The following is a 121,896-nucleotide window of genomic DNA, read 5'->3' on the forward strand; positions in this document are numbered from 1 at the left end:
GTAATTATTTTGTGTCATTGTTTCTCTTGTAGTAGTTATGCTAATTAGTGATCTGGCAAACCAGTTGAGCTAGTTGCTGAATGGAGGTGAAGCGAATCCTAGAAACAGGGCAGATCCACACTATACACTTAGGGTTTTAAGTGACAGCAATGTACCCCAAATGACACACCAACATGCTCCTTGATGAGCTCTTTGTCTATTAAGTGTTAACAATGATCATGCTAGAGGGCTGGAGAGTGAGAATCAGACCAAACAAGTGTGGATCAGACTAAAGGCACATCTAATTTAGCATTCTGTCCACACAGTAGACAACCAGATGCCTACAGGAAGCACGGAAGCAAGACATGAGCACAACAGCACTCTTCTACTCATATTCCTCAGCAACTGGTATTTAGAGGCATACTACCTCTGATATGGGAGGTTATATCCAGCCATCATGACAAGAAGCCACAGAGTATGACCTGTTGGAAGTGGTGGCAAGAGCAACTCCTGTTTTGTTCTTTTGTTTGTTCCAGAAGAGAGATAGAGTTAGGGTTCTCCAGATGGCTAGGCTTGACTACCTTTACCTGTGATGCTCTGACTGACTTCCTTCCATCGCAGAGTGATATGATTAGGGAAGCTTATCTGCCCCTCCTCCTTCCGCCCTTTCCTTCTTCTCTTCTTCGACTAGAGAGGTAGTGGGCTCTCCGACACTGGAGGCATTCAAGAGGCAGCTGGACAGCCATCTGTCTGGAATGCTTTGATTTGGATTCCTGCATTGAGCAGGGGGTTGGACTCGATGGCCTTATAGGCCTGTTCCAACTCTACTATACTATGATTCTATGATTCTATGACTGTCCGAGAGAGAGGAGACATCTTTGTCTTTGCTCTATCTCCTCAGCCATGAGGACAATACCCACGTCTGGGCATTGTGTCTCCAACTTAGGACTCATCCAGACAACTGCAAAATGTGTGACACACCCGCTATGTGTGTTCATTATTTTTCGGTCGTCCAAATGACGTCTCGCGCTGTTACACATTTTCGCGGGTTAAATCCGCTCCTTGCAATACCGGCAAAAATACGATTTGCTGTTTAAAATCAGGAATCATCCGCTGTGCCTTCAGGAGTTAGGATGCAATACCGCGGACTTTACAGCTGATGGGCAGTTCTTGGGCGTTTCCCCTTGCCCCTTCTCCTCATTCCAGCCAATCACGTATCTGCACTTTTGCACATGTGCAAGAATAAGTCCGGAAAAATTGAACCAATCATCGCAATGGTGGTGTGTTGGGGGGGGTCTGCAACTACCGCGCAGATGCATTTTATTTTTTGCCAGCCTGCAAACTGGGCGGCCACTCTGGGTGAGATCTGCAATGCACAGCAAGCGAGAAAGGGGGGGTCGGTTTCAGCCTGCCTCCAAAAGCTTTGTCAATTTCATTCTACTTGCTGGGGTTTTTGCTTCAAATCAGAAAAGCATACATTCGTTTAAGTGTAATATCGCAAATGCAAACAAAAAAAGGTTTGCTGGTCGGTGTCAAGCCTGCTCCGGAAAGCTTTGTCAATTTCATTCTCTGTGGGAAGGAGAGGAAGAAGGAGGGGGGTGACACATTTCTTGCTTTTTTGGAGAAATGAGTGCATTGCCAGTGTGTGTATCTCCTTAAATATCAATAAAGGCAGAAAAGCATACATTCGTTTAAGTGTAATATCGCAAATGCAAACAAGAAAAGTGCTTCTGGTCGGTTTCAAGCCTGCTCCAGAACCCTTTGTCAATTTCATTCTGGTGGGAAGGCAGGCGTGAAACTGACCAGCAGCCTTTCCTTCCCAGGTGAGAACTCCTTTACAGCCATATTGTGCTTCGTTGCAAAGGGGGAGAGGAGCATACGTAATTTTTTTGCTGACCAATTGGTTGATAGGGGGAGGTTTTAGAGGCGGACCTTGGAAAAAGCAAAAAGAATGTAGGGGTCTTACCGCTGCGTGTGCAGGTGCAAAAAAGTGTTTTTTTTAATTGGGAAAGAGCGAACTAAAAGGCAAAGTGAGGACTATCAGATGACAAACCGAATATGGAAACCGTGGATTATCCTGCTCCGTTTGGATAAGCCCTTAGTTAGTTAGTTAGAACTAGGTATGTCTTTTCTTATCTACTATGTATTTCTATAAATAAAGTAGCTTTTCTTATTTTACTAAGTCTTAAGTCTCAGTGATCTAAATGCAGGGTAAAAGTCTGCTACTCAGGTAAATACATACTCTGGCACACACGCATTTCAGACGTTGACAACCTCTGCTAATTTATACAAATTTAAATAACACGACCCCATCCAAAGTAGGCAACTGACCAATTATCTGAACTCGGGAAATAGTTCTAGGGCAGCTTTTAGGTTTTTCTGCAACACAGAAAGGTGACCACACAGGCATAATATAGTTTCTATAAATGGGTCCATTGATTGTCATATGCCTGAATCTCCCACATTCATCAATGCCACATAAGAATGATCCGATTAGCAGAGGCCCAGGCTAGTGAGGTACCTACAACTGTGTGTGTTGTGTGTGTTCAATGGCCTCTTTAGGGCCTCTTTTGGGGGAAAGACCATTAGCAGAATTAGCAAAGAGCACAGTACAGATGAAGGCCACTGACAGATGGGTAGAAAAGGTCCATTTCTACCTAGTCCAGGACCAACAGGTGCCCCAGACTCTTAGTTTTCATTTTTCAAAAAAAGGAAGTTTCTAAGTGATCTGGATCAAAATATATACACCAATATACATATGAGCCCCCCTCTCTGCAATTTCTGTGAAATTAGATAGCCGGCTGTTCAACCCCCCTTTCAGGTATTTAGCCAATGAATGTGATTGATGAGGGATTTGTTGAACACCAGCCAATAGCCAGAAACCCTTGCAAGTCCTGAAAATAGCTTTTATTTCCTGCTTGTCTCTGCATATTGGTTAATGATGTGTGTGTGCACATCATGTGAGTTGAGTTATAGCTTTCAGTAGGAGAATGTGTGTCTTCCTGCCCACTTTACTCTCTCTGTGTACATCCAGTATGAAGTGCAGAACAGAAGATCAAAGAAGCATACATAGCACAGAAGGATCTTGGTAGGCATGCACAGCAAACAATTTCTGTGATGATGATAATAAAAGTGTACCTGGAGTTTTTTTTAACTATTTGCCAAAAGGAAATAGCATATTATACATTTTATCTATCAAATAATTTTTGAACAGAAATAAAAAGAGTACATACAGCTTATGATGATATTACAGCATATTATAGTTTTCTAACATATAAGGAGTCATACATTTATTTGGACTACTGAACAGGTCAGTTTATTTGTCTAATTCATAGCCTGTTTTGAAATACTTCCCAACGTGAGACTTTTATATTCACTTTTCTAGGAGAAAAGCTGCAGTGTTAATCCCACATACAGTATCTAGGAGTAAAACACACTGAATTCAACAGGACTTATGTTTCAGTAGGTATGGTTAGAATTGTGCTGTAAATCAGTGGAGCTTTTCAGTGAACATAGCATGGGGTTGCTTTGCTAATTTCTTTTTTTTTCCCTCCAATTTTTTTAAGCAGTTAGGCAGGGCTTACTTAAGTGTCACTGCTGTTATCTGGCAGAAAACAAATATTGATTTTTGGGGGGGGAAATGTTCTGCAATGACCAACTGGCTTTGACAATGAACTATTATATGGGAGGTATTTTTACATCTCCAGTATGTATATATGGAGTCTTTACAATAACCCTGTGAGGTAGGTTAGGCTGAGAATTGGTCAAGCTGCATGTTTTAGAATATTTGTGTGTGTATGTGTGTGTGTGTTGGCAAGGTTTCTTTTTTTTATAATTTGCTGTAAAATATCTAAACAGTGGAATGTTGCAATTAAAGCAATGCAGGGGCTGCCTTTGTGCAAGCCCCCCCCCCCACTGCATGGTTTGTGAATGACACAATATATTTGCAGCATACTTTTCTTCCTGGGTCCACGCTCTTCCTTTTATCTTTGCAACAACGCTGTGAGGTAGGTTAGGCTAAGAGTTGGTTGTTGTGAAGCTAGACATACTTGAAGTATCTTTTGTCTGTTCTTGTTTTTGTTATCACGGATTCAAAATGACTGTTCATAGATTGCTGGGAGGTGAGGGTGGGTGGGAATGTAGGGGGCCCAATCTACATACAGTGTATCAGGTCCAGGAAATCCTGTTGGCACCCCGGCACAGACAACAACAAGGTGATATGTTACTTCAGCATGGTTTCCCCAAAGCACTGGAGTTGGACATTTTTAAAATATCTGAATCTCTGAAGTGCCCCAAAGTGTTTTGAGGGTTAGGGTTTTGGAGGTCCCCATTTCAATTTGGAGTACTTCAAAGAGATTTCACTTTGATTTAGAAAAGCTCTCAATCTGTCCATAGTGGGCCCAGTTCAGTACTTGATGTGGGATTTATCCAAAACCTTTGCACAACCCTATTAAATATCAGATAGTGATGGCTAGCATCCTGCCTCCTTCAGGCATGGCACAGCATTGCCACAAGAACCTGGACAACATTTCTGTGTTCCTGGAAAGTTCTCATCTATCTCATAAGCATTTACAAGGTCAAACAACCACCATTCTAAGAAAACCTCTGGACAGGCACCAGATTTTACTGAACAGAGAGAACACCCTATGTCATAAAAACATACATGTGCTGCAAAAATACACCTCTCTTGGATTTGGCCACATAGGGGCTGGGAAGGAGACATTTCCACCACCTTCTTGAAGGGGCCACCTCCATCTGCCTATCTTCTCCTCCTCTTCTGCAATAAGAATAAGTGTGGCAGCACCTACCCTGTGGAATTCCCTCCCCTTAAACATTAGGTAGGCGCCATCTCTGCTATCTTTTCGGCGCCTTTTGAAGACTTTCCTTTACCAACAAGCCTTTTAAGTTGAGACCTATCCCAGTCTGCGTCTGTGTTAGAATTGGTATTAATATGTTTTCTTTAATAATATGTTTTTAACCCTTTTTCTTTTAAAAAAAGATGTTTTTAAAGCTTTTTAAAAATGTTTTTAACGTTTTGTTTTAATGTATTTTAAGGTCTTCTTATGATGATAAAAGTGTTTTTAGCATTTCTGTTTGCTGCCCTGGGCTCCTGCTGGGAGGAAGGATGGGATATAAATCAAATAATAAATAAATAAAATAAATAATAATATTCAGGAGTCTCCATGCAACTGACACCTTGCCACTCAGGACCAGCTAATGCAGTGGAGCAGTACTGTGGAATTGCCTTTCCAACAGGGATGTCGCTGCTGCTTCCCAGGATGGGGCAGAGGCAGGGCAGGGCAGTGGTAACCTCATTACCCCCTGCCCCACCGCACACTGATAAGAATCAGGGAAACCACTGTCAGGTGGGTAGCACCACCCCACTGTGCCAGCCACTCCTGCTGCCACTCCTAGTTTGGTTTCAGTTGCTGTTGCAATTTTCCTGCCCCGGCATCACGTCATTGGTTGCCAGTATCGGGGAAGAGAGCAGTGAAAAAACATGACACAATTCTACCTGACATTACTTAGGTAGGTAGGTAGGGTGTGTATGTATGAGCTGAACAAAGGGCTGCAGTTTCCAGTGGCAGAGAAGAAAAAAGCTGCGTAATCTGTCTTTAAAGTTACACACTTCCTTGTTAGTCCCTGACACCTGCTCATATGACTGATGGGGATGAGTGAACTAGGCTCAGCAGTGGTTTTACAGACTGGCAAAAATATCCTTTCCCAACCAGCAGGGCCGGCTCCAGGAATGCCGGGGCCCTTGGGCATCAGCTTGCCCTGGGCCCCCGGTGTGTGTGTGCCCCCACCCCCACCTACCTGTCTGCTGTCTTTTACCATTGTCCTTAAAGAAGATGGCGGCCACGGTTTCCCTAAGGGGATGACGCCTCCGCCACCATCTTTGTTGATGGCACACATGCTTGCTATGCACGCGCATCTCTGCCATCAACTAAGATGGTGGCAGGGGCTTCAGTACCTTAGGGAAACCACAGCCGCCATCTTCGTTAAGGGCAATGGTAAAAGAGAGCAGACAGGTAGGTGGGGGTGTGGGGGCATGGGGGTGTGTGGATCGCGGGAGGGGAGCAGAGGGGTGGCTGAGGGGCCCCCTGTAGCTCCAGGGGCTGTCAGGCCAGTGCCCCACTTGGCCGTCCTTTAGAACCGGCCCTGCCAACCAGGTACTCTCCACATGTTTTGAAATGCAGTTCCCACCAGTCCCAATCAATCTGGCCGATGATCAAGGATGATGAGAGATGTAATCTTAGACATCTGTGTGGTACCAGGTTGAGGGAGGCTGGGTTTAAAGAAGGGAAATTGGTCATGTGGGAGACACCAGCCAAGATCATTGCTGGCCTGGTGAACATCAAGGAGGAGCTGAACACCCTACCTTTCTCGGACACAAAACAGGCTTTCCCACAGGGGACCAGGCAACACTTTCTTGCCCCTGGGCACTGGCCATCTCTGATGCACTGGTTTCTAACACTTGCTGTATGACAAATGGCATAACTGTGTGGACAAACCCCAGGATTTGCTTGAAAAAAAGTATATATAAGGAATGTCATGTCTCCCTCAGATGAGTCCTCAGAGGAGGAGAGTGAGCAGGGGATTGGCACAGCAGACCCAGGAGAGGGAACAAGTAGACCCACCCAAGATGCAGCTCTGGACCTCCCATCAGTAGAAGATGTTCAGAATACAGCTGGAGCCCCTCATTCAGGCTCAGGAAGTGAACAGGAGGCTCCTCCGTTCCCTGCAGAGTGAAGATGCCTGCGAGTAGCACAGCAACACAGGTGTTCTGGCAGTTTAAGGCTACATACTCTGACCTTCATCTTCTGCGGTTTAAAAGTTTTTTTTAAAAAAGCATGGCTGATTTTTAATTAATTTAAGAAATTTAACATTGAAGTCTATTATAACGTTGGACATGCTCAGTAAGAACCAACTGTCAGTGTTCTAAAAGCCAGACTCACAGTTGTTTGGCTCGGCTAAGCAGGTGGCCACACCCATGCCAGAACTTTATTTCACTTTAGACTGTCATGGCTTCCCCCAAAGAATCCTGGGAAGTGTCATTTGTGAAGGGTGCCGAGAGTTGCTAGGAGACTCCTATTGTCCTGACAGAGTGCCAGTGGCCAGAGTGGTTTAACAGTCATCCCCTCTTCTGGGAACTGTAGCTCTGTAAGGGGAAAAGGGCATCTTCTAGCAACTCTCAGCAACCCTTCACAAACTACTCTTCCCAGGATTCTTTGGGTTATGCCATGACTGCCTAAAATGAAATAAAGGTCTGGTTTGGATGTGGCCAGTGACAGCTTAGTTTAAATTTGGATGGGGGACTAGGGGCTTATCCACAAGGGAGCATTACTTCGTATTAAAGACACTATTTTTACCACCGTTTTCTATTTGCACCTTCCAAACTAAGGACTTAATGCCAGCTGCAAACACTGTGTTTTCTATTCACACTGAGGGGAAGGATCAATCACGCAGTTTCCTAATGACCATGACCTCTAATTTAACATTTCCACTCCCTCTGGTTACCTGGCAGCTGAGCATGCCAGTAAATTGCATTTAAAAAAACAACCCAGAAGTGCGATTATATGTATTTTCACTGGTACAATACAGCTGAAATACAAATCTTTGAGCAGTGATAAGCTTTTGCAACAAGTTAGAGAGAAAAGAAAAAGAAGAACTTAACAAAAAGCTTGCAGAATGTTGGAGAGCAGTTCTTTGTCTGCCCGTAGAAAATGAAATGAAAGAAGAGAGGAGGAGGGAGAGGGTGTGGAAAGGGGAATGATTGACATGCCCTCCTAAAGGCATTGGAGCAAAGCGTCTGCAAGCACTAGAGATAACGGAGTGAAGACATTTGTTCCTTCCCTTTTCGGATTATCAGAGGATTAGTACAGATTTACAGGGGGGAAATTGTGCGATAGCTTCTGTTTGCCAGTAATGTCATGTGAACCACGCGAATTAAAAGCGGATGTAAGTAGCACCAAACATACACTAAACGATCGTGTAAATGAGCCCTACATGTGCCTGCAGTAGAATAAAAAGGTGGGGGAAACCCTGAAAAACAATGATACTGTTCACAGTGTTTTCCTTTTGGAAAGAAAAGGGGCTTTCTGTTTGCCCAGTGCCCACCCACCCATCTCCTTCCCTCCCCCTCCCTCTCCCCTCCCTGCCCCTCTGCCAAGTCAGTTTCACCTTTTAGACAATAGGTGAAGACACATCTCTTCCAAGTTTTTGGAGGGGGAGTAGCATGATTTGGATGAGTTTGATGAGTTTCCCCCATTGTTCTGTTGCTTTGTGATCTTGCTATTTATGATGTAATTTTAATTTGGTTTATTTATTTATTGCATTTATATACAGCCCCATAGCCGAAGCTCTCTGGGCGGTTTACAAAATAGTTTTTATTAAGTTGGTATTTGTTTTATTTCTGTACACCACCCTATGACCATAAGATGGAAGATGGTATATAAATATTCATAAAAATAAATAAATAAACAAAATTTACAATTAAATGTGAGAGAGGTTTGTTGGGTCTGTAGCAGGTGATGTTATCCTCGCCTGATTGCTATGATCTTCAGGGCAGTATCTGTTGGTGGTCCCCCACAGCTCAGATGCACGGCTCATAAGTACTAGAATCCGTGCATTCAGTGTGGAACTCCCTTCCCATTGATATTAGACAGGCACCCTCTTTGCTGAGCTTCTGACACATGACAAAGACTTTCTTCTTTCAGCAGGCATTTTAAGATAATGTTCTGTTTTATGATGAATTTTAATTGTACTCATCCTTTATATGGGTCCTTGTTATTTATTTTTGTAATTTTATGTGCACCACTTAGAAATGGTAATGATTATTTATTAATGAAAAATAAATAAATAAGCCACTCCATTTCATTTTTTCTTTCTGTATGTGACTACCCCCTCTTCTGTTTTCAGGAAAACACCCCAAGAGCCCTCCAGTCTCCCTTTTTGGGGTTAGTAGGGTTTTCCTCTTGCCTTAGGGCCACACCCCCAGCTGAATACTACCCTAAATTCCTGTCCCATGCACCTTAGAAGGGCCTCTTCCAAGAGAATTTTGTTCCTGGTGTGAAGAGAAGTGTGATCAGACTCTGTCTAACACTGACAAATGGGTTTTCATCAACTTAGGGCCAAGTTGCATGTTCTGCTAAATGCAGAACATGCATCCATGTGTGTGATTTTTCTTTATTAATGACTGGTGGAGAGGCCCCCAATTGTAATTAGGATGACAGCACATGAGGGCTTATTCCTCCCCTCCCCTTCCAAGCCATAATCCAAAGAAAAATCTCCCGATGCAGCTATGAAGTTTAGAACTCCCCCCCCAATTTGCATCAAAACTATTTGCACAACAATAGGTACACACTATGTATTAAGCAAAATATGTAGTTTGGCCCTTAGGGAAATGTAAAACAATTACACTGACCTGAGGATTTATATGGATGCCATTTACATGTATTGCATTTAACCAGTCAGAGGTAGTTCTGCGGTGCTTCTTGATTTTTAACATTTCACAAATTACAAAATGATAAAACTGCTTATTTCTTTATTTTAAAACTACACCACTCATTAAAGGGTGTCCATGGAGCTAGATAGGTTGGTTAGTTGGTGCAGCACCAAGGAGAAATCCTAATGAGCAACTTGCTCTGATAAGGGTTGGAAGTGAATTGAAGCCTTTTGAACCTGTGTCTCCAGTCTACCTCCTCTAAGCCCCACCCCCTTTTGGAGAACTAGAGTCTTTTAAAAGGTCACCCCTCTGACCTGAAGATGGGTACTTCTCATGTGCTCCAAGGCTTCCTGCCTGATGTGCTCCCTGTGCTGTTGGAGTAGCAAGGTAGTGTGGGAAAAGTACTTCAGCTTGGTTCCTCAGGCCTGGGGTAAGGCACCTGTGAAGGTCCTGGCTCTGGTTCTATGGCCCTGTTGCTATGGGAATTGGTTCAGGTGGCTCCCGTCTGTCAGCCTCAGGTTCAGTACACCCCTGATCACAAGCATCAGGCTCAGAGCCAGGGAACAGGACCAGCTCCTCTTCCAGTGACACTATAGCCTCTGACCCTATCACTGCTGGGATCATGACAAAAGTGAACTCCAATCCCCAGCAGAACGTTGAGGTAAGGAATGATGGGTCTGGCTAGGAATAAGAAGATTGCCTTGAATTTGTGGGGAGGGGGGAGAAGGTTAGTAAACCTTTTTATAAAAAATGAATTGGATCTGGGATGTGTGCTGCTTGAGGTCAAGAGTCTTTATTACAACACACAACTGATTTCTAGTTTGAACATGAAATGACAGGTGATGGACCCCTGCAGTTTGTTTTTTGCATTTTTATCCCAACACCTCCTCCAAAGAGTACAAGGCTTCCTGTACTTCAGTCTCACAACAACCCTGTGATCATGTAGGTTAAAAATGTAAATGGTCTGCCTTCAAGTCGATTCTGACTTATGGCAACCCTATGAATAGGGTTTTCATGGTAAGTGGTATTCAGAGGTGGTTTTACCATTGCCTTCCTCTGAGGCTGAGAGGCAGTGACTGGCCCAAGGTCACTCAGTGAGCTTCATGGCTGAACAGGGATTTGAACCAGTTCATACTGACTATTCCACAACAACTCTGAGCAGCTGCACTCTATTTTCAGAAATGTACGTGCTTCAACTGCTTTATGGAGAACTTTAGACACCTGAGCATACAGTGCAGGTATGAGAAAAAGAGAAAAATGGGCCCCACATGTGGAAACAATCTGACACTAGTCCTGAGGGAAGGTCCACAAAGCAAAAAAACCCTAATGTGCTGCGGGGCTCCTCCCACCCTATAACATCACAGGTCTCCTGACTGGAGCATCAGAAGAGTCCCTAATTCACTACTGGCTTATCCTCTCCTTGATAGCGAAGAGATGGAAAACAAGAGCCTGATAGGCATTATCGATAAGCAGATTGTTTGTTCCAGATTCTTGCAGAGTAAAAACGGTCACATCAAATTAACTAAAAACTATCTCAGGTGGCACCTCCAGCAGATACTTTTGTCTTATGTTCACATGTCTGCTGAGCCAAGCTTAAGTTCCATGTATTAACTGATTTAGGTCTATAGATTTCACTGGATCCTCAAGTGCTTAAGTGTGGTTAAACTGCAAACAAGAATGGTGCAGCTGTTTTACCTTCTGATCACAACTCCACTCAGATGTTACAGTCCCGGTAATATCTGAATAATGTGATCTTTTTAAGAAATAGCAAAGAAAGAACATGACTCAGGAATCAAAGCTGGCAACCTTTTGCATAAACAATTGTATTTAGAAATATGCCTGAATCTCTGCACCAAGCTATAGGAGGTGAGTGGATTGTTCTTCAAAGTGTAGTTTGCTCATCGGCACATCAGGAAATCACTTTCCGCTGGTGGGGAAAACAAAAAAGAATTGTCATCAGTGAACAACCTTTGAAAATCCTCCCTCAAATTCTAGATCGAGTTCGCATCCAGGCATTTTAGCACTCAGATTTGGGCTAGGTAAAGATATTCTTTCTTTCTTTATTAGATTTATATCCCGCCCATCCTCCCAGTAGGAGCCCAGGGCGATATGGAAAGGCAATTCCCTTTCACTGGAAACAAGACAAGGCATGCTGGGTTGTTTCCCTCCAAGCAGCTCAAGGTGGCATACATGGTTCTCTGCCTTCCCATTTGATCCTCACAACAACTGTCAGGTCATATGTGTGCAGGAAGCTGTAAAGCTGCTACTACCTGGAGATGTTGGGGACCACTTTGACTGCAAGACCCTCACCCTACTTGCTGGCCTCTCTCCACCTGGTCTGGGACGGCGGGGCCCCTGCTGCCTAACTGCAGCTATAAATACTGCTGCTACCTGAAGATGCCTGAGACCATCTTGACTGTGGCTGTTGTTTAGGGACTTCTGTTTGGGCCAAAATGTAATTCTGCTGGTCTGTTATTTTTGCTGTTACTGAGAATTATTTTTTTTAATTGTTGGATCTTATTATGAATTATAATGGTATTGTTTCAATTTATTGTATATTTCTTAAGATGTTTTCTTTAACTTATTGTTTGACTATTTGAATTTTGTCTTGTAACAGTGAATTATGTAACTTTTTTCATGTTTTGAGCCGCCTTGAGCATAGATTATTATGGAAAGACCGCATACAAATGAACACTGATGATGATGATGTTAGACTGATGTAGATTGAAAGTTTTTAAAATTCTTTCATGAATGCCTTATCACTGTATATTCTTGACAAACTGCTGTGAACGTATTATCTGTATAGTGTGTGTATAAACCCAGCCAAGTTCTATAGTTCTACCCTCTACCAATGTGAGGACATTCCTGTGCCAAGCTCCAGTTAGAAATTGTATCTTCTTGAATAACCTCTAGATCAGCCTTTTCCAACGCTTGGCTCTCCATATTTTGCCAGATTACAATTCCTTTACCTTTTTACAGGATCCACACAACGCAGAGCACAAAAGTATTGACAACATTTCTTTGATATGGGGCAGTCAATGTCTCTTTCACACTCATTTGGCTCAGGCCCTTTGCATCTAACAGGGTCATAAGGACAGTTTCCAGGTCGCACTGTAACAGAGAATAACGACAAGATACAGAAACAGAAGTGTGATAGTTAATATATTAATTGTTGCCATCCACTTACAATGCCACACAGGCAAGAAAGATGGATCCCTGCTTGGGAAATGTTACCATCTAAGTTTGAACAATGGGGGAGGCAATGAAAGGACGGGGCTTCAGAGACAGGTAAGATTAACAATAGGTGAATGGGAGGAAGTATACTCATTACTGCTAGGGATGGGGGAGAAATTTGATTTGTTTCACATTTAAAGCAGAATCTATCAAATTTGCACTTTCTGAAACAGTAGGAGAACCAAAACACAACCATCCTTCAAAATTGGAACTTATCCAAATTTTGCAGTGCAATTCTCCAACCAAAAATACACAGAGGGAAATGTGCATAAAAATTAACATACTAGTGAAAATAACATAACACATTACATTAGGAGAAATGGCTTGCAACAGTAGTCAAAGCTGCATACAAAAATGTGTTTAGTAGGATAAATTCACGCTAACATGCTGAAGAATGTTAATGAGGATTTTTAAAAAATTGCAGATTGCTGCAGAAATACGGAGAACTGGATTTAAGTCTGGAAAAATGAGAAACGGAGAGAACCAAAACAGCTCAACTAAAACATGTAGCCCACATTAGGAACGATGCCATCAAGTCCAAGAGGTTAAGAAGCAGAGTCAAGGAAGTGATAAAAGGCAAGATTTGGCTTCCTTTGGAAAATGGAACTCTTGTCCAAACAATGATAACAAAAAGAAAGTCTGTCCCAAGAGATGCCAGCAGATAAAAAGGGGCATGACAAAAGGAGCATATTGGTAAAAATATTAACAGAAAATCTTGGGGTGGAGAGACGCTTACCGTTCTGCCAGTTCTGGTGCGTCTCCACCTCTCTTTCTGAAAATGGGGGCACACAATGCTACTGAAACCCCACCTCTTTTTACTGTAAAACCTGGTGGGAACAGCTTGAGTGTGGTTTTTTAAAAAAATTCACTTCAAAGAGAGTTTGCAACTGATCGGCAGATCAACCCATTCCCCCTCCATATCTGGCTAATGGAAATGCTTTGGGGTAGGGCACTAGTGTGTTTGCAGCCTCTATTGAGCCTCCAGCTGGCACTTGCCAGCCAGGGTGGAAGGCGGGGTTTTTTTGGAACTGGTGCATAGGAAGCTGCTTTATGCTGAGTCAGACCATTGGTCCACTTTGCTCAGTATTGTCTTCACTGACTGGCAGCTGCTCTCCAGAGTTCCAGGCAGGCATCTCTCCTATCCTATTTTTTAAAAAGAGTTTTTTCAATGTTTTTAACGCTCTTTTGTCTTAATGTATTTTAGGCTTTGTTTTTATGATGTTTTAAAGTGTTTTTAGTGCCTTGTTTGCCGTCCTGGGCTCCTGCTGGGAGGAAGGGCGGGATACAAATTAATTAAATAATTAATTAATTGATAATAATAACAATAATAACAACAATAACAATAATAATACTTATCTGGAGATGTTGGGGATTAAATCTGGGACCTTTGCCATGCAAGCAGATGGTCTACCACTGAGCTATGATGCTTCCCCTTCTGCAGCAGAAGTATCAGCAGTCTGGTATCCCATGGATCCAAAGCCTCCAGCAAGGGCCCTGCATTGCTTATAACTGTTGAGAGGACCACTGGGCAGAGCTTACTACCAAGGCTCAGCTTCAGCATCCACTGTTTCACAGCCCCACTATGAGCAGCATTGGTCTCTGCCAGCAGAGGTCAGCAAAGAGGTAACTATACCAACAACATGGGTAAGGAAGGAAGGATTGCAGCCTCAGACCAACAATTAAAACTTCTTCAATATACCAGAAGCAGACAGCTAGTCAGGAAGACGTTTGGATCATTAGATGGCTATATGCTATATGGTTAGGTATGCTATAAAAGGGTAAGAGAAATGAAGCAATTTCTGTGCATCTGTCTTCCCTGCAGAAGAGGTAGGGCAGAAACCCGTGCCTCAGCTGACATTTTCAGGAAAGGAGTCTGAAGAACTGAGGCAAAGAGTGGTGACAAGGGATGAATCAACAAATTATAAATGTACAAATCACTGCATCCAGATGACTCCCACCTGAGAGTTCTCAACAAACTCAGATATGAAGCTGCTGAAATGTTAAACAAAAATATGTAGTTTGTCTCTAAGCCTGACCTCTGTACTAAAAGACTGGAAAGTGGCAAACGCAACACCTGTTTTAAAAGGGGATTCATGGGGGATCAAGGATATTACAGACTAGTCAGCTTAACATCTGGTCCTGGTAAACTGCTGGGAGGTATTATTTAAGATAAAGGTATCAAGCATATGGAAAAACAAAACTTACTGAAGAAGAATCTATCTGACTTCTGTGAAATTAAGTCACGCTTCAGTAATGTTTTAGAGTCCTTGGAGAGTGTCAACAAATGTGGGGATAGGGATAATCTGGTAGACTTGGGGTTACTAAGAAACTCGGATCAACTAGAACTTTTCACACAGGCTTTGCTCTGAGCAGTGAGTGTGGTGCCATTGCAAAGAATCAGAGGAAGTTCTAGCTGAAGATGTCAAAATAGTAAAGAAAAAAGGAATTTTTGGAATGGATAATAAACTTGTAACGTATGTTGTCATGTGAACAATATTTCAGATTTTCAGGTTGTGCTCATCCCTATCTTGCTACTTACTTTCTGTATTCACCTGAATTATCCTGCTCAGCTGCAGGTGTCAGGTCGATCCATAGGATGAGGACTCCCAAAAGGAGCAAAAAAATAAAAATATGAGTGCCTTTAAGAGGCTAGTTTCTAGGGGTTTGTATGGAGGTAGACTTGCCAGAGGAATAAAGTAGCCCTAGATTCTCTGCCAGCATTGTAGTTTATCTCTGGCCGTCTAGTAAATGAAGGGCAACTGTGACTAAAGAACTCAGTGAAACAGAGCACTGGATTTATATATCCACATCTACCATAAGCAAAAAAAAAAGGTGTCTTAATCTGCCAAGTACCTTTTACTGGATCCAGACAGCGCTTTGCACAACAAAATTCACAGCACTTCTGCCTTCCTTTGCAAGAAAAATCATTTCTGCACTTATTTGGTAGAGGACCGATGCAGTAACAATGATATATCGGGCAGATTCCAGCTTTGCCTGCAATAAGAATGTCTTGTCCCAATTAGCCACGTGCCTAGTATTCTCCAAAGTCAGGAACAAGCCCCATGAGAAGGTCTTTAGCGGTAGAGAACATGTTTTATATGCCAAATGTTCTATGTTCAGTGCCCAGTATGATGTCCCTGGGCAAGATGGCACATTGCCATGGCTTTGGGCCATCTCATGATATTTGTTGTGGTGTGGTGGTGTGGCTTTTTTGTGGTGAAGGAGCAGTGCAGTCCCATCTGCACATTAGTCTGGGGGCGTGGATCAGGTAAGTGCACATTGGCATTTTGGAAAGAACCTTTCCATTTCACACACAGACCGTGATCCATACACGGATTGGAATGTTGATCTACAGATCAAGCCACATAATCAACGGACTGAACTGTGCATGAGTCCATGCTGTACTTATGAGGTGGCCTGATCCTGCCTCTTTCTTGATTTAATTTTTTAAAAAATGTTAGAAGCTACTTAGAGCAGCACCATGGCTTTTCCGCAAAAGAATGGCTTTTAAATTGTGCAGTGCCTTCCTGGGAAATTGTATTGAGGGTGTGAGGATGGCTGTACCCATAGGTACTAGGGGGAGATGAAACTTCCATGAGATGAAACTATAGAGATCTGCCCCCAATATTCTTTCAGAAACTATTCTGGGTGCAAAGGCTGGATTCTGAATTGAGATTGCCACCATGTGCCCTTGAATAAACCTAGAGTGTAGGGGTGGAGGAAAAAGTCCATTTGGTTCTCCTTTAAAGCTGAACCTAATCAAATTTATACTTTCTGAAACAATACGAGAACTGAAACACAGCCATCCTTCACAATTTGCACTTATCCGAGTTTTGTGATGCAGTTCTTCAACCAAACAATGTTTACAAAAATGCATATATTAGGGGAAAGTGTGCATAAAAATGAATATATTAGTGAAAATAACACACAGCAATGCATTATGTTAGGAGACAGTACACATTAGTCAAAACTGCATAAAATGTGTCTGTCAGGAGAAACCTGCACTAAAATGCTGAACATTTTTCATCAGCATTTTTTAAAAAGAAAATTTGCAAATTTATTCAGATCTGCACAAATGGAGAGAACCGATATTGATAGATCCTTCCATCCCTACTAGAGTGGGGAGTCATGTTTGTCCTCACCTGACTTCTCTTCCAAAACTGCAGGGGGCAGCTCTGCCCAAAGGATTAGGATGCCCAGAAGAAGCAAGCTGCTGAGAGTCTTCATGGCAGCCTTAGAAGATGGATTGGGGGCTTTATGGGAAGCAAGTCTTTTAATACCTTTGTTGTGGAGAAATCAGATGGGGCAAAGAGTACCTGGATGTAACCCTAGTCCCAGCCACAACTGCCAATTTGTTTAATCACAGGTTGATTTGGCAAGGAAAAAGCAACTGTCAAGTTTGTGAAAGGTGTTCTCAGCAACCACAAAGCAGAAAGAGGAAAGGTGATTACTTAACACCAGCCTCTGCCAACAGACATTTATTCTCCTTCACTACAAGCACATTCCTTTTATGAACCTGGTTATAAGTTCCAGGCTGTTTTCTAAGAACTGGGAATGTTTCCAAAGCAATGGATGCCACCCACTACCTTTCGTCATTCTTCACCAGCATTACTTGGAGCTAGGGATTGGTGAATCTGTCCATTTTGGTTTCTCTCTTTTTCATTTTTCTAATTATTATTATTCTTTATTAAATTTATTAGTTGCCCATCTGGCTGGCTGTCCAGCCACTCTGGGCGACGTACAAAATAAAACATACAATACATTAAAACATTAAAAATCTCAACAACAATAATAAAACCTAACCCACCCCAAAAGCCTGCCTGAAGAGCCAGGTCTTCAAGGCCCGGCGGAAGCTCATCATAGAGGGGGCATGGCGGAGATCATTTGGGAGGGAATTCCACAAAGTGGGGGCCACAGTTGGAAAAGTCCTCTCCCTAGATCTCACCAGTCTAGCTGTTTTAACTGGTGGGATAGAGAGAAGGCCTTTTGAGGCTGATCTTGTTGAGTGGGATCCTTCACTTGTTGGAGGCGCTCCTTCAGATTGACTGGGCCGAAACCATATAGGGTTTTAAAGGTCAGAACCAACACCTTGAATTGGGCCAGGAAAACAACGGGTAACCAGTGCAACTCCTTCAGCACTGGAGTGATGTGATCTTGCCGGCGGCTGCCTTTAATCAGGCGAGCCGCCGCATTCTGTACCAGTTGCAGCTTCTAGACCGTTTTCAAGGGTAACCCCATGTAGAGCGCATTACAGTAGTCTAGGCGAGAGGAGACCAGGGCATGTACCACAGATGGGAGCAGATGGTTGGGAAGGTAGGGGCGCAGCCTCCATATCAGATATAGTTGATACAGCACCGCCTGGCTCACAGCCGAGACCTGAGCCTCCATAGACAGCTGGGAGTCTAGAATGACCCCCAGGCTGCGGACCTGGTCTTTCAGGGGCAATTGTACCCCATTGAGCACCAGGTCAACATCCCCCAACCTTCCCTTGTCTTCCACAAACAGTACCTCCATATTTCCACATTAGTTTATGATTTTTTTAAAAAAAGTCCTCATGTAAATTCAACCGCAAATGTCTCCTAATATACACATCTTCATATGCAATTTTGCCTATTATATACATTTCTGCAAAGTAAATTTCTATAATATAATGCATTTTTAATATTATTTTCACAAATGTATGTACTATTATGCATTTTTCTACATATTACTTGGCTGGAGAACTGCACTGGAAAATAGGGAGAAGTGTGGATTTTGAAGAATTGCTGTGTTTTGGTTGGTGTATTGTTTTGGTATAGAACAGTGGGGAGGAGAACCTGGCTGGGAATCCAGAATCTGAGAGTTCAAATTCCTGCTCATGTCGCCTGGGTGTCAAGGGCCAGCTAAAGATCACCCCACAGTGAGTGGCTCAGGGGTTACGTGCCCTGCCACCTGTGCAGCCGTGGGCAAGCTGCATAGTCTCAAGGAGCCCAGTTGCCCCTCAGCTGGCAGTTGCAGACAAGGAAGGGGCTGGTTTGTGCAGCTGTGGCAAGCTGAGCAGGCCCTAGCCAGCTGGGGAGGACTAGCCCCAGAGGGAGGCAATGGTAAACCCCCTCTGAATACCGCTTACCATGAAAACCCTACTCATAGGGTAGCCATAAGTCGGGATCAACTTGAAGGCAGTCCATTTCCAATTTTTTCATTGTTTTGGAAAGTGCAAAGTCGATAAGTTCACTTTTAAATGCAAACTGAATGAAGTTTTTCCCCCCATTCCTACGTGGGGCTCATTCACACTAGCCAGTGGCTTTGTCCTGCTTCCAGTTGCACAGGGGCAGTCCCAGGACCACAGTCTTGCAGCAGTCCAAAATGCAGAAGTGGGGCCGCACAAGAAACAATGCAAGGTCCAAACACTAGTGGAGGGGAGGTGACTAGCTAGGTGTCAGGAAGCCACACATCCAGAAACTGGTGCAAAGATGTTCCTGCACTCCAGAGCCCCACCCAGATCATAGCAGCAAGCCATCTGTGTTGCTTGCAGATTTGGTCTACTCATGAGGAGTAGCTTACGAGTATTTCTCAGGTAGGTACTTGAATGTCTGCAGGCCAACTGGGCCTGCACCCTTAGGTACCTGCACTCCCCAGCTCTCAGTGGCACCTTGGCGTCTGCCTCTGATTCTGAGAAGGGACTACCTCCCCCAGGTCTACCCCATGGCCCCTCGACACAGGCTGCTCCTCTGTGTGCTTCACTCTGGCAATTCCAGGTCATCCTCCAAAGAAGATTCCTCCAGCGGGGGCATGATAGGTAGGGTCATCTAGGCTTGTTATTTCCTCATTACTGGCTCAAAAGCTCATGTGAAACAGGAGTGATTTGATGCAATGCAAAGAACAAACCCAGAATGAGTTCTGCATGTGCCTAGCAGCAGGCTCTGCATGACATGAAATCCTCCTCCACTTCCAGGGCTAGATATGAGTGACTGGGCTGCCTACCACACGTCAGTGTTATACTGAAGTGCCTTAAGGCATTTATTAGCTATGCTGCCTGAATGGAGACCCTTTTGAAACCGGAGTTATCTGCATGACATTGCAGGCTGTTTGCAAAATTCATTTGGGAGAGATACTCCAAGGAAGAGCTCACATATCCCAGTACATGCATATACACATGTGCACATATATGCACATTGGGGGTGGAGACACTCATTGGGATGAGGTCAATAGGTGGTCTCAGTGTCCCCTCTGCGCATTGAGTCTACGTGGGGCAGGGAACCTTCCTGAGAATTCCTGAATCAGACAATTGGTCCATCTAGCCCAGTGTTGTTAACACTGACAGGCAGCAGCTCTCTAGGGTTTGAGGCCAGGCTCTCTCCCAGCTCTACCTGGAGTTGCCAAGGGATTGAACCTGGGGCTTTTTTTTTTTGACAACACATGTACTCTACTACTGAACTACAGCTCTTCCATGTGTGTGTGTGTGTGTTAGTTGAACATACATTATGTAGTTGTGTTATTCATACACATCAGATCACAACAGATCACACTCAAGCAGCTCTCAAACTGATGGCCAGCTTGTAAAGGTGGCCTCTGTCATATTCGAGCTAGTTTTCATATCATTGACTTGCTGCAAAGAATCCATGAGATGCTTAAATAAAGTTGCTTTCTGCCACAGCCCTTCCAACAGAGGCCCTCTCTCTCAGTGCTGGAAGAATTAAGATTCAGCATTATTTCAGATTAGGGTTGCCAGGTTCAATCCCTGATCCTGATCCTGTATCTTTAGGAAAAGAGAAAGTCAGCCAAGTGCAGGTGTTCTGGCAATCCTGTAGTAGGAAAAACCACAAGGTGGAATTCTCCCTTCCCCCTCCACAACTTTTAAAGATATAGAAGACCTCTTGTTTGCCAGGCCCAGCCTCCAAGAGATCTTCTGTATCTGCAGGGGAAAGGGAGAATTCCACCTTGCTGTTTTTCCCATTACAAGGTTTCCAGAACACCTACACTTGGCTGAGTTTCTTTTCTCCTAAAGATACAGGATCAGTCTCAGGGACTGAACCTGGAAACCCTATTTCAGATCGGTTTTAAATATTGCCATGTATATGGAGCAAGAAATGCCAGATGTCCAAGCTGGATTTAGAAAGGGAAACATACATTGAATAATGGACTGGACCAAGGAATTTCAGAAGAAAATCACCTTGTGCTTTATAGATTACAGCAAAGCCTTTGATTGTGTAGATCATGAAAAACTATGGAATGCTTTAAAAGAAATGGGGGTGCCACAGCATCTGATTGTTCTGATGCTCAACCTATACTCTGGACAAGAGGCTACTGTAAGGACAGAATATGGAGAAACTGATTGGTTCCCCATCGGAAAGGGTGTGAGATGGGTGTATTTTATCACCCTATTTGTTTAATCTATACACAGAACATATCATATGGAAAGTGGGATTGGACCAAGATGAAGGAGGTGTGAAAATTGGAGGGAGAAACATCAATAATTTAAGATATGCAGATGATACCACACTACTAGCAGAAACCAGTAATGATTTGAAATGCATGCTATTGAAAGTTAAAGAGGAAAGGACAAAAGCAGGACTACAGCTGAATGTCAAGAAGACTAAAGTAATGACAACAGAAGATTTATGTAATTTTAAAGTTGAGAACGAGGACATTGAACTTGTCAAGGACTATCAATATCTTGACACAGTCATTAACCCAAATGGAGACAATAGTCAAGAAATCAGAAGAAGGCTAGGACTGGGGAGGGCAGCTATGAGAGAACTAGAAAAGGTCCTCAAATGCAAAGATGTATCAGCGAACACTAAAGACAGGATCATTCAGACCATGGTATTCCCGATCTCTATATATGTATGTGAAAGTTGGACAGTGAAAAAAGCAGATAAGAAAAAAATCAACTCATTTGAAATGTGGTGTTGGAAGAGAGCTTTGCGCATACCATGGACTGCAAAAAAGACAAATGATTGGATGTTAGAACAAATTGAACCAGAACTATCATTAGAAGCTAAAATGATGAGACTGAGGTTATCATACTTTGGACTCAGAATGAGAAACATGATTCACTAGAAAAGACAATAATGCTAGGAAAAACCGAAGGGAGTAGAAAAAGAGGAAGACCAACAAAGAGATGGATTGATTCCATAAAGGAAGCCATAGACCTGAACTTACAAGATCTGAACAGGATGGTTTTTATGCTCTTGGAGGTCACTGATTCATTGGGTTGCCATAAGTCGTAATCGACTTGAAGGCACATAACAACAACAACATTTGAAATTGGGTCTGTTGACATTTTTAATTGTTTTGCAATAATTGAATGTAAATTGAGATTAATAGTACCATCATATTTTTTGTAAACTTCTCTGAGGTTTCATTCCAATCCAGAGATATGTCAATTTTGTTAAATAATAACTATAAAAAGCCATCTCCCAACAGAAATCCACTCATAGACAATAGTGCAGATCATTACTATCTAAACTCACCAATCTGTGGATCGGTTGAAGTTGCTCTTCCCTGCTCTGCCCAAAGGACTAAGAGCCCCCCAAGGAGGAAGATCATCAGTGTCTTCATGTCAGTGAAGATAGCCAAGACTGAGCTGTGCTGTGTTTTAAGCTCTCACAAATATGTTGTTGGATCACCAGAAGGGAGGACACATTGTTCTTACCTTGAAGATCAAGAACAAGATAGTGCTAGCTTGCTCCAGTCCACAAACTTCATTTTCCAACTAGACTTATTCATTCAGTGGCTTTTGAACCCCTTGACCTATGGCAGCTATACAATGACGACAACAAAGTGGCCATTTCTGCCTTAATTAATGTTGCAAATGATCTTTCTGACTGGTCTTCTGCCACACTGGAAAACCCAGGGGTCAGGAGATCAACATTCCTCTCTCAAGATACAAACCTGAGTAGCTTCTCTAATTTATTCCATTGAGCACAGTATCCTGTTATATCGCCTAGAGGGATTGGGAATAGGAGGTACCGTGTTACAGTGGTTCCGTTCCTTTCTCTCTGACAGATACCAACAGGTGGCATTGGGGGAGGAGGTTTCAGACCCTTGGCCACTCAATTGTGGTGTGCCACAGGGCTCTATCCTCTCTCCCATGCTATTCAACATCTATATGAAGCTGCTGGGGGCTATCATCAGGAGATTTGGGCTGCAGTGTCACCAATATGCGGATGACACTCAGCTCTATCTCTCGTTTAAATCTTCACCAGAGTTGGCTGTGGAGACCGTGTCCAAGTGCCTGGAGTCCGTGAGTGGATGGATGGGAAGGAATAGGCTGAAACTGAACCCCGACAAGACCGAGGTACTACTCGTGGGGGACAAGGGAAGGCTGGGATTTGTTGACCTGAAGTTCAATGGGGTGAGTCTACCCCTGAAGGACCAGGTCCGCAGCCTCGGGGTTGTACTTGATTCCAAGCTGTCCATGGAGGCTCAGATTTCGGCTGTGAGCCGGGCAGCTTGGTATCAACTACACCTTATACGTAGGCTGCAACCCTACCTTCCTGTTCATCAGCTCCCACTGGTGGTACATGCCCTGGTTACCTCTCGATTAGATTACTGTAATGCGCTCTACGTGGGGTTACCCTTGAAAACAGTCCGGAAATTACAACTTATACAACATGCGGCGGCTCGGCTACTTACAAACAGTCGTCACTGGGACCACATCACGCCAGTGCTGTTCAATCTACACTGGCTTCCAGTTGTTTTCCGGGCCCAATTCAAGGTGTTGGTACTAACCTATAAATCCCTATACGGTCTCGGCCCAGTTTATCTAAAGGAGCGCCTACAACGCCACCAATTATGCCGCCTGACAAGATCGGCCACTCAAGGCCTTCTCTCAATCCCGCCAACCAAAGCAGCTAGATTGGCGGGAACTAGAGAGAGGGCCTTCTCAGTGGCGGCCCCCACCCTCTGGAACTCCCTCCCACAAGATCTTCGGCACGTCTCTTCCCTGAATATGTTCCGCAAGGCCTTAAAGACCTGGCTTTTCCAACAGGCTTTTTGGACTTCTGGGGAGGTTTAATGTCCTTATGATTTAAATACTGCCTACCATATGTTGTTTGTTAGCATAATTTATACTGTTACACTGTATTTTTGTATTCTATTTTATTGTAATTTATTGTATGTACGTCGCCTAGAGTGGCCACTGGCCAGATAGGCGACACATAAATTAAATTTTATTATTATTTATTATTTATTATGAGCAATTCAGTCATGCAAACATAAATAGTTTATGTAATATATTCCATTGAGCAATTCAGTCATCATGAGTGTTAACAGAATTTTTCAGAGCTTGGAAAAGTTACTTTTTTGAACTACAACTCCCATCAGCCGAATCCAGTGGCCATGCTGCTGGGGCTGATGGGAGTTGTAGTTTTAAAAAGTAACTTTTCCAAGCTCTGCATTTGGTAATGAGACACTTGGAAGAAGAATGGAAGCTTCAGATGTCCAATACCTGGGATTTCACAGATTTGGAAGGAAACACAATAAAATCTGATTTTCTAGTCATTCTAAGCCCCGCTTTGACTGCTTTCCTCAAAGAGCTAGCTATCCTTCCTCTTATGTTTCTGAAGACAGAAAGACAAAATGACCCCTCCAAAAATCATTCAAGTGATCTAGCTGAAGAGCAATTTCTGTGTCAAATGTAACTGCAAACTGCTGCTATCTCCTTAGGCAGTTCTGACCCCAGGTAGGCCTCTTATTTCACTGATGTATCAGGAAATTGTGCTAAACAAAAGACTGAAAAAATGTAATGAAAATCTGTGAAGAAGCAGTGGAAGTCAATTCCAAATAAAGTCACTAATGGCATTTCTGACCGTTTCACTTGGCAAAACAAGAGTGATGAGGCCTTGTCTAGGTGATCACGTTTTCATGCAATAAATATGCAGTTCTTCAATGTTTCCAGGGAACTAGTTATAACACTTCTGTTACAGATATTTCTTCTTCTTCTTCTTTTTACCCCTAATATACAATCTACAATATTTTGGAACTAAAAATGAGAATTGCAGTTGCTACCTAATTTCATTTAAAGATAATTTCAAAGTGAATTTCAGTGGTCGTATCAAGTATTGCTGACAGCTGAAAACAACCACAGCAACTATGTTCAGCTGACATAGCTGGTGCTAAGCCTTTAAAAAATACATAGCAAGAGTAGGCCTGGGACTTGCAGGTGGGTGCTGGTTGTGTATTGGTTCTGGCTCTCTTGTGAAAATTACTTTGACATATTTTGTCCCCCTGAAAAGTAAAAACTGACTCCTGGTAAACAACTGTACTTAAGAAGACACATGAAACTTTCTTATTTTCTTTCGTAAAGAGTAAACTTCATCATTTGGTGCACAGAACATGAGAGGCCACCATCTTTCAATATGGCAGCAATCATTCTTGGTAATGGGTATTTTCTCTAAGTATGATGCAGAGTGAATTTTGGTTTCAATCTCAAAGTTGTCAAGGTCAAACAATCTAATAAAGACATGTGAAATGCAGTAGCAGTAAAAGACAGTGGGCTGTATCTGGGGATGGAAGAATCTGTCACTTGGTTCTCTCAGTTTCTCATTTTTCAGATCTTAAATTCAGTTCTCCATGCAGTAATTTACTTTTTTTAAAAAAATTAAACATATCATCATGAAAATTCTTCAGCATTTTAGTTAACGCATTTTTGGTAACAGACATAATGAACCTTTCTCTACTCCGAGGCATTTTAATTTTTTGTTAATGATTGTAATGTTTGTAATTTGATTTTAGCCTTTGCTGTTTTTAGATTGTGAAATTTGATTTTAGACTGTGATGTTTTTGTATTATATTGTATTTTATTGTATCTATGTTCACCGCCCAGAGAGCTATTGCTTGTCGGGCGGTATATAAGTTTTAAAAATAAAATAAATAATAAACACATTTGTAGTGGGCTCTCTGACACTGGAGGCATTCAAGAGGCAGCTGGACTGCCATTTGTCGGGAATGCTTTGCTTTGGATTCCTGCATTGCGCAGGGGGTTGGACTTGATGGCCTTATAGGCCCCTTCCAACTCTACTATTCTATGATCTATGATCTATGATTTTTGTATGCAGTGTGGCAACTGTTCACATTTTTGCAAGCAATTACTCCTAATATAATGTATTTGTGTATGTTATCTTCACCAGTATATTCATTTTTATGCACACTTTCCCGTAATATATGTGTTTTTGTAAACATTGGTTGGTTGGACAACTGCATTGTAAAATTTGGATAAGTGTGGATTTCGAAGGATGGCTGTGTTTTGGGTTTCATATTGTTCCAGAAAGTGTGGATTTGATAGATTCAACTTTTAAAATGCAAACTGAATCAAATTTCTCCCCCATCACCAGATGTTTCCAACATTCTCTGTCTACTAGCACAAGGGTCTTGCACTAGCAGAGGATGAGTTTTAATGTTGCACAACAGAAGAATCCAACACAATAGTTGTGCTAACAGAAACTCGTTGAACCACAGGTTGTGCAATCTATTGTTCCACAAAGCTACCAGCAACCTGCTCATACATTCTCTTGTGCAACAACATTTTGCCATCAGAACAGATATACTGCTGTGACTGTGAGTGCTACATTGAATGCAACCCAGCAGATTCCTAAGCTCCACATCTACATAATTAAAAAATGTTGCATCAAATATTGCCCTACTAAAAGGACAATGTCTCACTAATTCAATGAGTTTACTACAGTCTAATTTTAGTAAACAAAGTTAGGCACTCGCTTGTTTACTGTGTATTATAGTAATGACCAGTTACAGTAGTTATTAACTGTAGTTTTATCGGTTTCGTGTTCTTTTCTTGAGTTGCTTTGAACAAAACTCACAAGTAACTATTTTTGTTTTTTATTTTTACGATTGAAATCTGATTGAAGTAGAGTGAGGTCATAGTGTCTAACGTGAGGAGAAAAAGTGCAGTTCCTTGGACGTTGGAAGAAGAACATCACATTGATTTAAGCAAGGGTATTATATGTCACATTAAAAATATTAGAACAACATGGTCAGGAATTAAATCTTAAAAAACAGCCTTCAAATCAGTGTCAACTGTTCCTCAGTTTGTGTACCATATAAATAATAATTGCTATAAGCAATATACACTGGGTTGAATCTCAAAAAGTTATCAATTGCTGCTAGTCATGATGGCTATATACTACTCTCCAGGATCAGAAGGCAACATGCCTCAAAATACCACTTGCTGGGGAACAATAACAGGAGAGAGCTACTGTGCTCATATCCTTCTTGTGGGCTTCCTGGCGCATCTGATTGGCCACTGTGGGAAATGCAATGCTGGACTAGATAGATCTTTGGTCTGATCCAACAGAGCTGTTATTTTGAGCTTTGCCTCTTCTTCAGTGTTCCCGTCTTTCAAGTGTGCACCTGCTGCTTGCCTCCACATGTGCGAATAAAGGAAATGTTAGCAAAAACACCTTAAGACCCCAACAGGGATGGGAGATAAATTTGATTCAGTTCACATTTAAAGACAAATCTACCTAATTCACACTTATGAAATACAAGCACTGAAATACAGCCATCCTTCGAAACTCACACTTCTAAGAATTTTGGGTTGTATTCAGGATAGCATTAAGATGCTGCTTCTCCTTCAGCAATGGAAATTTCTCCCCCTCTCCTCCTTTCATATCTCCCTAAACCTGCTCTGGGAGTTCCTGCAACCATCCGGAGCAGATTTGGGACAGTCAGGGCATGCGCAGGAGGAGGAGAAGGGGAAAGTCTCATTGCGCTGTTACTAATTTAGTAGAATACTCCCCTTTGCAATGCAGTTCTACAGCTAACTAATGTGTACAAAAATGTATATACTAGGGAAAAGTGTGCACAGAAATGCATGTATTAATGAAGATAAACATGCAATAATTCATTGTGTTACAGAAAATTGCTTTGCAAAAATGTGTATGTTAGGGAAAATTGCATTCAATAATGTGTGTTAGGGCAGTGCTCCATATTCAGCTGAGCCCCGAGCTGAATTGGGCCTCTTCAGAAGCTTTCAAGCCTCAGCTGAGTCAGGTTTAGATAGCTCCCAATCGCTATGGGTCGGGTTCGATGGCCCAGAGTGATCCAGGGCTATTGGAGGCATGGTGTGAGGAGGGTGAGCAACAACATCCAATGGATCTGGGATGGGGTGGGTGGTCCATCTTCAGAACTGGGCGGATTGGTTCTCTTCAGGGCCCACAGATCGAGGCCACAAGGCAGACTGGGAAGGCTGTGCACAGCCCTAATGTGTACAGGAGGGCCCCGCTTTACGGTGTTTCGCCTTTTGGCGTTGCGCCTTTTGGTCTTGCGCCAAAGCGGCGGCTTTCAATTCTGGAAGGTCCCTGCTTTAAGACGCTTGTTCCGCTTTTACGATGGTTTTTTTCATCATGCGCCATGTTCGTGTCATTTTCGCGTGACGTGCACCATTGTTTTCAATGGGTTCCGCTTTTCGGCAGTTTCTGCTTTTCGGCAGCAGTCCGGAATGGAACCTGCCATATAAGCAGGGCCCGCCTGTATATTAGGAGAAATCCACACTAAAATACTGATGGATTTTCATGAGCACTTTTTTAAAAAACTGCAAACTGATATGAAAATGTGGAGAGTGAATTTAAGATTGGAAATATGAGAAGGTGAGATTAACCAGCATTGTCAGATTTGCTCATCCCTAGGCTCCAGTGACCTTTCCTCCAAAAGGAAGCCAAACTCAACTCACATTGCCCCTGGACCTTTCCATTGATCAGGGAAGTGGGTAAGAGCTCATGACAATATCTTCTCTGTGCTAATATAACCTCTGCCTGTCTGAGTCCTAGAGGGTTTAGCTGGAATAAAATCTGCAAAGTTTGGAAGTGAATACATTTTATTTGCATAACTACATCAGTAATCTGCCCAAAGAAGAACAATGCAAACAGTAGTCTCTCTGGGTCCAACTAATTGCTGGATTCTTCAGAGTTGCTTTCTGCTAGCATTTTAATCCCAAAACGACAGGAGGACAAGTGGCAATTTATAACTTGCAACTTGAAGGACATGGGACAGAAATCACAATACAAATATAGTATACAATACCAGATATTAAGAATAGGGGAAAATTTGGTTTGCTATGTATTTGAATATGAATCTACCTAATTCACACTCCCCAAAACTGTTATGAGATTTATTTATTTTGCACTCAGGTACAAAGCATATGTGAATGTGTGCAAGTGCTTATGTACAGCCTTTTGTGAACTTCTGGTACCCAGGAAATGTCCGTCTATAGGAATGGGTTATCAATTTATCTTTGCTAGGATAAGGTACTCTTGCCGCATTAACTCCACAGAATAAGAGATACACAACAGTTACATGATTTTTTTTATTGGAAATGCCAGCTTTTGTGGAACAACCAACATCCTTCAGTGAGAAATCCTTCCTATATTCTGTCAGGCTGTGCTCTGTCCACGATGCTGTTTCCTTGCTGCTCCTCAGAGATATCTTTATCTGTCATCAGGAACATCTGAAGTAACTAAACAGGGGAAACAATGTTGTGACTAATCCAGCGTATTACATTGATATAGGAAGACTGTTTATGGTCTTATTCACACTATACATTCAAAGCACATTTATACCCATTTAACAATCATGGCTTCTCCCAAAGAATCTTGGGAACTGTAGTTTATCCTTCACAAGGCTACAGTTCAGTTCTTAAACTACAGTTCCCAGGATTCTTTGGAGAAGCCATGTCCTTTAAATGTATGGTGTAGATTTATTTATTTATTTATAATTTGATTTGTATCCCCCCTTCCTCCCAGTAGGAGCCCAGGGAGGCAAACAAAAGCACTAAAAACACTTTAAATCATCATAAAAACAGACTTTAAAATATATTAAAACAAAGCATTTTTAAAAAGCTTTAAAAACATATTAAAAAACAATTTCAACACAGATGCAGACTGGGATAAGGTCTCAACTTAAAAGGCTTGTTGAAAGGGGAAGGTCTTCCGTAGGCACCAGAATGATAACAGAGATGGCGCCTCTCTAATATTTAAGGGGAGGGAATTCCAAAGTGCTGGTGCCACTTAGATGTGACCTATATTACTACATTATCTCTAATTAAGCCTTTGAAGTGTTTCTTCTCTCTTTGATTCTTGACTTTCATCCCCTGGGTCCCCTTCATTCGTCTTTTTAGTCCTAAAGACCTTTGGGTGCAAAGGACTTTCCTGCTACCCAGAATTCGCTCAAGACAGATTTATTGTTCACAGACCATAGGCAAAGTATCAAAGTACTTCTGAATCAGCATTGAATTTAACAATTCATCTAGTAATACATAACTGACCAGGACTCGTTATGTTCAAATTGGCCCATTTCTTATTCTCTCCCCTCAAATAAATAAAATAAAAATGATGACAACACAGGAAGTTGCCTTATACAGAGTCAGACCATTGGTTCATCCAGCCCAGTATTGTCTTCCCTTACTGGCAGTGGCTCTCCATGGTTTCAGACAGGGATTGTCTCCCAGCCTAGCTGGGCATGCCGGGGATTGAACCTGGGACCTGCTTCATGGAAGGCAGATGCTCCACCATGGAGCAAGAGCCAGCTGAGTGTGTGGCAACTAGAGATGGAAAGGTCTGTTAGTTTCGGTTCTCTCAGTTTCTCATTTTTCCAGTGTTAAATTCAGTTATCTACATTTCTGCAGCAATCTGCAGTTGTTGTTTTTTTAAAAAAAATCCTCATGAAAATTCTCCACCATTTTAGTACTAATTTCTCCAAATAAACACATTTTTATAGGCAGTTCTGATAAAGGTACGCATTTTTGCAAGCCATTTCTCATCACATCATGCCTTTTTGCCTGTTATTTTCACTTACATATTCATTTTTATGCACACTTTCCCCTAATACATGCATTTTTGTAAATATTGTTTAGTTGGTGAACTGCATCCCAAAATTCGAATAAATGCGAATTTTGAAGGATGGCTGAATTTCGGTTCTCTTATTCTTTCGGAAAGTGCAGATTTGATCAATTCTGCTTGAAATGCAAACTGAATCAAAATTCACATCATAAGAACATAAGAACATAAGAAGAGCCTGCTGGATCAGGCCAGTGGCCCATCTAGTCCAGCATCCTGTTCTCACAGTGGCCAACCAGGTGCCTGGGGGAGGCCCGCAAGCAGGACCCGAGTGCAAGAACACTCTCCCCTCCTGAGGCTTCCAGCAACTGGTTTGAACATGCATCCCTAGTGGCAACTGAGATACTAGGAAAAGTAAAGAGATGAGACACAAGCCATATCTTTACCTTCTCATAGGTGTACACGAGCTTTCCCACAATTTAAATAACAGCGCTTTTTGTTTTCTGGGCAATCATAATCATTGCTGCAAAGGTGACCTCCTGCGACTAAGCAGAGAAGAGGAAGGACAGGGCAGGTGCCAGCTTTTTCTGAAACAGAAAAGCCATAGCATGACTCCCCATTTGGTGTTCCAGAGCCAGAGAAATGCCTTCTGATAACTAGCTCACCTAAGCATACCCAAAGTTCCACATTTCATTGGAGGCTCCAAGCATCAAGGCAGCATAGCACCACAAGTGGGGCAGCCCCTCAAGTTAACTTCACAAATAACTCTATAGGCTGCAGTCTTTTCCACACTTCCCTGAGAATAAGTTCTAAGTGTCATGGTTCACACCTGGAACTGGCACAGATTCAGCCCCCTTGAAACAAGTGGGTAGCCAAATCATATACCTTAGCATTGGCAGTATCTGCAGCAGCAGCCCTTTTTTTTTTTTTTAGTACCACCATCTATCATACCTTGGACACATAATGAGAAGACATGATTCACTAGAAAAGAAAATAAAGCTGGGAAAAATAGAAGGGAGTAGGGAAAAAGGAAGGCCAAACAAGAGATGGATTGATTCCATAAAGGAAGCCACAGCCCTGAACTTACAAGATCTGAACAAGGTGGTTCACGACAGATGCTATTGGAGGTCACTGATTCATAGGGTCGCCATAACTGGGCCCGGTTCAAGGTGCTGGTTTTAACCTATAAAGCCTTACACGGCGCGGGACCACAATATCTGGTGGAACGCATCTCCCGATACGAACCTACCCGTATGCTACGCTCAACATCGAAGACCCTCCTCCGGGTGCCTATTCCAAGGGAAGCTCGGAGGGTGGCAACAAGAAAAAGGGCCTTCTCAGTGGTGGCCCCCGAATTGTGGAATAGTCTTTCTGATGAGGTACGCCTGGCGCCAACATTACTATCTTTTCGGCGCCAGGTCAAAACCTTCCTCTTCTCCCAGGCATTTTAATAAGTGTTTAATATGTGTTTAATGTGTGTTATAAACGTTTTAAATTTAAATAAGTTTTAAGGAAGCCCATTTTAATGTTGTTTGAATTGTTTTAAATATGTGTTTTATTGTATTTTGATATTGTCTGTTGTGAACCGCCCAGGGAGCTTCGGCTATGGGGCGGTATATAAATTTAATAAATAAATAAATATAAATAAATAAGTCGGGATCGACTTGAAGGCACATAACAACAACAAAATGACTAGACTAGCACTGTAGCTCTTGGTGTGATGGGGCAAAGCCAGAGACCTGACTGCAGCCTATCTGGACGGAGTTGGAGCAGGTCAAGGTGGCAGGTCTCTATGTATGGATGTAAAAGTTGGACAGAGAAAAAAGAAGGTATGAGAAAAATCAACTCATTTGAAATGTGGTGTTACAGGAGAGCTTTGCAGGTACCATGGTAAGTGGAAAAGTCAAATAATTGGGTGTTCGATCAAACTAAACCAGAACTATCACTAGAAGCTAAAATGATGAAATGGTATCATACTTTGGACACATAATGAGAAGACATGATTCACTAGAAAAGACGATAATGCTGGGAAAAACAGAAGGGAGTAGAAAAAGAGGAAGGCCAAACAAGAGATGGATCGATTGCATAAAGGAAGCCACAGACCTGAACTTACAAGATCTGAACAGGGTGGTTCATGACAGATGCTACTGGAGGTTGCTGATTCATAAGGTCGCCATAAGTCATAATCGACTTGAAGGCACACAACACACACACACAGAGTGGCAAGGAGGTTGAGACTGCAAGGACACACCAGCAGAAGCTCTGCCAATGTGTCTGCATAGTCCCGCCATCACTGTCACCCTACCCTGTCCTGTCACTAGGGATGAGTGAGAAATTCTACTCAGTTTGCATTTCAGACTGAATTTATCAAATCTGCATTCTCCAAAACAATATGAGATCCAAAACACAGCCATTCTCTGAAATTTGCACTTATTCAAATTTAGTGATGCAGTTTGCCAAATGATTTTACAAAAATGCATACACAAGGGGAAAGTGTGCATAAAAATGAATATATGAGTGAGAATAACATACAAAAATGCATTATATTAGGAGAAATTGATGGCAAAATGTGTACATTAGTCAAAACTGCCTACATAAATGTGTTTATTAGGAGAAATTCAAACTAAAATACTGGAGAATTTTCATGAGGATTTAAAAAAAAATCTGCGAATTGCTGCAGAAATGTGGAGAACCAAAATTAAGGTTGGGAAAATGAGAAACGGAGAGAACTTGGAACTGACAGATCTTTCCATCCCTACTTGTCACCGCCCAGGTAAGCTCCAGTGAGTCTGGTGTTGGGAGGGTAGTTCTGCAGCTCTGCCACACCTCACTGGCTACTGCTGGTCCTCCAGGGTTTTAAATGAAAGTTGGGACAGGCAGAGTTCTTTCTCTAGCTCCTGCCGTGTTTTCCTACTTCCAACAGCTGGGAACACTGGTCCATTTAAAACCCCAGAGGATTCTGGGAGCAGATCCAGGTTCCGAGAAAGCAAAACTTAATTAGAAGCACATGGGAACAGCTGGAAATAATAAAGTTAACCAGGATGATGTGCCCATATAAAATGAAAAGGAAGAAAATGAATAAATAGAATCCAAAAATTATATAAAACAGATTTAAGGTTAGATTGCTCACAGCTATAAAGGAAATGGATGAATCCATATTTGTACATTTTTTCATAAGTAAACATTTAAAAATTTAAATATTTCATACTGAGATTTTAGAAATAATATATATGTTTGTTTAAGAAATATAGATCACAATTTAACATCTAAATTTTTGAAGAGGTGATGAAATACAACTATGGTGTTAAAGGTTTTGTAAAGACATAGGAATATTGAAAGCTTTGCATAAAGGAGGTATGATATTTGTACTACATTTGACATTATACATGCCCTGTAAACTCTACAGAAGTATTATTACCAGATATGAACAAGTTATGTGATTTCCTTAGGGCTCAGCAAAAGAGGCTCCCTCAGTCCTCCAGTATATTTGTGAATGGCAAAACTGAGGGGTGGGGATTTCATTGGATTTTTGAGGGAAAGGTGAAATTCTCCTACAGTCTGGGTATGGTCTGAAAAATTCTCAGAAAACTCTTGTCTGAAGAATTTTGGCTCATTTCATTTTGAATGAAACTCTGTTCCTCTGAGCTAAGAGGGGGGAACAGGAAGGACTAGGGGCAAGCCCCTTGCTTCCTTCAACGATATTAAAATATTTGTAAAGCAAAAAAAACCTACCTTACTGGGTTGTTGTGAACATAAGATGGGGTAGTCTCATGAATAGTTCTGTGACCTCCCTGCAGGATGGGTGGAATATGAAAGGGCTGATACTATTACTAATGCCCCCTTGAAATACTCCAGTCTATTACAGACTGAAAAGAGAGAACTGATCTCTTTGGTTTTGCTGGTTTGATTTATTCAAAATGGGACACCAAAGCACAAAAACGGTAAAGGACAATGTATCTTAGCAGGTAAGACACAGAAAGCCTACACAGAATAAATATGTTTCCTCATAGGCCATACCTAGTGGGTTCCTGCAACGCTTGCCACAATTGAAGTAACAGCACTTCCGTATTCCTGGGCATTCAGTGTCAGAATTGCATAGATTACGTCCTGGTAATGTACACCGAAATGGATTTGGAGGGCAAGTTCCAGGTTTCTCTGGAAGACAAAGCAATAGCAGTGGTAACAAATACCCAAATATACCATACCTGACAACATTACTGTGAGGTTCATTGAGACAAGGATAGTAAAATACTGTGTGCACAGGGAAGTCTTATAGAAATTATACATGACTGCTATAGAGCTCACTGTTACTGGGCTTTGGTGGGTGGAAGATGTATCTCAAAATCAGCCATAAGCAATCAAAAAGTGGGTGATCAGACGTTAAACTGAGACGTGAATGTATGGGAAGAATATAATGCAACATTAAATGGTTCAGCATAACAGGACAGAATGCCTAGTTCTCACTGAAATGGTACCCTACCCCTGCGTCAGAATCTACCACTTCACAATGCCGGTAGTAGTTTGAAGGATGGAATGGTTCACCAATGGAAATGCTAGTTTTCCAGATATGTTTTTTATATTTTACTTAATAGAGAAAAAATACACAAGGAAGAGTTCCATTAACCTTTATGAGTTGCCCATCACCTGCAGTCTAAAATGGAACAGTCTGAAGCAGTACAGTTCAGACATAGGCTTGCTTCCATATTGAGAGTGAGACCATAGAAATGGGGCATATTTTTAACAGTTGTATAGTGGAATTAAGAAAGCAGACTGAACAGTTTCAAACTGTTCAAATATTGCCACATTTCAAGATATCATCACCAAATTTGGAAGGATGATGCCAGAGATCCAGGAGCAGATTTGTGTGTATGCTTGGATGTTATTAGATGCCATTTTCCAAACTGCACTGGGAACAGCTGGAAATAATGTTAACTAGGAGATGCCCATATAAAATGAAAAGGGAGAATATGAATAAGTGGAATCCAACAATTATATAAAACAGATTTAAGGTTAGGTTGCTCACTGTTATAAAGGAAATAGATGAACCCATATTTGTACATTTTTCATAAGTAAACATTTCATAAGTAAACAGTATGGTGTAGTGGTTAAGGTTAAGGTGTTGGACTACAACCTGGGAAGATATAGGAATATTGAAAGCTTTGTATAAAGGATGTGTTATATGATATTTGTACTACATTTGACATGCCCTACAAACTCTACAGAAGTATTATTACCAGGTATGAACAAGTTATGTGATTTCCTTAGGGCTCAGCAAAAGAGGCTCCCTCAGTCCTCCAGTATATTTGTGAATGGCAAAACTGAGGGGTGGGGATTTCATTGGATTTTTGAGGGGAAGGTGAAATTCTCCTACAGTCTGGGTATGGTCTGAAAAATTCTCAGAAAACTCTTGTCTGAAGAATTTTGGCTCATTTCATTTTGAATGAAACACTGTTGCTCTGGGCTAAGAGGGGGGAAGGAGTAGGGGGCAAGCCTCTTACTTCCTTCAACAATAGTAAAATATTGTAATAGCTGAAATATGCCACAATATACCACCCTCTTCACTGATGGTGAAAATTGATCAGCTATTTTGCCTAATATTCCTGGGTCGAATGAGAGAACCAACATTTTCCAACCATTCAGGAGGAGCTTGATAAATCAATTTTTAAATGTGTATCTGAAAATTCTTTTATGAAAAAATTTGGAGCAGTCCTAATTTTTCTAGTATTTCAAAAAGGAGAGTTATACACAGAAAATGGCATCAGAACAAGCCATCTTCCAGTGCTCTATCAATTACAAAGGCAAGCTGATTTTAATGCGTTTTTAACCAAGTTTGAATCATGGTGTTACCAATAGGTAACACTGCAAATATGACCTTGGTTGGATCTCTGTAGAGAAAATGCAGCTAGAGTATAAAGCATCTTAGTATAAAACATCCAAATGGATCCCAAGATTCTTTGGAACAGAAGAAAATAGCACAACCATAGCATTACTTAATATCCAGGTATCACCTGGATATTTTTTGATATCCCTCTTTGCAACCATGTGGTTTACAGCTTTCTCCTACTTGCAGTTTCTAAACATGAGAAAGTGTGGCAGATAGAGTGTAGGCTTTGGACTGGGGAGATCCAGGTCAGATCCCTGTTTAACCATAAATTTCATTTGGTTGCCTTCAGTAAATTACTACCTCTCAGGCAAACCTACCTTACTGGGTTGTTGTGAACATAAGATGGGGTAGTCCCATGAATGGTCCGTGACCTCCATGGGGCATGGGTGGACTACAAAAGGGCCGAAACTATTACTAATGCCCCCTTGAAATACTCCAGTTGTCACGTGTCTATTACAGACTGCAAAGAGAGAACTGTTCTCTTTGGTTTTGCTGGTTTGATTTATTCAAAATGGGACACCAAAGCATGAAAACAGCAAAGGATAATGTATCATATAAGCTCAGACACAAAAAGGCTACACAGAATAAATATGTTTCCTCATAGGCCATACCTAGTGGGTTTCTGCAACTCTTGCCACAATTGAAGTGACAGCACTTCCGTATTCCTGGGCATTCAGAGTCAGTATTGCATAGATTATGTCCTGGTAATGTACACCGAAATGGATTTGGGGGGCAAGTTCCAGGTTTCTCTGGAAGACAAAGCAATAGCAGTGGTAACAAATACCCAAATATACCATACCTGACAATATTACTGTGAGGTTCATTGAATCAAGGATAGCAAAACACTGTGTGCACAGGGAAGCCTATAGAAATTATACATGACCACTATAGAGCTCATTGTTACTGGGCTTTGGCGGGTGGAAGACATCTCTCAAAATCAGCCATAAGCAATCAAAAAGTGGGTGATCAAATGTTGAACTGAGACACGAATGTATGGGAAGAATATAATGCAACATTAAATGGTTCAGCATAACAGGACAGAATGCCTAGTTCTCACTGAGATGGTACCCTACCCCTGCATCAGAATCTACCACTTCACAATGCTGGTAGTAGTTTGAAGGATAGAATGGTTCACCAATGAAAATGCTAGTTTTCCAGATATGTTTTTTATATTTTACTTAATAGAGAAAAAATACACAAGGGAGAATTGCATTAACCTTTATGTGTTTCCCCTCACCTGCAGTCTAAAATGGAACAGTCTGAAGCAGTACAGTTCAGACATAGGCTTACTTCCATATTGAGAGTGAGACCATAGTATTGGGGCATATTTTTAACAGTTGCATAGTGGAATCAAGAAAGCAGACTGAACAGTTTCAAACGGCATACATTGATACCTTTCAAGATATCGTCACCCAAGTTGGTCTGAAAGACCATCTTATCCCTTATATACCCAGTCAATCACTGTACTCTGCAGGTGAGGGCCTCCTGCAGATACCATCTTATCAGGAGTTCCATTCTGCACAACATAGGAAATGGACTTTTAGTGTAGTGGCACTGACCTTTTGGAATCCCCTCCCCTTAAATATTAGGCAGGCCTGTTATCTTTTTGACCTTCTTTTTTCAACAAGCCTTTTAAATTGAGACCTTATCCCAGCCTGCGTTTGTGCTGGAATTGCTTTTTAATATGTTTTTAAACCTTCTTTTTTTAAAAAAGAAAAGTTTTAAAGATTTTAAGATATTTTTAAAGATGTTGTAAGATGTTTTTAATGGGTGTTTTGTTTTAATATATTTTAAAGTCTGTTTTTATGATGTTTTAAAGTGTTTTGAATGCTTTTGTTTGCCACCCTGGGCTCCTACTGGGAGAAAGGGCATGACATAAATCTAATAAATAAATAAATTTGGAATTATGTTGCCTGAGATCGAGGAGCAGGTTTGTGTCTATGTTTGGAAGTTATTGGATGCCATTTTGAATTGAGATGGTGGACTGAATCTTTCAAAACTGGACTGATCTGGACACCTCTTAAGATACAACTATGACAGACATCAGCTTTCTGGGGTTTCTGGCAGTCTCTCCCAGCCCTACCTGGAGATAGTAATTGAACCTGGGATCTTTTGGATACAAGGCAGATGTTTTACTACTGAACTACAGCCTTAAGTAGTTGTACCCAGCCTCCTCAGCAAGACACAGAGGGTCCCTTCACAGAGGCAGAACCGGCACCTAAAGGTACATGTCTAGTCACCTGTCAGATACCAGAATGCCCACCTGAAGAACAAGGACTCCTCCAGAGTAAGGGGCAAAGCTTGGAAAAGTTACTTTTTTGAACTACAGCTCCCATCAGCCCCAGCCAGCATGGCCACTGGACTGGGCTGATGGGAGTTGTAGTTCAAAAAAGTAACTTTCCCAAGCTCTGGAAGGGGTTATTTAGGAGGAAGCTACGCCTCAAATAATCCAGATGGCCTGCAGCTGTGCTCTTGGTGAGAGCCTCCAGTTCCTGCTAGAGAGTGCTGGCATAACTTTAACACCTTAATTTAACTCAGTCGTGGACTCCTGCTGGGAGAGGGGAAGGAATTCAGAGCTTGGAAAAGTTACTTTTTTGAACTACAACTCCCATCAGCCCAATCCAGTGGCCATGCTGGCTGGGGCTGATGGGAGTTGTAGTTCAAAAAAGTAACTTTTCCAAGCTCTGGGCAGGATATAAATCTAATAAATAGATAAATAAATTTGCTTTGAGAGTGAGTTGGTTATTGAATTATTCTATATTTTTACCTTGGACTCTTTCTGAATCTTGCCTCTTATATTGCCCTTGGGCTTTGACTGTGGCTTGCAACCTTTCTTTTTGGATTATTCCTGTGAGTGGATTTGGAACTGCAGTTTTTGATTGTAGCCACATTCACACCTTACATCTATTCCAATCTTCCCCCCAAAGAATCCTAGGAAGCGTAGTTTGTGAAGGGTGAAGGGTGTGAAGGGTGTGTAAAAGACCCCTGTTCCCCTGACAGACATGCAATTCCCAGAGTTTGCTGGGAAGAGGGATTGATGGTTAAACTACTCTGACAATTGTAGTTCTCTGTGAGGAGAGTAGCAAGAGCCAGTGTGGTGTAGTGGTTAAGGTGTTGGACTACAACCTGGAAGACCAGGGTTTGAATCCCCACAGAGCCATGAAGCTCACTGGGTGATCTTTGGCCAGTCGCTGCCTCTCAGCCTCAGAGGAAGGCGATGGTAAACCCCCTCTGAATACCGCTTATCATGAAAACCCTATTCATAGGGTCGCCATAAGTTGGAATCAACTTGAAGGCAGTCCATTTCCATTTCCAGAGGAGAGTAGCAGTCTCCTAACAACTCTCAGGATTCTTTGGGGGAAGCCATGACTGTTCAAATAGTGGAATAAATGTATGGTATGAATGTGGCCTTTATCTGACACATGACAGTAGCCAAATTTTGAATGATGGTTTCTGAGATTGAGGAGCAGTTTTTGTTCTATGCTTGGGTATAATTGGACACCATTTTGAATCAAGATAGTGGATTGAACCTTTCAAAGCTGCACTGATTTTAATCAAATTTGGCAGGATGGCACATTATAGTTTACTCAACAGCATTAGAATGTTAGTGCATGCTTTTTAATTAGGAGACTAAAACATAAGTATCCATTTATAAATCAGTATCTGTTGGATGTTTGGAATTCCTGAGTAATGCCAATTACTGTCGGCTACTCTGTGTTATATATGTGTGTGTGCCCAGTGGCGTCACTAGGGTTGGTGTCACCCAGTGCAGTAACTCCTTGGCAAGCCCCCAAATCTCCTGCTGAGCATGCGAGGCCAGCCAGCCATGCCCCTGGGAGGGCACACACCGGAGGGGCATCCAGCCGGAGAAGCAGGCCTGGGAACACCAGCATGCCTCCCTCGCCCCACTGATGTTGCTCCCGGTCTCGCCCACCCGCCTGCCTGCCTCCAAGGAGGAGTTGGCTGCTCCAACGCCGACCCGGAGCACTTCTCGGCTTCTTTGCTGGGCAACAGCGCAGGTGCCCTGCCCCGCGACGGGGTGGCTCTGGGTGTCACCCCACTCATGGTGTCACCCGGGTGAGGTCCACACACCCCGCACCCCGCTAGTGACGCCACTGTGTGTGCCAGCATTTGTATGTCTGTAAAAAAATGTCTAGCAAGTCTTGTGTCAGAGTGGGTTGTATATATGTTGTCCTACTATATTTCTTCCTCACTGACAGCAGTGAAATTTGAAGCAAGGGTCTCAGGCAGAACCTATAAATAGAGTTATATATACACCATTTCTATCAGACAAAAGGAACAGCAATTTCATACAAAACTTACCTCCTGCAGAGATGCAAGATGCAGATGGCAACTGTGTTGAAAGGGCCAGGAGCCCTAGAAGAAGGTAGATGCTGGTGGTCTTCATGGTGCATTCAGAATCTGATTCTAAATGTTTAGCATTGGGTCAGGCTGGTGATATTTAAGCTTGTTGAAAGGGAGGGCTGGATTGAAAGAGGAAGGAGTCTTGTTCCACTTTTGTCACCAAGGACTTACCTTGCAGATTGCACTCCATTGCCCAATCTTCACTTCACTCATATACTATTTATTTATTTATTTATTAAACTTTTATACTGCCCCATAGCCGAAGCTCTCTGGGCGGTGCACAAGACCAACATAAAAAATACAATAAACACATATTAACAATTTAAACACATTAAAAAGATTTAAAATTTTAAAAGATGAAACTATTCCAACACATATTAAAAACATATTAAAATGCCTGGGCGAAGAGGAAAGTTTTAACCTGGTGCCGGAAGGATAGATGTGTTGGCGCCAGGCATATCTCCTCAGGGAGATTGTTCCATAAATCAGGGGCCACCACTGAAAACCCCTTTTTCTTGTTCCCTATGAGTAGGCACTCGGAGGAGGGTCTTCGATGTTGAGCGTAGTGTATGGGTAGGTTCATATCAGGGGAGGCGTTCCATCAGGTATTGTGGTCCTGTGCCGTGTAAGGCTTTGTAGGTTAGAACCAGCACTTTGAACCGGGCCCGGAAACATATAGGCAGCCAATGAAAGCGGGCCAGAATCGGTGTTATATGTTCGGACCGTCTGGTCCCCGTTAACAGTCTGGCCGCTGCATTCTGCACGAGCTGCAGTTTCCGAACCATCTTCAAAGGCAGCCCCACGTACAGCGCATTGCAGTAATCTAGTTTAGAGGTTACCAGGGCATGAACTACTGAAGCGAGGTTCTCTCTGTCCAGATAGGGGCATAGCTGGGCCACCAGACAAAGTTGGTAAAAAGCATTCCATACCACCGAGGCTACCTGAGCCTCAAGTGATAGGGATGGTTCTAAAAGGACTCCCAAGCTACGAACCTGCTCTTTCAGGGGGAGTGCAACCCCATCCAGAACAGGTCAAACATCCGCCATCCGGTCAGGAGAACCACCCACCAGCAGCATCTCAGTCTTGTCTGGATTAAGCCTCAATTTGTTAGCTCTCATCCAGTCCAGTGTTGCAGCCAGGCATCAGTTTAGCACGTTGACAGACTCACCTGAAAAAGATGAAAAGGAGAAATAGAGCGGCGTGTCATCAGCATACTGATGGCAACGCACTCCAAAACTCCTGATGACCGCACCCAGCGGCTTCATATAGATATTAAAAATCATGGGGGACAGAACTGACCCCTGCGGAACTCCATACTTGAGGTCCCAGGGTGCCGAGCAATGCTCCCCAAGCACTACCCTCTGGAGACGGCCCGCCAAGTAGGAGCGGAACCACTGCCAAGCAGTACCGCCTACTCCCAGATCAGTGAGTCGTCCCAGAAGGATACCATGGTCGATGGTATCAAAAGCTGCTGAGAGGTCAAGGAGAATCAGCAGGGTCACACTCCCCCTGTCTGTATCCCGACAAAGGTCATCATACAGAGCGACCAAGGCTGTCTCCGTGCCAAAACCGGGTCTAAAGCCCGACTGAAATGGATCCAGATAATCAGTTTCATCTTTTTTTTTGTTTTGCAATTAATTTTTATTCCAATTTTCAAAACCAAAACAATACAAAAAGAAAACAACACAAATCAATAACTAGTACAATACAAAAAGATATATATATATATATATATATATAAAAGAAAGAATATTGACTTCCGATTTGTCATAGTTTAGCTATAAATCTATAATATATATCATACCTATCTCTTAATAGATTATAAAATCACCTTCCTCCAGCAGTTATCTTAGTTGGTTTCAAATCTCATTAACATCATATCATTTTAATCTTCCACAAAAAGTCAAAGAGAAGTTTCCAATCCTTGAGATATATGTCAATCAATTTTTTTTCTAAATAAACATGCCAGTTAATCCAACTCATCAAATCTACTAAGTCCAGTAATTTCAAATCGCTATAATTCAACTATAAATCTATGATGTATAACAAACCTATCTCTTAATAGATTATAAAATCACCTTCCTCCAGCGGTTATCTTAGTTAGTTTCAAATCTCATTAACATCCTATAATTTTAATCTTCCACAAAAAGTCAAAGAGAAGTTTCCAATCCTTGAGATATATATCAATCATTTTTTTTTACTAAATAAACATATCAATTAATCCAACTCATCAAATCTACTAAGTCCAGTAATTTTAAATCGCTCTTCTGTCATTATCCATATTGGGTCCATCTTCCATCTTTACGCACCCAAAAATCTTGCTGTCATAGTCATATAATAAAAGTCTGATAGGAATTTCCTCCATCAGAGATATTTTCTTGCCATCAAATCCAAACGTATCACTGAAGTATTGTTGCAAAGCCGCATCTCTGCTCCTCTTTTCCACATGATACACTAGTACATCTCTTGAAGATTTTTCCATTGACACAAAACAGGGATTAATTCTGTTAACTTTCTCCATTTCAAGTTCCATGAAATCCTTCCAGTCCAAGAATTTTTTTGAACCGATAATATCTTTATCTCCAATCTCTTCAATTCCTTCAGGGACAGCGCTGAATTCCAAACTGTAATATTTGTCTCCAGGATCCATCACAGCCAGGAAATCCAAATCTTTTTTCATGTCCATAATTAAGCCAATCTCCATAGATTGAACCTTGCCTTTAATTTCTCTTTCATCCTTTTTTTGTTTTCCAGATCTATCTTTATTCTCCTTTCTCATAGAATCCTGAGTTTCTTTCAGCTCCTGTCTCATTTCGTGAAATTCAATTCTCCACGCTTGTCTATTATTTCTCAGTTCTTGTTTTATTGAGTTAATCCCATTCATTATTTTCTGAAACGTGTCTAGAGATAAAGTCCCTTCTTGTACATCCATGATCTTCTTAATTGTCATTCTTAAAGCCAAAGGAACAAAACTCCTTCAATTTTCAATGTCCCAAACAAAGAGCAGCTTATTTCTTTAACCAGTTACTAAGGAGTTAATCTTTCCAACCAACTAACATCACACGCTAGACAGCCCTTATCTCTTATCTGCCTGGAAGTGTAAGAACGGCTTTAGTTCACAGCATCCAAATAACTAGTAGCAGAGAGAATGAGCAGATTCGTCAAAAAAAAAAGTAGATCAGGAAAAATAGTCCCAGCCATATATTACACAAAAGTCTTATAAATCAAAAAGATTTCTTATCTCTTCCAATCAGAAATCTCCCGTCCGTTGTAATCTTTAAAATGCTATTTTCCATGTCAGCTTTTTGCAATAAAAAAAAGATAAGCTATTTATATTTTCTTCCCCCTTAGTTCCGTGAATAAAAAAAGGAAAGTCTTACCTCACCTAGGTTATCTCAATTGCTGTTACTTTGACAAATCTCTTTAGCTGTATAGATAGGAAAATGATGAATGTAGACAGGAGGATGTTTGCCTGTTAATCCGTAAAAAAAAACAGGTCACTTATCCAGCTGAGCTAGCATAAAAATCCTCGCTCTGTCTGAGCTGCTGGAAGACAGACAATTCTGACGAATTCCAGACTCCAACAATCAAAACAAAGCTATGTGGGAAATCTCACGTTTCTTCCTTATCCGGAAGAAATTATTCCCAGTCAGAAAAGAGCCTTCTGACTGAATTTAAACTGGATAAGTTTCATCCAAGACGGAGCTCGTCTCAGAGGCTGCACAGGCGTAGGGATCCTCCTGGGAAGTCCCAGATAATCAGTTTCATCTAAGAGTGTCTGGAGCTGGCTGGCAACCACTTGTTCCAGGACCTTGCCCAGGAATGGGACATTAGCTACCGGCCTATAATTGTTAAAATTTTCTGGGTCCAGGGACGGTTTCTTCAGAAGTGGTCTTACTGCCGCCTCTTTCAGGTGGCCAGGGACCACTCCCTCTCTCAATGAGGCATTAATCACTTCCCTGGCCCAGCCAGCCATTCCGGTCCTGCTAGCTTTTATTAGTCAAGAAGGGCAAGGATCCAACCTAGAAGTGGTTGCACGCACCAGTCCAAGCACCTTGTCAACGTCCTCAAGCTGTACCAACTGAAACTCATCCAGGAAATCAGGACAAGACCGTGCTCTGGACACCTCATTCAATTCAACTGCTATAACATTGGAGTACAAGTCCTGGCGGATGCAAGAGATTTTATCCTGGAAGTGCCTAGGAAATTCATTACAGCGCACCTCAGATGACTCCACCATGTCCGTAGGGCCAGAATGCAATAGCCCTCGGACAATTTTAAAAAGCTCCGCTGGGCGGCAGATAGATGATTTAATGGTGGCAGCAAAATGCTGATGCATTCAATGGATACTGACTCCTGACCTAAGATGTAGTTCAGTCAGGAATATGGTACTGATCACTGTGGCATTAATTATAGGTTCAGAAACATTCTTTCCAGAAAAGGAAAATCCCACCTACTCCTTTGAGCATGGGAACACCATCTTCCAGATCTTCCCTTGCATGTTCATTCACTCATCCAGTGGAGATCATCCTCTGAACAGCCTTTCTTCCTGCCTTCCTTTAAACTAGTTTAGAAAGGGACAATGTGGAGTGAGAAATTAGCTCCACTCTTTCCCAATGTGCCACATTACTTGCATAATGTGCAAATTATACTGCCTAGAACTTGGGAACTGGAACACGGCTACTCTAAGCTTTTAATGAAACAAATATTTGTGGACATATATTCATCCTTTAACAGCACTGTTGAGTGACATAGCCCAAGTACTCCTTTTGCTGATAAGAGCTACTTCTAAGGATATAAAATTTGGTCAATTTCTGTCCCAATTTGGAAAAAAGGGGGGTCTTTCTCTCATTGCCTTGCTCTTTGCATTCTGCATAAGAAGCCACAATTTAATATGGGGTTTTTTTTCAGTGGCAGATCTTTACATAGATTGGGTTGTCATGTTTTCCTTTCATATTGGTGCTAGAGGCAGATTTGCCTCATCCCTATGTGGGATGGGGCAGGGTGGGGCAAGGCAGGGTAGGGTGGGGTGGGGTGGGGTGGGGTGGGGCAGGGCCTCCATCTGCCTGAAGCCTTAATAATGTCTACTCAGAAGCAAGTCCCACTGAGTTCAGTGGGGCTTACTCCCAGGTAAATGGGATTAGGATTGCAGCCTTAAATCTTTGCACACAGTCCGACAGTGAATAACTATTGTCCAATTAATGTGTATGGCATATAAAGCCTTATGATGGAATCCTAACCATGTCCACTGAGAGGTAAGCCTAACTGAAAAACCAGCTTCTTTCCCTCCCAGCCCAACATCAAAACAACTGCAACAACTATCAAGGTTTTTAATGTTATCTGGTGTTTATTTAATTAATAAAAATAATAATTAAAAAGCTCTTATTTCACTGCCTATATTCAGGACAGAACAATTCTTCTCCTTACTCATAAGACCCCCAAGGCTGCAATTCTGCATCCTCTTATTTTGGAGTAAGTCCCCTTAAACACATATACTTCCTTTCAAGTAGACATGATGTACACCATTGTTCTTATCTCCACAGTGACTTCTGGCAAAGAAGAGGCTTAGTGACATTTTTTTTTTTTATTTAACACAAGCTTTGAAGTCACTTGCGGAGTCTGCAGTCTGACTAAATTATTGACATCGGTTAATTCTGTATGCAGGTTTCTCTCTTACTCACTTCTGTGCATTTACAGGCAAAAAAATACACCCACCCACACTACAGTTCTGCAAGATTGGTCTTGGTAGATAGGAAAAGAATACTTTCCCCCTTCTTTCGGATTCCCTCTCCTCACTCTCTTTCTTTATCCCTCCTCTGTTTCTTGTTTAAAAAGCATTCCTCTTTTCTATGTTTAGAAAACAAAGGGAACAATTATTCACAGCTATCATCACTTTAGCATAACAGAGGACTTGGATAATAATGTCTGCACACCCCAATCTCTGAGTGTGAGAAACTTCCAAGGGTTCCAGTGCTTACCCAGAATTTAGAAGGAATGAAGGTCAGTGGAGACACTGATGTCTTTAGGATATATGCTTTTATTTACACATATATACAACCTGAACATAAGATGGAAGGGTTCCCAGCATTAACACTCCAACAGATCTTGCTTCACCATTAGGCTTCTAGGGAGGCATCCAAAGTCATGGCTTTGGATTCAAACAGAGAGCCATCAGGTTTCTCTGTCTCTTCCCAACTCTACATCAGACTAACAAAACATACAGTTTACTCCTGGTCCTAGTCTTAGAGTGAGGGCTATCCTCCTGAAGGAGCATACCCCAGTCGGTCCTATGGTAACACATCTGTTCTTGACCTAGTCTTTAGACATGTAGCTTGGGTACCTGATAGACTTGGCCAGAACACATTTTCCTAACAAAGGAACTGGCTTGACCAGCTTGTCAGGTTTTTTCAGATACAGAATTACAGGCTTGGAGGATATCCACAGACATCATTCATGCCAATCCCCAATCAGAATGACAACAGATGGACCCCTGTAGCAGCTGACCATTATGCAGCACTGTGATCAGCAGTCTACACTGAGTTCCCTCTCTCTGAGATGTCTTATCAGTCACCAGGATCCCTTCAGAATGATAATGGCCAAGCTCTTGTGAGGTCTGGTGTTCAGCATCTTCTGATCTATGCTGAAGCTCCAAACTGGAGTGTTTTGCATGGCATTTTATACCCTCAAATGCTAATGAACCACACCTGCTATTTGGGTTATTTCCTGGTGCTTGTGACCATGTTTATGTTTTTCACAAGGCTGGAATGGCAGCAGACAAGATAGACAACTCATGAGAAGTAGCTAAAATATATAGCTGACTAGTCTTGCTTCCCAATTCTTGGTAGCAGGTAGTGAGGGAGTGTAATGAGCTTAAGTCTGGGAAAGAGCTACAAGGTCAACATTCCCATGCACTGCCTGGGAAATGCTAGTAGAGAATTCTACAAAATAATAGGTATTATGGGCAGGTATTAACCATTTATATGCCTTTGGCCCAAAAAGGATCCAGAGTAGGGTTGCCAGGTCGATGGCCTGATCCTGATCCTGTATCTTTAGGAGAAGAGAAAGTCAGCCAAATGCAGGTGTTCTTGCAACTCTGTAATGGGGAAAACCACAAGGTGGAATTCTCCCTTTCCCCTGCACAACTTTTAGAGATACAGAAGATCTCTTGGAGGCCGGGTCACATCACCTTCTTACTCTATGTAATTAAGTTCCCTTACCACGATATTCCCAGTTTTGATTTACAAAGAATGCTTTGCAGAAAAAGTCGTGGGGAACAAAAACAGAAGCCCAAACTCTAAACATCAAGATGGAATGTGTAATGTCCAGTCCATGTTTGAAGATACCAGAATCTTAAGTAGTTTGTTGAAAAATAGTGACTTTGAGGTTAATTGCAGGCAGGGTGGCCATGTGTCCTACTTGCAAAGGATAATTCTTTATTCAAATAGCTGACAGAGGAGAGTCCTTTATTTGAAGGGCTATCTGATCTAAGTCTTTAAAGATAAAGAACCATCGGAAGTGACAGCAGGAGGGGCCTTGGAGTTGCCCATTGACAGTTAGCCCCTTGGACAGCCAACCAAATAGGCACACAGGTCAGCTGGCCACAATATTCCCTACTCTGGTGAGATGTTTTCTATTTAAATTATACAAATTATTTCTAAATATGCATCTATACATATAAACTAGCAAATACAAAATTTATACAGATCTGTACATTTCCCCCCTCCGTGTGTGATACATTGTCTCTTTTTTGGAAATGTACAAGTGGCCATCCTGATTGGAGGGTGTCCTGTGAAACTAAAATATTCTCCCACTGCTTTCAAAATACTATTTTTCATGTGAGATTTGTGCACAAATCTCACATAAATACTAGGAGGACATTGTTAGCAGATGATTGCATATATCACATTGGACTGTAAGCATGTGAATGATGATATGACCGATATTAGATCCTATAGTAGTGTTGACTGAGTGGATGTGGAGGCAGGTTAGGTATCTTTAGGACCCCCAGAATTTGAAAATCCCTGCCCCAGGGAGACTCTTCCAGTGTTTCATTGTCTACTAAAGACTCTGCTCTTTCAGCAACACTTTCGTCTGTCTTCTTTTTTTCTTCTTCTGTTCATTGACTCATTATTTGCATTATATCTACTGCAACATATTTTGTTTTTATCACTGATTGCTTATATTGTGTGTTAATTGTTCCATTATTTTAGTTGTGTAAGACACCATAAGCATTTCCTTCCAGAACTAGAAAGGTGGGCTATGGAATGCCCAATAAATAAATCATAATTATAAATCAGTTGCTCATTTCTACTGATGGTGGTCTTCTGGGTTAGACTAGGGTTGGAAGAGGCTATTCATCTATCACACAGGGATTTGAAGTAGTGTTGGAGAATTTTTGGGACCTTGGACTGCGGGTCCTTGAAAAAATTTGAAGACACAGGCTTGAAGCAAAAAGGTAATCCTTTATTCTTTATAAGCATATGCGGTGTCAGCCTCCCAGAGTGTCTGGTGAGGACGGCAATGAGGCACTGGTTGCAGGCTTTTTTATACAGTACTAAATGCAGCATGTGACATCAATTCACCAATCCCGCAAGTTCCTTCCCACATAACATAACAGTTCCTCCTCCCTGGAGTATTTCCAAACCAATCAGAAAAAATTAGGTAATTCTACTCTCTAGTTACATGAACATGTGTACAGGTAATTTGTCATTGTCTTAACATACTTCTTATTCCAATATTCTGTCTGTCTTACTAATATCACCATTGTTCTGCTTGTCATGCCTGTTTGATCCCCTTAATTATTTTCCTGGGTCCCTGGTCATAGGTAGTTAAATCCTTTGATATTTTTTCATCCCGGAGACCCGGTGATTTTTACAGCCCCAGCTGTATCAGCTTACTGCAAATTGGCACCTCTTTATCAGCAAGAGGGGCCTGGTTCCGTCAAGGCCGTAAAAACTCCTACGGCTTGTTATGGGAAACCAGGAGGGACGGGGCCTGGTACTGTGGGAACATCGTTTCATCATTCCTGTGCTGGAACTGCTAAATTAGTTGATTGCTCCCAGCTGAGGCAAGGATTTTTCTCTATAAGAGAAGGCCTCAGCTCTTGGGCTGTGTTCCACTTGTGGGCACCACCTTGCTTATGGTGATGCTCTGCGGTGGCTCCACTATACTTCCTGACTGGCCGTCCCTGAGGGGAAGGACACTAACTCCTGAGACAGAGCTGAGGCTTGTAAGTACAATTGAGGCAGTTAGTTTTATTATTTTCATTTTTGTGCCAAGAACCTTTATATCTTGATTGTTATATACCTTGCCCCTTTTGGGTGTTGGTTTTAGGATTCGATTTGCTGCTCCAAATTAATTGTATGTACCTTTTTATCTTTTGTACCCTTTACCCCTTTTCTTATTTTCCTTTTTTTAATAAACTTTACTTATTTTAAAGCAACGTGTGTTTATTCCAGAGAAGGGGTTCAGTTACTAAGTTCAGTCCTGGCTGCTTGACCAAACTACCGTGTACTAGAGGAACATTTTCACTTAAGACTTCTGAAGGGGCCAGGAGGGTATTGAGCCTCTGGTCCTGAGAAGCTTGGGTGTTCAGTGGGCTCTGGGGGTCCCTTCACCCCAGAGTGTTTAACCAATAGAAGGGTGGTGGCAGTACTACCGTGCAGGGTTGGTGTAAGCATACACAGCCCTAGCAGACCAGGTTGCTAGGATCAATTGCCCAAGGTTGGGGATTGATTCCTGGGACAGTAAAAGTAGGAGGAGGGGAACTCCCTGCTTTCACTACACTGCTGTCCCCCTTGACAAATGCTCTTCCGGGCCATTTGAAATCAGTTACTACCATACACTACATTCTACCATTGTGAGTGGGCCTTTATGTATGCCCTGTACTTTCATTGTTCCTGATCGGCCAGGCTGACCCAAATACACCTGGAGATATTAGAACACGTTCCTTGAGCGGTACAAAGATACCCAGTTGGGTTTGCCTCAAATTAGGGTGACTGAAAGTTCATGAGCACCACAGTTCTATTAAGGTCCAATAGGGTTTCTTATTCCTTATATTTTCTCAGAAATCCCATTCCTAATTTAAAGAAAATGCATAGCTATAGAGCAAGGGTTATGAGTAAAGTTCTGGACTATAACTGGAGACCACACAGTTAAGAAAAAGGCACTGGGCGATTATATTCCTCTCAGTCTCAGAGGAATATAAAAAGCAAACTACTTCAGAATACCCTTTTACCATGAAAACCCACTTACAAACACACCAGGACATGTGTGCTAAAGCTCAAAGTTCCTCTCATTCCTGCCTTGATAATGTTATGAAGTTTTTCCCCTAGTCAGAGCCATTGCTCCACACAAGAATAAAATATATGTCATTTCCAACTATTTTTCTTCACTAAAAATTAGTTTCGCAGGATCTAGCAGTTTAAAATATCAATCATAGGTCACATGCTCATTTGCTTTTGTACAATATACTCATTAATTAAAGTCAGTCACACACAGGCTTGTTTTGGCAAAATCAGGAGTTCACAGTGAGGTGAATTTGACCATTGCCTGCTATCCAGTCCTTGCTTACAGGCCTGATTTTATGCTAGGATTTTAGGGTTCCCAGAATATATTTCTTAACCTATATATCAATATCCATATAAAAAAATATATGAGGATAGGAATATATGAATTCTCCATAATTTTAACTAAAACCTTACATCTTTACCATGGGAAAATCTAACCAGCACACCCAGCACTTGTTACATTCTCACTACGTGTGCTTGCTCATAAACAATATACTCATTAATCAAAAGTTAATCATACACACAAGTCTGTTTGCTTCATTTCATGAGCTGAGAATTTCAAGCTGAACTTGCTTCTCTGTGAGATTGGATTTCAGGGGGTCCTAAAGGCCTGTGGGCCCTTTTCCTTAGTTCCTCTGTGATTTTGTTATATTTCATAAACCTATGTCTTCTTATATCTATGTTTATATGTGTGCTTGGAAAATTTACTTTTTTGAACTACAACTCCCACCAGCCCAATCCAGTGGCCATGCTGGCTGGGGCTGATGGGAGTTGTAGTTCAAAAAAAGTAACTTTTCCAAACTCTGTGTGTGGATATATAAAAATTCTCCATTAGTAGCAGGAGGACAACAGAATTGTGACTGATACAGTATAAGGATACTACTAAGTATAAAACCTGATTTTTTATTGCCTGGAACATATATTTTGCTTCTCAGTAGTGACTTCCTGCAACAAATGTATGGGGGTGATCAATTGAATGTTAGCCACCATCCATGCCATCTCATTCTTTGTCTTGGAGGATGTCTTTGGCACAATGGTGCAGCTGGAACTTATCCTGGGAAATAAAGGAGGAGGGAAACTTGTGATTAGTACAAAAAGGCAGTATTCAGGCCAGGGATGGGCAAGAATTTTGCTAAAATCAAACTTGGCACCAGACTTCCCAATGATCTGCAGGTTTGCTATCTTTGTGGATTGATTCTGAATGCTGCAACTTTCCCCAGCTTTTCCCAACACCACATATTTTTTTAAAAAATGCATCAAACTTTGCTTTAACTGACCACTGCATGTTTGCTTTCATTTCCTTTTCAGAAGGGAAACATTGATAACAATATCATATTGGGAGGAGGGGAAATGGAATGGTAAAAGCAAAGAACAGCAGAACAAAACTTAATGGAACCTCCATGTGTCCCTGAAACAGAATCTCCTGCCAGTTTAGTGGAGTGCAATTAAACAGGCACCAACAAGCGGATCCCATCCTCAACAGGCCCAAACCTCTACCCTGCCCCTTAGAAAAGGCTTGGAGAACATGCAGATGACATCTTTGCCCAGTGGCAACTACTCAGATGTGTTTATTTTTTATATTTAAATGTTTTAGATGCTCTTGAATGTTCTACATAGGCTTTCATTTTAATTATATTATCTTATTGCTTTGCTGCTTGCTGCCCTTGGCTCCATTAGGAGGAAGGGACAGAGTAGCTAATAATCTATATTGTCTAATAAAGGAAAATCTCAGCAGTTTACATAAAACGTTCATTAAAAGTAGCAACCATTTGAAAACAAATGTACGTAATAAAATTACATGTCTGGGTAGGCTTATTACATATTGTAAAAAAGCAGGCTGCATTAAAATTATAAGCTTGAGTGGCTGGGGTGCTATGGCACCACCCACCTGCTGTCTTTGCTACACCTGTTCCCTTCAGCCAGTGAGCATCCTGATAAGAGAGTTGCTTAAATTCCCAGATTGGCACACAAGCCCTACTCAAGACATTTTGCTGCAGTGCAGCAAATGGCCCATGCACATCCCACGCATTCCTCTCTCCCCCTCCCCATCATGATGGATTGTACCCAAGGAGACAGAAAATTGCACAAGCATCTCTTCCCCTCCCTAGCAGGAAAAGCAGAACAATAATAAATTAAATAACACTTTGCTGCCCTTTCATGATACCACCCCCAAATGTTCCTCCCCTGACACTGACATGAACGCTTTTTGCAGAAGAAGGAACAGATCTGTGTGTCCTTCCTTTTCTCCTTCCCTGCCCATTACTTATTATTTTATTTATACCCTTCCCTTTGCCTCTCAAGATACCAAAGTGGTTTGGTACCACACACAATCCCATAAAATGCAATTCCCAGAAAAATACAGTAATAAAATTCCTTTAAAAAAAAACCCCCATCCATAAAACATTATACACAAGAGAAAACTTCATAACTCCAAAAAAACACTAATATCCATACATGGCCCAGACTTTTAACTATCTTTGAAAACCCTGACGGAATAAAAATACCCAAAGTTGGCATTGGATGGTCTTGTATACAATTGCATTCTCTTATGGAGTTGTATTAACCAATGTAATTCCTCCCATAGAAATAATGCCCAATAAAATTCCCAGTAATTTACAGTCCCTTTACGTTAGCGAAAGGCCATAAGGAAAGCGCACAACGTACTACAGGGTTGTGAAACAACCTCCCTTTGGATGTTCCTTTTCTTGCAGGTTTTCTGTTGACTGGATTTGCTTTTCAGTTTCAGTGGTTTTTCAAAAATACACAGGAAAAATACTCTCAGGTACCTTTCACAGGATCCACGCAGCGTTTTGCACATCTATTTTGGCAGCAAATCTGTCTTCCTTTGCAATTATAATCATTCTCACACTCATTAGGTTCTGCCTGAATACACACATAAGGATCTGGTGGGCAGATGCCAGGCTTTTCTGTAATTTAAGAATAATATAGATTAGTTCCAAGAATCTGTACTCTGCTAGGGATGGGGGGGGGGGATTAGATTCAGTTTAAAGCCATAAAGCCAATTTAGGTGTGTTTAAAGCCATATCTATCAAATTTGTACTTTCTGAAACAATATAAAAACCAAAACACAGCCATCATTTGAAATTCACACTTATAAAGATTTTGCAGTGCAGCTCTCCAACCAACCAATGTTTACAAAAATGCACATATTAGGGGAAAGTGTGCAGAAAATGAATACGTTAGTGAAAATAACATACAAAATTGCATTTTACTAGAAGAAATTGCTTGCAGAAATGTGTGCATTAATCAAGGCTGCATATAAAAGTGGGTTTATGCGGAAGAATTGTCATGAGGATTTTTTTTAAGTGAATTGCTGCAGAAATGTGGAGAACTGAAGTGAAGACTGGAAAAAGCAAGAATATGAGAACCAAAAAAACAGATCCATCCCTATACTCGGCATGCAGCATACACATGCATGCACACGCATGTGTATTTACCACATTTGGATAATGCAGTGTCATGAACATGACTAGCAGGGCCAAGCAGAGAGATACCACAGTTCAGTACAAAGGGGGCTTGGATTACTGTTATCCAAAATCTGTTGTACTTTTCAAATGTTTTGATGCTGTTTTTGCCTCCAAATGCATTTAGAAATCTATTATATAGTATTTAAATTATGGTTCTCACACTGATTTTTGCTGTTTTTCTCACTATTTGTTTTACTCTTTCACTGTACAATGGAGCTTATCCTCACGTAATTGTACATAGGGTTCCTCTCTTCCCCCAATCTCCCTCTTTCTGTTCTCTGTCTGCTTATCTCCGCAAGGCCCAGCAGTAACCATCTAGTCCCCTCACTACCCTCAGTGATATTGCCATCTCTGCTGTTTCTGTCTCTCCTCCTCCTTAAATGGATTCTGGCAAATGGAATGTTTATCCAGGAAGTTTTAAAGGAACCTCCATGTTCAGTGGCAGACTACCTTTGGTATATAAGTTGTTAATGCCTGCAACAGAAAAGGACCTCCCCCTAGTCCTCCTTTCTTTAATCACCAGCTGCCTGGTGGGATAAAAAAAAGAGGTCTCTGTCTCCATCCAGCTCCCTATTCTCTGAACTCTACACAAGAACGCTAAAAAGATGGAAAGTTAGTGTCCCTGAACCCCAAATTAAACATTAGGATTTTGTTGTTATATGCTTTCAAGTCGATTGCAATTTATGGCGACCCTATGAATTAGTGACCTCCAATAGCATCTGTTATAAACCACTCTGGCCACCCTAGGCTCCTGCTGGGAGGAAGGGCGGGATATAAATTAAATAATAAACAAACAAACAAATCACCCTGTTCAGATCTTGTAAGTTCAGGTCTGTGGCTTCCTTTATGGAATCAATCCATCTCTTGTTTGGCCGTCCTCTTTTTCTACTCCCTTCTGTTTTTCCCAGCATTATTGTCTTTTCTAGTGAATCATGTCTTCTCATGATGTGTCCAAAGTATGATAACCTCAGTTTCATCATTTTAGCTTCTAGTGACAGTTTGGGTTTAATTTGTTCTAACACCCAAGGATTTGTCTTTTTTGCAGTCCATGGTATGCACAAAGCTCTCCTCCAACACCACATTTCAAATGTGTTGATTTTTCTCTTATCCGCTTTTTTCACTGTCCAACTTTCACATCCATACACAGAGATTGGGAATACCATGGTCTGAATGATCCTGACTTTAGTGTTCAGTGATACATCTTTGCATTTGAGGACCTTTTCTAGTTCTCTCATAGTTGCCCTCCCCAGTCCTAGCCACCTTCTGATTTCTTGAGTATTGTCTCCATTTTGGTTAATGACTGTGCCAAGTATATATCTCCATGACTGGGGAACTCCCCGTACAAATAGAACAATAAATATATTCAATCAAAATTATGTGTGGGAAATGCTCATAAATTCATGATATCATAAAACTATAAATAAAAACATAAACTGTCTTTCCTTCTCTTTAAAGGAAGAAAAGTGTCCGGTTTGTTTCCTCTTCAGTATGAGATGTAAATGAAAAACATGACATTAATGGATGATGAGAAATGAGAACACTGAATAAAACTTGTGTAATTTTGAATGATCTGTTTTCTTGATCAAGCTCCTAGGCTCTGATCTTAAACTTTACTGCCTCACCACCCCCAAACATAAGCATTTTAAGTAAAATTTCTTTGATATATAAAGACATTCCCACAAAAACACATGCAATTCACACACACACAAACACGTAAAGCAACATAGCAGCCGAAAGCTTCAGCGGTCACTTAAGTTCCTGTGAGGTCTATTTACAGTATTTATTTATTTATTAAAAGTCAAGTAAGCTCTTGTATTGCAAATGAAATTGATTGATGGACACAGAGGCCATACACAGATGTCTTCAGATGAGCTCCCGCCCAGGTTCTACACTCCGAAAGGACCAGAGTTTGTCACATAAATCCTGTCAGAAAAATTAGAGGAAGCTGTTTTTCTGCACTTACTTGGCTTCTGACCAGATGCAGATGGCACCACTGTCAACAGTGTGAGAAGACCGCAAAAGAGCAAGATGCCAAATGTTCTCATGATGCTTTCAAGAGCTGAAGTTCATTTGAACAAGCTACACCCAAATGAGGTTTTATAATGTCCAAAGCAGATAGATTGTGGGAGGAGGAGGAAAGAAGAGGAAGTACTTGCCTAACTAGATGTTCTGCTTGAAGCCAGGAAATATCTTGTCTTGGAGTCACAAGACATGATACATGTAACATTATCTATCTATCTATCTATTTATTACACTTGTATACCACCCCATAGCCTAAGCTCTCTGGGCGGTTTACAACAATTAAAAACATTAAAAACAAATATACAAATTTAAAAACACATGCTAAAATGCCTGGGAGAAGAGGAAAGTCTATTGTTATCTATTGTGGTTCCTTTGCATTTGTCTAGAATTTCAAAAGCTGACAGGCTCACAGTAACCTAGGGCCTGTTCAGATGCCGGTATAATGTGGATCTGATGCTTTTTGCAGATCCTTTAAATTTGGACCGTTTGCATGACGTTTTTGCCAACGCGAGTACGTTCATCTGCTTTTGCCTTTAAATCTGTATTAAATTGTTGAGACAAAACCCCAAAATTGCTTTTAAGATCATCACCTGCCTCTGTGCTCTTCTACCATGTATTACATTTTAAGCGCCTTTTCTTGGCTGCGCAGTTTCTTCACCATTAAATCCTCCCTTTTCTTTGCCTCTTTAACTGTCTCTGGGTATCATTTTGTTTCCTGCCATTGACGAAGCAACTAACAGTCGCTCTTGCCTTCCTTTCCCCGCCTTTCTCCTGCTTTCCCCCAACACATTTCCTCCCCCGCTCCTTTAAACGAAATCACATTCATCCAAATTATTCACCCTAGAATATCTAATTCTGTGAAAGCTCTCTGCATGTGATGTGAGCGGGTTTTTTTCCCACCCCTTCATTTTCTCTCTCTGCAGCAACACCAACAACTCCCCGAGGGTAGCAGGGAAGAGCTGGAGCTCGGGAAATTCCTTCCTGAAGAAATCTTGCTTGCCCCACCACCAGAGAGGAAGACTCCCCCTCAGCCTTGGCCGGCTCTCTAGCTTGAGCTACGGGAGGGGGGATCCACAAGCTGCTACGCACCGCTCACTGGAGCTACACCCAGGCTTGAAGCGCACACAGCCACAGCGAAAGGAGGCTGGCGAAGGTGCCGCTGGGGTAATTTATAAGTGCCCAAAAGCACAGGGGAAAGGGGAGCTGCCTTGGCATCTCATCCCAGCATCTGCTCCACTCATCCCACTCACAGAGAGCAATAATATTAAATGGTCAATGCTTCCTTTAGTAGCTGCTTTTAATGTCTCTCTAAAGATAATTGTTTGGGGTTTTTTAATGTTTCCCAGAATGTATGCTGAGCCTTGTCCCGGGGTGCCAAAGGCACACCAATCTCACACAGAGACAGCCTAACAGCCATGGGTGGGAGCAGGGGGGACGGGAGAAAGCCTGCAGGGTAGGGGGGCAGCTGTTGGTGATTCCCTTTCTTTCAAGCTCCTATTCCTCTTTTCATTTAGGGAAACACCGCCCCTTCCCCGCCTCCACAGTTAACATTCTAATGTGTGGGTGCGGCAACAACGAAATGCTGATAGCAATAAATGCACATGCGTGTGAATGCTAAAAAGAAAAACAGCCAATTTATTCATAGTGAGGGAGGAAGTATGTGAACTGTCAAAATCAATCATGATGGAAAAAGCAGCATTTTTAATGCGGATCTTGGCTCATATGTGAACCAGCCCAAAGTGAGATATTGTGTAACTGTGGTAACGCAAAAGGTATGTGATGCAACTCATTAACAGAGAGAGATGTCAAAATATCTCGTGACTAGCATCCTTGTAGGTAGTGTTGATCAAGAATCCCAAGAAACAACAACATAAGCAGTTTTGAAAGGTTCAGTCCACCATCTTGAATCAAAATGGCATCCAGTTGTATCCAAACAAAGACGAAAAACTGCTCCTTCATCTTAGGAATCATCATACAAAATTGGGTTACTGACTTGCTTCAGATGAAACCAAATCTAGTAGTCCCAAGTCCACTCACAGGGACTATCCAAAAAGAGAAGTCTGATTATGGTCCAAAGTCAAAACAGAGGGGCAACATGAGAGGCAGCAAGGTTAAGATACAAAGAAGTCAAGACACCACCTATGCCACAAGGCAAGTCAGAGAGCTGCTACTGCGATCATGTTGTTCCAGAACGCTCTGACAGAAACTGGAGATTTTTTAATCATGAGCCTTCAGAGTCTTACCCAGAGCACAGCTGCAGGCCATCTCAATTGTCTGAGGAGTTTTGCCTGCCTATGAAAGGCAAACACAGACCAACCCCTGCTCCTTCGTTTCATGGACCATCATGCAAAATTGGCTGTTGCTATCTTAAAAGGTGTTCAAATCAGTGCAGGTTTGAAAGGTTCAGTTAGCCATCTTGATTCAAAATGATGTCTGATTGTATCCAAACACAGATGAGCGCCTGCTCCTCAATCTCAGGAAACATAATGCCAAATTTGGTGACAATATATTAAAAGGTGTCTGAATGCATAGAGAACAGATGGACAGGCAGACAGACAACTTTCCAAAATATATAGAAGAGAAAAAAGACAGCTCCATTCCCATTACCACTTATTGGTCTCTATCCCATGTATATGATGGGGAGAAAAATAGCCTTGGTGACTTGGAGTTATTATACAGCCACGAGAGTGGCTGTATACTATAGCCAGCGTGGGTTTTTCACATTTCGCAATGTTAAATTGAAAGTACCTCCATACCATTCTGATGCTTCCCATAAGCTCATTTCAAAACAAAACCTTACAAAACGTATAGTTCTGAACTCAGAAACGCTTGCTTAACAACCCTTTCAATTTTCATGGCAATACACAAAACAGTCAGAGAGAATTGAGAGTTCAAAGTCTAAAAAGAGGGGGGGGAAACCCAGAGCCCCTTTGGACTTTTTTCTCTGAGAGTTCTCATAATCTGTTGAAATTCATTAAAAATCAGCCATATTCACAGAGTACCTGTAATCCTAATACAGAGCTTGCCCCATACTCTGAACTTCATCTTCTGCAGTTTAAAAATTTAAAAAATGCCTGGCTGATTTTTAATTAATTTAATAAATTTTGACTGGGACCCTATAATAAGTGCAGGCATGCTCAATAAAAACCAACTGTCAGTGTTCTAAAAGCCAGACTCACAGCTGCTGGGCTTGCCTAATCGGGGGGGGGGGCACACTCACACCAGACTAATTTCACTTGAGACAGTCATGGCTTCCCTCAGAGAATCCTGGGAAGTGTAGTTTGTGAAGGGTGCTGAGAGGAGACTCCTGTTCCACTGAGAGAGCTCCAGCGGCCAGACTGGTTTAACAGTCAGCCACTCTGACTGAAAGTCTGTGAGGGGAACAGGGCGTCTCCTAGCAACTCTCAGCACCCTTCACTAACTACACTTCCCAGGATTCTTTGAGAGAAGCCATGACTGGCCAAAGTGAAATAAAGGCCTGGTGTGGATGTGGCCAGGGACAGCTTTGGGTGGGAGGCTACATGTGCCTGCTGTAGAATGAAAAGGTGGGGGAAAGCCTGAAAAAGAATGATACTGTTCACAATGTTTTACTTTTTGAAAGGAAAGGGGCTTCCCTTCTGCCCAGTGCCCACCTACCCAATCCCCTCCCCCTCCCTGCCCCTTCCCTGGGTCAGTGTTGGACTACAACCTGGAAGACCAGGGTTCGAATCCCCACACACTCATGAAGCTGACTGGGTGACCTTGGGTCAGTCACTTCCTCTCAGCCTCAGAGGAAGGCAATGGTGAAACTACATCTGAATACCTTTTACCATGAAAACCCTATTCAAAGGGTCGCCATAGGTGGGAATCGACTTGAAGGCAGTCCATTTCTATTTTCAAACATGATTGCATAGAAATAAATGCCATTGAACTCAAAAAGTATGCAAATAATAAATTCCACCCTCCCTTCTCCTCCCTGCTATCCCCTCCCTTTTGCCCCTTCCCTCCCTCTTCCTTTGCCCCTCCCTCCCCATCCCCATCCCCTTTCAATTCTCCCTTCAGTGGCGGCCCCCACTCTCTGGAACTCCCTCCCGTTTGATCTTTGCCATGCCCCTTCCCTGGATACATTTCGCCGAGCCTTAAAAACTTGGCTCTTTGGACAGGCCTTTGGGATCTCCGGGGTGGGCTAATTTTTCTGTGATTGTTTATTGTTTCTGATTGCCCTACATAGTTTTACGCCTGCATTAGTGTTGACTGCATTGTATTTTATTCTGTAATTATATTGTGTTTTATTGAATTTTAATATGTACGTCGCCTAGAGTGGCTTCGGCCAGATAGGCGACACAAAAATTAAATTTATTATTATTATTATTTATTCCCCTTTCCCGTCCTCCCCCTCCCCTTCCTCCTCCCCATGGTCAGTTTTACCTATCTTAAGCATGATTGCACGGAAGTAAATACCATTGAACTCTATAAGCATGCAAATGATCAAACCTGCCCTCCCCCCTTCCTTTGCCCCCCTCCAATGCACTCCTTCCCCTTCCCACTCCCACTCCTCCTCCCCCATGGTCAGTTTTTCCTATCCTAACCATGATTGCACAGGAGTAGATCCCATTGAACTCAATAAGCATGCAAATGATCAAACCTGCTTTCCCCTCCTTCCCCCTCCTTCCCCTGTCATCTCCCTTCTTCCTCCCCTGCCCTCTTCCTTCTTCCTCCTCCCCTGCCCAGTTTTACCTATCCTAAGCATGATTGCACGGGAGTAAATAGCACTGAATTCAATAAACATGCAAATGATCAAACCTGTCCTTCTCCACCCCTCCCCCTCCTGCCTGCTCCCCTCTCCCTGCTCGCCTCTGCATTTCCTCCCCTCCCTCCTCCTCCTCCCCTCCCCATCCTTTGTGGTCAGCTTCACCTATCCTAAGCATGATTGCAGGGGAGTAAATCCCATTGAACTCAATAAGCATGCAAATGATCAATCCATTCTCAGCAAATTTGCACAGTATCCCATTTCTTACCTCCTGTATTAAAAAGCAGGGAAATTCACTAATAGGCAAAAAACCTTGCGGTTTAAGAATGTACCTATAGCCCACAGCTATTTCTATCAAACTTTAAAAAGCAGGGAAATTGGGCACCTATGGTGAATGCACCAGGGGAGCAGGAGACCTGAACTCCTCTCTGAGATATTGGACTGCCTTACAAATTGGTCAAAATGCAAACACCATTTGGGTTGGTCTTTCACAGTCCAATCCACTTGCTGTGTATCTTGGAAGAATTTGGTAACATGTGCCTCTGAGCATATGGTGAGTGGTGGCAACACCTGCAACCAGCCCAAATGATAAAAAGAAGACATGTGCTGCGCTGATCTTGTTTTAGCAGGGAGGCAGCAACATTATTAAGACAGTTGATATAGTTCAGATGGTCACTTTGAATATGTCTGATTTCCTTTGCAATTTTAGTGAAGTTTCCTATAGGAAATCATTTTCTTTTGTTTCTATTTCTGTGAATATGTGAAGTACAGCAACACTTTGCAAAATTTACACTAAAAAAACTCCAAACATAATTGTGGAATAATGGCACTGACTTAGTCTCCAGTGGACCTCAGCAGTGTCTCAATTTGCACAAGATAAAACAGTGGGAGGTGAAATATATTCTAGCACAATGCTAGGTGTGCTCTATGTTTTTAATTGACCATGCCCACCTTGCCTTCAATGAAGTGGTTTAAATATAGCTGGCTGAAAACATGCATCCTCTTTTTTCCAACAGTTAGAGTCATTGCTGAAGTAGCAACATATTGTAATCAGTCTGGTTTTACATCAAACTGCAGTTTCAGATTCTACTGTTAATGCACCCAAAATAGAAATAGAACATAACCTCCAATTTGAAACACAAAAGGCTCCCTTCACCATCATATGACACTGACCAATAAAAAGGCTTTGAAATTAATAAAAATAAATTTGACACAGATTTCTCGGATGAATAAAGAGGGAAATAAAATTTTCTTGTTTAGATTCTCTGTAGAAACATTAGTAAGATAGGAAAGAAGCAAAGTAAGAAGAACACCAACAAACATACAAAAATATAATTATCTTTAGAGATGGCAGGTGTTACCACCACTCACCATATGCTCAGAGGCACATGTTACCAAATTCTTCCAAGCTACACAGCAAGTGGATTGGACTGTGAAAGACCAACCCAAATGGTGTTTGCATTTTGACCAATTTGTAGGGCAGTCCAATATCTCAGAGAGGAGTTCAGGTCTCCTGCTCCCCTGGTGCATTCACTATAGCTGCCCAATTTCCCTGCTTTTTAAAGTTTGATAGAAATAGCTGTGGGCTATAGGTACGTTCTTAAACTGCAAGGTTTTTTGCCTATTAGTGAATAGCTTTACTGATCACGTTTCACCATATACCTCTTATTTACCACTTTTAAAAATCAGTTCTAGCTCCGAAAAACATTGAAGTATGAATGTCTGAATCCACTCAGTAAGCTAGAGCATGCTCAAAGGAAGACAACAAAATACCCCTAAAACATGTGAATAACAATGTGAAATTAATTGGATGAGAAAAGAACTGTCTGTTAAATTCAAGAAAATTTACAAACAGAAAACAACTGTCTGGGAAGCAATCAGTACTACTGGACACAGTCTTTGTAGAACTGGAAATTACAACTGGAAATTACCACTGCAGTCTTGCCTTATTAAAACTGATGCGAGACTTGCCACTGATTTCTATAGTGAGTATTTTTATATTAGATCAGTCACTAAGGCTGTGAACAGACCCGTCCATCTGCCCTGGGTCAACCCGGGGACCACTTGCCTTGGCTCAAAGACACTCCCAAATATGGCACTAGACGCCATTGAAGTTACACAGGATTAACCCAACCATCTCCGGAGAATGTTGGAGAGGATGTGGGGAAGTTAGTTCATTCATTCATTTATGGTGGAAATGCGGCTTTGCCAAAGAATTCTGGATTAATGTGTTTAGTAAAATTTGTGATGTCATCAGGCAAATAGTAGTGCCAGAACCTTCACTGCTCTCTTGCTGTTAGATCTTTCAGATAGGCCTTCACTAAATACACTGGGAGTTAGTTGCACTCCTTCTTGCTGCCGCAAGACAAGAACTAGCCTCCCACTGGAAAACTACAAGTTTTTCTATGAAGGGGTTGTTCGACAAAATTTGGGACATGGCTTTTTCAGAGCGCCTTGCATACCAGAACAGGATTATTTATGTGCAAGCCAAGAAAGATAAATTTGAAGCTATATGGCATCCTTTTCTGTCTTATGTAAACCAGGCTGATCAATTATTACAACCACCTTCAACTCAAGTACAATTATGATGAGAATATGTCAGGGGAGCAGTATTCAGGAACTAATATGTTAATTTCCTCTATGATTTCTTTGTGCATCTCACCTGCTTCTCTCATAAGATATAACAAAATGGCTCTGTACCAATCTGATAAATGGTTGACATATCTTCCTATAGTCATGAGTATCTTGTACGTTTGTTGTTATGTGCCTTCAAGTCGATTATGACTTATGGCGACCCTATGAATCAGAGACCTCCAATACCATCTGTCATGAACCACCCTGTTGAGATCTTGTAAGTTCAGGTTGTGACGTTCCCTCCTTTGGCTCCTGCTGTCAGGTTCCCACCTGCTTGTGGCTACCGCCTTTCACTAGGCACCACCTCAGGACACCACCAGTCAGGATCGTCATTTTTATTTTTTCTCACTCCGCTCTAGCACAGATCTCACAAGATCCCACTGCTAGGCAGCACCACCAGTCACTCCCTGTAAACAATACTGCTAGAGACTTTGCCTCAGTCTCTCTATAGCTTGTTACTTTGTAACAAGGGTGCCCTTGCTGTCCACAACCCCCTTGTATCTTTGTCTATAAAGCATACAATCCTGGGTTGCTCTGGATACTTGACGATGTTACAATATCTCCCTTCACCGCTGCCACCATATGATACAGTTTCCCTTCAGCCTTGGTAATTACCCTGCCCTCCCTTCTGGTCTGTGTATTCCCAGCCAAGGATCAGGCTTTTGGTAAACCAATAAAAATATTTATTTGATAACACCAGGAAATAAAAAGATTACTTTAGGAATGTTTAACAAGCATATGGTTTCATATAGTGTCACTCTTTATGTTTCTGGTCATATATATACTGTCTAAATATCAGCCAGATATAATCCAACCCTCCCTCAGAACTCTGCCAACAAACCCATCCAAATAACTCTCCACTAACGACTCTCCAACAACTCTCACCAACCCACCCCCTCTCAACTGTCATCCTCCCATTTATACCTTCAGCCATTCAAACACTCAGCATTCTCCAGCCTTCCAACCCATGTTCTCCCCCCTCTCATGCAATTCACTTGCCATATATCCCTTAATAAACCCACACTTACCATATTTACAGGTTTTAACATACAAGGACATCACACAGGTCTGTGGCTTCCTTTATGGAACCAATCCATCTCTTGTTTGGCCTCCCTCTTTTTCTACTTCCTTCTGTTTTTCCCAGTTTTATTGTCTTTTCTAGTGAATCATGACTTCTCATTCTGTGTCCAACATATGATAACCTCAGTTTCATCATTTTAGCTTCTGGTGATAGTTCTGGTTTAATTTGTTCTAACACCCAATTATTTGTCTTTTTTGCAGTCCATGGTATCCGCAAAGCTCTCCTCCAATACCACATTTCAAATGAATTGATTTTTCTCTTGTCCGCTTTTTTCACTGTCCAACTTTCACATCCATACACAGAGATCGGGAATACCATGGTATGAGTGATCCTGACTTTAGTATTCAGTGATACATCTTTGCATTTGAGGACCTCTTCTGTTTCTCTCATAGCTGCCCTCCCCAGTCCTAGCCTTCCTCTTTCTTGAGTATTGTCTCCATTTTGGTTAATGACTGTGCCAAGGTATTGATAGTCCTTGACAAGGTCAGTGTCCTCATTGTCAACTTTAAAGTTACACAAATCTTCTGTTGTCATCACTTTAGTCTTTTTGACATTCAGCTGTAGTCCTGCTTTTGTGCTTTCCTCTGGAACTTTCATCACAATTCATTTCAAATAATTACTGGTTTCTGCTAAGAGTATGGTATCATCTGTATATTTTAAATTATTGATATTTCTCCCTCCAGTTTTCACACCTCCTTCATCTTGGTCCAATCCCGGTTTCTGTATGATAAGTTCAGAGTATAGGTTAAACATGTAGGGTGATAAAATACACCCCTGTCTCACACCCTTTCCAATGGGGACCCAACCGGTTTCTCCATATTCTAGCCTTACAGTAGCCTCTTATCCAGAGTATAGGTTGCGCATCAGAACAGTCAGTGCTGTGGCACCCCCATTTCTTTTAAAGCATTCCATAGTTTTTCATGATCTACATAATCAATCTTGTATTTATATGTACTCAATTTCTTGTTATTTATGTAACAGCATATTACGTTATTTGTAGTTACTTATTTTGAAAACTAATAACATATTAAAAAGAAGACACTCCCAAATAAGTTTGGGAGGGAGGCTCATGTTTAACTAGGATAAAAAAAACCACCCTAATTAAACATACAGCTTTGTGTCTCCTTCTCCCCTTCAACTGAGCATGGGGTCAGTTTATCCTACATGGTGCTTTTTTGCAAAGGTCTTTCCTTCAGGAAAACCCCTTATAAAATAGCACCAGCTCCCCCAGAAGAGAGCTGCATCTGCCCTCTTCTTCCTGCCTGCTGCCATGCTCCGTGACGGAGCTGGGTCACTCTGGGTCATTGAATCCGACCCATAGCGATCCATCGCTGTCAGAAGAACCTGACTTGGCCAAGGCCTAAAAACATCCAAATGGACCCAGTTTGGCTCTGGACGCGGGCCTCAGTCGAATCCGGTGCACAGCTCTATGAGCCTATCAGAGATTTAGTGATATTGGGTATACTGATGACATAGAAGTTTCTCTCTAATCTGGGGTGGAGAATTGGATCTGGCCAATGGGCTGGACTCTTAACTCCCTCACCCTCAGCACTGCAATTTTGAACTGTGAGTGGGATCACCCTCCCCAGTCAAACTTCAAAGTGGATCACTGTAATTGCTGACCAGCTGATTGGCAGTTACAGTGACCCCCTTTGAAGACTGTTGTAGTTATGGATTATATTCAAACCACAGCTCCAAATGGAGAAAGCGGGGTTCATAGGCATTGTCAATGCAAGCCCCCTCAGATGCACTGTGAAATTCTGTGCTTTGGAGGTACCTCATTCCTCCTCTAGTGCATCTGAATCAGGTGCTAGACTGGTGCCTAGATGCAGCAATGGGCTGGATGAGGGCCAATAAACTGAAGATGATTCCGAAAAAGATGGAGGTACTGTTGATGAGAGGTTCCTAAGTCCTGGAGTTGGGAAGACAGCCTGTTTCTCCCTGAAGGAGCAGGAGCTTGAGGGTGCTCATGGAGTCCTTGCTGTCTCATGAAGCCCAAGGGGCTTGTGTTGTAAGGGGTGCTTATGACCAGCTCCAACTGATTCACTAGTTACAGACCGTTTCGGACAGGGATAGCTTAGCTACAGTACTGCATGTTCTGGTAACCTCTCAGTTGGACTATTGCAACACATGCTACACGTAGCTGCCCTTAAAATGGTTCAAAAACTGCAGCAGGTGCAGAACACAGGACAAAAGTTATTTACTGGTATTATGAAGTGGGTTCATATTATAGACATCCTCAAAGATCTGCTGTAGCTGCCTATTTACTACTGGGCCTGAATAAGGTGTGGACGTTGATCTACAAAGCCCTATATGGCCTAGAAACCAAGTACCTCCCTTATCAGCTTGTCCTTTTAAGTTCTGCAGCAGGAGAGGCCCTGTTCATAGTTCTATCAAAATGCATAGTTTGTGGTTCAGCAACATGGAACAGGACCTTCTCTGTTATACCACCCCAGATGTGGAAATCCCTCCCCACAAAGATTTGGTTGCCCCCTATATAAATTATATCTAGGGCTAGGCATGAAGTCAGACCTGTTTCTGAAATCTGTGGTACTAGCTGCTGGACCGTTTGTCATTACTGATTTCAATGTTCCTCTTTTTTAATATCTTGCTTGTCTTGTTTTTTTGTCTTTTCCATTTGCCACACTGGGAACCTTTATGTTGAAGGTTGGAATATGCATTTAACAAAATGAATAAATACATTCACACTTCTCTAAATTTGTATTGAAATATGTATTTTAGATTGAAACACATTTAGAAATGTATATATTGAGATGAAATATGTGTTCAAATATGTGTTTTGTAATAGAATGAGTTTAAATATGAATCTTCATGCAGATCTTTTTAAATGAACCAGAAATTGACAAATCATTTTATCCCTATATAGAGACTCCCTGGAATTATATTGTTGGGACAAGGGAAGATTGGCATGGAGTACAGAATGACCGTCCTCAAGCTTTCATTAAATTGGCCTGGCAGAAGAGCATCACATTGCACTTGCTCTATGCTGCTAGGCGTTGTACATAGTTCCAAGCTCAGAAATACCTGTTTGCCACACCTCAACACATTCGATTAGAAACCAAGACATACACAACTGTTGGACATAATCATTTATTGGTAAATATTCATGTAGCTCCAACTGCATCTAATTACACAACTAAAACCAGAATAAAAGCCCAGGCCTTCCCATGAAAAAACCCTCCACTCTCTTTCACGTTGGTGAATGCTGACTTATATTGCACATCAGTAGAGTGTTATTTTGACACTTTGCTTGACAGTGAATGTGAAGCTGAATACATGAATGGAGAGTTTACCATTTCCCTTTCGAAATCAAGGCCATGCTGGTCTTAAGAGACCAGCTCTTCAAACACTGAGCACTTTTTCCTGGTGATCAGTCTGAACATATTACTTCCAAAGAGAATATCAATTAATCATTCAGCTGGATTATCCTCCTACATATTAAGTGAGTAATTGACTGGTGAGTCACAACCACGAGAACTTTCGCACATGTAGAGTATTGGTGCTGGGTATCCTTCAGTGAAGTAAGAATTTACACTAAGGGAAAGAAGAAGAAGAAATATATACTGGATTAAATACTACCATCACAAACGAGTTATTGACATTCTGAATGGTTCAGTGTAGATTAGCAATTTTCATGTCCTGTCTGAAGGTGACAGAGAAGAAGTTGTTGGCCTTGGCTGCTCTAGTACATAAAATAACTGCTCATTTTTTGGATATGGGATAGCACTGGTGAAAGTTTTAGGACCTAACAAATGCCAAAAACAAAATATGTAGGTTCATAATTAGACAAATAACTAGGTTATAGTTATTCATTCTTGGATTTGCAGTAATATACAATGCAATGTAATATGAATGTACCGTGAATAATATTGAACTGCCTATAAGAAGAAAAGATAAGATTCTGACAGGATGCTTTCTCCTTTTTATTCTAAGGCTCACCACCTTGGTGCCCATAAGCACCATAGCATCCATCAAGGATCCATTGGCACCCCACAAATGTCCCCCAGACTCTGAGCTTTCATTTTTTAAAAAGCAAGTCTCTAGCCTTCATAGGAAGTAAGCTATGAAGCAAAATGTGCAGGTACCCTTCTAAGCAATTTTTGTCAAATGAGTCGGCATGTCTGTTCCTGCCAGTCTGAATGTTTAGCCAATGAGCAAAGTCAAAGCTGTAATGAATAAGTTAACTGTTTGGACACCAGGCAATAGGTATTCCTGGAGTTCTAAAGAGCGTCTGTTTTTCCCTCCCCTTTAGTGTACTTTTCCTGTTTCGGTCTTGCCTTGCAATCTCTGTACTTCACCCTGCCTGTTTACTTAGCAACCGGGATGCATCTTTCCTATAGTGGATTTGTCTGCAGTTAGGTGCTCCCTAGAAGTTACTTTCTTTAAATACTAATACACAATAAGTGTGGGTGAATATTAAAGAATCCCTCCCCATATTGCAAATGTGAAATGTGAAAACTTTGCAAAGAGGCTTAGGCGTGTCTCCTGCTGTGCAAGAACTGATGTCCAGGCACTCTTTAAGAACTCAGTGTATAGTTCATTTACAGCATACATGTCTACTTTAGAAGTTAGTCTCTTTGTTTTTAATGGGGCCTATCCCCAGTTAAGTGGGTACAGGGTGGCAGCTTAGACTTTGATTTAGGATTGGCATTGAGAAAAATTAGTGTCTTGTGCCTTTAACAGCCATATCATCACAGTCAGGACCAACAGAACATAGCTGATTTCCCATGGTAAACCTGAGGTTGTCAGGGGGAGTGGGGAGAAGCAGCAACTACTGGACTCTCTCTAATTTTGTAGTATGTCATACCCCCCAGGACAGCCATTTTATGACTGGTGACCTCAGTGCTCTCTCAAAACTCAAAGTGTGCCCCTTGGTCTAAAAGGGTTGGTGATCCTTCTTCTCTTCCATCTGGGATTAGCATCTCCTGTATCAAAACCAAGGGCTGTACTGTATGTAGAAGATACAGATATACGATATGGCTTTAGAAGTATTTCTTTACATTTGTTCATCTGTTATGCTAAGCAGACTCCATTATCTCTCTCATATACATTGTAGCCCATTTCCTACAAGGGTTCTCCTCATTCTTTCTTTTAGTGCAGGTTCTTTTACCCTCCATGGGCCACATTTCAGGAGGGGAGGTGGGGATATTCATATAAAATCATGTGTGGGATAGGTGAAGTCACAGCAGCAATCAGGAGTGCCCTCTAAGGAGCGTTAGTCAAGAACAATACTATGCCTTTTCTTGAAAGGTTAGCCAAGTATAATGCTATGCAACTTCTTCCTCAGCCAACCACCTTCCAAACTTTCTTGGACATCCCAGAACACAAGCAATGCTACTTTCAATTTTCTGACTTGTTCTTTTTGCAGGAAAAGTTCCTATTACTTCCAAGCTGATTACTACGATTAGTAGAAAAAAACATGAGTAACCTCAAAACATAATATAGAAATCTTGTTTACAGTACCAAAAATTGGTGGGAAGCAGTCTCTCCCGCATGTCCCTTCACAACACTTCTTCTCTCCAAAGCAATCGAAGTCTGAATTGCATTTATTAGGGGGATTCAGACTTAGGCATCTCATATCAAACACTGGACAGAGTCCGGGTTTTGCTGCAACAGAGAAATAAAGTGCAGAATGAAGGACACACTCACAGATGCTGTGCTTCTGGTCTCAGCCTACCAAACACTGTACTCTTCTCCTTAGATGCACTTTCTCCTAGCCCGTAAATCTCCCAATGTGAGTCCCTAGGGAATATTCCTAGCTATTGTAACATCATGTGTGAAATATATTCACATTATTGAGCACTGGTCATACTTTGCAGTTAACACAGAGTGATCAGCACTTACTTCTAGTTTGGAGCCAAACACATAGAAAACATAGCCAGTGCACAAATAATTTCAATTAGTTATTGTATACAGTATTTGACCTTGGCAAGCCTACTAACCTTTTGATTAGTTTACAATAATGTGCTTTACATGGGCCTGCCCTTTTAAGTGATCCAGGACCTGCAGCTAATGCTCTTCTGAGCTGGCTAGTGTGGGCTAATACATTACCTAGTATCCCATTTTAGGAAAGCCCTTCCCTCACAGGTGTGCTTGGAGCCTATTCTTTATTCTTTTTGGTGCCAACTGAAACTGTATTTACTTGTGCAAGCGTTTATGTAGCGTTTATGTAGGAAATATTGTTGCTTGCTCCATTGGTGGAGAGATTGTGGTTTTAAATTGGTTTTACTGCTCTCGTATTCTTAGACTTTTCATCATGAAGGGCAGGCTAATTTTTTTCCCACAAAAATAAGGGCCATAGGTCAGTGGTTAGTGCATATGTTTTCCATGCACAAGGCCCCAGGTTTGATCCCTGTTAGAGGTAGGAGAGATTCCTGCCTGAAAGCTGGGAGACCTGCTGCCAGTTAGCGTAGACCAGCCTTTCCCAACCAGTGTGCCTTCTGATGTTGTGGGACCACAACTCCCATCAGCCTTAGCAAGCATTGCCAATGGTCAGGAAAGATGGCAATTGTGGTCCAACAACATCTGGAGGCACACTGGTTGGGAAAGGCTGGCGTAGACAATAATGAGCTAGACTGACAAATGACCTGACTTAATATAAGACAGCTTCCTGTGTTCCTAAACTAATTAGTTAAATATTGACTTCCCAGGAGGATCCCTCCGCCTGTGCTGCCTCTGAGACGGGCTCCCGTCTTGGATGAAACTTATCCAGTTTTAAATTCAGTCAGAAGGGTTTTTTCTGACTGGGGATGATTTCTTCCGGATAAGGAAGAAGCGTGAGATCTGCCACATAGTTTTGTTTTGATTGTTGGAGCCTGGAATTCGTCAGAATTGTCTGTCTTCCAGCAGTTCAGACAGAGCGAGGATTTTATGCTAGCTCAGCTGGATAAGTGACCCGTTTTTTTTTAACGGACTAGCAGGCAAACCTCCTGTCTACATTTATCATTTTCTTATCTATATAGCTAAAGAGATTTGTCAAAGTAACAGCAATTAAGATAACCTAGATGAGGTAAGACTTTCCTTCTTTATTTACGGAACTAAGGGGGAAGAAAATATAAATAGCTTATCTTTTTTTTTTATTGCAAAAAGCTGACATGGAAAATTGCGTTTTAAAGATTACAATGGATGAGAGCTTTCTGATTGGGAGAGATAAATCTTTTTGATTTACAAGACTTTTGTGTAATTTATATAAGGGACTATTTTTTCTGATCTACTTTTTTTGTTGTTGTTGTTGACGAATCTGCTCATTCTCTCTGCTACTAGTTATTTGAACGCTGTGAACTAAAAGCTGTTTTTGCACTTCTGGACATTTAAGAGATAAGGACTGTCTAGCGTGTGACGTTAGTTGGTTGGAAAGATTAACTCCTTTGTAACTGGATAAAGAAATAAACTGCTCTTTGCTTGGGACATTGAAAATTGAAGGAGTTTTGTTCTTTTGGTTTTAAGAATGGCAATTAAGAAGATCATGGATGTACAAGAAGGGACTTTATTTCTAGACATGCTTCAGAAAATAATGGATGGGATTAACTCAATAAAACAAGAACTGAGAAATAATAGACAAGCGTGGAGAACTGAATTTCATGAAATGAGACAGGAGCTGAAAGAAACTCAGGATTCTATGAGAAAGGAGAATAAAGATAGATCTGGAAAACAAAAAAAGGATGAAAGAGAAATTAAAGGCAAGGTTCAATCTATGGAGATTGGCTTAAATATGGACATGAAAAAAGATTTGGATTTCCTGGTTGTGATGGATCCTGGAGATAAGTATTACAGTTTGGAATACAGCGCTGTCTCTGAAGGAATTGAAGAGATTGGAGATAAAGATATTATCGGTTCAAAAAAATTCCTGGACTGGAAGGATTTCATGGAACTTGAAATGGAGAAAGTTAACAGAATTAATCCCTGTTTTGTGTCAATGGAAAAACCTTCAAGAAATGTACTAGTGTATCATGTGGAAAAGAGGAGCAGAGATGCGGCTTTGAAACAATACTTCAGTGTTACGTTTGGATTTGATGGTAAGAAAATATCTGTGATGGAGGAAATTCCTATCAGACTTTTATTATATGACTATGACAGCAAGATTTTTGGGTGCGTAAAGATGGAAGATGGACCCAATATGGATAATGACAGAAGAGCGATTTGAAACTACTGGACTCAGTAGATTTGATGAGTTGGATTAATTGACATGTTTATTTAGAAAAAAAAATTGATTGACATATATCTCAAGGATTGGAAACTTCTCTTTGACTTTTTGTGGAAGATTAAAATGATAGGATGTTAATGAGATTTGAAACCAACTAAGATAACTGCTGGAGGAAGGTGATTTTATAATCTATTAAGAGATAGGTCTGTTATATATTATAGATTTATAGTTGAATTATAGTGTTTTGAAATTACTGGATTTAGTAGATTTGATGAGCTGGATTAATTGGCATGTTTATTTAGAAAAAAAATTGATTGATATATATCTCAAGGATTGGAAACTTCTCTTTGACTTTTTGTGGAATATTAAAATGATATGATGTTAATGAGATTTGAAACCAACTAAGATAACCGCTGGAGGAAGGTGATTTTATAATCTATTAAGAGATAGGTTTGTTATATATTATAGATTTATAGCTGAACTATGACAAATCGGAAGTCAATATTTTTATATATATTTTTTTTGTATTGTATTAGTTATTGATTTGTGTTATTTTATTTTTGTATTATTTTGGTTTTGAAAATTAGAATAAAAATTAATTGGAAAAAAAAACTAATTAGTTAAATATTGTGGGACAAATGGCTCAGAAAACAGCAATTGATACAGAACAAGGTTGCAAGATTATTAGCTGGGACTGGGCATTAAATGCGAATTGAATTGAATTTCTCCTCCATCTCATAATGCTAACTTTAACCAATTTGGTACTTCAGGTAATTTAAAATGTTGAAATGAATGGGATATAAACAGGATATATGAAAATTCTCCAGGAGGTGAAATTCTCCAACAGTATGTGTGTAGGGAGAAAATAAAAGTCTAAAAACTTTTTCAGAAAACTCTCTTTGGAAAAAAAATTGTCTCATTTACATAAGAGGAGCCTTGAGGGAGCAAGTGAAAGTCCATCTGGTCTATCATCCTATTCTCACAGTTGCCAACCAGGTTCCTATGGGATACTACAAGCAGAACCTGAGCGCAACAGCATTCTTCTCCACTTAGGATTCCCATCCACTGATATTAACTTAGGAAGCTGTTACCTTATCCTAAGTCAGACTAATTAGTCTTTGTAGCTCAGCATTGTCTACACAGACTGGCAGAGGTTTTCCAGAGTTTAAGACATGGAGTCTTTCCCAGGTCTACCCGGAGAACCAGTGATTCAATCTGGGGCTTTCTGCATGCAACCCTGTCTAACAAATGCAGGAAGCAGGTTAAGAGAGGGAAATGGGAAAGGGTAGGGGTAAGCCCATGGCTTTCTTCAACAATATTATTAAACAACATTTAAACTGGATCCACAGTTGCAGATGAAATACTCCCCCATAGTCACTGAAATTGGGGAGGCCATTTTGCTGAATGTCCAACACCAAAACATTAAAAAATCAGTGGTAGAACTTCTGGCCTGTGGGCCTAATTAGGCCTGGCTGGCCTCCCCATTTGGACTGTGAGGTTACTTTGGTCAAGCCACATCTACCTGTCTGAGTCATGGCTTGGCCAAAAGAGGGTTAACAGGCACTGCTGATTGGCTTCCCAAGCACCCATCAACCACCTGATTTTTGGGTGCTTGGGAAGCGCTCCACAAAGTCTCTTGAATACAAACTCCCCCCAGTGCTTTGAATGCAACAGCTTTTGCTGAAAGGGGGGAAATGCTCCAGCTTTAGGACCATCTTCCCTTCTGCAGACACTTCAGCGGGGTTTCCCCAAACACTTTCCCATCTGATGTTTGGCTAAAGGGAGCCTCTTTGAGGCACACTCCCAGGACCAAGCAGCTGACTGGTGGTTGGAGTGTAGCTTCAAATTAGGTTGCTCTACAACATAGCAATCTTTTTGAACTTTCACAGGTCTCAGTCGCTTGACATCATTATGATGTCAGATGATAGGCAGGTGGATTGTCCCACCCACCTGTCAAAGTTGGCCTGCAGCATGTAGGGGAGGTAAAGATTTCACCCATCAAACTAAAAACATTCCCCATCCCTGCATTTAAACATTAAGGGACAACATATAGGAGGTCAGATGCAAAAAGTCAAGGCAGAAGAAATGTGTTTTGTGATAGACATACGTAGTGGATCTCTGCAAATCTTGTTACAATTGAAGGCACAGCACTTCTGGTACCCTGGGCAGTCATAGTCAATAGAGCATATATCTTTTCCTGGTACTGTGCACCTAAATGGATTTGGAGGGCAAGTTCCAAGTTTATCTGCAAGAAGAAAAACAGTAGTGTTAAATACTCAGATATACCCTACCTGACTGCATTATTTGTGAGACTAAATGAGACAAGAAGAGCAAAACTCTGTGTGCACAGGAAAGTCTTATAGGAATTATATACAACAGCTATAGGGTTCATAGTTATTGGGCTTTGGGTGGTTGGGGGTTTCTTCCTCATTGACCTCACTGAAACTTGAAGCAAGTTTCTCAGACAGAACTGGTCAATAGAACTATATATACACCTTTGCCAGCAAAAAGGGAAGGCAGTTTCCTTTAAATTTACCTCTTGGAAGGATGCAAGATGCAGATGGCAGCTGTGTCCAAAGGGCCAGGAGCCCCAGAAAGATGGAGATGCTTGTAGTCTTCATGGTGCAAGTGTCTATTGCTGGCCCAGGTTGATATTTAAGCTTGCAGAAAGGGAGGGGCTAGATTCCCTTGCAGATTGTCACTTCGTTGCCTCATGCTTACGTCACTCATATGCTATACACTCCTGACCTACAATGCAGTTCAGTCAAGATTGCGGCAGTTATTAATGAGTGGCATTAATTATAGGGTTGGGGACATTATTTCCAAAAGTAAGAAATTCCACATACTCTGAGCAAGAATTGACTGCTTCTGGGAACGCTGCCTTTCAGAACTTCCCTTACATGTTCAGAGTGACAGGACGGAATGGGGTGAGCTAAGCTGCTGGAATAATAGCCTGACGTACGCTCCAGCATTTAGCAGAAGACAATAGGGATACCTGTACGTGACACCAAAGCAGCACTGTCTGAGCATGCATACATGCCCTTCTGCACACAATAATTACATGTTGCTGAAGGCTTTTACACTTTTTTTATGCTGAGTTCATTTAACCTGAAACAGGTTATCTGTCCTACACTGACTTTTGTAGCAGGGTCTGTTGATAAAGGATTGTTTTTGACCTATAAAGCTTTATGTGGCTCAGGAGTCCAATGCCTCAAGGACCATTTCTGCCCGCATAAACCAACCTGGACACTGCTTTCATAATTTCCAGCCCTTCCCTCTGTACTCTTTCTGAAGAAGGTGTGGAGAATGGTGACATGAAAATGGGTTCTCAGTGGTAGCTACCTGCTTGTGGACCACTTTCCCCAAGGAAGCATGCCTGTCACCATTGTCGTCTGTTGTAGGCACCATGCATAAACACTTTTATTTACCTGGACCTTTGGTCCTCAGTTTGGAGTGTGTGCTTATCTGTTTCAGTGAGGCGGGCAGGTGCTGTTGATATTTTACACACGCACGGACAAGCACTTTAGATTTTATTTTATTGCTGGTTTTATGTTTGGTTTTAATGTTTCTTATTATTTGTATTTTTATCCTGTAAATCAGGAAAAAAACAAATAAATATTAACTATTATTATATTATAATAACAACAACAGTTTTCTGTCCTGAAAAAGCATAGCAATATTTAAGAGAATGTTTGATCTTCCTAGCCATACTTACTATAATGACTGCAACTCAAACACAATTGCAACATTTACTATCTGGTTAGAGTGTAAGGGAAACAGTGCTCTAGTATTTTGTGTTTAGAAGATCACCAAGGAAAAAACAAAATAACCACATCCCAAGTTTGGTTACATGGCATAAAAAGCAAACAGGGTGTTTTTCCTTTTAGTTACAAACCAGCAAACATAATTTTCCTATGATGTCTTAATATCTTTGTGATATTAATTTTTGCTGCAGTCAATAGATTTGTCATTATTTCCAATTCTATATCTAATACTAATTGCTTCTGATAACCCAAAAGTAGTATTTGGGGTTCTACTGAAAATTTATATCCTCTCATTTCAGCAATGTATTTTGAACAATTACCCAAAACTTTTGAATTGATGGACACTCCAAGAATATATGCATGAAGCAGGGCCAGCTCTAGGTTTCTGGGGCCCCTTGGGCACAGAGTATCAGGGGCCTCTTGGCCATTGCCTTTCCTACTCAAGCCACACCCTCTGTCTTGGCCTCACCAACAATTGCCAATCAGCAACTGCCTATTGAACATGTATTTAAGCTCATTATTACTGATTATATTCCTTTGAATCTCACAGAGCTTGGAAGTAATTCATTACAAGTAACAAATTACTTGTAATTCATTACTTTTTTGAGGAATGACCGGGAAATTCCTTTACATTTTGATTGTAATACAACTAGGAGTAATTTTATTACTTTTGTTGAGTAATTGTAATGTTTCCAGCATTACTTTTGTGCATTACTTGGGGGGGGGAAGCAGGGAAAGTCTTCTGCTCCTCTGATTTGTGGATGAAAATCATATGCCTCAAACTGGGCTTCTGTGCAGCATCGCTCTTCCCTCATGCTCTGTGGGTGGGTAGGAGGCAATGAGGGAGGAGGTGGAGAGCGAGACGGGTGGAGTGGAGAAAACAATGGATGGTGGTGGAGAAGAATGGAATAGAGAGAAAAAAGAGCTGGAGGGCAAGAACATGCATAAAGGAGGAGAGGAGAAGGAGGCAGCAGCAAAATGGAGATAAAGAACTGTGGAGGTGAAAGATGACAACATGTGTGTGTGAGAGAGAGAATACTGTGTTTGAACTTGGGACACAAAGTGGCCTCCACCACCCTCTCTGGCTACTGTGCTGCATTTTTGGAATTTTAACTTTTTTGCATCTCAGGGGAAAACGTCTGCTTGGGTGAGTGTCCCTTAGTTGGTGGCAAGGCAGGGTCCGGGAGGTGGTTATGCTTGCTGGGTGAGTGGGGGGGGGTTGCACTCAGTTTGACGTGCACAGATCTGAGTAGTGGCCCCTGCCTCCCTTCCCACCTCCCTTACCAACGGAGAGACCACCATTGCTATCTTATGGATAAAAAGAATTATTCTACTACCTCTGTATGTGTGTGTTTATTTTTAATGTTGTTTTAGGCTACTTAGATGTGCAGCAGCCAAGGCCAGCACATTGTAGGTGTTTTTTAAACAAAGTAACTGAAATGTAATTGTAGTTATTACTTTTGAGAAAAAATAAAGTAATCAGTTACTTTTACAGCAATTGTAATTGTGACGGTAATTACTACTTTTTTACGCCATGTCATTGTAACTGTAATTTATTACTTTTTAAAAGTAATCCAAGCTCTGGAATCTCATTGCCGTTTGACTCCTACCTTATACTTTTCACCTTTATATACCTGCAAACTAAGAGTTCACACATCTGACAAAGCAAGTTAGCTTGAGTCCATGAAAACTTTCTGTCCTAATAAATTTGTTAACCTTTAATGTGCCATAGGACTCTTTGTTGTTTTTATTTGGAATTAAAAATTCTGGATCCAGGAATTTATTTTGAGAACCAGAACTGAATGGTGTTCATAGTTTGACTTCTTCCACACAAAAATCTACCTTGTTAGCTAAAGCTTTCTTCATTTCAGGAGTATAATTTTGGACCAGAGGGGTAGTTGACCCTATTGTTATACTATTGGGAGTCACATTTCAAATGGAGTAATCCCTTTTAACTCCAATGGGAACACTCAGGACTAGGAAATTCTGCTAGGCTGGACTGCTAGAGTAAATGAAATTATGCAACAGTGACTTGTTAAAGGACTTTTCTCATCAGAAAAAGCATGCATGCATTTAAATTTGAAGAGAGATATTTTACCAGAAGAAGAAAAACAATAGCATTCTTAGAACAAGGATAAAGGTACAAAATAAGTATTTTAATCGCTTTGGGAGGGGGACGTTTTAAAGCCAGCAATATATTGGTTGTTCACCAGAGTGTCAGCCAGTTTAACCAGAAATTACACAACTTCAAAAATTTCAGAAAATATTTCCTTGGCATCATCAATGCTAATGCAAAAGATAATTATCAAAGCATTGAGGAAGAAACCTGGCTAAACAGGTAGTTTTAGATGACTCAAGCAAGTGAGACAATCTACGTGTTCTGCAGGATATTAGTCAGAGAGAGAGGGTAAAACCACAGTCATAAAATCTTCCTTTAGCTAGACTCTCCTGGCCTCACATCTGCCATTCAGTTAGATGCACCATTGAGATGTAGTGATTAGATTTTTGGACTAGGGCCTGGGAGACCAGGGCTCAAATCCTCACCCAGCCATGAAGCTCACTGGGTGACCTTGAGCCAATCAATGTATTTTTCATCTTAACCTACCTCACAGGATAAAATGGGGAGGGGTGTATGCCATCATGAACTCCTTGGAGGAAAGGTAGGATATAAATGTACTATCATAATAAATGATGGTGATGATGAAGTAGTGGCCAACTGATTAGAAAAAATCAGCCTTGTCTGCTCTTGTGCCTTTTGTAGAAGGGTATAATTCAGTGGCAGAGAACCTGCCAGGGCCAGATTTAAACTTGTTGTGGCCCTAAGCTATAACATGAGTGAGGCCCTTCCCTCTTCAACAAATAATAAAAAATTTAAATGCAAAATACGGGCTGTACAATTGAACGGAATTTGATAGTTGTGTAATATAGGTATTAAAAATGCAAGTTATATGTTTGCGCATTCTTTATTTAGGAGTTTGTCAAATGCATAACACAATTAAACAATATAATATAAGATTATAACATATAAATTAGATATAATATAATTTGTATGTACACACGGGCTGTTTTCTGCAAGAATCCAAAAGGCCGCATCTGTACGATGTTCTATGGAATTGTTTACTGTTTAATGTTGTTGTCAAGCAAGCCACAACAATGATGTTCAATACCTACCAAAACTATCTTCATTTTGTGTGATGTTTATTGTTTCCCGGTGGCAATGTTGTAAACTTCCTTCCTTCCTTCCTTCCTTCCTTCCTTCCTTCCTAACGTGAGGCCCCTCATTATTGTTCTTGTTGTTGTTGTTTATTTCTACCCCTCCTTATGGCCAAAAGGCCCTCAAGGCGGCTTACAAAAAAATGTGAGGCCCTAAGCTGTAGCTTGTTTAGCTTGTACGTAAATTCGGCCCTAGAACCTGCTTTGCATGCAGAAGATCCCAGGTTCACTCCCTGGCATCATCAATTAGGGGCTAAAGATAGCTTCTCTGAAATTTACAATCCATGTGGACAATACTAAGCTAGATGGACTAACAGTCTGCTTTGGTTTAACACATCTTCTTGTGATGTGCAGAAATCAACGCATGCTTTTCACAGAATGTCTCTGCACCTATGCACTGGCTTAGAAGCAGGGGCTGTTAAAAAGAAAAATTGGTAACCCTCTTTATAGCTGCCCTAGTGTTGCCACCTTTTTTATGACTATGCACCTGTGCCTTTAGCAGCAGCATGATATATTGTTAGGGAAGGAGAGCTTGTGGTTCTGCAGATGTTGTTGGACTCCAGCTCCCATCATCCCTGACCACTACCCATGCTGAGCAGTGGGAGTTGGAGTCCAAAAACATCTGCAAGGCCACATGGCAACTTCCTGCCATAGAGATACAAGGGGAGGGAGAGATTCCCCTGCTTAATTTCAACATGTCACGTGCTGTTAAAAGCACAAGAACAGGGGGGGAGGGAAGGATGACACCTTAGATTGGGGGTGATGGCAATTCCAGCACAGATGCAAGCTGGGATAAGGTCTTCACTTAAAAGGCTTGTTGAAAGAGGAAGGTCTTCATTAGGTGTCGAAAAGATAATGGAGATGGTGCCTGTCTAATATTTGTTGTTGTTATGTGCCTTCAAGTTGATTATGACTTATGGCGACCCTATGAATCAGTGACCTCCAATAGCATCTGTCATGAACCACCCTGTTCAGATCTTCTAAGTTCAGGTCTGTGGCTTCCTTTATGGAATCAGTCCATCTCTTGTTTGGCCTTCCTCTTTTTCTACTCCCTTCTGTTTTGGAATGCTTTAAAAGAAATGGGGGTGCCACAGCATCTGACTGTGCTGATGCGCAACCTATACTCTGGACAAGAGGCTACTGTAAGGACAGAATATGGAGAAACCAATTGGTTCCCAATAGGAAAGGATATGAGACAGGGGTGAAATGCGGTGTTGGAGGAGAGCTTTGTGCATAGCATGGACTGCGAAAAAGACGAATAATTGGGTGTTGGAACAAATTAAACCAGAACTATCATACTTTGGACACATAATGAGAAGACATGATTCACTAGAAAAGACAATAATGCTGGGAAAAACAGAAGGGAGTAGAAAAAGAGAAAGACCAAACAAGAGATGGATTGATTCCATAAAGGAAGCCACAGATCTGAACTTCCAAGATCTGAACAGGGTGGTTTATAACAGATGCTCTTGGAGGTCGTGGATTCATAGGGTCGCCATAAGTAGTAATCGACTTGAAGGCACTTAACAACAACAAGCAGGAAAAGTAATAAAAAAGAGGTGCCAAGTGTGATGCTCCTATATATTAGTGTATATATGGTAAGTGCTGGTTGTTTAGAGTATACATGGTAAGTAGTGAAAGAGGAGGGGGAGTGAATGGGCAATAGAATGCTTGATGATTGGCTGAATGTTTAAAATGGCTGACAGTATAAATGAAAGGATGACAGGTAAATCTGGGTGAATGTGAGGTGGTGAATTGTGGAATCTGGGGGGAGAAGAGAAAGAGTGGATAGCTTGGTGGGGTTTAGAGAGTTGTTTACCAGGAGGGAGGTGGAGTTCGGATTAGTATTGAGTAAAACCATATGCTTATGTGCCTTAAGAAGAAATCTTGTTAATCTTGTTAGCTTTGTTATCTGTAATAAATACTTAATTTGGTTTACCAAAGGCCTGATCCTTGGCTGGGGTTTCACAGACCAGAAGGGAGGGTAAGGTATTGACCAAGGCTGAAGGGGAACTGTAACAAATGGTGGCAGCGGTGAAGAGAATAACAATACCAGTATTCAGAGTCTCTGGGAATACTAGTATTGGGACGTTACTGGTGGTTGCCTAGCAGGGGGATCTGTTGAGATCTGTGCTAGAGCGGGGAGAGAAATCATAAGAGAGAGCGGTCCGGACTGGTGGAGTCCCTGGTGGTGCCTAGAGACAGGCAGTAACCACGAGCAGGTAGGAACCTGACAGGGAGAGCCAGGGAAGGACGCCTCACACCAAGCTATAAAGACAGCAAGATGGAATGTGTAATATCCGGTCCCTATTTTCTAGTCGTTCAAACATACCAGACTCTTGAGTAGTTTCCTGAGGAATAGTGACTTTCAGGTCACCTGCAGATAGTGTGGCCACATGTCCTACTTTATAGGGGATAGTCCTCTATTTGAATGGCTATTTGAAGGGTTGCTTGTTCTAAGTCTTGTTTAAAGATAAAGAACTATCAGGGGCCTTGAAGTTGATAATCAACAAGTAACATCTGAACAGCAGACTGAGCAGGCAAGCAGGTCACCAAGCCAGTTTTCCCCATTGTGTTTCTATTTAAATTTTAGTAATTATTTCTTGCTTTGCATCTATACCTATAAATTATCAAATGAAAAATTATGCAAATCTGTACCCTCTTTCATCCTCTCTTTTTGGTGATGCACTTTCTTTTTTCTGGCAATGCACAAATGACACCCTGCCTAGAGAGTGTCATAAAAGAATGAAACGTTCTCCCACTGATTTCAAAATGCTACCATTTTTCACATGAGATTAGTGTTTTGTTCTTTGTAGTCAGTAATCATAGAATCGTAGAGCTGGAATAGTAGAGCCCTATAAGGCCATTAAGCCCAACCCCCCTAATGAGAGAGCATCATTTGCAAGTGATTGCTTATATGATATCGAATGATAGCATAGGGTCTATATTATTGGATTCTTTGGTAGCGTTGCCTGACTAGATACAGGCTGGGTATCTGAATTTTGCAGGATACCCAGAATTTGGAACATCCTGCTCCAGGGAGATTCATTTGGTCCTCTTTCTGTCTGTATTCTATCGTCAACTAAAGTCTCTGCTCTTTGGGCGAGGTTTTGGTCTGCTTGCTGTTTAATTTTTGTGGTTTATTGACCCCTTATTATTTGTTTATACCTGTTGTATCATATTTTGTTGTTTTTCTTCTTGATTATTGTTTACATTGTGTATTAATTAATTTAGTTGTGCAAGACACCATGATATCTGGTTTATATCATTGTTTTATAGTCTTTTGTCATGTGCAACCCTGTGTTCAAGGGCAGAATATAAATTTAAATTTAGTAAATTTTCTTTTGTTCCTCAAGCCTTCATTAAACTGGCCTGGTAGAAGAGCATCACATTGCATTTGCTCAATGCTGCGAGGTAACTTATCTGGTAATGTAAGCACAGCGGGGAGGAGAGCCTGGCTGGGAGTCCAGAGTCTGTGAGTTCAAATTCCCGCTCGTGTCTCCTGGGAGTCAAGGGCCAGCTAAAGATCACCCCCACAGTGAGTGGCTCAGGGTTATGTGCCCTGCCACCTGTGCAGCCGTGGGCAAGCTGCATAGTCCCAAGGAACCCAGTTTTCCCCCAGCTGGCAGTTGCGGACAAGGAAGGGGCTGGCTTGTGTAGCTGTGGCAAGCTGAGCAGGCCCTAGCCAGCTGGGGAGGACTAGCCTCAGAGGGAGGCAATGATAAACCTCCTCTGAATACCACTTACCATGAAACCCTATTCATAGGGTAGCCATAAGATGGGATCGACCTGAAGGCAGTCCATTTTTTTCAAATATTTCCAACCTCAGAAGTAGCTGTTTGCCACACTACAGCACTTTTTATTAGGAACCAAGAGATTCACAACTGCTGCATATAACTGTTTATTAGTAAATATTCATACAGCTCTATCAAATTATACAATTAAGACCAGAATAAAAAACCAGACCCTTCCATGCAAAAACCGCGATCCCTTTCACAAAAAGATATCTCACCTTGCTGTGTAGGATGCAAGAATGAAAGAATAAAGATATATTATCTTTAGGGCTCCTGGTTGGCAGATATTGATCTATATTACATATCAGCAGAATCTTATTTTGAGCCTTAGCTTGAGAGGGAATGTCGTTCCTATTAAGGGACGTATTTGCCGCCGCCATTATTATAGGGAGGACTCGTGAAGGTTTGCATTATGTAAGTTTGGAGCGATGTGAGATCGTTTACCCAATAGGGAAGGGCATCTGAGCACCTTATAAAAGGCTGCTCCTTCCTTCCCGCGCTTGCCTTTTTCGCCTCGTGGCACCCACCCTCCCTCCCTTGTCAGTATGGGCTTTTGCTGGTCGCCAGAATGGGTCCAAGTAGGAATTTTTTGGGGGGGGGATCCTGATTTCAGAATCCCTTTGGTTTTGCCTACTCCATGCTGCTTGGGTTTAATTCAATTGGCTCTTTGGATGGGTTGGGTTGCGTCAGCTTTGGCGGGCATAGAATTCGGGCAGGTGAGGTATATGGGGATTATATTTAGGCGGTTAAGGCATCCTGAGAAAGGGGCACTCCCCAGGGAACCATCAGTGCTTCATGCCTGGTGGGGATCTGGATAGTGTCCTTGTGGGACTGGCTTGCGCATCATGGTGAACGCCTGTACGGCGGGGCCATGGTGTGGAGGTTGGAACCACGCACCTGGCTCCAAAAGCAAGGAGGGGGGATTTCACCCACATCCTTTACTGTGGAGTTATGCAATGAGGTGAATTGATGCCTTAAGAAGGTGGGAGTGTAGTCCCACGTAGTTAGGTTTAGCCTCACCTGCCCGAAGTACTTATATTTGAATGATTGGCTGTCTGGTTTTGGATTTAGTATGTTATATTTAATAAATATAACATTATTCCAATCTTGTGTCACGAGTCTTCCTTGTGGGGTGGCAATGTGAAACTGAATACATGAATGGAGAATTTATCATTTCCTTTTCCAAATCAAGGACATCACACACTTTGGAAATCAAGGCCACCTCTTCACACGCTGAGCACTTCCTGGTGCTCATACTGGATACATTCCTTCCAAAGAGAACATCAACAAATTATTCAGCTGGATTTTCCTCCTGTACGTAACTGGTGACTCCCAACCATGAGAACATCCACTGGTGAAACAGATTAGTGTAGGATATTGTTGTTGGTGCTGAGTATCCTTCAGTGAAGCAAGAATTTATAATAGGGGAAAGAGAAAAAAATCTATTGGATTAAATGCTGCAGTCACAAACTATAGCTATAGCATGGAAGTTATTCATAGTCTGAATGGTTCAGAATAGGGTAGCAATTCTCATGCCTTTGAAGGCTATAGAGGAGGAATTGTTGGCCTAGGTTGCTCTAATACATTAATAACTTCTCATTCTTATGAATGAGATAGCTCTGGTGAGGGTCTCAGGGCCTAATGAACACCACAAGCATAAATACAATAATTCAGTAGATTCACATTTAGATATATAGGTAGACTATGATTATCCATGATTGGATTTGCAATATAATGCAACAGCAAGTGTAATATGCATGAACGCTGATTAATAAAGCATTGTTGCAAGGAGAAGATTGTGATGATATCAGAATGCTTCTTCCTTCTATTCCACCTGGGACTAGCATTTCCTGTATCAATACTAAGAGCTATAGAACAGGTACCTTGTAGTGGTGAGTGGGCTTGTGTGTTCCAATGAACCCTATGAGCGATGCCATCAGGAGTCATGTACTCCCAGCAGGGTCACCCATGGCGGTAAGGTTAAGTGAGAGGAACCAGACAAAGAATGATCCAAGAATGTCCTCAATGGTGGAACAGGCGGAGGATAACAATGTGTATGTTACAATGGCTGTGAAGGCGAATGAAGGCTGCAGTAGATAAAAGACTTCCAATCGTCGTGGTATTCATACCATTGGATCAAAGCCTTTTTCTGTCAAGATTGTGTGTTGATCGTTGTGCGCCAATCTCCCCACAAAAAACAAATTCACACACAGGCATCTTCCAACCAAACCAAACCAAACATCCTATGGCGATTGGCGAATGGCGACGGGGGCAGGACTGTGAAATCCAGAAGCCCCTAGTCATGGACCAGCACATGGGTGGTGGATACAGACTCAGTCGAGGCAGTTGAGTAATTCAGCAGCTATATCCACAACTGAGCAGTCCTATTCAGGATCCACTCTGCTCACCCCGTATGGGGAGGGGGCTAGAAAAGGTGCCCTAAACATAGTCTGCCTCATATCTCTCCCTGACGGGATTACTGCCTCCAGTGGGGTCACCACTTAGCAGTCGCAAAAGACAATTGAATTTTGGAACATGGAATATATGGACATTGCTGGACAATATAGATAGTGAATGTCCTGAACGCAGGACTGCCATCATCACGAGGGAGTTGAGAGGTTTTAATACTGACATAGCAGCACTCCAAGAAACTCGAAGAGCAGGAGGAGGACAACTGAAGGAAGAAAAAGGAGGTTATACCTTCTTCTGGAAAGGATTGCCTGAACAAGAATGATGACTACATGGAGTAGGCTTTGCTATTAAAAATAATATTGATAAGCTCTTGTCAGAAGTTCCTATTGGCATTAATGAACGACTTTCAATTCTCCAGTTAAAACTTGCCAAAAACCAGCAAGCAACTATTCTAAGTGCTTATGCACCAACATTAGATGCTGATGAAGACATCAAGGAAAATTTTTATAACCAGCTGGACACCATCTTATCAGAGATACCTAAGGAGGATAAAATTATCCTCTTGGGTGATTGCAATGCAAAAATTGGGTGTGATTTTGATTTATGGCCAGAAAGCATTTGGAAAGGAGTTGGCAGTAGCAACCTGAATGGCATTCTACTTCTGACTAAATACGCAGAGCATAATCTTGTTATTACAAACACACACTTTCACCAGAAAAATAAATTTAAAACATTGTGGAAGCACCCTTGGTCAAATACTGGCATCTCCTGGATTATGCAATTGTCTGTGCCAGAGATTGTTGTGATGTACTCACTAGGGCCATGACAAGTGCTGATGACTGCTAGACAGATCACTGATTAATTCGATCCACTATGGCCATTAATATTGTTCCTCAATGTAGGCTCCAAGGAAGAAAACCAAGGCATAACATCCATGCCCTTCAAGATCCTATTAAGCGAGCTTGCTTTCAAACAACTCTCAAGAAACATCTACGTACGGAACTCCCTGAAAATGTTGAGGAACACTGGATTAAACTGAAGACATCCATTAATGCAGCATGTGAACAAACTATTGGATACCAAGAAACATCAGAATTGGTTTGATGAGAATGATAGTGAGACTGAACATATCATCAACAAGAAAAGGAAAGCCTTCCAGATATGGCAGAAAGACATTAACTGTGCTGCTAAGAAAAACATCTATGCCAGTGCAAAGGCTGAGGTCCAAAGAAGAACTAGAGAACTTAAGAACGTCTGGTGGATAAAGAAAGCTCAAGAAATCCAGCACTTTGCAGATGCTCATGATGCATGGGGCTTTTTTAATGCCACAAAGGCCATCTATGGACCAACAAATTACGGTACAAATTCCTTACGTTCAATGGATGGTACTAAACTTCTTAAGGATAAAGAGTCTATTGCACTGAGCTGGAAAGAGCATTACCACGACCTCCTTAATTGTAACTCTATTGTGGCTGGGGAGGTCTTCTCACAAATTCCACAACAACAAACTAGAGATGAGTTTGCAGTATCCCCTAATTTGGATGAAGTCAGTAAAGCCATCAATCAAATGAAGAACAACAAAGCTAGTGGACCTAATGCGATTCCTGCTGAAGTCTTTAAAGAAGATGGGCCTGAACTTACAAAACAACTTCATAAGCTTATCGAAAAAATCTGGATGAGGGAGGAGATCCCAGAAGACTTTAGGGACACCATAATTATCACCCTTTTAAAGAAGGGTGATAGAACAGATTGTGGGAACTATCGAGGTATCTGTCTTCTTGCTACCGCAGGTAAAATCCTTGCAAGAATCCTCACAAATCTCCTGCCGATCTCAGAGGATGTCCTCCCTGAATCTCAAAATGGTTTCCGCCCTTCCAGGGGGACAGTGGACATGATCTTCACTGCACATCAGCTTCAAGAAAAATGCCGGGAGCAGAATCGACCTTTATGTATGGCGTTTATTGATCTGACTAAAGCCTTTGATTCAATTTAATTCAATTTATTGTACTAGCCAAAGGCCATGACAAATACATTAAAAACTTAAAAACATACAGAGGTATGTAAAAGTATACAGAAAACAAATTGCTGTTGCAACCAATAATATAAAAGAATTTCAGAGTTACCATCAGCGAGCTCAGTTTAAGACTCTGAATCTCCCAAACAATTTGTAGCAATTTTACCTAGTTCTTTTTTTCTAATCTTTTTTGCAGCAAGCACAAAAAGAGCCACTTTGTATGTCACATAACCATTAGTATCGCTCAGGAGGAATTGTACTGATTCTACAAGGCCATTCCCACTTCCCTGAGACAACAACAGAGGTTTCAAGAATCTCTCTCTTGGGTGCCCGTACAGAGGACAAATTAACATATAATGAACAATGTCCTCCGCCTGACATTGGTTACAAATATGCAGTCTATTTTCAAATGGCACCTTTTTGTAGTGCCCATCTAGTACTGCAGGCATGACTTGGAAATGTAGTTCCATAAAAGCATTTCTTAGGGAGACTGGCATTAATTTGGTCAAATAAGTGGCTCTAAAATGTTCAGCTTTCACAGAAGAGAACCATGGGGAAAATCTGGAGATCTTAATTAATTATAAGTCCCTTCTAGTATCTATCAAAAAAAGCCAGTCCCTTAAATGCCTCTTATCCATACCCAAGAGAGAGTTCAGCTCAGGGAGGTAGTAACTGTATAAGAGCCTATGGGAAGTTAACTTCCAATTTTGATTGTTATTCATTTCCACATAGCACAATGCTGGAAGGCATTCATTTAACAGAGTGGCTATTCATTTAACATACTTTAACTACACCCACTCCACTCTTGTCTTTATTGATGGCCGACAAGAATCATTTCACAAGAAAGCTGCTGGAGTTCCTGATGGAAAAGAGTTAAGTTTTCGGAAAAAATTATTCTGTATGGTTTCCAGGGCTTTAATGGTATCAGTATCAACCCCCCTAATTTCTGCGCCGTAAAGCATTTGTATAATCACTTTGCTACAGAAATGTTTTAAGCCAGGTTCAATCAACTGTCCTCCCTTGTTGTAACAGAACTTCATTAGTGCCCCTATCATTTTCTCTGCTTTCAGCTTCGTCTTCTCTCTGTGCCGCTTCCATGAGAGGGACTCGCTGAAGATGATGCTCAAATATCTAAATAAATGGACTTGCTCTATGACCTGTTGATCTAAAGTCCATTTGTACCTTGGACCATGTCTACCAAAGACCATACTTTTAGTCTTAGAGTAATTTATTGCTAGATGTTCAAGTTTACAGTAGGCGTTAAATGCGTCCAAAAGATTTTTAAGGCCCAAATGAGAAAGGAAGATGAGCACCAAATTTTCCGCATACATCAGGATAAAGATCTTTCTATTCCTAATTACTGGGGAAGGTAATTGTTAGAAACAATAACTGAACAGATACCATCTTTAACAGAGGCTGGACTTGGTTTGAATTTTTTTTCCTCCTTCGGATGTTCTTGCTGGAAAAGGGGGTTAATGTATTTGTGAAAATTATTAATTTTAGCTATTGAAAACAAAATTGTTTGCCTACAGCTTACATTTGTTGAAGATTAGATTGGTTTTCAGTTTTAATATGGTTATTACACGTGCTCAATACCATAGCGCTACATTCAAGAGTTCACTGTCTAACTTAGTCCAGAAATCTATACTAGATTATTGTGAGCCAGCTAAAGAAGGAAGTGAGTTAGAAGCAAATGAGCAGTGGGTGGATCAAGAGATTCCAGAATTGCCATCTACAGACAGTTTGGGCTTTTTAAACAGTGTTTGTGTAGCAGCCAGGGTAGGAGATAATATAGCTCAGGGAAGAAATTCAGATATGCATTCTTTTAATGAAGTTCCAGCTAATTGGTCTATTGATCCAGATCTGACAGAAGTTAATTCCTCACCTCCCAGGCAACACAGTTTTCTTCATATAAAGAAATATTAAATACACTTAAGAAAAGTACAGGTAAGCCTGATTTAGGAGAAACAGAGGAAGAAGTTCCCTTCTTGAGATCTATGTTTTTTATCTAAGCAAACAGCAGAAAGAATTTTTTACAAAATGAATAAGTTGCAACAGGAAGTATCTGGTTTGAAAGCCACTATTGGAACATTAGTTGGGCTTGTAGAGTTGGGGGTTTTGACTGTAGCTTCTCAGACAAACAGGAAGTGGAAAGAAGGCCAGGCCACAAAGGAAGAGTACAGGCAGGTATCACGGAATTCCCGGGATGGTGTCAGGAAGGCTAAAGCTGAGAATGAGCTGAGGTTAGCGAGAGATGCTAAAAGCAACAAAAAAGCTTTCTTCAGGTATGTCCATAGTAAAAGACAGAGAAAAGAAATGGTGGCACAGCTACTCAATGAGGATGGCAAAATGATAACAGATGACAAAGAAAAGGCTCAGTTTTTTCCCCAAAGGGCCTATGATCCTCCCAGGAAACATGAAGTAGAAGGGTCAGGATTGGACCTTGAGATTGATAGACAAATGGTCAAGGAATACCTAATCACTTTGAATGAGTTCAAATCGGCAGGGCCCGATAAACTGCATCCTAGAGTATTGAAGGAACTGGCTGAAGAACTCTCAGAAACACTCTCTATTATCTTTGTGAAATCATGGAGGACCGTTGAAGTGCCAGATGACTGGAGGAGAGCTAATGTTGTTCCTATCTTCAAAAAGGGCAAGAAGGAGGAACCGGGGAACTACAGACCAGTCGGCCTAACAACAATCCCTGGAAAAATTCTGGAGCAGATTATAAAGCTGTCAATCTGTAAGCACCTTGAAAGCAATGCAGTGATTACTAGGAGCCAATATGGATTTATGAAGAACAAATCCTGCCAAACTAATCTCATCTCATTTTTTGATCGGGTAACCTCTCTTGTAGACTGTGGGAATGCTGTGGGCATAATATATCTCGACTTCAGCAAAGCTTTTGACAAAGTGCTCCATGATATTCTGATTAGCAAGCTAGCTAAATGTGGGCTGGATGGAACAGCTATTAGATGGACCCACAGTTGGCTCCAGAATCGTACTCAAAGAGTGCTTATCAATGGTTCCTTCTCAAACTGGGTGAAAGTAATGAGTGGGGTACCACAGGGCTTGGTCCTGGGCCCAGTGCTCTTTAACATTTTTATTAAAGACTTGGATGAGGAAGTACAAAGCGTGCTTATCAAATTTGCAGATGATACAAAATTGGGGGGCATAGTTAATACCGTGGAAGACAGAAACAAAATTCAAAGGGACCTTGATAGGCTGGCGCTTTGGGCTGAAAACAACAGAATGAAATTCAACAGGGATAAATGCAAAGTTCTACACTTAGGAAAAAGAAACCAAATGCACAGTTATAAGATGGGGGATACTTGGCTCAGCAGTACGACACCTGAGAAGGATCTTGGAATTGTTGTTGATCACAAGCTGAATATGAGCCAACAGTGTGATGTGGCTGCAAAAAAGGCAAATGCTATATTAGGCTGCATTAACAAAAGTATAGTTTCCAAATTGCGTGAAGTACTAGTTCCCCTCTATTCAGCACTGGTTAGGCCTCATCTTGAATACTGCGTCCAGTTCTGGTCTCCGCACTTCAAGAAGGATGCAGACAAACTGGAACAGTTTCAGAGGAGGGCAACAAAGATGATGAGGGGACTGGAAACCAAGCCCTATGAGGAGAGACTGAAAGAACTGAGCATGTTGAGTCTGGAGAAGAGAAGACTGAGGGGAGATATGATAGCACTGTTCAAGTACTTGAAAGGTTGCCACACAGAGGAGGGCCGGGATCTCTTCTTGATCGTCCCAGAGTGCAGGACACGGAATAATGGGCTCAAGTTGCAAGAAGCCAGATTTCGACTGGACATCAGGAAAAACTTCCTAACTGTTAGAGCCATACGACAATGGAACCAATTACTAGAGAGGTAGTGGGCTCTCCAACACTGGAGGCATTCAAGAGGCAGCCATCTGTCGGGAATGCTTTGATTTGGATTCCTGCATTGAGCAGGGGGTTGGATTTGATGGCCTTATAGGCCCCTTCCAACTCTACTATTCTATGATTCTATGAAAATATTTATATAAGCATGACTATCAAATATGTTTATTATTTATACAACCTGTAAAGATATTTATAGTGCAATCCTATGTTTGTTTACTCAGAAGCAAGTCCCAATGTATTCAGTGGGGCTTACTCAACCAGGTAAAACTGTACCCTGAAGTGATAAAGAACTTGTTCTTTTAGCAAGTCTTTTAAGTTGAGACCTTATCCCAGTCTGTGTTGGAATTGCTTTTTAATATGTTTTTAAGCCTTTTCCTTAAAAAAAATGTTTTTAAAGCTTTTTTAAATGTTTTTAAAGATGTTTTGTTTTAATATATTTTAAAGTCTGTTTTTATGATTTTTAAAGTGTTTTTAGTGCTTTTGTTTGCCGCCCTGGGCTCCTACTAGGAGAAAGGGTAGGATATAAATATAATAAATAAATAAAAATAAATAAATAAACTTCATTCACCCAACCCAAAATTTGGAATCATGCCACTTTAAGCTGTTTTCCAACTGTTTATACTTTTTATAGTTATTGGTTTTTAAAGTGATTTATTTCTTATTGTGAGCTGCCTTGGTTTCCAATCACCAACCCTATACACACACATATATATGCTGGTGTAAAAATACACCCCATATAATAGTTTATTGTCAAACCAATTGGTCAATGAGGAACATTTTTTAAAAAAATCAGTATTAGTTTCCTACATGATAAAAACTGTGATAAATCCTGCCTAATTTCTTTAAAAATAGGGTTGGAGGGGGAGAGAAAGATTTACAACACAAACACAAGTCTGCGCTTGTGTTTACTCAAAAGTCCCATTAATTTACAGCACAATCCTAACCATGTCTGCTCAAAAGTAAGTCCTAATGAAGTTCAGTGGGGTTTACTCCAGGTACATGGGATTGTTGTTGTTGTTGTTATGTGCCTCCAAATCGACTACGACTTATGGCGACCCTATGAATCAGTGACCTCCAAGAGCATCTGTCATGAACTACCTTGTTCAGATCTTGTAAATTCAGGTCTGTGGCTTCCTTTATGGAATCAATCCATCTCTTGTTTGGCCTTCCTCTTTTTCTACTCCCTGCCATTTTTCCAAGCATTATTATCTTTTCTAATGAATCATGTCTTCTCATGATGTGTCCAAAGTATGATAACCTCAGATTGCCTGCTCCCTCAAATGAACCTGCTCATCCCCTGGGTCATCTCCAGAGTCACTCCTGCTGGTATCGACTGGGAAAGAACCATCTTAGCTGTGGTGCCCCACATACGAAATGCTTTCTACATTAAGACTTGTCTGATGCCTACTCCTGATATCTTTTTGGTGTCAGGCGAGGATGGCCCTATTGCCCACGGCCTCTGGATTTATACTGCAAATATACTTGCTTTTTTATTATTATTACTGTAGTGGTAGTTTTATATGTTGTACTTTGAAGATTTTACTTTTTTAATTAGCCTGTCAGCCATCCTGGAGATACCTGAATTGAATGGCAGAATACAAATTTGTAAAATATAAGTTACTGGGGTGGCTCGCAAGCCCTGACTGCTGCACACGTGTAGCGTTGGACTGGGGCAATGGGTGTTCTGTCAAAGAGCTTGGACCAGCCCTTCCTCAGCCTGGTGCCATCCAGATGTTTTGGACCACAGGTCACATTTGCCCAGTAAGCATGGCCAATAGTCGGGGATGATGGGAATTGTAGTCCAAGACATCTGGAGGGTACCAGGTTGGAGAAGGCTGGCTTGGAACATGTAGAGCTTCCCTTGTATGTATGTGTATGTGTGATGGTATGTTCTCTTGATTTTTCCATCTGAAGGAAGATTTTGGTTCAATATCACCGGCATGGATAACTCTACCAAGAGATGAAGAAGTTGTAGAACTCTGTCATTGAGGGAAGCAGCCATGATTGCAGGATATCACATAACGAAACCAGTTGTTTCAAAAATTAAAAAAGTGTTTCAGGCTCCTTCATTTGGCTTTCTTAGTTGCATAACTGCACCCGATTTATATGACAGCTATTTAGGGGAACTTAAAAAACAACAGCCTTGTCACAGAGAGTCTGATTTAACTGAATCCATGTGTAACTTGCTAATAAAATACTTACCACTATGATACATGTACCACTTATATCAAAGTTGTTCTTGATGTCTCATGAACTTCAGCTGGAACTCAGTTAAGACTAGTTTAGTTTTAAGTGATTTCTTTTTTCCAAGTAGTGAATTTAGCTGTTAAGAAGGATTGAGTATTTTTTTAAAAAATGCTAGAAATAGCATATTCCATAAATCCTTAAATACTACCTACACATAAGTGCAAATACCTGGATATTTGCTCTCTACTTTTTAAATAATTACTGATGGAGTAGCGGTGGTTTCTCCCACCTGTTCTTTCCCCAGATTTGTTTTGTTTATACCCACATCCTTTTGGTAGTGACTAGAACCCCAAATGTGCTGCAGTAGGTGGGGAAGGGGGAGGATGAAAGAACTGGGAAAGGAATGGGCAGAAAAAGCTTTAAAGCAAAGGTGGGGAGCGTCTTTTACTGTTGAGGGCCATTGGCCCATGGACAGTCAACTGGAAACCAGAGTCAATGGAAGGTGGCATTTCCAGCATTGCAGAAGGATTGCATAGCTTGCATGCTCACTCTCACAAAAGAATTCCCAGAGGGGTAGTCCAGAGTGCAAGAATGGGTCCACAGCATTAGGAGAGCTGGATGATGCTGAGGTCAACAGGTTCCTCACCCCAACTGTAAAGGCACAGAACAAATTGCAACCTGGCAGTGCTGCTTGTGCATCCCAGTGTGCAGACTTCTGCACTGAATAAATGCGCACCTCCAGCACCAGATTCCTAGGTCAAACAGTTTTCTTAGCATTTTGTTTCAAGAATAACTTCATCTCAGTGATTGATTGTCCCTTCTAAGTGACAAATCAGTTGTTGTGCATTAGAAATTAGATGCATCCTGAGAAGCACTCTAGCTATGTGTTAAGGATCATCATTCAGCATTGTATAATTAGCATTATGACTGTTACCCTGTCATTCATTTACTTGCATGTGTGGGTGTGGCAGGCACTTTTCATAGAAAGCAGTAGGAAGTGACAAGACATTTGGAAGTACACTCGCACACACACTATAATTAATTTAATTCAAAGTGGAATAATGATCTAATCCACAGAAAATTAGGTGCGCTTAAACTCCAACTGAAATAATTGTTCTTGTTATGTGCCTTCAAGTCGATTACGACGTATAGTAGCCCTATGAATCAGTGACCTCCAACGGCATCTGTCATGAACCACCCTGTTCAGAACTTGTAAGTTTAGGTCTGTGGCTTCCTTTATGGAATCAATCCATCTCTTGTTTGGCCTTCCTCTTTTTCTACTCCCTTTTGTTTTTCCAGCATTATTGTCTTTTCTAATGAATCATGTCTTCTCATTATGTGTCCAAAGTATGATAACCTCAGTTCCATCATTTTAGCTTCTAGTGATAGTTCTGGTTAAATTTGTTCTAACACCCAATTATTTGTCTTTTTCGCAGTCCATGGTATCCGCAAAGTTCTTCTCCAACACCACATTTCAAATGAGTTGATTTTTCTCTTATCCACTTTTTTCACTATCCAATTTTCACATCCATACATAGAGATCGGAAATACCATGATCTGAATGATCCTGACTTTAGTGTTCAGTGATACATCTTTACATTTGAGGACTTTTTCTAGTTCTCTCACAGCTGCCCTCCACAATCCTAGCCTTCTTCTGATTTCTTGGCTGTTGTCTCCATTTTGGTTAATGATTGTCCCAAGGTATTGATAATCCTTGACAAGTTCAATGTCCTCATTGTCAACTTTAAAGTTGCATAAATCTTCTGTTGTCATTACTTTAGTCTTTTTGATGTTCAGCTGTAGTCCTGCTTTTGTGCTTTCCTCTTTAACTTTCATCAGCATTTATTTCAAATCATTACTGGTTTCTGCTAAGAGTGTGGCATCGTCTGCATATCTTAAATTATTGATATTTCTCCCTCCAATTTTCACACCTCCTGCATCTTGGTCCAATCCTGCTCTCCGTATGGTATGTTCAGCGTATAGATTGAACAAGTAGGGTGATAAAATACACCTGTCTCACACCCTTTCCGATGGGGACCCAACCGGTTTCTCCATATTCTGTCCTTATAGTAGCCTCTTATCCAGAGTATAGGTTGCGCATCAGCACAGTCAGATGCTGTGGCGCCCCCATTTCTTTTAAAGCATTCCATAGTTTTTCATGATCTACACAGTCAAAGGCTTTGGTGTCGTCTATAAAGCACAGGGTGATTTTCTTCTGAAATGGCTTGCTCCGTTCCATTATCCACCCTATGTTTGTGATATGATCTCTGGTGCCTCTTCCCTTTCTAAATCCAGCTTGGACGTCTGGCATTTCTTGCTCCATATATGGTAAGAGCCTTTGTTGTAGAATCTTGAACATTACTTTACTTGCATGGGATATTAAGGCAATAGTTCGATAATTACTGCATTCCCTGGGATCCCCCTTCTTTGGAAGTGGGATATATATTTAAAGCTTCCAGTCTGTGGGCCATTGTTTAGTTTTCCATATTTCTTGACAGATTTTTGTCAAAATGTGGACAGATTCAGTCTCAGTAGCTTGTAGCAACTCTGTTGGTATGGCATCTATTCCTGGTGATTTGTTTCTTCCAAGAATTTTAAGAGCAGCTTTCACCTCACATTCTAAAATTTCTGGTTCTTCATCATATGGTTCCTCCGTGAATGAATCTGTCATCCTGTCATCTCTTTTATAGAGTTCTTCAGTGTATTGCTTCCATCTTCCTTTTATTTCATCTCGGTCAGTCAGTGTGTTTCCCTGTTGATTATTCAACATCCCTACTCTTGGTTTAAATTTCCCTTTCATTTTTCTAATCTTTTGGAATAGGGTTCTTGTTTTTCCCATTTTGTTGTCCTTTTCTATTTCTATACAATAACTATTGTAACAGTTTTCTTTGTCCCTACTTACTAGTCGCTGTATAGTTGCATTTAGGGTTCTGACCATGTTTCTATCTCCTTTTGCTTTTGCTTTCCTTCTCTCTTTAACCATTTTAAGAGTTTCTTCAGTCATCCATTGAGGTCTTTCTCTCTTGAGATTAGAATTGCTTTACTCCCAGAAAAGCAGATATTGGATTAAATACTTTCATATTTCATAGCCCAGGGTCTGACTCTTGGACAGAAGAGAAAAAACAATGTTAAGCCATATTACTTACGCAAACTGCAAAAATCTTAAAGCCACCATTTTCTGATGTTGAATTTAAGCCTAGGCATGCCTGGATCAACAAGTCACAACCCTGGCTTCATTGGTTACAATCCTGAAAGGGTGGGGTTACAGCCAGAGCTTTGAAAAGTTACTTTTTTAAACTACAGCTCCCATCAGCCCCAGCCAGCATGGCCACTGGATTGGGCTGATGGGAGTTGCAGCTAGAGCAAGGAATTGTTCTAGAGACAGACCACCTAGAAACTTAATTTTTTTTAAATTGAAGCTGAGAGTCCGGAGATTAAGGGGTGCTAGCCGGAGAGCCGGAGGGCCCCCCAAAAAAACAGAGACTCCGGCCAAAAACTGGAGACCTGGTAACTCTAGGGGGGAGGGAATTCCACAACTTAGAACCCCTAGAACAGCCTTTCCCAACCAGTGTGCCTCCAGATGTTGCTGGACTACAATTCCCATCTTTCCGGACCATTGGCAATGCTGGCTGAGGCTGATGGGAGTTGTGGTCCAACAACATCTGGAGGTACACTGGTTGGGAAAGGCTGCCCTAGAAGAACCCCCTGTTCAAGGAACAGAAATGGATAAGGTCGTCAAGAGACGACAGCCATGCTTGTGAAATCAGTTGATGGCCATTTGCCCTATGGCTATTTATTTATTTATTAAATTTATATCCTACAGTTCCTCCCAGAAGGAGCCCAGGATGGCAAACAAATGATAAAACACTAAAAACATCTTTAAAAACAATTCCAACACAGACACAGACTGAGATAAGGATTCTACTTAAAAGGGTAGCAAATGAGGGTCAGTTTACCCCAGGGAAGGGAACCTGTGGTCATCCAGATGTTGTTGGGCTTCAACTCCCATAATCTCCAGACAGAATACCCAATCTCAGAGGTGGTGGGAGTTGCAGTCCGGAAATATCTGGGGGTCCACAGGATCCCCATCCCAGGTTTACACAATCACTGAACTGAAGCTTTTACTGGTGTCAGCCACTTTAGGCTCTAGGTAGTGTTTTGCTTGTTCAAATCCTGCCCAACAAGATAAAATTGGCTGCAGCAGCCCATCAACAGAAATAGCTAAATTGCCTTAAGTGGCCAAGTCCAGGAAGAACTTTTATGCTGCTGATTGCATAAATGCATGGGCCTCATATGGTTGCTTGGGTGGTAAAAATCCTGGCAGCTCTGCCAGTTCTTTAGCATCAGGAATTCCTCTCTTATACTTCCCCCACACACACACACACTTGTGGAGAAGAAAACAAAACCTCCCCCAGGGCAACAGCCACAATTGAAACCAGGCTCCCACAGCACTATTTTTTTTTTAAGAAATGCAAGTGAATCTGATCTTAATCACGTATCTCTTGTTGTGTCACACCTATTAGCAGGACTCGAATTGTCTTTCAGGTTTCTCCTCTCCTGTAGGGGGAAACTCTACTTCCTTCCTTACGTGTTGCCCATCTTGTTCTGCCCTATCCATGAAGTCACCCCTATGCCTCTCCACTAGGATTGTGCAGTTCAAGAAAATGCTGCAGACTGTTACGAGGCAAGGCCATGGAGCCTGCTAAACTACAATTCCCACCCCACACCCCACACCTAATGGTATGGCTGGTTATGCTTTCCCACGAGGTTTTGTGCGAAGAGTAACAAGGGCAGAAATTAAGATACAAACTAAAGCTACGGCATAAATGTTCTGCATAATTGTTATCTTGTTCTTTGGCAAATTTCCCTCACCCACAGTGAATCCCATTGTTTGTTAGGAGCTTAGTTTGTCAGGGTCAGTTAGAGATACACACACACATACACAACATCACCAGACTTTCATACCCTCCTTGGCAGGAGGGGGAGAGAGGAAAACAAGTATTTTAAAACCGAGGCTTGAAGGTAGAAAAGGAGGGAGGAGAGGAAGAAAGAAAAAAAAGGGGGGCTGAGGAACACCAGAGCTCCGACACACGTGTACGACGCTCTCAAGGAACGCATCAAGGACTGCAGGGACAGAACCGGGGGAGACTCTGGGTCTCGGTGCAAAACCTTGAGACCAAGAGATTCCTTCCTGGTTTTGGATCAGAGCTCTTCCGCATAGCTTCAGCTGTATTCAACCGCCCATTCAGGGCATAGGATAGGTAATATCTCCTACCTTTCACCTCTTATAGTAATAGGGTCCTTTGATTTCTTTAGTTTAAAGTTATGAATGGGTTAGGATATTAATGATTAATGCTGCCATGCACCCAAGTAATTCTGTAATGCTTTCCTACTCTTTCTCTAAATAAAATCAAGCTTTGCTTTATTTTGGTTTGGACCTGCATTTCTTGGGTTAAATATATACACCATTTAAGCACATTTCAGGGCAAAGCGCTTGTTTTTATCCCTAGCAAAAGATCCCCTCCTCTCAAGGAGGTGTGTTTCATGGGACATGAGGGTGGCAAATTCACACACTCAGGTTCCCAAGAGCACATGTCGTAACAAGACCTGTCTTTTGTTCATCTTTCGTCTTTTTCTTCATCTTTCCTCCTCATCTCTCCCTTTCTTTATCTTTGATTTTCCTTGTTCAACATTTCAAATCTTCTACTGTAAGCCTACAAGCAAGGGAGTTGCAAGGCTGCATTTTACAAAAAAGAAGAGACAGATTCACCACAGATTAGGAATAGATGAATCTGTCAGCCATGGTGTTTCTCTTTTTTTTCCCCTGTGCAATCTTCAGTTCGCCCCATTTTTGCATGTCTATTTTTTTTTTTAGTATATATGCAGATTGTATGCATTTTTGTGTGCATCTCTCGTAAAATATACACATGTTTTTAGTTGAAGAATTACATTGCAAAGTTCAGAGAGTTGCCAGTTACAAAGAATATCTATGTACTGGTTCACATATTAGTTCAGGAAATGTAACCGAGTAGATTCAAATTAAATTAATTTCTCCTCCATTCTTAGTGCTGACAAAGGCCACATTCACACCATACATTTATTATACTATTATTCCCCTTTAAATAATCATGGCTTCCCTCAAAGGATCCTGGGAAGTGTAGTTTGTGTAGGGCGCTGAGAATTGTTAGGAAACTCCTATTCCCCTCACAAATTAAAGAGTGGTGTAACAGTCAGTCCCTCTTCCCAGAGAACTTTTGTAACTGTAGTTCTATAAGGGGAATAGGGGTCTCCTAACAACTCCCAGTACCCATCAAAAACTACACTTCCCATGATTCTTTGGGGAAGCCATGACTATTTAAAGTGAATAATAGTGGAATAAATGTAAGGTGTGAATGTGGCCTTAGTCATCTAAGAAGGTATATAAGTTATCACTAAACCTGGGGTGGGCGACTTCAGGACCAGAGGCCAAATGCTAAGCCTCTCCATCTCGCCCTCAGAACTCGCCCCAAGCCACACCCCCTCACCCCAAGCCATGCTCCACCTTTTTTGCCTAGCAGAAATGAACTATAAAAGTTGATGCATAAGAAATGCTTCTAGCTTGCCTAGATGGGGACGAGAGAGATATACATAGAAACCACTTACTTTTGCATGGATGTACTGTACCCTACTGTACGAAGACAAGAGTCACTGTGGCAAAATGTGATCCTGAAAGAAGGGAGTGCCCTACATGGTACTGCATGGAAAGTAGAGATGGAAGGCTCTGTCAATTTTGGTTCTCTCAGTTTCTCATTTATCATGGTTTGCACAAGAGTTCCATTTTCCAAAGGAAGCGCAATCTTAACTTTTATAACTTCCAATTTATCCGAATAAACACATTTTTGTCTGCAGTTTTGACTTATGTATGCATTTTTGCAAGCACTTTCTCCTAATTGTGTGTTATTGTGTGTTATTTTCACTGATGTATTCCTTTTTATGCACACTTTCCCCTAATAATGTATATGCATTTGTGTAAATATTGTTTGGTTAAAGAACTGCATCACAAAATTCAGATAAATGCAAATTTTGAAAGATGGCTTTGTTTTGGGAAGTGCGAATTTAAGAGATTCGGCTTTAAACATGATCTGAATCAGTGTTCTCCCCGATCCTTAATGGAAAGTGAAACAAAGTAGAATTGAGGGACTGAAGCACAAGGTCTGAGTCAGTTTGTCAGACAATAAAGAGTCGCTATTAGCCTTCTGTAGTCTCCAGTAGTGTAGTGGCAAATTAAGAAGTGCACGGTCTCTTTATGATAGTTATACCACAGCGCCTCACAGCCACACCCCAGGATTCACCATCTCTTCTGTAATTACAGGATTATAGGACCAGAATAAAACTGCTGTGTGCATAGCCCCCCCCTCCAAAACGCTCTCTCTCTAGGGGCTAAATGTAGCCAGAAACATTTTAATTTTAAGAATTCTGAAATGAAACCAAGTGTGAGACTAGAATCTGGGAGACCAAGATGCTTTGCCATGAAGTTCCCTTTTCACTTACCCTAGGAGCCAATCAGCATGAAAGGGGAGACACATGTTAGCTACTTAGAAGAGTCTTCTCAGTGACTGACTCATCTCCTTTCCCTCTGATTGGTCAGAATGAAAGGACTAGCAAAAATGTTGTTAGCCAAGTGAGAAGACTCTTCTCTGCGGCTAACATGCTCCCATTTCATGCTTATTGGCTTGTACATAGAGAACTTGCTGGGACCCTGCTCCCAAAAAAGGAAGGGGTCTACCACCCTCCACGACCCCGGATTACACCCCTGGCAGTCTCTCCGGCATTCAATAAACTTTCACATTCATTATCCCATCCACCACTGGCATGAAGCTCCTGAAAGGTTGCCCACAAGAGAATGTGGCCCTTGGGCTCAAAAATGTTCCCTACCCTGCAACTAAACCAATTTTTAGATAAATATGCAATACAAATACACAATGCACTGCCATTGAGCCCATTAATATGCGAACCCACTACACAAGGTCTTTAGCTATATCTGGCCCCTAGCCATCCAATATAATGAAAATAATTCATGGGAGGTGGAATAACACATTGGAGAAAGTTACTTTCAAGCAAAGTAACACTTTCCTCCAAGTTGATATTCCCCGTGATTTGCATAAAAACACATGTATGCAGTGGTTTGTGAAGGAATTGCATATTATACACAGCACTATGTTGGCTGTGTGTGAGAGAATCTGTGATACAAGTCAAGTTTAAAAGATATAATATATGAATCAACTAAAATTAACAAGAATTGATCACTGGCCTTTAACAGCAAGACCACCCTTTTCATGCTGGTATTCAATCTGAGCCTCACCACACATACTGAAGAACAATTATCTACATCGGCGGCTCCCAAACCTTTTTCCCCACGGACCATGTGAAAATTTCTGAGGGTCTTGGTGGAACACTTAATGATTTTCTGCCTGTTATAATTATTGTAATATGCTGTGCTAGTGCTGTATGGTTTTTAATTGTATTTTGATTGCTTCTTTTATTTCTACTTTATTTTATTGTATTACAATTTGAATTCCATAGAATGCAAATTACAAGTGTACGTCACATGCCGTGAACTTCCTGAATGAAGCTCGTGGACCAACAGTGGTCCATGGACCACAGTTTGGGAATCCCTGGTCTACATCACTACTAACAATGATTAGCTCTCACCTGGTGTTTTACAAATTGGATAGCAGGGTACCCAGGTGTACCTGAGCTTATTCTTCTGTCATTTAGTTATTGATGCTTGGAGATAAAATTTGTTAACATCAGTGGATTGATTCATATATGACAGTCTTTCCCAACCTGGTGCCCTCCAGATGTTCTGGACTACAACTTCCAACCAACATGTCCACTGGTCAAGGATAATGGGAATTATAGTCCAAAATATCTGGAGGGCACAGGTTGGGAAAGGTTGGTCTAAAATGATGTGAAATTGGCAGCAAGGGAAATGAAGGAAAAGGAAAGGGAGATAAGGAAAGGAAAGATGAAGACATGGAGAAAACCTAGGAGAAAAGACAAGTCTGTAGCATTTTCTTAAACAGTGTGATCCTAGCAGAGCAGTACAGAGATCAGTTAATAATTGATTTCAAAGGTGTAGTAAAAGATGGTATCACATAAGGAAGTATATTTCCCCAATATCGTAAGCTGACCTCTGGGTCAATGCCCACAGGAGAAATCTGAAAGACAGTAGGTGGACTGCAAATAGATGTGAAGTTGAAGACCTTAGATTGGGATCTCTTAAAGTCTTTTAAGAATTAATAGTAACTGTGGGGGACCTGATTCAGATTGTTCTGATTTTCCTAATTAAGATAGCCCCTTGCAAAGTTGCTATCTGCCCTGTGAAGGGAAACTGAACAGGTTTTATATAAGTATGTAAACATGATCCAAGGAGAGAGGTCCCTTAGCAGTTTAGTTCGTAGAGTGCACAATATATTAGGAAATAAGTACAGGAATTACTAACAGAAGGAGGTAGGCAACGAAAGATCTAGATAGTGGCAGCTATTTCTTGGAACACTGATGCAGCTAAATTTTGCTTTCTTCAGAATGAGAAAAAAGTACCCAGATTCAGAGGATTTTGGGGTGCCAATGAACTGACAGCTCTGCCAGGGCAACCATAGAGGTGTCCATTTATACAGCCAGCAAATTCAAATGGTAAAGTTTTTCTGGAATGTGCCACTTTAGGCTGCAGTTCTGTTTGTGGGTGGGGGGGTAATGTTTGAAATTCCTCCATCTGGTTCAAAATGCAACACACATTTCAGACCTCAGGGGGGAAATGAAGCTGTCAGATGGGAAGACTTGCAGCAGAAAAGGAATTGACAGGGAGGGGGATGGATCACCATTTTTTCTTCTGTGCTCCAGATTGCCCCCTTGCAAAGCTACTTTCTTTAGGAAAAAATGCTGTCATTTTGGGTTTTGTGTCCCTCATTTGTATGTAATGTGGAGCCCAGCCCTTTGATGGTGTTACGAGTAAAAGCACCAGCACTTCTAACAAGTAACATGAACCAGTGGTGAGGATCAGTAGACAGAAAGCCAACCTATTCTTCCCTTACTGATTCCTTCTTAGTAACTTCTTGTTAATATGTGTGTTGTTTTATTTATTTATTTATTTATTTTATTTTATTACATTTTTAGACCGCCCTATAGCAATAAGCTCCCAGGGCGGTGTACAGTTTTTCTGGTGCTATACTTCCTTCCTCCTTCTCCTGAGTTAGTGTTAACCTCATAGCTCCATAACAGTCACAGGTATGTCTGTACTCACAATGGCTTTATTTCCCAGGAAAAATAAACCTGAAGTTTCTTTATTCTTTCAACCACTTGACTTACCAAACTATTCATTTCTGAACTCCTCTGCTGTATATTCCAATCTCAAATAGGTGTGAGGTAGTGATGGAATCCTCTCCTTTTTATGTTTCATTTTTAATTGTGCCCCCTCAGTGGTTAACAACCCAATTCCTTTTTCCTCTGATATATTTTCATTTTTCCGATTTCCTCCGATTCTTTTTTTGCTTTGCAGAGAATTTTCAATATTATAATCGCTATTTATTCATGAGTCTCCACTGGTATCGATCTTTATTCTGAACCTTGTAATTATTGCCTGTTTATGTTCCTTTTCAGGTGCATTGCACAGCAGATTAACGTAAATCAAGTCAGTTCTTCCCGCCTGCTGCTTACAATCAACACATCATTCCCCCTGATGCTTTCTGTCTGTCAGTTACAATCAAGACTTCACTGACATCAGTGAATACACATTTGAAGAGGTCACAGAGAAAGTAGATCGATAAAAGTATCACTCACACTACTGATGATTTCAAATTTAAAAAAAAAGAAAAAAGAGAAAAAGAAGAAGAATTAATCAGAAATCAAGCATAGATAGTTGCTACCTCAAAATTCTCTCCACAAAGACAGAGAATATCAGAAATAATAATTAATCCAATGGTAAATCTGATTATTGCAGAAACGGAGCCCATTACTAGTGCAAGGTCAAAAAATTCATGCTATTCTAGTCTTGTGATGTACTCCCTTCTCCTACAGGAACCTACAGACATCTCTCTGGAAGCAAATATATCCCTTCTGCAAAACCCCTGGCAGCAAGAAGGCCCAGGTTTTAGGGCCCAAATAGATGTAACATGAGATATTTGTGACTAGAGTGTTCTCCAGTCCCCCCCCCCAATTAATAAAAGCACAAACACAAGGGATCTCAAGTGTCATGCTAGGGGAGGAAGTTTTAACCCTTTCTCATCTGCCAATTTCTCAATTAAAATCATCCCCAAGCTACTATGTGGCCTACGGGAAATACTTATAGATATCCTATGAGTGCCTGTAAGTTTTCTTTGCAGTGCAAAATCTAGCTCAGCCCTTTGTAACGTATTAGTGGTCACAAGGCAATGCTTGAAAGCCTGAACTACAATTTCAAAATAATGTTTTTATTTAAATACAAGGCAAGGAGTAATAAGTATTTGGGAAGGGGAGGTAATCCTATTGTTCAGGAAAGCTTCCAAGAGACCACAGGATCCCTCTCTCTCTCTCTCTCTCTCTAGGTGGAAGGAAATTGTCTTATGTCTCCCTCTAGTAGCAGTGGAAAAGTCTGTGGTCAGTGCTCCATCATCAGTGCACTAAGGACAGAAAGAGCAAAAGGAGGTACAGTAGGGCCCCGCTTTACAGCACTTTGCTAATACAGCGGTCTCAATTAGATGCAATTAGACTAAAGCCCCACTCATATGGCGCTTGTTCCACTTTTACGGCAGTTTTCAGGCATCGTGCACCATTCTATTCAATGAGTTCTGCTTTACAGCGGCTTTCGCTTTACAGCAGGGGTCCGGAACGTAACCCGCCATATGAGTGGGGCCCTACTGTATTCCAGGGGCTAGGGGAAGAAATTCAGTTCACATTCATAGGTGATCCTACCTAATTCACACTTTCTGAAATGCTATGCAAACTGAAGTTCAGTCATCCTTTGAGTTTTACACTTCTCCACATAATGCAGTTCCCCAACCAAGTAATGTGAACAAAAATGCACACTTTAAAGTGTACATAAAAATGCATATAGTGGTGAAAATTAACATACAAAAATGCATTATATTAGGGGAAATTGCTTGCAAAAAATTTCCTACAAGGCAAAACTGCATACAACAATGTGTCTATAAAATACAGATATAGATAGCTATATAAAACTGATGCAGAAATGTGGCAAACTGAACTTTAGACTGGAAAAATAAGAAACTGAGAGAAACGGAAAGCTCTAAGCTGACTTCTCTAGTCTTCTCACTTCTGCCCCCTCTTCTCCCAGAAGCAGCCAGCCAGATCCACTACTCTAGGGATGTGGAACCTGTATAATTCCCATAATCTCTTTGTTGTATGTCCAATTCATGCACCTCATGACACCAGACATTGTTCATGTGTAGCTTCATCTGAGTTCTTTCCTGGCAGTGCTAGACTATAATGGAATTTTGGGAACTACCGGGTTAGACAAGATAGGTAGGCCAGCAGGCATATATGGTTCTGAAACATTAGCCCAAGTAGAAATCTGTTGGACACAAAGACTGAGTTGCCATGCACCAGCAAAGATGCCTTTTCTTATTAATCACATGCATTGATCAGTCACAGAGCATTAGGTTTGGTCACTAGCAGAGCATCCAATTTGACTTGGTCAGTTGCCACAAAATGAATACTGCTGAACGGCTAAGGTTATCAGGTATCGTCACAACTCCAAGTTCAGAAGCAACTGCTTTTGATGCTGGCAAGCAAATTTTTGTTAGAATAACAGAGTCTTGAGGCATCTTAAAGACAAACAAATTTATTACAGTACGAGCTTTCATGGACTAAAGTCCATTTTTCAGATGCATGAAGTCTTAGTAGGCAGGTATATAAAGGAGAAAAGTATGAAGTGAGAGTTGAATGGCATTGAGATGCAAACATATAGTTACTGGTAATTAGAAAGTGAGAGTATGTAAAATAAATAGGCACACCCTTGGCAACTTTAGATCAGTGATAGTTTACTCAGCATTCCTGAGCTGGAGCACCCTGGACAGCTCCTTGAAAGTTCAGACTGAAATCCAGAGTGGATTCACTGCCCACTGACATTGGAGCCACCAGCCTGCTTTGAAGGAAAGCAATTTTTATGAAAGGCCAACACGAAAAAGCAAGCTGCTCTAGCTCAGCTCTGTTTGGGATATTAGTTTATTTTCTTTGTTTGTCTAGATGGTACATCAGCAGAATGTTATCCTAAGAATTAGCTTGACATGGAATACACATTTCTTTAGAAGCTGAAGACATAAATACAGAGTGTAGCATTTCCCTCCCCATATCATGGTCATCAAATACTTAAAAGTCTACTCCCTCAAACATTGATGGTGATCAGTAATCAGGTTAGATGTATTGCTTCCAAAGATCCAGATCTATGAATCATCCCACTGGATTTTCCTCCTTCACATGAGGTGAATCATTGGCTGGTGACTCCCAATCACAATAACGGCCATGGGTGAAACAGGTGATGTTGTTATTGCTGCTGGTGTATAGTACTCTTATTGTTCCTTGGTGTCCATCAGTGAAACAAGAATTTATGCTAAAAGAAAGAGGAAGGAAAGATCTATTGGATTAAATGCTACCATTAAAGCAATAGTAAGAGTGTGTGGAAATTATCCACATTTTGCATGGATTGGTATGTATTGCACAATCCTCATGCCCTGCCTGAAATGCAAGGGAAGAGTTGTTTGCCTTGGCTGCTCTCATGCACATAATAACTTCTCATTCTTGTGTCATGGTAAGGCTCTGATGAAGGTCCCAGGATCTAAATAAGCACCAAGAGCATAAACACAGTACTTCAGTAGGTCCACATTTAGATTCATAAGTAAGTTATTAATATCCATGGTTGGATCTGCAGTAATATATAGCTGCAATGTAATATTCATGAACCATGAATAATAATGAATTGCTTTGAAAGAAGAAGAGAAGAGGAGGCCAGAATAATATCAGGATGCTTCCTCGATCTGTTCCACCTGGGATTAGCTTCTTCTGTACCAAGACCAACAGCTATACAACAGATAAAGGAGAGTCAAGACAATACCATCATGCCTCATATATTACTTCCAGTGGAACCTGATCCTTCCAGTGAATGTGAACACTAATACTACACATAATGGGTTGTATCCAGTGTTAGCCATATTCAGAACAGACCCACTGAAATTAATGAACATGACTAACTTAGGTCTACCAATTGCAATGGGTCTACTTTGAGTAAAATGTAGTTGGCTACAACCCCTAGATGTGATATGGTTTTAAAATTCCATCTCAGACATGTAGATTGTAAGATCACGTAGCACAGGGATTCTTCCTGATAAAGTAGGTTTTAAATCCACATGTGTGCACATGTATACATACCCACATAGACACAAACATGCACAAATAAAGCAATGACATCTAGTAAAAGCCAAAGCTGGAATACTGCAATGGAATCTATGTGGGGCTGCCTTTGAAAAGCATTAAGACACTGAAGCTGGCACAAAATGTAGGGGCCAGTGTGATCTCTGGTGCCTTCTGGTACTCCAGTCTTATATAATTTGCCCTGGCTTCCAGTTTATTCCCAGGCATAACTCAAAGTGCTACTTATTATCTACCAGGTCATAAACGGTTTGAGGCCAGGATATTTGAAGGGCTGCCTTCTTCCTTCTGAGTCTTCCCATACACTGTGTTCCAAATCTGAGGCCTTGCTCCATGTCCAGCACAGGGGTAGGCCTTTTCAGTTGTGCTGTGAATCACAGGTGGGGAGAGTGGCTATTGTGTTTAAGTCTTCCTTTTGGGCTTCCCGTAGGCATCTGTTGGGCCACTGTGAAAACAGAGTCCTGGACTAGATGGGTCATTGACCTGATCCAGCAGAGTCCTTCATATGTTCTTATGATACCGTGGAAATCCCTTCCTAAGGAGGCTCAGACGGTTACCACCTTCTCTTCTGATTTTTAGATGTACGGTCAAGATGGCTTTATTTTGTCAGGCATTGATTTGGTCTATGCTAAATTTGTCCCCCCTGCTCTGTTTTGGTGTTAATGTGAAGCCGTCTTACTTTCATTGGCTATAATGCTCTCTAGTTTTATTGTATTGACTGAATAACTTATTATTTTAAGTATAAGCTGCCTTGGGAACTGAAAGATGGAATATGTGTCTTTAAAACAAACAAACAGAATGCAGACAGAAACTGTCTCAGATTTATCCTCCCTTCTAGGTCAATTCCTGTGACCTCCTCATGGCAGGGTGTAGGTTTCCTTCCTAGACGCATGTGTGGACACAATCACAACTGCTGTAGGTTTACACATCGTCTCCAAACCTTCCAAGAACAGCAGTTCTTGGCAAAGATTCAGATGGACTGTTTCACAACCAACGGTGTTAACGTAAAAAGAGCTCTGCTGGATCAGATCAAAAGCCCACCTAGTCCAACATTCTGTTCTCGCAGTGGCCAAACAGATGCCTATGGGAAGCTCACAAGCAGGACATGAGAGCACAATACTGCCCTCCTGCTCTTGATCTCCAGCAACCATAGGATGCAGGCTGAAAGAATGCCATGGGCATAAACAAAGTGGTTCTGGCAGAGCTTGGAAAAGTTACTTTTTTAAACTACAACTCCCATCAGCCCCAGCCAGCATGGTGCTGGATGGGGCTGATGGGAGTTGTAGTTCAAAAAAGTAACTTTTCCAAGCTCTGGACCATTCTGGAGAGGCATCACCCTGATCTGTAGAAAGGCCCTGCAGTTATGAAGGAGGGCAGGGAGCCTTTGGTAGTGCTAAGAGTGCTCATTTTCCATTGCAAGCCAAAAGGAAAGGACTCCCACCATTCTCCACCATTAGCTGCATTACATAATACAGGTCTAGCCAATGTGGGTCCCTTGCACCTCCCATCATCCCTAACCATTGGCCATGCTGGCTGGTGCTGTAGTCTGAAATGTCTGGAAGGCATCTCATTGGTCACCCGTACCATACTATACGGTTATGCCTCTTCTTCCCCAGCCATCCACCTTTGGAACATTTTTAGCATGCTGGGATGCAGTCAATCTCACTTTCCATTTCTTGACTCATTCTCCTTTAAGGAGCAACCCATATCATCACCACCCAGAAGATAAGCACTAGTATCTCTGGTAAAACGTGCCCTGCATTAACATAATACAATAAACTTGTTGCATACAGTACCAGACACTGGTGGCATGCACTCTTTTCCACAAATCCCTTCGCAGCACTTTTTGGAGCTGGGACATTCGGAGTCAGAATTGCATTGGTTAGGGGGATTGAGCATCCGGCATCTTACAGTAACCACTGGACAGGATCCTGGTTTCTCTGTAACAGAAAGAACAAACGTGGAGTTCATAATTGTTATGCATCTTAGACTCATCTCAACCTGCCCAGACGCTGTACTAGAATTACTGTTCCATAGTGATGCATTCTCTCCTGCCCTGCAAATCCCTTAATCTGGATCACAATGTGGTTGACTGAAGCTGTAACTCCCAATTAATCCTACATCAGATTTCAGAGTCTGATATTCACCTTCCCTAGAAAATGTTCCCAGACGTTGCAGTGTCAGGTAACTGGTCATCACCCAAGTATCGATAGCCAAGTATATAGAAATCATAAATTGCTAAAGTGCAAACAATTTTCTGTTGTATGCCAACACTTTTCTGTTGTCAGCATATGAATTTGATGTGTTCCTCAAGTTTTCCACATTTCTAAATTGAGCCATGCCATTACTCTCATAGTTTTTCCCATCCCCGCTGCCTTAAATTATCTGAGAAAAATTCCCATCTCTCCTGACTCAGTTACCTGCCTCTAGCAATTGTGGTGTCAAATAGGAAAGTCTCTCTCTCCCTACCCCTGCTTCCTCCAATCCATGGTACTTGAAAGACTGTTAAGGGCAGCATCATGTGCTAAGGAGGCTGAGTAAAGTAGTTTCACAGAGTACCTGGTTCCCTTTGAAAAAGCATCCCTGCCACACTTATGATGATGGCCACAGCAGGGTAAACATGTGGGAAAGGGAAGAGAGAAACCTCCGTGCCTGACAACCACTAGCATAGCCAGGTAAGTTAGTAGGGAGGGGAGTTCTGATCAGGGAGGGGCACCAGAAGAAGGGAGAGAAGACAGACAGGGAGGAAGACAAAGAGACATATCCCTGCCTCCTTCTGTGCTTCCACCACTGGAGAGGACGAGAACACCTCGAGGCATGTGGTTTGGGGATTCCCAAGGGTTTGGTCCTCACTCGGTGTTGAGAGAGGTATCAGACCCATGCATTAGGAACATAGGAAGGTGACTTACCCCTTATACTTGGCCATTGGTCCATCTAGCTCAGTATTGTCTACATCAGCAATGAAGAGTCTCTGGCCGTGGGACTAATTCGGCCCAGCACAGGTTCCAGTTTTGCCTATGAGGCCTTTCCCCCCAATACTATGACCACATGCCCCACACCTCACATCATATGTAACATTAAGTATGGGGCAGGTAGAAACACAGCTGCCAAGGAACAATTGGGAACCTTAAGTGCTTGCCATTGTTCCTTGGCAAGGGATGCTTGCTGTCAGCATCAATCAGCTGATCAGTACTGAGAGAAAGCCTGCAGTTGAAATGGCCCACAGGGAGTTGGGGAGATCCCCAGTGGCTCTCCAGGGTTGCAGACAGGGATCCTCTCCCAGCCTTGCCTGGAGATGCCATGGAGTGAACCTCGGAATACTGTATACAGAGCCACTGAGCTACAGCCCTTGATATTTTCAATGATATCATCAGGGTGGTGATGAGGTCAGAATTGGGATCAGAGGTATCTGACATATCCCCCCCCCCGGAAATAGCTTTATTGGTTGGGTTTAATTCCAAATTGAAATAGCAGTGGGGAAATTCACCAGTTACCATTACACATGAAACTGGGGCACTTGCTCTGCAGAAAAGCAGGAGGAGGTTATCGGTCAAGGCAAGCTACAGAAAACATCAGAACTGGAGGAGAGCTATCTTGAAGCATGTTCAGTGTTAAGAACATGCTCCTGGCATAGCTAGAATTGCCAACTGTCTAGTATTTACCCGCCAAGCCATTATTTTGCCAGTGGGTTCAGTATCAGATATTCGATTGAACACAAATTATTTGAAGATGGGAGGGCTGCTGGCTTTTTAAAAAAACCACTTTATCCTGGTACTAATTAGACTCACCCCACCCCTACTCCCTGACCAGCCAAATTCTCAGACTCCACTCCCTCCCAAACCACCAGTCTCCACCATCTCACCTGTCAGAACCCCATCAGGCTCTACCCTAGACAGCTTGATGGATGTTTGGCTTGGTGAGTCACAAATTGTGCAGGCATCCCTTAAACCAGATGTAGCCAATATGCTGCCGTCTGGATCTTGTTGGACTACAGCCCCAATCATCCCTGACCATTGGCCATGCTGGCTGAGACTGATGGGAGTTGGAGTCCAACAACATCTTGGCTAACCCTGCCTTAATCTTGTTACATAGGATGGAATTATGATGAAAAAAGAATGCCCATCTTTGGCAGCTTTCTTGTATCCTGGATTACCCCTTGTAGCAGGGGTTTTTCTTGGGACTTACCTTTTGGCACACTTGTACCAGATGCAGTTGGCATCTCCAAACAAACAACTAGGATGCTCACAAGAAGAAACACACCTAATGTCTTCATGGTGTTAGCAGAGATCAGATCTAATTGCGTAGTAGGACTGAGCCAGGTCAGTATTTATATTGGTAGGGCTGGGTCAGGAGATTATATCATCTCACACCCTCATACCTAGCTGGTGTATCTTGCTAATTGTGTTGTATAGTATTTTCCATCTCTGTCACCTGTTGCAACAGTAGACGCTAGAATAAACAGATGATAATCTACAATAGGCTTCCCCAACTTGGTGCCCTCCAGATGTCCTGGGCTACAACTCCCATCAGCCCCAGCTAGTATAAGGGTGAGTCTGATGGGAGTTGTAGTCCAAAACATCTGGAGAAGATCAGCTTGGGAAAAGTGGACCAAAATTACTAGGAAATAACCTTTCCACCATTCTGTACAACTTAGTTTCCTTCTTGTGAAAGATGCCTCAAGACTACGTGTGTAATTTGGCTTTGCTCCGAGCACAGTGACAGTGCTTATAATCAGAGGAAGCTCAAGTCAAGTATCGTTTTATTAGGGGTTGTTCCTGTAGGTTCAACCAAAGATCTTCACCAAAGTGGCTGCTACATAGGGGAATTTCCCTGCAGTGACCTGGAATGGACTTTTGCATGGATTACAACAGTTAGTGCATCTCTAATTAATTCCCCAGAATTGGTGGCATATCTAATGAAGCTAGCATCTCTCATTTGGCCATTAATTATCCCTTGCTCCTGGATTTTCTCCAGGAAGCATATTCCACCCTGATTAATGTAAACACCTTTGTGTTCCAGAGGAGCTCAATCCTTGCAGTGAACATAGTGATACCTTAAAGCATTGTCTGATTGGTTAAGAGACACCTCTTTGGGCTGTGCCGCAACTCTGTGGTAGGAAAGCCTATGTCCTTTGACTTATGACAGATCATTAGCTGTCTTTTGTCATGTAATGTCCATTCTATCAAGTCCTGTTCTTAACAAGATTATCCTCTGCTGGATTTTCTCCAGCAAGCATATTCCACCCTGATTAATGTAAACACCTTTGTGTTCCAGAGGAGCTCAATCCTTGCAGTGCACATAGTGATACCTTAAAGCATTGTCTGATTGGTTAAGAGACACCTCTTTGGGCTGTGCCGCAACTCTGTGGTAGGAAAGCCTATGTCCTTTGATTTATGACAGATCATTAGCTGTCTTTTGTCATGTACGCCCATCAGCCCAATCCAGTGGCCATGCTGGCTGGGGCTGATGGGAGTTGTAGTTCAAAAAAGTAACTTTTCCAAGCTCTGATTCTATCAAGTCCTGTTCTTAACAAGATTATCCTCTGCGTCAGAGCCCATGCCCCTCAGAAACCCCCTTCCCTATAACTAAGAAAACCTTAGTCCCCAGCTTGTTCATTCTCATGGGTTTGGCACTTGACAGGCTGGTATATATTGCTCTTTCTCCAAGTTTGCTTTGACCCTGGATTGCTACAGGAGCAAGACCTTTCCTTTCATAGCAAGACCCCTTACCTCCTCTCCCTTCCATTGCTTCTAAACCATGTTTGTTGTTTTTACTTCAGGTTAGTGAGGATCCTTGTGGGAAAGCACCAGCCAGTGTCTCCCCAAAAGGAAGCCTTTTCTATTTGTGAACATTACTGGAAGGTTCCATAGAACCCAGATTGGAATTAGATGTGGCTACTCAGACTTAGCCTTGTCCAGACATGGAGATCATTGAGGACCGTTTGTGGGTCCTCAATGTAGAGGGGTAGCTAGCTGTTCTGAAAGGACACCCCTCCCCACCCAAATCAACAGCCAAACCTCTGTTGAGATCCCCAAACCCACCCATAGCAGTGCACCAGCAGATCATGGCAAAATCCCAAGAAACCGCTTCTCTCTGCTTATCTCTCTACAGGACAGGTAACCACTGTGTGCCACTTCTCTCACTTTTGTTTGCCATTCATGTTGTACAGGTCCCACTCATCTAAAGTCTTGCAAGACCCAAACTCCACCTTTTTGCATGCAAACCTTTTCCCCTTTCTGGTTTGTTTGGTCCATGGGTATTTTTCAGCCTGAAGGTCACATTTCCTCATGGACAGCCTTCTGGGGCTGCATACCAATACTAGCAGATGGGGTCAGACACACAAGCAAGTGAAACAGTGGGTGTGACTCTTAGAGAGGTTTCTCTAGAGAAAGCCAGAGGCTTTTGCATAAACCTCTCTCCATCCAGACAGGCAAGAGGCATTCTCACAGTTCAAAGACACATTTCAGCCAGGCAAAGAAAGTCTGCTGAGGAGTGTGGCTTGGGAGGTTGTATGCTCTGGGAAGAGTCTCAAAGGCTAAACAGAGGCCTGGAGGGGTGACCACATTTGGCTCCCCAGGCCTGCGGTTTCCCATCTCTGCTTTAGAGCCAGGAATGCTTCCACCCTTACTTGTCTGTGCCTCCAATTCTGGAGAAGAAAGTAACACGTAGCTTTACATTGGGGCACCGAGAAATCACTGCGACCCTCCAGATCTCTTGCTCCTTACGACATCCTGTTTGTCTTCCAAGATCATCCTATGCATTCCTACCTGCTCCTATTGCTTGGCATAACATTAATGCTGGAAGCTCAGAAATTACTCTCTTCTCTCTGCTTCTGTCACTCCCTTGAACAAGATACTGATTGCCTTTCAGCTTTCTCCAGGTGTACATTGAGGTCAACAGATGTTCCAGGTAATCTTTGCCCTACTTACATGTTGTACATCTTGCTGTCCCATATCAATTGGATTAATTGCAACCTGACCTCTGTTTCTCCACTTGGATCATGATGTTTAAGCAATGATGGAAGAATTGCTGCATTTTCTCTTCTGTCTTCTTCACCTCCTCAACTTTTCTTCCTGTTAATCTCCCTTCCCTTAATGTTTCATTGCCCTTGTCCCCCGTTTCGCGTCTATTTGCTTATTCATTTATTATTCCGTTCATATCCCCTGTTCTTCCACAGAGCTTCTGTAGTTCTCCCCCCTCCACTGTATCCTCACAGCAACCCTGTGAGGTAGGTTAGATTGAGAAGCAACGTCTGGCCCAAGATCGCCCAGTGAGCTTCATGGTTGAGTGGGGATTTGAACCCTGGTCTCCCAGCTCTTAGTCTGACACTCTAACCCCTGCACCACACTGGCTCTCCTTTAGACTGTAAATCTGCAAAGATGAGCAGTTGCAGGTACTATTCAAAGGCAAAAGAAGACACAGTCACCACAGGTGGCCAAGCTTTTGGGGGAATGTTTATAAGGTATCATTAGGCGGGAAAAGGATAACGAATACACAAAGAATCCCCATCCTGCTTGGAACTTTTCATTTCTCTTTCAGTCTTCATAAACATGATGAGCCACAACACAACCCTGTTCTTCATCTTGTCTTCAGCCATCTTGTGATGAAGAGGAAACATCCTGAAAATAAATTAAAACACTGGGAATGTTACTTTCTAGCAGTTATCTTTTCTCTTTTAAAAGAAGCATAAGAAGTATATCAGGTTTGCGGTGTTGGTGTCAACATGAATGGGTATGGAATGACAGAAATGGTCATGTAAGGTGACTATGAATCAATCAGTCAAAGTCAACGAGATTCAAATAACAAGCATGCAAGAATAATTGGCTTAGTTGCACCTGCCCTTTGCAGGTGAGTGTTTAATCTGCAAAGTACACAATCAAATATAATCATTGTTTGTACTGATGGAGCCAACCCCAGTCCTACTTAAGTCCACCATGTCTGGTACTGAATTCCAAATCAGCAGCATCATGTTTTCTGTCTGTCCTTTCCCATAAATCTTAATGGACTGTACACACAGGAACTATGATGGCTTTTCTAAGGCTATGCACACACCCTACATTAAAAGCACATAGCTTCCCCTGCCCAAATCCTGGGAACTGTAGTTTACCACTCAAAGAGCTATCATTGCCAGCATCCTTAACAAACTACAGTTCCCAGGACATTTTGAGGAAAGTCATGTGTTTTAAATGCATTGTGTGTATGCAGTAGGCAGGGGGATCCAGAGGAGGCTCGGACCGTATAGTGGCCAAGCATGTGGGGAGGATGAAAGTAATATGTAACTAGCACTTGCCATGTCCAAGCAGCTCTTATCCTTACTAAGTGGCAGCAAGTGTTTGGGACTGCATAGTGCAAGGGCACATCTGTTGGATGCATAGAATGCATAGAATTCCATAGAATTCAAACCAGAATACAACATAAGAAATAAAAGAAGCAATAAAAGTACAATTAAAAATCAATATGAATATTTAATGTGGACGTGCCACGGGCTACCTGAATGAGACTCACAGACCATTGGTGGCCTATGGACCACAGTCTGGGAACGTCTGCTGTAATGTATGCATTTTACCTGGCTGGAGAACTGCGTTGCAAAATTTGGAGGAGTGTGAATTTCAAAGGATGGCTGTGTTTTTATTTGCACGTTATTCTGGAAAGGTCAAATTTGGTGGGTTCACCTTTAGGGCTTATCCAAACGGAGCGGGATAATCCACTGTTTCCTATTCAGTTTGTCAGCTGATAGTCCCCACTTTGCCTCCCCCCCCCCCGCTGTTTCCCATTTGAAAAAACACTTTTTTTGTGGCACAGCGAGATTCCCGATTTCAAACAGCAAATCACATTTTTGCCGGTATTGGAAGGAGCAGATTTAACCCGTGAAAATGTGTAACACCGTGCGACGTCATTTGGATGACTGAAAAATAATAAACACACATAGCGCGCCTGTCACACATTTTGCGGTCGTCTGGATGAGCCCTTAAATACAAACGGAATCAAAACTCTTCCCTATCCCTATTTACAAGTGAACAACAGGAAAAAGCTGTTCACATTAGTTTGAATTTGAGGGCCGCAGTTCAGTGTAAGGGCAGTGGTAGAGTCACTGCTTTCCAAGCAGAAGGTCCCAGGTTCAATTCCTGGCAATCCCAGGTCGGGCTGAAAGAGTATTCTGTCTGAAATCCAGGAGAATCACTGCCAGTCAGTGTAGACAATACTGAGCTAGATGGACCTATGGTCTGCCTTTGTACAAGGCAGCTTCCCATGTTCCTATGAAAAGGTACAATTTGTCCCCGCACACAATGGGTAGGTGTTTTTTGCTTGCTTTTGCAATTTAAATGAATTAAGTAGGTTGTACACTGGTGGTCATTTCCCTTATCTGGGCTAACAATGAGTGATGCCCGAGCTACACGTAATTCATTAACCCCAGAAAGCTATGCAGACTGAGTTCCAGTGCAGGTGGCCTGTAGAAGCTCTTTTGGGCCTTATTTTGTTCCCCTTCCTTCCCTTCTGCAGGGCTGTCTGGGGGACAGCAGCTTTCACAGATCACACACACACACACACAGCTTACCAAATGATTGGTGAGATAGTGATGCTTTTACCGCCACAACATTTGAAAAGTAAGCATGAGCACAATGTGGGGGGGAGACACAATTTATGAACTGGGGCTTTTGTTTTTGCAGAGATGGACAAAACAACATGTGGTGTGTGTGTGTGTGTGTGTGTGTGTGTGTGTGAGAGAGAGAGAGAGAGAGAGAGAGAGAGAGAGAGAGAGAGAGAGAGTGTTAAGGGGTGCATTGGACTTATATCCACCAAAGAAAAACATCTCAAAGTATCCCAAGTACCTTATTTTGGATCCACACATTGCCTCACACAACAAGAATAACAGCATTTTTTCTTTTCTTTGCAACCAAAATCATTTGTGCACTTATTAGGTTGAACACGAAAGCAAAAGCAACGGTCTGTTGGGCACATTCCAGGTTTGCCTGCAATAAGAAAAGGCCAGAGCACAGCACAATGCAAGGTAATCAAAGAGACAGATATTTGGAACTATTCTGAATCAGCACAGTAAGATTTTGTATTCTTAAATATTATTTAGTCATATCCCATCTCATCCTGCGTTAAAAGCAACTTACAAAACAATTAACAAATTACAATATATAACTAACAGAGCAATCCTAACTGTAGAAAGCCAGCATAATTTACATCAGCATAGGTTATGCCCGTGTAAGTAACCCCTACCTATTCCAAATTCCATTCAGGAGGAATTTGACTTTTACTACTTTTTTTGCTGACAAAGTTCTGCAGAGTTGCTATAACTGAGCTGAAAGGGGTTTGGAATAGGTGAAGTCTGCTGGGGACTAGCCATTTTTGCCCCTGTATTTCAGAATGACAACGCAATGCAGTGTATGGCAGGGGTGGGGAACCTGTGGCCCTTCAGGTGCCATCAGCCTCAGCCAGCACAGCCAATGGTCAGGGATGATGGGAATTGTAGTCCAGCAACATCTGGAAGGCCACAGGTGCCCCACCTCTGATATATGGCTTTAATAAAGAGCCACAAGCTTATTATAACCAGTTGTGTAGTGGCAAATTCAGTGGCTTGAATTACTGGATTCAGTGTTTACACATTCATCTCCTATTGTATTTAATGATGTAGATGGGATGCTATCATCAGGATTCACTGTCTCTTCTTCTTCAATTTCTCTCCATAACTTGGCTTTTTGAAGTAGGAACTGACAGGAATTCCCTGCATTCTGATTAGCTCCAATCAGCAAGAAATGACAAGGGAGCACGTTAGAAGCCTCTTCCCAAATCCAGCAATGCAATGTCTATGAGGGCACCTTCCTGCTTACCCTGTCTCCAAATGCCAGATCCGTTCCCTGACTGTACTTTTCACTGCTTGCCCATCCTAAAGGTGTGCTAAGCAGGCGCATTATTGATTTATTGAAAATTTTTATATCCACTTAATAACCTTTCTCCAGTTAGGAGCACAGAGCAGTTGAAAACAAATAAAATATCATACAACGATAAAACTTCTTTTAGAGTTAACAAATCAAAATAAAGTACAATAAGCAGTGATAACTATCTGTAGAATCACACCCCAGATCTTCCCTTCAGCTGAACAGCCTTAGATGGGATGAAGGCATCAGAGTCCATGGGTAACTCCCTTCCCATATCCCCTTTGGCCAGATGGCTGAGAGAGGTTGTTTCTGTAAGTGACTGTTCACAATCAAGATGCCTTAAGGTGCACACCAGCATAGCCCATGCTTAATTGTCTCCTAGTACTGGAATAACATGGTCAGTAAATGGCCAGTAAATTGTCTAATTGCCCTGTGAAATTACATTCCACACTTAAACTGCTATTGTTTAACCGACTTCTTAACAGAACCAATGGCAGAACAGCCACACACACTTCAGGGGTTTTGCAGCAGCTTCAGTGATAAAAATGACAGACATTTTTTTGCCCATTCTGAGTTTGCAGACCCCAGAGATGAAGTGAAAAACTAAAGTGGGGTGGGTAGGAGTCCCCCTGCCCCCGCACTAGTCCCTTATGCCACATTGTAAACATGTAATTAGAAAAATTCTAATTCTCCCAGGCATTTTAGCATGTCTTTTTTTTAATTGTTTTGAATTTTTAAATTGTGTTTTAAATTGTTTTTAAAGGATGTGTTTTAAATTTGTATATTTGTTTTTGATGTTTTTAGTTACAGTAAACTGCCCAGAGAGCTTCAGCTATGGGGCGGTATATAAATACAATAAATAAATAAATAAATAAAAATGAGATATGCTGCATCACTGAATATTTTATAAGTGTGCTTCTTCATTTCCACATTGTAAACACACACAATTAGAGTCTTTCCCTCCCGTTCTCTGTAAAAATAATTCATTCCCAGAGATATATTGGAGTTTGGCACAGAATGGCTGTTACTTCCACTACATCAGCAAGATCAATGATATAGAAATTCACAAAGCTAGTTGTGTAGTGTTTAATTCCACCAATTCTCATTTGATCTGTTCTGGAGTATTCAAGGATTACCCCCTCCGCAGCCTTTATCAACCAATACAGTATACACCCGTGCACATCCACGCAAAAGTAAGCCCCACTGAGTTCAGTGGGACTTGCTCCCAATACAGTGGGTAGATGATTGCTGCCTACCTACTCTTGCACCTGGCTTTCCTGTTCCCTTCTACAGCTGGTTATGCAGAATGCCTCTGTGCTCTGAGAGAATTGCTATGAACTGGCCACATGGAAGAAAATGCTTTGGCTGCTAAAAATGGATTTTCCTGGCCTTTCCCTGTCTAATCTGGGAAAGGGCCATAGCTCTGTGAGAGAACATTTGCTTTGCATGCAGAAGGCCCCAGGTTCAATCCCCAGCATCTCCAGAAAGGTCTGAGAGACCTCTGCCTGAAACCCTGGAGATCCACTGGCAGTCAGTGTAGACAATACTGATCTGGATTGACCAATGGTCTGACTAGGTGCAAGGCAGCATCCTTTGTTCATGTTCATAATGCCCTTTCAAGCAGTAGCATAGTTTCATGCCTCACCTGTTGGGTTCTTCCTACAAGTTGTGGAGGGTAATTCTACCCAGAGGGCCAGAAGTCCCACAAGGAGAAAGGCAGTAAGTGTCTTCATGGCACTTACAGAAATCAGCTATTACTGCTCAGTACTGAATGAGGCCAGTATGCATGGCTACAGTTGAGTTGAGAGATTAGGTCTTTGGTAATCTTCCTTTTACCTAATGTCAACTGCACGGTGGTGGTTAAAAAAAACACCCACTCAGACCTCAAAATTTAAATAATTGCTTTCTACTGTCTATATGCAAAGTACATGCAGTATTGCAACAGCAGCAAGTATTGCAACCAACGGGTGTCAACGACTGTAACATTGCAGCATAATCTTGAGAATAAAAACCTTCTTTCTGTAATGTCTGTGAGGCACACCCTCTAATTGCAGCTTTGCTCCTTCCAACATACAAAGACAGCTTTCATCTACTTGCAAGAACGGAAAAAGAAAAGAACTTGGAGACTCACTGCTAAATTACATAGCTCTGGACTGGAGTTAGAACATTGTTTGTGCTGTACAAAGGGTTGACCTTCTATCTAAGTCTTACAAAAGAGTGAGCAAAGTTTAGAATTAATA

At 41.6% G+C, this 121,896-nt stretch overlaps 3 protein-coding genes and 1 long non-coding RNA gene across 5 annotated transcripts; all 4 read right to left on the reverse strand.

The window, feature by feature from the left end:
- Positions 1-11,234: 11,234 nt before the first annotated feature.
- LOC133386602 (porwaprin-c-like) lies at positions 11,235-22,298 on the reverse strand. Of its 2 annotated transcripts, none has more exons than XM_061630306.1 (3): positions 22,117-22,298; positions 12,397-12,538; positions 11,235-11,354 (listed from the first exon to the last, which is right to left on the reverse strand). In XM_061630306.1, exons 1-3 carry the CDS (start codon positions 22,202-22,204, stop codon positions 11,345-11,347), a joined length of 240 nt encoding a protein of 79 aa, XP_061486290.1. In that variant the 5' UTR covers positions 22,205-22,298; the 3' UTR covers positions 11,235-11,344. The 2 variants fall into 2 exon arrangements, with proteins under 2 accessions (XP_061486290.1, XP_061486291.1); XM_061630307.1 differs by lacking the exon at positions 22,117-22,298 and adding an exon at positions 16,804-17,139.
- A 6,790-nt stretch (positions 22,299-29,088) lies between these two features.
- LOC133386603 (waprin-Enh1-like) lies at positions 29,089-40,809 on the reverse strand. The gene is made up of 4 exons (XM_061630308.1): positions 40,643-40,809; positions 36,931-37,068; positions 34,453-34,590; positions 29,089-29,117 (listed from the first exon to the last, which is right to left on the reverse strand). Exons 1-4 carry the CDS (start codon positions 40,725-40,727, stop codon positions 29,089-29,091), a joined length of 390 nt encoding a protein of 129 aa, XP_061486292.1. The 5' UTR covers positions 40,728-40,809.
- A 27,584-nt stretch (positions 40,810-68,393) lies between these two features.
- Positions 68,394-113,084, reverse strand: LOC133386825 (waprin-Enh1-like). The gene is made up of 6 exons (XM_061630593.1): positions 112,956-113,084; positions 110,562-110,710; positions 75,628-75,751; positions 75,199-75,336; positions 70,412-70,555; positions 68,394-68,482 (listed from the first exon to the last, which is right to left on the reverse strand). The coding sequence occupies exons 1-6, from the start codon at positions 113,041-113,043 to the stop codon at positions 68,478-68,480; spliced, it is 648 nt and encodes a 215-aa protein (XP_061486577.1). The 5' UTR covers positions 113,044-113,084; the 3' UTR covers positions 68,394-68,477.
- Positions 113,085-116,211: 3,127 nt separating this feature from the next.
- Positions 116,212-121,440, reverse strand: LOC133386604 (uncharacterized). Its single transcript, XR_009763206.1, has 3 exons — positions 121,302-121,440; positions 118,601-118,741; positions 116,212-116,389 (listed from the first exon to the last, which is right to left on the reverse strand). It is a non-coding gene; the product is annotated as an uncharacterized LOC133386604 (long non-coding RNA).
- Positions 121,441-121,896: the final 456 nt, after the last annotated feature.

This window comes from Rhineura floridana, chromosome 6 (assembly GCF_030035675.1).
Source record: "Rhineura floridana isolate rRhiFlo1 chromosome 6, rRhiFlo1.hap2, whole genome shotgun sequence".
Taxonomy (NCBI): domain Eukaryota; kingdom Metazoa; phylum Chordata; class Lepidosauria; order Squamata; family Rhineuridae; genus Rhineura; species Rhineura floridana.

What these genes read in the sequence shown, in the direction of transcription:
- LOC133386825 (XM_061630593.1), bottom strand. Translation starts at nt 113,043, where the DNA reads ATGAAGACATTAGGTGTGTTTCTTCTTGTGAGCATCCTAGTTGTTTGT. An exon ending in TGCCACCAGTGTCTGGTACT is followed by an intron (nt 75,752 to 110,561) that starts GTATGCAACAAG and finishes CCTTTCTGCAAG; the next exon opens with CTTAAATATCAACCTGGGCC. An exon ending in GATTTGCAGAGATCCACTAC is followed by an intron (nt 70,556 to 75,198) that starts GTATGTCTATCA and finishes TCTCTGTTGCAG; the next exon opens with CAAAACCCGGACTCTGTCCA.
- LOC133386602 (XM_061630306.1), bottom strand. Translation starts at nt 22,204, where the DNA reads ATGAAGACACTGATGATCTTCCTCCTTGGGGGGCTCTTAGTCCTTTGG. An exon ending in TTCAACCGATCCACAGATTG is followed by an intron (nt 12,539 to 22,116) that starts GTGAGTTTAGAT and finishes TCTCTGTTACAG; the next exon opens with TGCGACCTGGAAACTGTCCT.
- LOC133386603 (XM_061630308.1), bottom strand. Translation starts at nt 40,727, where the DNA reads ATGAAGACCACCAGCATCTACCTTCTTCTAGGGCTCCTGGCCCTTTCA. An exon ending in ATCTTGCATCTCTGCAGGAG is followed by an intron (nt 37,069 to 40,642) that starts GTAAGTTTTGTA and finishes TTTGTCTTCCAG; the next exon opens with AGAAACCTGGAACTTGCCCC. An exon ending in GAGTTGCAGAAACCCACTAG is followed by an intron (nt 34,591 to 36,930) that starts GTATGGCCTATG and finishes TTTGTCTTCCAG; the next exon opens with AGAAACCTGGAACTTGCCCT.